Source organism: Chelon labrosus (assembly GCF_963514085.1).
Source record: "Chelon labrosus genome assembly, chromosome: 20".
Classification (NCBI taxonomy): domain Eukaryota; kingdom Metazoa; phylum Chordata; class Actinopteri; order Mugiliformes; family Mugilidae; genus Chelon; species Chelon labrosus.
The window spans coordinates 16,375,700-16,517,400 of NC_140353.1; the positions used below are offsets into that span (position 1 = coordinate 16,375,700).

Sequence of the window (141,701 nt, forward strand, 5' to 3'; positions counted from 1 at the left end):
CTAGAGTACGAAAGACAACGTGACGCCGGAGTCCGAGCGATCGGCGCCGTACATGAGGTTTGGCTCGTCCAAAGAGATTTTCCGTTCTTCTGGACGGGGAAGGTCCAGCTGCTCTTCTGCACGCTTTGTATATGCACCACCTAGCCACATAAAAGCCCAGCTCATTTTCATGAAATCGTGCTTTCCCTGGAGTTTAACAGTCACAATCAAACGTTTTATTTGGGGTCATTTTATAATGCCAAGGCAAGCCTCAAGGTCTAAATTTAGCTCCTCACAGTATTTAAAGATAATTGGGTGTTTAATGGAACAATAGACGCTGAGTGCATTTATCTCATCACCTATTGTTGTCTGTGGTTTAGTCACTTAGTGAGGCTTTTACATAATTACTACCAAAGTGATTCAAGATCTATTTTCGGAACTGAGATTTGAATTGCTGAATCAATTATAACTATAATCCATAATCTTGTATTTATTCACTGTATCTCATGACTACATGTAATGTCAAACTCAAATATATTTATCTTCACAGTTGTGTCACAGTTATTTGGACTTTTTTGGAGAACGAAGAGAAGTTATGCTTGAGTTATGGATGACATGCAGGAAATGGCACAGGCTGCCAGGTCTAATATTTTGAGTCTGGATGTTTTCTCATAGAACTAGTTTTGGCTGCAACTGTTTGTTTTTTTTGTTTTTTTTATAAGCTTAAAAAAATCCTTGAAAACCCTTCTATACACAAGCTGCCCAGCACCAAATGGCAAACAGACAAAGCTGGCGATTAGCTAGTGAACACAGTGAAGACTTCAGAGCCAGCTTTTTCCCTCAAGAGTTGGCGGAGACTCAATTAAACCCAAACCTCAATTAATGCAGGTTTTGGTCTGCTCTTAAAATACTGAACCTAGTATTTAGCATAAACTACATTCTTGGAGAAAGCACTTCCCTGCAGGCTGTGGTACAGTATTCATGGGAACATAGACTGGTCTTACATCAACAGATGCCCTTTTGATGTCAGGAAGCTTTATGCCGCTAATGATCCCTTTTACATACAATCGAGCAGCCCCATCAGATCTTTAGGAGGGATTAATCAGGCGGCCATCATCCAAAGTACTCTCCATGTTCGTTTAATCGCAGTTATTCAACGGTTTGGATCGAAATGTTTAAGATTTACGATTTGCAGGCTTTCAGCTTTCCATTCCCTTGCCTTCTTTAAAGCCTTGTTCCTGTATATGTGAGCACAATGGAGCTAATGTAGTGACTGTAGGGCTGGCTACCCACAGACAAGTGTTTCTCAAGGTCTCCAGAAATGTTTGCGCATGCCAAAGACATGATTTATAACTTGCTATAGAAAATAAGCTATGTTGTGGTGGTGGCTCTTTGTGTAAATACTGTGTGACTCCAAGTTCTTGTGCTATTCAATTACAATCAGTTACAGTTTCACAATGGTGAGATATATAGCTGTCCCTGCAGCTAGCAGGCCTTTAAATAAATACATTGTTGTTGCTCATAGTGTTGTGGTTTTAATGGATATTATAACAGTAAATCCAGGCGATGGTTTTTACTCGTAGATGAGGACAGTGAAATGAGTGGACCTTGTTGCAAATAAAACATTATGAAAGCTGATTTGCTATAGGGACAAACAAATGTGACTGCTCAGTCTAACGAATGATAAACAGAATTTACCGTAATTGGACGCATATGGGTAAAAGATGGCTGTGGGAATAAAATACAAACAAGTGGATTAAATGCAATCACTCAGCAGATAATACAACTGTCGAGTTGTAATCTGAGTTATTGTGAGGTTTGATTCCTAAGCTCCAAAGTTGAAGTGCACCAAAAGTTTGGAGCTGTTATAGCCAAACCTGCCACTCAAAGGCATTCGTTCACAGTGGGAGTAGCTCTCCATCCTCCTTCCACTGAGACGTGTCAACACGCAAGCGGAACAGGAGAGGTTCTGACAGCGTACCAAATACATCTGATGAGCATTTGTAGGCATGCCACGCGATCCTTAAAATGTCATCAAGCGAAATCTGGATTTTTAAAGCTCAAGGTGTTTGAGTTTAATTTCAAGTTCAGCCTTTAACTTCAAGTAAGCAATGCATGACTCTCATTTCCTCAAAAATGAGAGTCACAAGAGCACAAATGGATTTCCCGTTCATACTTTGCAGACACACAGCAGAACTCCCAGTGGTATGAGACCCCTTTTGCAGACCAGATGTGAAGCACTTGCAAAGCTTTTATTGTGTGACAAGACCATTTGGGCTGCATTGAAAAGAGTCACCTGAGGGGACGATGGGAAGATGATACAATAATAGTCAGCTCGAATGTCTCTGCAGCTTTATCCCCTTACTTTACCTTCAGAAATTCTTAGCTGTTGACAGGAAAGCAGAGAGCTTAGTTTACGAAACAAGCTGGTTTCTTGTTTTAAAACTCAGAACCTGAAGAAACCTTTATTTGAAAATGCTTACACAAAAATCAGGAGACAGAGTAGGTATATAATGCATTTAATCCAGTGTGTCAAAACACTTCATTCTCTTCTGGAGTGGCTTTAAATACTTTGGCCAATGTCTGTCTCCCTCTGTTTGACATGTAGAGTAAATAAGCCGACCTAACACATTTCACTGTTATAGGAGTAGCAGAGTAGCCAATTTCATGTTCTTTTTGATCATTTAAAAAGAGGCATGTCAAATTGGTTATAGCAGAAAAGAAAAATATTTCTTCAATCATTTCCTGGTTTTAACAAGAACATAAAATAGTTGTGAGAAAATGAGCACAGCTAAACCATATATTGAAGCCATTTGGATCTCTTGTGTTATTCATTGTTCATTAGTTACACTAAAGAGCCATTTTAAATTGTCCAAACAATGTCAGTATACATTTCTTCCTGTGTACCAAGCATAGGATTGCCTCAGACTGGTATATAGGCTCAAACTTTATTCCTTCAGTATTTTACCTTTCCCTCTTTCTATCCCTTCTTTTCATTGACCCCAAATGCACCAGTCAGATGTTACAATGTCCTCTGGACAGTGCTCTTTCTTCCTCTCATTGATAGATTGAATTTAGGCTCGAAGCTACTATCACTGCCTTCAAACAGGACTGTGTTGACTATGTGTATGAGAAAAATCCATGTGAACCACCACTTCTTGTGGTTTTCGAGTCCTTGGTACTGGAACATTATCATAATGTCAAAGTTCACGAGTTGCGTCCGCAGACGTTTTCGGAAATGGTGGAGGTGGATGGTAAGTTAGTAAATTGTAATTTAGATATATAGGTTTCTCCATTATTGTATATATTTGAGGAAAGTATTGATATTCCCAATTTCCTCATCCTTTCAATATGCTTTTGATGTTCCGTCATTAAGTTACAGGATCGTTAGCTTGTTAAATTGTTAGCCTTGGCTTCTTCTAGATGCTTACAGGTGCCAGCAGTGGCGGCCTGCTTGGTTTACATGCTAACTTCAATAACTATCACCTCAATCAATACGCAAGCATCTCCGACATAGAATCACACTTTGCAGATAATTTTACTTAATTTTTGAATGTTAAGCTCAGTATTACATGCTGGAATCAACAACACTCGCTTATAGCATCACAAACTGTAGCATATCTCACAAGAGATTACAGTTTTAGGGAGAAAACAATGTATTTAACATCTGCTAAGAGACCGTTTTATGGCAGACATTTTGGCTTGAAGCTCAAGTGTATAAAATATGGCTGCATTCCATGGAGGGGACGTCCAGCTTTTGTAGATGCTGCTTCACGGTCAATGCTTACTGGCTCACTTAATGGAACTGAGCCATCATTAATGCACCTGTGCATTCCCTATGGTGACAGGTCAAAATGTCTGCACTCAAAAAGGTTCTTGTAAATGCTTTGTTTTGTTTATAACCATTTCCTGGAAAAATATTTTTGAGAGTTTGTAAAATCCACATCTATTTAGTACGCAAATGATGCTAACCTAGCTAACGTTAATGGGTAATTCCGTCGTTTTGAGGTTTTTATCATGTCGCCAAATGTCTTTAACTCCATCATAAACAGAGGTTTAATTTTAAGTACTTAGTCAGATATGTTGACTGTACTATGTAATTTTCTTCTCTGCTGAAACAGGTTCGACATTAGCATGCTAACGGTAGCTTTGTAATATTGTTAGAGTGCCTACGCAACAGTTATGCCCAGCAGTCAATGACTTTGAATGTTTTATGGCCAAACCTCTACTTAATAGTTAGATTTGTGTTTGTTTTCAATTTGTCTTTTATCATAAAATGTATATTTTAATGATAGCGTTACAGTTTCTTACACTACATCCCCCATAGGAACAATGAGCAGGCACCAGGTCATGGGAAAGCAAACGAGGAGTACAACTATGAGCACCATCTCCACAAACATTTCCTCTCCTTTGTGATGAGAATTTATAAGTGCTTTAGTAGTTGATGGTCAAGCTACAACAGCATACAGTCAGCAGATGCTGGGTTATGCGAGAGTGTAATAAAGACAACCTGGTTCCACTTCAGCCCCAGTGGGTTCAAAGATCTCCCAATCTGTTTTGATCATGACTACTCATCTACATGAAGCATATGGTGGAGATGTCAACAAAATGACTTGACTGCACATTCAGTAATACTGCTTGCTCGGCCTTGTTGTCACAGCTGCTTGTTTCTCCTGATGTTCTGGCTGTTTTGGTTGTGTTCTGATGTGATGCATTGCTATTTGAATGTTTGCCAGAGAGACACAAAGGGCATCTTGCATTAATGCACGACATGTTTATCATAACTCAACAACTTTCAGGCGTTGGATGCAAAATTTGAAATGGCAATATGGACTCAGCTTTTCCACGCTACACCTTTTACATTTGTCTGACCTCTGCTTTTGAGACAGTTAAAACTTTGCTGTCCTTTAGTGTTTTACATCAACAAGGCGAGATTGTAACCATTAACTGTCCTTATAGACCAAGAATCACAAATCACTCAAGCTAAAAAATGTTGAAATATTTTCATCTGCACCAAATTACATCGATGAGAGATGTTTGTTTCAAAAATTCAAAACAGCTTCATGCAGAAAATGGTGAGCAGATTTAACCGAAGTGATGTTTTGATATTTGCCAGAGCTGACCAACAGTGAAGATTTCAGACAAAATCTATTCAGACACAAAAACAAAACAAGTATCACTCTATTATCCACCAATGTTCACAACGCTCTCTCATTTCATAACTGGCACTGCAGTGCTGTATCTATACGTGTGTAATTAGTTCCATTCATCTACCGTACAAACGCTCCAGTAATTGATGTTGCATGTCTCCCTTCTTCTGTTTGCTACAGCTGTAAGGATGTAGTGTGGTGTATTTTAAACCGTCCAGATGTGACTGTTTAAAAACCATCTGGAAAGTGGTCCACATCAGCCTGTCCATTCAATAAATACCACTCAGGAAGTGCAGGTACGTGGCATTTCACATCATTCTCTCCATCGTTGCGCTAAAATAATACCCATGGAGGTCTGTGCAGCACAGGAACAGACACAAAACAACTCATTTAGATCAACATGCCATGAAGCATTTCATTAAATATTTAACTTATGAAGTATACATTTTGTTGGGAAACATAACCAGAGATGTTTAGCAAGTACATCATTTGGAGTGTTGGCTACATGGCCACATTTTTCGAGTGAACTTAAACAATAGTTTATTATATGAAAATCCCTCAAAAACTCCAGATGCTCTCCATATGGAAATCTTGCAGTTATTTAAAAATACTGAAACTGTGAAACCAAGAATAAGTTATTTTTTTCTACAAATGGGCTTAAGACACAGACCATATATAGTATATATCAGTATCCAAGCCCAGAGTTGAGGATTGTAGTCTGCAAATGGGCAAAATTTTGCTGCATTGTACTATATAGACAGATATACTATACTCATTAAACATTGCATGACATCCCAATAGGATCCTAATAGTGTAAAGGTTGGTTTATACTCCTACAATGGGCCTTCTGAGGGTGTCCTGTGGTGTCTGGCAACAGAATGTTGTTAGTGGGGGCCTTTGGGTCCTATGGGTTGAAGGGAGGGGCCTCTGTGGATCAGGCTTGTTCCATTGCATCCCACAGATACTTGATCAGTTTGGGATCTAGTGAATTTGGAGGTCAGGTCAACACCTTGTGCTGTTTTTCATGTTTTCTTAGTTGTTCCTAAACTGTTTTTGTGTGTGTGCCTGTGTCTGGCTGCATCCTGCTGGTGCTGGCTGCTGCCATCAAGGAGTGTCATTGCTATGTGGGGGTGTCTGGTCTGGTCTAGGTGGGTGGTACATGTCTAAGTAACATCCACATGAATGCCAGATCTAAAAGTTTCCCAGCACAACATTGTATTGTCGCAAGATGGTCAGTGTTATTTACTTCTCCTGTCAGTGGTTTTGACGTTGTGGCTGATTGGTGTACACTTGTGTGCAGTGCTAGTCAGTTGTGTTAAGTTTACCACTGAGCAGCTCATGTTGTAGATTGTAGTTTACTGCCGCACAAAGGATAATTTTTTTCTGCTTGTCTGGCCTCCGAGATTAAGATACTTGAACAAGGAGATGCATTCCAGACCAATCCCAGCTGTTGCCATCTGCGTCTCTGCCACCTGTAGTCACATTCCTTGGGAAATTCACGTTGGGCTACAACGCAGGATACGCAGCTACGGCATACTTACCTACAGCACAGATCTGACGCAGAACCATAAATCTGGCTTAACTCCTTTACCACAAACACAGAAAAAGTGTGCATCTGAGCCAGCTGCAAATCAAAGTTGTCAATCCACAGCCAATCAGCAGACACTGAAACTTTCAATGTCTTGTCAACAGAGTAATAATATCTTGGAATGAACACCAGCAAACTTGTTAGATGGCTTGAATTTAGGGATTGAGACCCCTGTGACTCATTGGAAAAACACTGAGAGAAGGTGATGCTATTTGAATGGTGAGTAGAGGTGTGCGATACCGCTAGATTTGGTATCGATCCGATACCAAGTAAATACTGGGCCAGTATCGCCAATACCGATACCGATATCGATACTTTTTAAAAATTAAGGTGGATGCATCATCAATCTAAATCTGAATTAATTCTCATGACATTTTAAGTGTTTTCGTGATTTGCCTTTTGGATTATTAATCAATTAAAGTTCAGTACAGAATTTGGTTTATAAGTAAATAGAAAATACTTTATCACAATAAAAGTTTTTGTTCAGAAACAACACAAAATGATCACTTGAGGACAAATAAAAACAAAGTATTTTTCAGGCATGTTCAGAAACTACAATAAAAACTTAATCTCTCCCTTCATTGAACTTCTTTCTGGATTTTCTTTTCTTAAATAAACAAAGTGTAGAAAATTATCACTCCACAACAAATATTATAAATAATGTAAGGACGTGTTTAGGAAGTACAATACAATACAAAAATAAGACAACATTTCTCCCCTTTAGTGCACTTTTTTTCGTCGTATCAGCATCCGTAGGGGCCAAGTGGGCGGGGATTTTAAAAATTTCTATATGCTTTTACAAGTTTGTTGTGTTACCACTGTATCTTACCACCTTTTTACAAATAGCACAACTTGCTATCGTTTCATTTTCGGCCCGAAAATATAACCAAACAGCCCTATTCTTTCTCTCGTTGTGTGTAATGCGTTGCTGCTGGCCGAGCCTGGCTTGTAGCGGTGGGCGGTGTTCGGTCACCTGGTGCTGCGGAGTCACATGACGGTACAACAAACACACGCGATGGGGAGGAGGAGCAAAACGAGCCTGATCTGCTCTGTGACAGCAGCGGCATCCAGACAAACAGAGTCAGGTCGCTTCTTTAATGAAACGAGAGAAACTGAAACTTAAGTATCGATCTCATTACATTGGTATCGATCAATCTCGATACCAACGTTGGTATCGATATTATCGATATTTGGATCGATCCGCCCACCTCTAATGGTGAGATAGAGAGGGGGATTTGTTAGAGCCAGCATTGCAGCCGCCACTCTCTCTCCATGGATTAGCTTCCCTGCAGCAAACTTCTAGTGCTTTTGCCACTGTTGCCATTCCCTCCATCTCTGGTTTTAGATGGATTAACACTTGACGAGAAGCTTATAACATAACCATCTGTGAACTCCTAAACACAATCCGACTCAACCTCAATCACAACCACTGTCTGAGTTTTATCTGTTCCAATACAGTCTTTGTACCGTGTCCTAAAACAAAAGGTGGAGCTCTTCTGTCCTGCTATACTTCCTGTTAAAATCTATCAGGCTGAGATTAAGTGGCCCTTCCCACTGAGCCTGTGGGTTTGACATTAATCAATCTATAACTAAGCCAAAGAAAAAGAAACCCTAAGTCGAGCAATGAATCTTCATTGCAGGGTAGCCACATTGCATCCAGATTGCAATGAAGATTTATGGAGTAATTAGACCAGGAGGCTTCCTCTAAATTGACTTGCACCAACTGAGCTGTTGTACTCTTTAGTAGTTTTTTTTTTTTTATCACTTTTAATATTTCGCTTCTTATTGTGAAGACCAAAATCAACAGTGTAAAAGACTTGGAAGCAATATATGGTTTTATTTGCAATACATATTCATAGTTCTGTGTTGTTTCGAATGTTCGTGTATGTTGTCATGGCTACGGAGGTGACGGAGAAAGGTGAACGGATAAGAGTACACAAAAAGGGAAGAAAGGAGTGTACTCTGTAAATTGATGTAAATATTTTTGAGCGCCCTGTCAAAATGGCAACAAGGTATCTTTTATTTTATCTTCTGATGTTGTAGTGATTGTGATTGTGTCTGTGATTTATGTAGTTATATTGATTTGTATATATTTTTTGTTCAATGAACAGCTCTTACGGTGTTGGTGGATGTTGAATGGAACGGTATTAAATAAGCGAAAATCTACCGACGTCTCATCAATATCTGTAAAGTAAAACCATTGATTGACCGGGGACCGCTACAGTAAGAGCTTGATGAGCAAGAGTTTGACTCTGCTGCTTGCCACCGCTGAGGAAGGAAATCGCCGCTGCCGGCCGCTGTTACGGGAGGGTATCACCGCCGCTCGCCGCTGAGGATATCAACGCTTGGCCCCGTTGCCATGCTGCACAGCGTCTTAGCAACGGCTCAACGGATAACGGACACAGCAAGTAGCAAAAGTTGATCTCACAAACATTAAAGAAGTATGGAAGACACTCAAGCTTCATCCGAGAGCCTTATGGACATTAATGGACAGATTGTTACTCTTCAAAAGGAAATTCAGGACTATAAAGGACTGCTTCAAAATGCGAGTGAAATTACGAGGCAGGATATCCGGCAAACGATACAGTGTAAAGAGAAGACGTTGGCTGCGCTACAGTGTAACGTCCAGAACGCCACAGAGGATCCTCGCCGCTCTGTGCGTCCCAAAGTCCCAACAGAAAAAATGCTTGCTTATCAAAAAGAAGAACTAAGTAAAAAGGAAAAGAAACTCATAAGCTTATATGAACAGTGGAAAATGCAAGCACGTGAAGCAAGAGAGAAACTTAAATCAGATATAAGTGATGCACTCATGTCATCACTTGTGGACATTTTAGAAAAGGAAAGAGATGACATTTTGAGACTTTACACTGAAATAAGAACTCACATCGCACCATCAGCTGATTTGAGGAGGAAAATTGATGCATGTGAAGCAGTGACTCATGACATTACCAAAGTCATATATGAAAGACTAACAGGCGTTAATGGAGATTTTAATGCTGAAGTTGAAAGAAATCGTCTGCGTGAGCTGCTAGATCGTGATTATGCAATCTCCATCTATGGTTCCACTGCTGCACCATCAGGAATCACTCATCATTCCTCATCTTCATGCATCGCTTTGAGACGAGCTGAGGCAGCAGCAGACCTTGCAGCAAAGGAGGCTGAGTATAGGATCGTACAAGAGGAAGGCAAACAAAAGGAAAGGATCAAGGCTTTGGAAGAACAACACCAGAAAGAACTTGAAATTCAAAGGTCTGAGCTGGAACGTCTAAAAGCTGAAAGAGATGTGGAGGCAGCACGGGCCAGACTAGAATCCTACAACAGAGAAATGGTACAGTTAAGTGATGCACAATCATTTAGAGTGGAGCAGATGAGCCCACTTTCAGCCCCCCAGCCCCCTGCGCCATACTCACCTACAGTGCTGTCGGCGCCCCCTGATGTTGCTCAACTAGCACAAGCTGTTCAGGACAGTATCACACTTAACAGACTTCCAATACCTGAGCCTACAGTGTTTCATGGTGAACCAATACATTTTATTGAGTGGAAAGCCTCTTTCATATCACTAATAGACCAAAGGGGCATTTCTGCCTGTGATAAACTGTATTATTTAAAAAGGTATGTCAGTGGTCCAGCTCGTAAATGCTTAGAAGGAACCTTTTTTAGAAATGATGAGCAAGCTTATCAAGATGCGTGGAAAAAACTAAATCAGAGATACGGCCAGGCTTTTGTTGTCCAAAGAGCATTTAGAGAGAAATTATCAAATTGGCCAAAGATACAGACTAAGGATGCTGAAGGACTAAGGAGTTTTGCAGACTTCATTAATGCATGTCAGCTAGCCATTCCCCATGTAAAGGGCCTGGAAATATTAAATGACTGTGAGCAAAACCAAAAACTGACCCAAAAATTGCCTGACTGGGCAGCTTCTAGATGGAACCGTCAAGTTACAAAGGCCCAGTTAGATGGCAAAGACTTTCCAAGTTTCAAGGATTTTGCTGATTTTCTGTTGCTAGAAGCAGAAATTGCCTGCAACCCAGTCACCTCCATCCATGCTCTTCGCTCTTCAGAGTTATCCAGTAACAAAGATAACCTGAAAGATACTAGGAGAAATAAAGCAAGTGTATTCAGTACTGAAACAGCTGTGCACAGTGACAGAACATCATTGAGAGAAAACATGGGGCCTCAATGCATATTATGTAAAGGCACACATCAGCTCCATAAATGCCCTGTCCTCATGGAAAAGTCACTGGAAGAAAAAAGAGAATATGTCAAGGAGAACAGACTTTGTTATGGCTGTTTAAAACAAGGCCACAGTGCAAAAGAGTGTCGTCGTCGCCTAAAATGTGACACTTGCTCGAAAAAACACCCAACCTGCCTTCATGATGACAATTTCTTAAAAAATATAACAAGAGAAAGCCAAGTGAATACATCAGACAACACGCAAAATAGCACATCAGAGACAACAACTGCTGTATCACTCAATGTCGCCAGAGAGGGACAATCAGCTAGTACCTCAATGATTGTTCCAGTATGGGTGTCAACTACTGTTAACCCATACAGAGAAAAGCTTGTCTATGCCTTGTTGGACACTCAAAGTGACACTGCATTCATTGATCAGGAAGTGAGTTGTGAATTACAAGTAAATGGATGTCCAGTAAAACTAAAACTCACCACCATGATGGGAGAAAATGCAGTTACAAACAGTGAGAGAATATCTGGTCTCCGTGTTAGAGGTTACAATTCTGAAAAACACATTCTCCTCCCTCCTGCATACACAAAGGACCATATTCCTGTGAACCGAGAACACATACCAACCTGTGAAACTGCCAAACGCTGGAGTCACCTATCACCAATCATCGATGAAATTCCACCACTCCTCAGTTGTGAAATTGGACTCTTGATAGGTTATAACTGTCCAAAGGCACTAGCACCTATACAAGTAATACTAGGCAAAGATGATGAGCCTTATGCAGTGCAAACAGAGTTAGGGTGGAGCATAGTTGGCAGTGAAACACCTCACCATGAAACAGACATGATGAACGGTCTCTGTCACCGCGTGGCTGTAAAAGAGATCCCCCCAGTAACTCCTATGGATGCAATTCGAGCATTAGAGAGAGACTTCAGAGAAAGCAAGGAAAATGAGAAAACAGTGTCTCAAGAGGATCTCATCTTCTTGGACAAACTTAAGGAAGGCATAAGAAAGGATGAACAAGGACATTATGAAATGCCATTGCCTTTTAAGGAAAGACCATACATGCCCAACAACAGACAGCTTGCAGAGATTCGTCTTAACCACCTCAAGAGGCGATTGTCTAAGGATGAGAGATACAAGGAAGATTATGTTAAGTACATGGGTGACATAATCAAAAGAGGTGATGCTGAGGAAGCTAAAGATGATGGATTTAGTGGCAACAAATGGTATATACCACACCATGGTATTTATCACCCAAAGAAACCAGTAAAGCTGCGAGTTGTATTTGACTGCTCAGCCAAACACAAGGGAACCAGTCTGAATGAGCACCTACTTTCCGGTCCAGACATGATAAACAATCTAACGGGCATCCTCATACGCTTTCGACAGCATCAGATAGCTTTAATGTGTAACATAGAAAAAATGTTCCATCAGTTCAAAGTTCAAGAGACTGATCGCAACTACTTCCGCTTCCTATGGTGGAAAAATGGAGACTTAAGCACACAACCACAAGAGTATAGAATGAATGTACATCTCTTTGGTGCAGTGTCTTCACCAGGATGTGCAAACTATGGATTAAAACATCTGGCCAAAGAGCACAACCTTGCATTTCCTCTAGCTTCACAGTTCATTGCCAGAGACTTTTATGTGGATGATGGAGTTACAAGTGTAGAGACAGTGAAAGAAGGAATTCAGCTGGCACAAGAGGCACGAGAAATATGCGCAAATGGTGGGCTCCGGCTACACAAGTTTGTATCAAACAGTGACTCTGTTCTAAACAGTATACCAACATCAGAGCATGCAACTGACATTAAAACAAAGGACCTTGCTTTCAGTGAGATGCAAATAGAGAGAGCACTAGGCATTCACTGGAATGTAGAAAGAGACTGCTTCACTTTCAACATCACACTGAAAGACCAACCACCTACACGCCGTGGAATATTATCCACCATCGCATCTGTATATGATCCTCTGGGATTCGTTGCTCCCTATCTCCTCAGTGGCAAAAAGATCCTGCAAGAAATGTGCCGTCAGGGTACCAGCTGGGACGATCCACTGCCTGAAGGTCTGAAACCACGGTGGGAGCGCTGGAAAAGGGATCTCATCAATCTGGAGAAAGTAAAGATAGCCAGATGTTATGTGCCTACTGACTTTGGAAAGGTGGAGAAAAGAAAACTGCATCATTTCTCAGATGCAAGCACCACTGGGTATGGACAATGTTCTTATCTGAGACTTGTAAATGGGGATGGAGATGTTCACTGTGCCTTCATCATGGGAAAAGCCCGCGTCTCCCCCACAAAAGTCTCCACTATTCCAAGGTTAGAGCTCACAGCAGCAACGGTCTCAGTCACAGTGAGTAACATGCTTAAAGAAGAGCTAACTCACGACACTATAGACGAATTCTTTTGGACAGACTCAAAGGTTACTCTTGGGTACATACATAATGAAGCAAGACGGTTCCACACCTTTGTCGCAAATAGGGTGCAAAAGATACGCCACAGTACAGCACCCCAGCAGTGGTTGTACATTTCCACCAAAGAAAATCCTGCAGACCATGCGTCCAGAGGGACAACAGTGGAGGAACTACTGTCATCTGAGTGGCTCACAGGTCCCAAGTTCCTGTGGGAAAAGGAAATATATCCTCCAGCCAAGGTGATTCTGGATCTTCCAATAGGAGACCCAGAAGTAAAAAGGGTTCAAACATTCTTAACAAAGACTACTGCAAAAGTGAGTCTGTCTGACCGCCTCGTGAAATTCTCATCCTGGTCTAAGGCTGTCAGTGCTGTGGCTCGTCTCAAACGCCGACTCCTGAAAGACAAATCAAACACTCACTCTACAGTCAGTGAACGACAGAACGCAGAACTTGTGATCATCAAAGACATACAAAAACAAGCATACACGGAAGAAATAAAGACATTAAAAAATGGAAATCTATTACCAAGGAATAACAAGTTGCATCCCCTTGATCTCTTCCTGGACAGGGATGCTGTGCTCAAGGTGGGAGGAAGACTGCGCTGCTCATCCCTTCCTAGCTCAGTAAAGCACCCAACAGTCATCCCCAGGCAGCATCATGCCACAAAACTTATAATTGCACACTGCCATGAAAAGGTTAAACACCAGGGCAAAGGCTTTACCATCAATGAAATCCGGGCCAGTGGCTATTGGATCCCGGGTTTAAGTCAAGCAGTTGCATCCTACATTCGTCAGTGTGTAACATGTCGGAGACTAAGAGGACATGCAGTAGGGCAAAAAATGAGTGATCTCCCAACAGAACGGATGGAATCTTCTCCCCCATTCACATACTGCGGGATGGACTGTTTTGGCCCTCTCCTGAGTAAACAAGGTCGAAAAGAGCAAAAAAGATATGGCTTACTCTTTACATGTTTCAGCTCTCGTGCTATCCATGTCGAAATGATAGATGATTTGTCAACTGATGCTTTCATCAACGGTCTACGTTGCTTTGTGGCACTGCGAGGCTCAGTGAGGCAAATTAAATGTGATCAAGGCACTAATTTTGTAGGAGCCAAAAATGAACTGAGAGCAGCTCTACAAGAACTGGACGTTGAAAGACTGGCAACCTTCCTTGCAGAACAGCAGTGTGATTTTGTGTTCAATACACCTCATGCAAGTCACGCAGGTGGAGTGTGGGAACGACAGATCAGAACTGTAAAAAATGTGCTCAACTCCACACTCTCTCTCTCACCTGGAAGACTCAATGATGCCTCCTTAAGAACTCTATTATATGAGGCTTCTGCTATTGTAAACAGCCGTCCTCTTACAACGGATAACCTGAATGATCCGAACAGTTTAGAACCACTCACTCCAAACCATCTAATTAACATGAAAGCTGTCACTACACCTCCTCCCCCAGGCAAGTTCATCAGAGAAGACTTATATGGCCGAAAAAGATGGAGACAAGTACAATATTTAGCAGAACAGTTTTGGAGCCGGTGGAAAAAGGAATATCTACACAACATCATGCTCAGACAAAGATGGCATGCGACCAGGAGGAATCTTCAAGTGGGTGACATTGTAATGGATACAGAGGAACAGCTTCCAAGATCAGACTGGAGACTCGGACGAGTCTCAGAGACAGTGAGAGATGATGATGGTCTTGTAAGAAAGGTCAAGATATGTTTAGGAGATAGACAACTGAACAGAAGAGGCGAATGCTTGAACAAAGTATCCTTGGTAGAACGTCCAGTTCATAAATTAGTTCTACTAGTAGAGGCCTCTTAAGTGAGCAAAAAACAAAACAAAACAAATCTGTTGTATTAATGTATTTACTATTTATTTTATATGAAGTAATTGCACGTAAAAATTAATAGTGTTTTATGTTTTGCATATTATATAAAACACTTATAATTTGGTGGGAGTGTAAAAGACTTGGAAGCAATATATGGTTTTATTTGCAATACATATTCATAGTTCTGTGTTGTTTCGAATGTTCGTGTATGTTGTCATGGCTACGGAGGTGACGGAGAAAGGTGAACGGATAAGAGTACACAAAAAGGGAAGAAAGGAGTGTACTCTGTAAATTGATGTAAATATTTTTGAGCGCCCTGTCAAAATGGCAACAAGGTATCTTTTATTTTATCTTCTGATGTTGTAGTGATTGTGATTGTGTCTGTGATTTACGTAGTTATATTGATTTGTATATATTTTTTGTTCAATGAACAGCTCTTACGGTGTTGGTGGATGTTGAATGGAACGGTATTAAATAAGCGAAAATCTACCGACGTCTCATCAATATCTGTAAAGTAAAACCATTGATTGACCGGGGACCGCTACAAACAGTACATGGATGCTTAGTAGTAGCACGCAATGTTGCGCAAAATGTTGCATGTTCTGAATGCACATACTCATGTAATGTATATTAATCCACAGCTGAAATTAGTCCCTTCCAAATACTCCAGTTTCTTCCAATTGGAAATATGATTGCTAAGAGCTACAGATCTTTTATTTTAGGAAATAACATTGTTGTTTTTGGTATTTTTGTGCGAATTGAATTCAGAAGGACAGATACATGATACAATTTATCCTTTGAAAAATAAAATGTAATATCCTTTTAGTGTCACTTTGCTAATTTAGCATTTCAACAGTTCAAGTAACTGTTGTTTTTCTAAAACAGCTAGGAAAACAGTTTGAGGGAAGTGTTTCTATTTCTCAGATCTGTTGTTGCTCTATGTGTGATGTTAATCAAATCAGGAAAAGTGTTGCCTGAAGAACTCACATTATCTTTAACAGAGATCAGTGTGGCTGGGAAAGAAGAACCAGTACCAAGTGTTCTGTTGCTGAAACCTTTATATAGCCAGAAATTTGGAGCCTATCTCAATGCTATTGCATAACACACTGAGTTATTCCAGACCAGGCTGAGAAGGAGGGAGTTTATGATGATATAACAGTGCCATCTAAAGTTATTTATGGCAGTTTGTGTTGGACAAATATGATGTGAAAGTCGTTTTGGATCGTAATGAAACTGTCACAGACGGGAAAATTAATTTCTTTCAAAGAATGCGGGCCCAAGTGACTATTTAAAATAAGACTTTTCACCTCGGATGAGTCTGTGGGACAGATCACAGCTCCGACACTAGTATAGTTAGCAGCTTTTCACAGATGAAGGAACAGTTAATCTCATTAACAGCTGGTATCATACCCGTGTCTCAATACATCTCTGACAAAATTTCCACTTGACAACATCTAAAAAAATCCATTCAACAGACCAAGCTGTGGCCATTTCCAATTTTCCCTTTGGAGGAATATATTGAAGTTGACTTGCAGTGGATAGGTGGCCTTGATGAAAAATGTATTATCCAGGAATGTCTGCAGTATCCAGTAAAGTTTCTTATTTTGTAAAACTGCTTTCACTTTCATATACCATGAAACAATACACAGCAGATTCAGACAATCCATTCCCTGACACACATTTTGATTCATTTTCCCAAATTCATATGGTTTCATTTAGGATCCTATTGTGACTTCTCATTAAGGTCAAAGCATGTGGGTTTGATTAATATATTTTTATATTTCCTTCGTGGTAAAGGTCTGTTTCCTTAACGCTTCAGTGCGGCATTCTGCAGCAGACAGCGTGAGGACTTGATGCCAAAGAGTATAACGGTCACATCCAAGACCTGTCAAGATAGGAATCCAAGGATTTTTTCTCCTAAAGGAGTAAAGTCATTCATTGTAAATGATGTGAATGTGTTAGTAATCGTGTGCTTTCTTTACCTATGTGCCGCGTGGGACGTATAGGTCTGTTAAATTAACTCGTTAACACTTTTTGACATTTGAGTGATTAGATCAAATTGACTCAAAGTGTTGTTAATGTTTGAAAAGAAGTGCTGCTAGCAGAATCTGTAACTTGTCTTAAAGAAATGATGATGATTTGTTTCCAGTCTTATTTCTCTTTTTCTAAAAGTTCCCGCCAGGAGTTGTTCAGCTCATGCCGCCTTCAAATGGAACTCAAATGAGCTTAAGGTTACAGCATGGGAAGTCCTTTCATTTATTCATTTATTCATTCATTCACTCATCTGTAACCGCTTAACCTCTAGAGGAGGTGTTTCATATGGCCCCACCAGAGGGTCCAATCTGGCCTGTGCGATGAAATTGCAAAGTACTAAAAATTACATAGGATACAGTAACTGCCTTAAATTATCAATAAAAGTAACTCATTAATTTATTCATTTTCCTTTACATGCTTTTCCTTGAGAGGGTCGTCAGGGGGCTGGAACCTATTCCAGCTGTGATTGGATGAGAGGCAGATTACATCTTGAACAGGTCACCAGTCCATCACAGGACAGCTTTAGCTATAATGGTAACAGCTAAAATTGCAAAAATTGTACTTTTTTAAAGGCATTTCAGGTTCTTCATTAAATGTCTTGTAAAAGGAAACATTTTCATCACGTACTTCCATGCAGTAAAACAAACGGAAAAGCCGTAGTTATTTATAGATTATTATGCTGTTATGTTACTGGTCTGGCCCCCTTGAGATCAAATTGTGCTATATGTGGCCCCTGAACTGAAATGACTTTGACACCCAGGCTGTAGAGGGTCGTGGGGGTCTGGAGCTTATCCCAGGTGTCATCGGGCAAGAGGCATGGTTTACCCTTGACGGGTCGACAGTCTATTGCAGGACTAACACAGAGAGACAGACAACGATTCACACTCACATGCACACCTATGGCCAATTTAGAGTCACCAGTCACCTAATGAGTATGTCTCTGGACAGTGGGGGGAAGCTGGAGTACCCAGAGAGAACCCATGGAAACACAGAGAGAACACGCATACACTCCACACAGAAAAGCCGCAGATCCTTCTTGCTGTGAGGCATCAGTGCTAACCACCACACCACTGTGTCAGGAAGTCACAAACACATAATGCTTCTTGTTTAAGTGGTAACATCAGTTTTGAGTATGACGGTTAACAATTTAGCCTCTGTTAGGCCTTAATGTGTTGTTAGCATCTCTATAACTAAATTACCATATAGCTGCTTCTATGGTCTTCATTTTCGAGAGCATCGCAAAAAATGACTCCAGACCTGGCCAAAACGTTCCACTACGAGGTTGTGAATACAACAAGAGGGGTCCTTTCAAATGGATCTTTTTCATGAATATGCTAAACAAAACCACATTTGAATGCAGCGATAGCTTAGAATACAGAATATCCATGGAGTAAACAGCAAACATGGCTCAGGCCAAAGGTAACAAAGCTAATTACTATGTTAAAAAGAAAAAAAGACATAATAGACCTCTAATAGAACCTCTGTAAACAAACTTTGTTTCCAGTTGCTAAGCTAAGCTATCCATCTACTATTCGTAGCTTCAGGCTGTTTACCTCACAAGGAAGATAGCCAGCAAGTGTATCCAAAGTTGTACCAAGTTGTAAAAATGTTACCTTCATTTCATTATAAAAGATGTGGGTTATTGTGTGAATGTTGCCTTCACTTTATAAGTTTCTGCCAAAAGTGCATAGATTTGAGAGAAATTCAGTGCTTGTGAAAGGAAAAGATGAATCCTAATGACATAGAAACATGGGGGCCAGTCTGTTGAACATGAGCTATGTACGCTGTAATCAGCAAACATCACAGGACTCATTTCTCAGGCTCACTCCCAGCTCGTTTACTCATGCATCTCAGCTGCAGAGGCAGGGCAGCCTTTGCTGTGGGGGGGGGGGGGTTCCGCATCCTCATGGGGACAAGCTGCTAAACTTGTCAGATGATTGACAGCCAGCAATCAGAGAAAGCCAAGGGGCCCGTTCGTGTAACTGACGCCAAAAATAAATGCGTCGAGCACAGCTGGAGGAAAAACAAATGGGAACATTTTGCAGGAAAGCTCACCGCACGATAAGCATGGGAAAATTAAAAGCGAGGAAACCAACAATTACATCTAGGCTTTAATTTGAAGCTCTGTTCAGTTTCACGACCATCCGCAGAGCGCACCTGGCACAGAGTGGGCGTGTTACACCGGCGGAGTCCACTTCAAACGTGACGTCACCGCACATGTCCTGGTCCGCACTTTGAACCACTGACCTGCTTCCTCAGCGCCAAGTGTCACATCTTACGGTACACTGTGCCAGCACACTGTTTTTTTTTCAACTTCAAACAAATCTAAGACATGCGCACCATCCACATCCAAAGAAATGAATAATAAAAGCAGCTGCCATCACATTCCTCCAGCTTGGATCTGACTCTGCGTGACCTTTCTGTGGTATCTGTGTGGCAGGACTCCCAGAGGCTGTGAAACAGTAACACATGTCAGGGTTAAGATGGAGGGAATCCCCTCTGTGGAAACACCTTTGCTGCACTATTCTACCCATCTCTCCCATTCAGTGTGGACATACTACTTTTAATTTCCTGTGGAGACTATAAATGAACCCAACCTCTCATAGGGGCCGTGTCTAAACTTGAAAATGATCCCACTTTTCCATTTGACTGTGTTATTACAGGTATATTTACAAGTGTCAGACTTATTGGCAAAGATACCACCATGGTTTGAATTACAGAGTGTCTCTGTGTGGCAGCTGTTACACTTTGTCAGGACAAGCTTGCTGCGAATGAAAAATGTATTTTAATGGCTTTTCATGAGCCAAGTAAAGATTAAATAAATTCAAAAAGTCGTAAGTAATCCTTGAGTTTGAAATCTCAGACAATTTAAGCAAGACAGAATTATAAAACCAACCAGCCTTAAAATCAAACCTGTGAGCTTGTGGTTACAATACATGAAGTTATGTACACAAGGTGCTTTGTGTTTAAGTGGTAGCATCAGCTGTAAGTCGTGAGAACAACTCTTGGCATACAACAGTTTATCAATCAAACAACAGAGTAACAGTATAGTAAATGCAAAGGCATAATAGGAAGATGAGGCCTTCAGGAAATTCATCATGACATGATAAGAAAAAAAATTACAGTAAATTGACTTAAACATACACTTCAGCTACTTCACGTCAGAGCTTTATGAAAATACCCGCTTCATATGGAGTTTGAACACAGTAAACACAACCCCATTTGGAGACACGCTCACAGTGACATGTTACCATTAGCAGTTTAGCAAATTTTTACCATCTCATCTTAGCTTTTTAGCTTTTTCTAATGATTTATCTATAGGGGAACAGGAAGTTTGGCATTAAATCTCCTGGCAATCCATCCAGCAGTTACTGTTTTAACATACGTATGTTTTAAACCCCGCCGCCAGACATTAGGGTCAGCAAGAAATACACTGCAAACAGCATTTAAATCCTGTATGAAGAAAGAAAAAAGATCAAATTTTTAAAAAAGTACATTCATCCATCTACATATAGATGTAGCCTGTCATAAATGCAATACAGTCAAAACCATTACTAAATCAACTGCTCACGTCTGTGAGCTAGTCCGGTGGTAGGGCGGACAGAGAACTTCTCTACCCTTTTGAAAGTGGCACAAGCAGTGCAGAGTCAGTACGTGCATGCACACACTCAAATCAGCATTAAACTGCATTTAGGGAAAAAAAAATGATTTCATACTTTTTTTCACACGCCCAGCTCTATTTTTACCTGCACATCTAGCAACACTAGGTCTGGAGATATGATCACATAGCTTCTGGCCAGTCAGGGACATCAAATCATATAAATCCACACATACATTACATACCAGCCAAGAGGCACCTCATATTTCTTTTTCTCCTACATGCGGTAAGTCAAGTTGCGCCAGAAGTACAATTCCACAACCCCAATGTCAAAATCCGTTTCAACACCTTTAAGGTTTTTGATGAAATTTTGCAGACTGAAGAACCATCACTGGCCTCCAGCTAAGCTGTGGGAGTACGATCTTCTTCTGGTTGGTATCTGGGACCTTGAGGTAATGTGATGGAGTTCCTGTAGGGGCCTTTTCTGGATCACAGTACCCCAAGTGATCCAGAAATCCTGAAAACATTTCCTTACAACAACAACAACAACTACGGATGAGCATACAAAGCACATTGTTGCTTTGTATGCTCATCATTAGTGACATGCTCTGCTCAAATGTGTGTTTCATTTATTCGCATTCCAAAGAAAAAAGTTGATGAGACACTTCAAAAGAAATGCGAGCCTAGATTTTATGAATTCTGAAAACATTTCAAGCTGTCTCCGGTATGAAATAGAAATGTCTTCCATACCTGCAGAGCGTTGACTCACAACATACAGACGCACTGAGCACCAGATAGCAGGCACTGCGGCGGCCTCCCTGGTAATGAGCAACAGCCGTCCAGCTCTCTGTTGGTCGCTGGTGGTTAGATCTCTGACAGAAGCTGGGAGCTGGACAACACGACATCTCACCATCTGAATCGACAGGATGGGTGTTCAACAAATTGAAGTAGCTCTGTCAGGCATCACCTGTTAAGACCGTGAATCAGGACCGACAGGAAAGCTGACAGATCGTCGTTTCATTTCCCATCAGGCCACATGCACACGTTTCATAGAGACACAAAATAGGAACAGACAGCCAAACAAAGAAAAAAAGAGAGAAGACTGAGAACATCTGCAGCTCTTAACTCTCCATATCCAAAATCTGTTCAAATCATTATTCTTTTTTTATTTGTTCCTGCAACCAATGTCTCTTCTTTGAAACATGGAACATTTAGTGACAGTGTTGAGCTGTTGACAAAGATTTTGTTTATACCAAGTGCATCTGCATGCACTTCAATCGCCTGCTGGATAGTACAAGTCGACAGATATTACTTTCAGCTGACACATCATTTCAGAGTCTGAGAACGGCGAGACAAAAATCATCAGGGAGTCGTTTTTTTTTTTTACCCACGGCCTCTCAACGTCTGCATCAAGCTGATCTTAGCCCGGATGAAAATGTGTGAAAACGGTCAAGGGAGTGTGGCGTGTTCTGTTCTGGTCAGGATCAGGTTCAGCTGCTGGCTGAGTGGTGTCGAGGTGCGCTGGGTTGTTTTGATAGGAGGTAAGTGGCATAATGCCAGAAGCCAGCAACGGATTATATGTCTCACACATGTGTAGAAGCATTTAAAGCGACTCACGCATCAAGCACTTTGGAAATCCCAAGAGCCCCCCCAGGCACCGAGGCCGAGCTAAGCCATCTAATTGTGTTACGCTTCCCTCACCGTGAATATCCAAGATGATCACCTGAGCTGGAATTTTGAGCGCATGCCACAGGAGGATAACTTTTAAATCGCGATATAAAAATGTTGCTAGACCAAAAGATGCTCTTGGAAAGTTTAGAGCTCTAAAAAACTATTTTCCTTAACACGGTGTCAAAAAGGAAGATGCAGACATTATTATTTAGTTCCTGTGTTGGAGAAAGCAACTGGAAAAAATGGAGAAAGCCAAACCAAAAGCCAGGTGCCAAATGCACAAACTAAACAGAAAGTGCAGATATTACATGTTATAATAGTCAGATGTAGATAAGGGATTTCCAGTTAAGGTGTTTTGAGCACAAGAAAGGATTTCTTTTATTGAACACATGGCAAACACTGCTGTTATTATTTTTAGTATTTATGACTGGCTCAAACTGGAAAAATACACAACTAGATACAGGAGTCCAAATGCACATATACAAGTAAGACCATTCAAATGATGAGGCTTCACGCCAGAGAAGCATTGATATTTCCTTGCCTTTAAGCCAGGCTGCTTTTACAATACCCACAAAAATTACCTGGGAAGATCATTAAATATCATTTTGTTTACCTTGGAAGACTCAGAGGAACTCGTTCCTACCACTCTGGCAGGATACACAAACGGGGACTACCATAGCAGCAAATCCTTTAAATATTATCGTACTTCATTCAATTTGTTGACAGTGGCATCAGGGTTGAAATTAAGCTGGTCAATAAATTTAGGAGGAATATAAACAACCAAAAGCACCAGAGGCAGTTAAAACCCAGGAAACCTTCTGTTGGTGCCATCAGACTGATAGTAGAAGCCTTGAACTGTGCAGCAACTTGGATTAAATCTAGTTTGTCGTTACTGCTCCAGTGATTACTGGCTTTGTGTGATGGTTTAAGAACAAAACACGTTGATAGGGCCAAGAGTTTGTGATCTTTCCCTTTTATTAGTGCGGATAAAATCCACAAACCAAAAATGTTAATGCATCAGGTCTTTAAAATTGTGATAGTATCTGGCATTCTTCGTGGCGCCTTAACATCTTTGCCTCTGGTTGGTGGGACGTTTCTGCTGATCGAGTGCATTCGCCCACCGGCCTCTGATTAGGCTCCAGCTTAATTTCAAATCCAGTTGAGGTGTTTCCAGTGTTCGTTCAAAGCCTCAAACAAATCTCCTGGAAATACAAGCTTTCCCATAAACCGCAGGACAGAAAGACGGAGGAAAATGTTTGAGCACATGGCTGGCTTGGGATGGGGAGAGGCTCAGACGGTAATATATACTCTGCTCGGGTGACACTGCCAGAAACCACTGAACAACAAATATATATATATATATATTTATATTATATAAGACTGCTGACTGACTGGACTTAATGCAGCTCATGTAATGACTCTGCTGTTGTGATATAACAGCACAACAGCTGTAGTTAATGTGGCTGGAGCTGTAGACAGTATAATTTACTGGGCCTGATTTATTACAGTGTTTTTTCATGCATTTGTTTTAACAATTTAAGTTTTAATAAGCTGAATTTTAGTCAGACACTGAGCACTCAGTCACAATGTAAGTGTCCATGTAAGACAATTAAAGATTACTAGTTACACTGTAAAAATAGTAAATAGCGCAGTTAGGCTGAAAATTTGTTAAACTTGAACACTCAAATGCTCAGAAGTACTGAACACTGATCAATCACTGTCAGTTGTTTTGATAACTTGAATTAAAAACGGGATGGAGATATAAATATACACTGATCAGGCATAACATTATAACCACCAGAGAATGAACATGGGTCTTCTGAGGGTGTCCTGTGGTGTCTGGCAACAGGATGTTGTTAGTGGGGGCCTTCGGGTCCTATGGGTTGAGGGGAGGGGCCTCTGTGGATCATTCCACAGATACTTGATCAGTTTGGAATCCAGTGAATTTGGAAGCCAGGTCAACACCTTGTGCTGGTCTTCATTTTTTTTTGTTGTTGTTCCTAAACTGTGATTAAATTGTGTGTGTGCCTGTGTCAGGCTGCATCCTGCTGCCATCAAGGAGTGTCATTGCTATGGGGTGGGGGTGCCTGGTCTGGTTCTAGGTGGGTGGTACATGTCTAAATGAATTTGATGACATGTTCACCTGCCTTGGTGGGGTCAGCTGGAAGCTAGTGACACCTCCTTGATTATGTCGCACTTAAATATATCTCAACAGCTTTGATGACCTTTACTCCGTCCAGGAATATGCCAAAAGAAGGCACTGCTGCTTGGCTAAAATACGCAAAGTGAACAAATGAGTGTAAGAGAATGTAAGAATGTACCGTCAAGATCGTACAATATTTGGGGTAAACACTGTTGAAGACTCTAGGAACATAATTTGCCAACATTGGGGACTTGTACGTCCTACACACACATATTACACATACATACACGTATTAGAGGTTCTTTAAGGTTGTGTTGTTGTTCTAGTTGCGTTGTTAGTCACTCATTTGCGGGTCAGAGGGGATTAAACAACACTTGTGTGGACAATGGGACAAATTGTTCTCCTCCTCTTTCGTTCCCTTTCTACAGACCAACATTTTGATTTGTTACTGCAAATTAATAACACATAATTTTCTTATTAAGTGTAATATATTATAATCAACGCAACCATAATTTAATTATGGAACACCATTCCATGGAACTAGATAGTCCCTAACGTTAGCCTGCTGTACAAATGATCAGCACGACAAAACTGAAACTCAGTTGCATGTGGATGAAAATGCTAACATTAGCTACTCACAGACAGAAATAATTTGTAATTTTATCCTTGTATTTGTGTTATATAGCTCCCTAGTAACTGCTAGCTTGTGCAGTTATTTATTTTACGGTAGGTAACAATGTTAGCTTGCTAACAGTGTTAGCCAGTGCCCGCTAACTTGCTGAAAAGAGCTACATAATGCAAGCAAAACAGGCAAGTGCCAGTGGTGCACCAATAAAATGTTAAAAAAGAAAGAAAATAATCAAATAAACAGACATCTGCTTAGAGCAAATCATAAAACCTCCCAGATGTGGAAATTATTTCAGTTGGATCATATGGAACAAATAAATTTTTCATCTGATCTAGTCTCTTAAATCTAAATTGAGTGTGTAATCTCTGTGAGGTAAGGTAATTGTTTGCCTGTATTATCATCATTAATATCCATTTAGTGCGTGGAGTGTAATGATATGGCCAGATGTTCAAGCTGAGTGGGAGCACATACTTGAGCAGGGATTCACACCGACACGGAGATCACACAGCCTGGCCACATTCAGAGTGTTTGTGTGTGTGACTGGACATGCATTTGAGCTCTGGTATATCCGACGGACTAATCATATTTCTGCTTTTGCTTAGGAAGCAAAGTTGATATGGGAGTTTCTCAGACCTCCCCTCAGCTGGCGTCGCACATTTGACCACATCCAGGCCTCAAACGCTCCTCTGCTACAGCTGATGTCAGTTCATGATGAACAGCTCTGGTCAAAGAGGCGGTTGGGAGATGAGCGCAGTATCCTCGCCATGCCACAGAGGGAAATACTGTCTATTTGATTTGACTGATTTCCATTTGAGCAGAGCTGTTAGATTATCACTGTCACATAGATGTGAATTTGATACGAAACACAGTGTCTACAAACATCAGACACGTCAGCTTATGATCTAGGTACAAAAAGCTACAAAAAAAAGTAAAATGTAATATCTGAGGGAATTCACACTTCATCAATAATAAACCAGATGAGTGTGAGTGACTGCTCAGGAAACTGCCCTCCGAAACAACCGCAAATTAATATTAAATATTAAAAATTACTCAACAATAAGCAGGAATGACAGGAAGTCCTAGCTGAAGTAAATCAAGAAAACATTATTAGACTATAAGGTTTTGGACTTGCTGACCTCTAAGGAATTAAAAAGTAAGGTCTTCATCTTGTGTGTTCAAAGTTAAAGGCCTTTTCCAGATACGCAAGGTGATTTTAAAACAACATTCCTGTGGATCTGGACTGTCATCTCCTCGCAAATGCAATTTTAGGTCATGGAGAAATTGATTTTTTTGGAAAACTCCTTCCAGTGTGAAGATATTCAGAAACTATGTGCACTGACGTGTTGACAGGGGCGTCAGGACAGGACGTCTCCTTTGTTTACCAGAAGCGTTTTTGTGTCGTGGCTCCTGCAAAACCTTGCTGACAGGCAAGTTTACACATGTGTATCTGTGGACCAGGCATAAATAAACCCACACCAATCTGGTCGACTGTGACAAACAAATTCATGCCGTTAAGTGATGCAAAGTGGTTTTGATGTGTTTGGTATGTAGTTCGGAGCTCATTGGCTGTGTTAATTCCAACACAGACAATAATAACAACTGGGTGTGGTCCATTGTTGTTGCTATGATCTAGTATATCACAAAACTGTGTAGTCCTGCTCAGCCCATGAAAACATTACTTCTAATTTGAATGCTTTTCCATCCACAAGCTTTCATATGCACCATCAAGATCAATATCCTGGGCGTGATTACTCTTTAGTGTAAATGTCTGACTGCAGCTATAATGTGAGGCAACCAAGTGTACCTACTTCAGCTGATCCAAAACAACCCTGTGATTACTTGAACGTTCGCCATGGCTTCCCTCTACTTCACTGAACATATTCTTCCATCCCCTTTACACAACATTTACAACCTTCACACACACACATTTTCCATTCCCACGCGTTCAACATCTTTGTAGTCAAAGGGCCGACCGGTCTTATCAAATACCTGCGCTTACTCCAGAAATCTGCTGTTCATTTGCAGCTACAGTGGTTCCTCTGGAAAAAGAAGACGCGTACGGAACAAGTCAACAGTCTGTTTATCATCTGCATTATTCATTGCACATGAGCTCATAACTGGCACACAACAACCAGAGCCAAGCGGCTAATAAACTCTGACTTTAGCGTATACGCTCCATTAACCGACACCTTTCAAACAGTATAACCTCAGAGTGTTACACACAAATGTCACTCTATGAGCATTCTCAAAAGTGATTAAAGGTTAGGGAAATATTTTGTAAAGGAGTTTAATGGTTACCACTGTATATCACAGAGTTACACTCTGTGTACAAGTCAGGGCCAACATAAAAGATTAGTTTACGTCTCTTGTTTTTGTCTATGGCAAAGTGCCCATATACTGTATATAAAAATGGACGTGGTCATTGGTGGAGGGTGCTTAAAGTGAAATACCGCTGATAGGTCCAAAGTCTCTGGCTCCAGTACACTCCATTCAAATATACACACATACATACAAATCATTTAAAAATCATTAACTTCTCTCATGAAATGCGTAACATTTTGGGTTTCTTTGGTTCAGCTTTGGTAGTAGAAAGTCAAGCTAGCCAAACTACTGCCACACTAGTAGAGGGGATCCACAAGTATCAAAAGTCCTCAACCTTAAGCTTAGTTTAAACCTCTGCCGGACATAGATGCCGTAACCTACACACTGTCCTACACCGGTGCGAGCCATTTATACTTCAGTGTGCTTGTCAGTCTGGCTTGCTCTGTAAAAACACCACCCAAACACTAGTTGGCGCTGTGTATTTTTTGCCAGTTGGGTTAATTTCTGTTTCTACTTACTGCTTCACTTTCAACAATGGCAATGGGGTCCTGCTTGTACCCAAGTAATATAGCGTGTTTTTAAAAGTACATGTCACAATTTAGATGACTAATTGTCTTTTCTTTACACAAGTGCCAAGCTAAATTCACTTCTTATTCACTAGATATTAGGGTTTAAAGAGAGATGTCTGGGGCCGTGGTTGTTTGACTGGCATGTCTGATCCAGAGACACTGACAAGCTGTCTGCAGGTTCTCAGTCAGAATCACCCTTAGCTAGCCCAGTCAGCGCCTCCATCTCACACAACATGGTCACTTTTGCTTCTCTTTTATATACAGTCTACAAATGGGTCAGGGAAAGACAGGCAAGGGAATAAATAGTTAGATATAGATAGCTAGATAGTCTTTGTATTTAAAGCCACAATCAAAACCCTAGAAATATCAGAAACTTCACAGTGATTTCACTTTGTGTGACTGAGTTTTAATGTGCAGTAGTTGCTGCTCTATATTATATGCAGTTTTAAGCATTGCCCAACAATAAAATAGCAGATATGATGAATTGCAATGGTTAGGGCAACACCTCAACATTATTAACCTTTGCAAGGTTATTTGTGTAACCCTTTTTTTTTTTTTTTTTTGTCTACCCTGTGTTCACCTAGCTAAAGAAAAGCAAAACGACTCTGTTGTAACGTAAACAGTGTGTATGCCTTGTCTCATTCACTGCATCTTGGGCTGGCTTTTAATCTGTGTGCAGCCCAGCGTCGCGACCACCCCCGTCGGACAGATTAGCATGCTCATAACCAGGCGATTGCAGGCTGTAATTCAGACTGTCAGTTGCGGCCAGGGCACATCTCTCTGCTAAAGCTGGGGGATTATCACAGACTTACTGTATGGACAAACAGAGGAAAAAAAAAAAAAAAAAATCACATTTGCCTCTGCAGCCCCATAATTCATCTGTAATTGTTACGGCCGTGATGACTGCTGCACATTGCTACAGCTGTTGTTAACATGGTGTGTGGAGTCTGCCGGATGATGTCATTATTGAAATGAAGCTTACTTCATTTGTCTGCCACAGACGAGAAGATGATTTTAATAACGTGGAGAGTTGCACGTTGAAGGTTTAAGGATTACTTTTGCCTGATATTATAAGTAATGAAGACAAGATGAAGGATGGGTGTATGGTGTTGGTCGCCAGCTTCATATGAACACGCGCCGCTCCACCAGGACTTCTCATTGTGGTAACATTTAACATTTAATCTTGACTTAATGAAGCAGGATTAAATGCAGTAGCTCCATTTAGTCTCCATTTCTCCAACTCGCAGGCTTCTTCCCCTCAGCTCTCAAGCACATGTGTTGTGAATTAGTCTGCTGGCAGCGGCCGTAATCTGGAGTTTTCCTGCAATGGATGTGGCCCAGGCAGACTTTTACTCATCCCCCACTGACAGATCTTAGTGGAAAGTCTGTGTCCAGTTATGCTGTAAAAACACTCAAAGGCCAAACCTGACCACAGGTGATCGGAGAGAGAAACAGGTCAGTGGCAATGGTGATACCACCAAGACATGATTGTTAACATTGTTACTTCAGCCTACATCAGTGCCTGAAGGAAACAGAGCTCTCAGCGACTGTCACCCCCTGACTTCATCTTAATTTGAGACGGGCTACTCTCGCACAGTCTGATCTGCTGCCCTTTATCAACACCAATAACAACAATGTCATGCACGTGCTTTGGCTTGATCGTTATGTCAGAAGCGCCTCATTTTTAAGAGCTCCTTGTAGCATGTGTTTCCAGTTATTCCAATAATCTGCTAGCCACCGAGGTGCAGGATGGGGTGTCTTTGAAAATCCACTGATAGTTTTATGACCATGGTGTGAGATGCACAAATGAGTAGTGGTGTTCAAGTACACCCGGGTCCAAGATTACAGTCCCTCCTGACACAGGCTCCTGCTGATTTAGAATTTTTACAGTGCAGCTTGCCAAACTCCATTTCATTCTCACATTTACGATAAATTAAAAAGTTTTTTAATGTAATTTGTTTATAATGTGATGTATGTCGTAAGATATACTATATTTACAAATTGGACTGTATATAATGAATCCTGACAAGAAATAAGCGTTCATTAATTAAATACACTCTTCTTGGGCCAGTCTGAGATGTTTATGCCGCCTTATTTGAAACTATACAAGCTGCCTTTCATCTGTGCAGGACTGAGAAGATGGAAAGAGTGGTTGCTAATAATTTTCCCACTTGGAATGATGCAACATGGAAAGAAAGAAGATTCATAGCATGAAATTATCCATATCAGGGCCAGGACACACTGACCGGCATGAAAGAACCACCGGCAACAAACAACCGACTGTGGTGTCTGGGCCTGTGCGTTGCACTTGAAGAACACACCGCAGCGGCTGGAGCCAAAATCGAACTAGCATGTGCAGCCTGTGCCTGAGCGAGAGGAAATAACTCTTCGTACCAGCAGGTGGCAGGTTGAAAGAGTTTGTCATTCAAAGGGGCAAACTGGAAAATTTAGGACTAGCTAGAAAACTAGGGAGAGCTAAAAACCATTGGTCTTCAAATGATTAATGGTGTTCTGTTGGTCGCCATTTTTTTTTAATTCCAGATGACATATGGTTGTGAAAACCATTGGAAAATCAAGAAGAACCTCCTGTGTGCGCCCTTGTGACTTTAGCTTTTGCTTACTATCATCACTTAAGTTTCTCTTCTTGTGCACTGGTTCGCTTTGCTGAACAGCCAATCACTGTGATCCGTCATCAAAGGATTTCACTACAGATTTCACGTGCTCAGTCAGCTGAAAAGTTGCCAACAAGGGTCAGACTAGCGGCAACAAGAAAAATCTACTGTCACAGACACTCTCTGACAGCCCAACGATGGCCCCTAACCTCTATAGTTCTCACAGAGCTACTCAGTGGGCTCAGTGGTCAGACTGTTGCTGCACTGATGGACTTAAAGAAATGAAGTATGTGTAAACTTATGAGTGTTGAGAAAAGAGAACCTGGTCTCACTAAAACTAACCCAATATCCTGTCTCTTCATGGATATCATGGACTTTATGGACTGTATTATAGTCACATTTCATTTTATTCATGCACAACTGGTCCACATTTAAGAGAGAGGACTAAACATTACATGAAATAGGTCGCATATCAAGACAACTCCATCACACAGTGTATACAGTCGTGTCAGAATGTTAACTCTGACTTTCCTGACCATCCCACACGTCCCCTTAACCGCTCCCCTTGATGGCTATAACACGGAATATCCATCCTGGCAATCACTGGGAGCCGTATGGTAAATTCATTCTTACGGCAAACCACAAAGCAGAAACTATCTGTGTTTGTCTGCCTTTCTCCTGTTACATGATGGTTGCTTGATGTCGGCTTGGACATGTGGGAGCACTTAGAGATCTTTTTTCCACTGGTGTGAGAATCTGTCATGCGTTTTTTTCTTTCCACTTCACAGAGTTCAAGGCCGCAGGCTTCGCTAAACATTATGGAAATGTAAACCTGTGTAGGTTGTTTACAGAGATACAGTAAGTGTGGCATAGCTTTACAGTCAAGCAGACTTTAGTGTCCCGGTGGGATCCCCACACAGTTCAATGATGGATAAAAGATTTAACACAACCTTATTTGAATAATAATACATCTGGACACTTCAGAGTCCATTATTGTGCAAATATCATGTTTGTAGTCAGGTTAACAATGTGTTGCATTCACACGACTGGTAAAAAATCAAAAGGCTACAAGTAATTCTCAATGGGAGGTGGAGATATGACACATTTAAGTGTTTTATGCACTACAAAATCAGCCTGCTTCGATTTTTTTCTGCAGGACAATGACATAGTGATGAGTCAACCAACAATGTCAACAAACCGCAACACCTCCATACAAAATGCAACTGCAAACCAGCTGCTAGCATATATACAACAAGTTAAGTAATGCTCATAATGTTGTCCATCATGATTTAGGGAAGGACGTGGAGTGAAAATGAGATCAGTTTTTCAAAAATCTCAGTTTCTTTGGAGTTTTCAGTCCCAAATGGGGTCAGCAATATTTCCTGAAGACTGGATTACAAAGGTTTTAAAACGCATGAGATATGTGGACTAAACGCAGCAAAAATTCTGCATTTTAAAACTTATTGGGATTGTTGCTCTGGTGAACATGTGGGCTTTTTTCTTACACCAGGGGTCCACAGTCATCATTAAAATGTTGTAACCTGACCCTTCATTGAACCAGTTCAACCCAGTTAAAATGTTTCACATTTATTTGAAAACGTTTTAAAGCAATAAATAGGTAAAACTATCCAGTAGTAATTAGTAATACAAATACTATGTAAGTGTAGTATAATTTGCTCAGCAGAATGGTTCTTTGTGTCCTTGCCGTTAGTAAACCCTCTGCTTAATGACTCTGTGCCAGGGTAAAAAGAAAAAGTTATAAACAACTGTAAGGAAACTAATTATCATCAGCAAAATGTCAAACTTAGCGACAAGGCTCGACACAAACACATAAACTGTCCACTTCCTTCCCCACTACCAACAAAGAAGACAAAATACTAATGACTGGACTAAAATCCTTTGCTCTTAACAGTAATGTCCAGTTTGATCACACAATGAAGCCTGACATTATAAAGCAAAAGATGCATTTTAGGTTTGGAAGCAGTCGTAGCAAGTTCATTGAAAAGAACTATTAAAAAACTAATTTAAGAGTTCCTTCATTAATTCATTGTGTAGCAGGTTTTAAATGCCACAAGTATGGTAGCGTCCCTTAATACACCAGTAAATTCCCCAGCCATCATAATGTGCATATTTAGGCAAGTCCTGATTAAACAATACCTCTGCTTGTATCAAGGTAAAGAAGCACTTTAAAGTATACAGTTGTTCAACTAATACCATAAATTGAAATGGGTAGTAGTCAACACACTGTATAAGAAACAATAATCTATTTGACCTGCACCATCTGCAAAGGCTGATGTTTGGTTCCTTTAAAAACACAACACTGCAAACATTGTATAACTTCAAATTACAACCATACTGTTGATGTGTTGCTATCCGTGTGTTAGCAGTAGCACTACTGTAAAGCATGAGCTTAATGATTTACAGCTTCAGCTATGAATGTGTGTGGAAGGCATCTCAGCTGTGGACTTTATGAGTCACAAAGCTCCTTCCTCTTCAGGTAGAGGGCCTCAGCGGTGGCAGAGCTGGCTGTGTGAGAGATCGGCACCATGGAAAGTGTGGTTTCGTGGTTCATTTAAAAGGACAACAGTCCAAGGCCAACAAAGGCACCTTTAGTTTTACTGCAGCCTTGGTCACAGAAAGGCTCCTTTGTTGTATTATTTTATATCTATAGGCTGTTATGAATATTTGAATATTGTGTCTGTCCCTGCTTAATAACAAACACATTACTATTCTGCTCTTTAACTCAAGCCACTGTGGTGTTTTCATATAAATACACCAAGGAAAAAGTTTATATAATCGTTCTCTGGATGAGGAAATGAAAAGCGGTTAAATTAACACCAGACAACACAGCAATAAGTAATTGCACACATGCTCCCATTTCTTTTTCATGAAGCAATTTCCATCTATAAAATCACATTGCAGGAAACAAAAGAATTGTTTGGAGTCAATGAATCAGTGGAATATGAGACTTTACAAGAGTGGCCATAGTGGAGCTAAATGTCAAAGCACAATGATGGCCAATGAAATTTATTTCTATGTAATATACATGTCTTATATTATATAGAGAGAGACTTATGTTTACTCAGGAATTTTCATTAAGATTAGTTGCATTGAGGAGAATATTAATGACTCATATTAATCATCTTCCAGTATTAGTTGGATTAATTTTCTTTCCAATGAAAGACACTGCTGTGTGTTATGAAACATTATATTCCCATGGGTCCCTAATGCCCAGTATTAGGTCACCAGAGGAAAACTGCCTCCTACACTAAATGAAATACTTCTTCAGCAGTAACACCAGCCATGTCAGCTCTCATTAATCATCGACTTTTTGTTACTACTAAATTTATTTGTCTTTTCATTTTAAAAGTACAGTTTAGAAGCTATATCCTGTTCTTTTTCTACTACTCCATCGACGTTCTGTATGCTACTTTTGTATTTCCAGAGGGTATCTCTAACTGTTGTTAGTTTACTGCTGCATATTAAGTGATCATTTACAATCTGTTTTCCATTTAACCTCAATAATATTCACTTAACACCATTACTGTAGCGGAAACCCAAGTGTTTCATTATATGTCTACTTAGCGGTCTTCAGCACTTTATAAAATCAACATCATGAATGAATGATTCTATTGCTAGACTGACAACATGCACCGATCAGTCATCACATTATGGCCTAATATTGTGCCTCCAAAACAGTTGTGACTCATCAGAGAATGGACATGGGCCTTTTAAGGGTGTCCTGTGGTGTCTGGCAACACAATGTTGTTAGTGGGGGCCTTTGGGTCCTATGGATTGAGGGGAGGGGCCTCTGTGGTTCAGACTTATCCCATTGCATCCCACAGATACTTGAACAGTTTGGGATCTAGGGAATTTGGAGGCCAGGTCAACACCTTGTGCTGTTTTTCATGTTTTTTGACTGGCTGCTGCCATCAAAGGAGTGTCATTGCTATGGGGCGGGGGGGTATCTGCTCTGGTCTAGGTGGGTGGTACATGTCTAAGAAACATCCACATGAATGCCAGGTCCAAAAGTTTCCCAGCAGAACATTGTATTCTCACATGGTGGTCAATGTTATTTACTTCTCCTGTCAGTGGTTTTAATGTTATGCCTGATCGGTGTATATAGAATTAACATATATAGCAGTTATTTAATTTGTGGTGTTGTGTTTATCCGGGACAGCTGCACTTGATTTACAAAATGTTTAATTCATAAGGAATTAAAATGCAAGCTTGCTCATTTTGCTCAGAGGTTTTGCTGCCACAGCCTTCCTTGGTAGGGTATGACTAGTAACTTGTGGGCAGTAGTTAGTGGTTACTCAGCAACTCGGTAATGTCTAAATACCAAAACAGCAAATACCGCCCACAGCCTAGTGTGTGCTTGTGGGCGGTATTTGCTTTTTTGGTATTTAGACATTACGAAGTCGCTCACTGACCACTAAATATTTGACTTATATTGATGTGAACAAAGTGTCAATCTGACTTTTATAATGAAGTAGCCACAGCAAATGTGATGTGTATTGTACACTCTGTGCACTTTCAACGTCTCAGTAAGGTAACCAACTCGCCATGATGATGACACTTTAATATAATGCCATGATCACCTGTGTTTAGCAGACGTGACACAAGGTAGACTGTTTTTGAAGCAGTGATTTTTCACCGTTTCAGTGTCTACCTATCTCACCAGACATCCTCTCAAATGTTTCTATCCAGGACTTGTAACACATGTTGGGATGTAAGTTCTGGGAAATGAAGGGAAATCCGAAGTTTAAGTAGCATTAAAGTAGAGGGAAAGAAGAAACCCATAAAAACAATTACAGCATCACATCACCAAGCCATATCCTCTGATCAAACAACTGCTATCAGTAAAGTCTGAGAGCTCCTTCTGACTGCGCAACAACACATTTAACTCTGACTGCAGCTCAACAGATGCTTTGATAACCTTCAAAACCAGGCCGCATAAATCTCAATGAAGAAATCAAGACTAGACATTATTCAGACTCATGCAAAGGAAGCCGACTGCGTTTGTCCTTGATTTAAGCATAGCGAGACCAATCGGTGCTATTTTCAGCATTACAAGCTCATTCCTAATGTTAAATTAAAGGGTGAGTCAGGATGTGCTATTTACACAGGGGATAATGAGAAGCATTCCCCGACACTGTAGCTGACTGAAAGCCAGCAGACCGAATGTGCAAATGATGTCATGTGTGGACGGATGCGATAATCAGCATCCGATGCTCGAACATGGCTTCTGCAGTCTCCGAGTAGATAAAACATTTGGTCATTTGGACTATTCAAGCCTGTACACCACAAGTACGGTTCACATTAATCCTCACAGTAGTGATAACAGGACAAGGTATTGACATTTAGGCCATGAGGAGATTTCTCAGAGAGCGGAAAGTGCAAACCCCTTATCCTTGTCGCAGACTGCAAGTGAAATGAGGTGCTGACATTTTTGCAAAACCTATAATTGCATGGTTGTCTTCACTTAAACAGAAAGATCAGATGTCAACGATCCAGTGAATATAAGTCTGTTGAGTTTCATCCAAGTTTCCTCTTATTACAGAATCTCTCCTTTGGAGGAGACAGGCTCTTTTAGTAGCCGCGACCTAATGGTGATGACCTCAAACTATGCAACAAGGGAAGAGAGTCAAAGGGTCGAAGGAGCATTGGGCTCGGACCACCAGCACAGCCAGCGGCGCTCTTTGTTCAGTTGAGTATAACCTCTGTGGCCACTGTAACCATTAAACCCTGAGCAGGAGTTACAGCTGCCCTGAGGTTCACATGTTGCTGAGTGGCACTTTTGTGGTTGTGGTTAATGGGCAGACGGTGCTCAGTGAGAGAAAATTGGTCATGCTTCTCATTCTGTGTCGGAGCCAAAACGACATGGATTCCTCTGTCCTGAGTGTAAATTCTCTCATTGTTAACTTCTTCTGTAATGGCCTGTAATTGCTTTCGTGACATTTGTTCCCTCTCTTTAAATGTTCAAGCTAATAAAAATTGTTGTGTGGAAAGACTCTGGGCCGAATCATCTAAGTAACCTCAGGCAAATGGACCAATTCTTCTGAAACGATGAAGAAGGTGTATTGATCTTGCACACACACACTGTCACTGCTCTTTTCAATATCATCTAGGTGTGTTGTGTTACTTGAGTGTGAACATCATGAAGTAATTTTAAGTGAATGGGACATTGGGCCATTGAAACAATCTGAAAACAAAACTCTCTTACTAATTAACCTTAAACTTGATCTAGACATAAGAATATTTGGCCACATACATCCAGCAGACACAGATCTACACTAAAATGTGTTTGCAATTAAGTTGGACATATAACATCTGAAAATAATTCCATAAACCTTGTTGGCTAGTCAAGACCAAAATGGAGCTAAAACACTTATGGATATCTTTACTTTTAGCTCCATTTTCATCTAAGTGTCCTCTTATTACAGAATCTCTTCGGAGGAGGAGACAGGCCTCTGTAGTAGCCATGACCCAATGGTGATGACGTCAAACTACGCAACAAGGGAAGGGAGTCAAAGGGTCAAAGAAGAACTGGGCTCAGACCACCAGCACAGCACAAGCAGTGGCGCTCTTTGTTTACAGCTAAAAACAGATGGATGTCTGTATTTTTAGCTCCATTTTTGGTCTCCACCAGCAAACATTGTTAATAATTTGACTGCTTTGCTGCTAAATCTTTGACCATGCTCAGCGGATAGGCACATCTCTACTCTTTGGTGCCTAGCATGTAGTGTACGGCCCTTGAAATGAAAATATCTGCTGGAAAGACTTTATAAAAGTCATGAGAGTAAAGAAGAAATGAGCTGAAAGAAGCAAAAGTGGAAATGAGGGGGGAACTGCAGGGTTTATCATTACAAGTGTAGTTATAATAGTAATGTGATTCATTAGTACTATTAGAGATTGATCATAGCAGCTTAAAAGATATTTAGAATTGCATAATATAGCCACAATATCCATCACAAACTCCCACAGCTTTATACTGAGTGAATAATGGTTTTTCAATCTTGGAATCTCACAGTCAGAACAATGATTGCCATCTTCCTTCCTCCTCTCCTAAAAGCATATTAATCTCCAACCTCAATCCCCCGTCTGCATCATCCCCCAAAAAGAGGTTTAAGGTAATTAGGAAAATATTCTCTGGTAGTTTCTCGCTTCCATGTGCAGCTGTTGAATGGCGCTGGCTCAGAGGAATGTCATCTTACACCCTCTGTTCAATGTTACTCCGTCTCATTAGGGAAGGAGAACTGCAAAAGCATTACGTTTGAGACCAAAAGAGCATAATGGTGGCTCCTGGCTCTGTCTCTTGTAGTGTGGCTATCGTACCTCCATAGTTTATGGTATAATGCCGGGGTGAGCTTTTTCATTTTCTAGCAAATGAAAACCTCAAACGTTCAGAGCTATTGCAGGAAACACAAGTTGGTTTGCATGTAATAGCCCACAAGAGAGTGCACAGTTGTTCTTCTTTTGCATCATTGCCATGTTCCCAGACATTTAAGTTGAGCATTAATCATCTGCTGTACATGTCAGACAGAACAGTACATGGAAGCATTTTACAATAAATGGAAGCTAGACAAACCTTTCTGGTCAATCTTGCATAACATCATTTGGATTCTCCTTTTCTGTTGCATCTAAATGCTGCATATTTATTTAACGAGCAGTCTCGTCTCCTTCAGTTGCCTTTACTTGGCCATTTATGCACCAAAGAATCCTTATCCTTTGGTTTAAATTACATGATATTTATCTGAGTCAAAATGTCAAACCACAATTTGCCTGTAGCACCACCAAACCAAGCTTGGAACCACTAAAAGCACTCTGCTCCGTGTGTGTGTTTTACATACGATAGTAATGAAAGACACCAAAGGCAGTGAAATCAATGAAGATCAATCTCCCCACAGTTAATGGTACCATATTTTACCAAAACCCGAATGATACAACCATCCCAGACCAGCTTGACATCATGTTGTGAGATCGGTGCCAAAGAAACTTTCACCCCTCTGCTATTTCTGGTTTCCCGGAAAAAGCTGTTTGACTGGAATGATTGTGGAAAATGACACAAGGGCACCTCTTAACGGTTTCCAGTGATTCATGATTTTTTTCTGATGCGTAATATGATAGGCGGCAATTACAAAGTATCTATAAACAGCCAGTTTGGAGATGTTTTAAGAGGGTGGAAAGAGTGGATGGATGCTATAAAAATGTGAGATACACAGCTGTGCTTTATTGAGATCCATGCAAATGTGGGCAAAGAAAAAAAATCAGAATTTTATTTAAGCAAAAAAACATGGTGCCTTTGTAATAAAAGCCAAAAACACCTAATCTGGGGCAATCAAGCTCAAGGCCAGCTCAACATTTTATGTTTTAGAACAACACGGGCCAATATGTGAGATGCTCAAGTGAATACAGCACCATTTTATCAACTGGACGGATCATCTGGGCCATTTTTGCCTCTCTGCTCCCAAAACGTTGGAACCTAAACTTTCATAGCAGATGGAAAAAGTGAGCAGATGAAGAGCAAACAGTGGAAAAAAGTTCCGGCTATGGTTTGAACATTTCTAATTGAAGCAGACAGTGCCTGACTGCAGAGACAAGGATCCCATTTTCTGTGCATAATTCACGGCAGGCATGGCCCGCTTTCAGGGCACGAATGAATAAATCAACAGTGGGTTAAAGGTGTGAAACATCTGCGAAGCGCCAAGGTAGACTTTTCACGGTCACCTCGTCTAACAGAAAGCAGACATTACATTTGACGTAGGCTCCCATTAAATGAAGTCCTAAAGAAAATGGTCACCGTGAGAGCATCTCGCAGGCCTGATGGGCCGTCATTTGGCAAAATAGATTTGTGGTATTGAGACTACGTTCAAATTGTTGTGTCTCGTCAAGTCTTTCCTAAATCACAAACCATATTTGTGTTTCCTAGCTTGTGCTCTCCTTACTCACATAAACAGTTTGTATCATCGTCATCTTTCCATCATTCATAACTGAGAGTAAACTTTGTACTCCATTCTCTAGTGTTCCAGGCTAAAACTATTTATGAACTACGTTTGGTGCTTTATTGTAACTATAAATCATAATCAATTTCATTTTCAGATGGGGGTAACATTATGAAATGATCAACTTAACAGTTCAGTCCTCCTGACATTATTATTGAAGCGCTGGAGTTGCCTAATGTTAAAACCTGCAGCGACGTTCGCACTGGGGAGATTTCGGTTTTACTTTCCAAAAACACTAGGCTTTTCCAACAAAAACTGCCGATCAGCAAGGCATTTGTCACACACTCGTAAACCATTCATTTTTGGTGATCAATAATAATAGATGTTGGCACATTTACACCCCTACAACCACTGGCATGGATCCTTTTGTCAGGTTTCTGGATGAGTAGGACCCCAAATGCAAGACTCTGTAGGGGGAGGCAGGAGCAGGCAACAAAATGACTTTAATAAAAACTCAGGCGGGGTAATCCAAACACACAAATGCAAAAGAAACTGGTGAAGGCCAAAAACCGGGGCCGAGAACTCAAGGAACTCAATTGAACACAAGGAAGCACGAGAAAATGAACAGCAAGGGCAACATCACAGACGACTTGACGGAAATCGAAGGGAAAGGGCTGATGGAATGAGAAGAGACAGGTGAGACCAATGAGGGGAAGAGCACAAGGACATAAGACACAAGGCAAGACAGGTGAGTGCAATAGACAGGAAGTAAAACTTAAATCCAACAAGAAAACCGATTACAAAATAAAACAGGAAACACCGGAAAAAACACGTTGCACAAAACATTCAAGACTCAAAACCATGACACCTTGGTCAAACTCAACACCAGAAGTCTTAACTTGTCATAGTAGGATAGTCACTGATATCATTAACTGTTCTGTTCAGATGTGCATCACGTTACTGAAGCAGCTAAATGCAATTCAGCCAAAGAAATGTTCTAATTTACACCTTTGCTGCTTAAAACGTTTTCTAAGGAGAGCAGCATCATTGCACTGCTGTCACAGGCCCAATGAAGATCCACATCTAAATTTTGTAAGGGTGATGGATAAAACCTAGCTGATGACAGAGGTAATTGCTGACATAAATGACAGTAATGAAAGTCTCCCACTCCACGCCTTAGAGGTTTTCGGGAAGAGCTTGCACAGTGAGAGACTCATCCCTCCAATGTGCAAGACATAGAGGTACAGGAGGACTTTTCTGCCTGCAGCCATAAGGCTTTTTAATTATTTTTCAATTATTTTTATCCCTAATGTTGTAGTTATATGTTAATTTATTTCTACTTATTTATTCTTATTGTTACGACTCCTTAGATGTTTTAAGGGCAAGGACACATAAACATGACAATCAAAATAAATGAAGCCAGAGTTCGTGTGGGGAAGAAAAGAAAAATGCTTTATTAACTAGGCAAAATTACTAATACAAATATACAATTGTGGAGGAGTGTGGGACAATGTGGTTGTACCAAATAATCAAAAAAAAACATACAACAAAACTAGGCCTATACTGAGGCTACAATGACATGCTTTAGAACTATGTGGAAATGAACATTGATTTGTATGGTTTTTGGTCGTGATTTAATAAAATAGAAAACAGATTACAAAATGCAAACAAAAACCTGACTCTCTTATCTACAAATGGAGCTTATATACAAGGAAGAGCTACGTGATTGAAAAAAAAATGTATAGAGTATAGAGTATAGAGTAGTTTTAAACTACGAAGTTTACTAAACGAAGTATAGCACATAACACAAAACCAACAGTGCAGGCAGGCGGAGAATAGAGAATGATCACTGCAGCCAGCCACAGGCCTTTTATACTGGAACCTGTGATGACTGGGCAGCTGCGATCCACAGGTGTAGGCTAATTGGGTTGAGTTTACCTGAGAGCAGTGAGAAGGAGGAGGGGAAGAGGAGAACAGGAGGGGAAAACACACATACACAAACAATTCTGGCCCCTGACCCTGCCTGTCACGTAACATTATGTATGACATGTTGTATGGACTGCTTGTTGTTTTTACTGTGATGATGATGTGAAGTACTGCTGCTGTAACACTAACAATTTCCTTTTAACGATTAATAAAGTATCTTGAATTGAACTGAACTGAATTAAGTCAATGATAGATTAGTTTCTCATGACATTTTGAATACATTTTGTATACATGTCATTACTTGTTTCAAGTCACGGCTGAGGCTTTCAGGGTCCTGCGAGGTTTTTAGGGCAGCAGGGACGGTCAACAGAGCTGGAGGTTTTGACAAGAGAGCGACTACTCTTTCCCTCTGCCTCTCTCACACTCCCTGGCTGACTGGACTTTCCCAGCCACTAGTCGCTTGGAGGCAGCACCGTTCCTCCGACAAGGGCAGGCTCTGTGACCGTCATCTTAAACTTGGCCTTTGTGGCCCAAACAGCGTGGCTCGCAGCCAGAGGATCTCGCGCTCCGGTGGAAGTCCGCCTGATGACTCACTGGCAGAAGGACACGGCGGTGAACTCTCCGCCGTGACTCGCAGACAAACCAACCACCCTGACATACAGTACTTGATAGAATCCAAAGAAAGCAGCTGCACAAATTAGTAATAATAAACTTTTTCTATTAGAGGTTAAGGATCTCAGTATGGTGTAGTGAAACTAAGGGCGTGATATTTTGGTCGTCTCCAGCATACAGTACATATTGCGTAAATGCTTCCACTCCTGAGAATCAGTGGGAAGTCCATACTCAATGGATTTATTGTTTTGGAGACTTTGTTATTATATTTTTTCACATTTTTTTTTTTTGCTGTTTTACATCAGTCTGCGCTACTGATATAATTTCTAGGAAAATTGCCTGTAATGTGCTCTCCGCCATGTTACTGCCATAAATCTTGTGATTACAGTACAAATCCAAACATTTGTTATCAATTACCTTTTAATCAAAGATTATTTTTATCCTTCACGTCTGTATCGTGCTCATGTGGTTTTAGGAGGTTGGATTCATGTAGCCCAGGCCGATTGTCATCTTTTATGGACGACAGAATCTCTTTATAAAACCTGGAAAACTTTCTGGTTAATAGTCCTGCTGAGACAGAGAAGACCTTTACATCAGACTGGAGGAAGACAAATCGCTGTTCGTCTGCAGTTATGAAATGTCTTTCACATCATTCTACATCCCATCGTTGTTAAAAATAGACTGTTAGCAGGCCCTGCAGATGGTCGGCTGAAATAAGACTGCAGCATTTCAAATAGGAAAACTGTTCTAACAGCAGGTGATCACTTTATTTACGAGGTTATCGTGTATTTTAAGGAAGAAGAATAAACTACTATGGGAAAGTAAAAAAGTTTTATCATGATATGTTTCTAATCTGTACAGGAAAATGAAATCATCTGCCCCCGGGTGCTTTGTGCAGGTGTTTATTTTGTAATTGTGGGAGGTGGTTCACCTTAGAGGCATCCCTTGGATAGGCCTGGAACTACCTCAGTGTCGTGCAAGAGCTTATTCTCAACTTCCTTCATCAGTCTAGGAGTGATTATTATCTGACTGCACAGAGACCTAAGTAAAGCCGGAGGGAGATGGAAAAGTTGTACACTTCCACTGCACTCAAATCCAAGCTGTTGTATAGAGTAAACCCTTGCGGGGTGGAGAGAGCGAAGAAGTAAAACCAAAGACATCTGCTGAAGCCTGGCTGGAACCTTCAGTCACATCGGTGAAATACTACAAAAAGTGCTGCGTAATGGAGAACACATGGGGAGCGGCGCGTTTTCATATATAGGTGCAGTAAATATGACATTCATCTAGAACATGAATGATAACCAGGAGGGACTGCTGCATATTTTAGCTGCCTCTCTACGATGTGACCAGGCTCAGAGCTCCAGCTCAAGGCCCGGTCTGTAATGTTCTGGCAGTCACTGCAAAAAAACCAAAGCCTAAATCCGAGTCATGTTCGCCAAGGCGGAAAAAAATCCCAACACACGCCCTTGTGCAAAGCAAATGCTGTTTTGACACGGACAGCATCAAAGCCAACAGAGTAGAAGTGTGGACTTGAACTAGTTTGGCACCACTGCATTCATAAGCAGGAACCGTTTGATGTGTTGGGTAAAACATTTTATTTACTTACATTAGATGATTAGATTGACGCTGCAGCCATGTCTGTGCACCAAATATAAAACTGGGTCCAAGAGGCGGTTAGCTTAGCTTACCTCAAACACTGAAAACAATGGGTAGCAGCTAGCCTGGCTCTGTACAAGGCCTTCCAGCACCTCTGAAAGTGAAACAATTCAATGTGTCTGGTTAATTTAACAAAATGTGAAAATATGAAGTAGTTGAACTCGATATGGCATGAGTTTAGATGTATTCTTTTTTCTTTTTCTTTTTTTTTGGAGCAACCCAGACTTTTCTACTGCCTCCGGTCTTTATGCTAAGGTATCTGTCTCTTCTCATCTGAGACTTAGGGAGAATGCAAATAATCCCACAAAGCAATGTTGGTGGAACAATGTAAATTTGGATAAAGCCGGGGAATAGAGAAATTGGACTTGACATCAATGTAAGCATGTGGCTTCAAGCTTCCTGATTACTTTTTCATGTCTTTGATTCTTCTGGCTCTGGAGAACAATACAGGAGAAAGTTCTAAGTGCAGATTATATTATACTGCCTGCAAGTAGCAGCTAAACAGCCCTACAATACCACAAAGTAAACTTAGTGGAGGAAGAAGGCCAAACCAGTCCGGCTCACCTAACCACAGCGAATAGCCTAACGCTGTTACACGAACATGAGGGAATCTGCAGAAAGACAATCAGTGGTTAAATTTTTTCATGACTTATCAGATAGAGGACATATAATCTACTCTGAAAGCTCAGAACCAGACTTTACGTGGTGCACACCTTAGACCGCAAAGCCATCAGGGTAAGTTAAAGAAGTCTGGATCGGTTTCAGCTGGCATGTTGTGTAAGAAGTATCTGGGATGGAACGACAATAAAGGCAGCCCAGGAGAGAGCATTAAACCCATAATCTAAACACAAAAAAAGGCTTGAAGACTAGAAAATTGCCTCCTCTGTTAGCAGTCTCTGGTGTCCCCTGCCTGTAACTAAATTCTGCCTGAGTGTAGGAAAGTTTGGACTACGGTTCCAAAATATGAAGTCAAAATCTATACGGAGAGAAGAATAAGCCCTGTGAACCGAGGCAAACCCCCAACTACAGTATTTTTTGGCCCAAAGCTACGCTATACGAAGATACACAGAGTGGAAATAGAGATTGATTTTGACAGAACAATGGAAGGGTTTAGAAATGGAAGGACATCTCATCGGTTATCATCTTACAGTAAAGTTCGTTAGACCATACCATAGCCAAATACACACTGAGAGTATGCAGTGAATGTGGGACTGTCCTGTGAAAAGTCAGTTAAAATAAAATGACAGCTCAGCCATAAGAGTACACTGAAGGTGTTGAGGCAGGCAAACACCACGAATGCAAACAGGAACCAGAAGGGCAATGGCAGAAGGGTTGTTTGGGAACCGAAGGCTGAGATGATTTACCGAGAGTCATACGGAGCAGGTGAGTCGGAGACAGACAAGGTCGGTGCCGGCAAGTCAAGCAAAAGAGTGCTGGAAAGTCTCACATGGCAAAAAACAATCTGGCAAAAGGAATAACTGTGGCCTTTAAAGATTTTACCAAACACTTTTTTCTGCAGCAGGACGGCGTATGAGGGAATGACGGAAATGGCTCGTATCTGCCGAACATCATTTCTTTTCTGCTTTCTCTCACATTTTTACCTAATCTTCTGGCATCTTCCTTATTATTATAAGTTGCCAGATTGTCTGACTAGCCAACTTAGTTGTCAAAATAGATGTCAAAATATCAGAGCAGGAATACACCTGAATATTTAAGCAAAGTTGGACTAAACTATTTTCTTCCATCTCTGCTTGTAGCCAAAATAGTAGTCAAACCTTTCACATTGAAAAAATAAATAAATGAATAAAGTAAGCCAACCATTGACTGAACAGTATTTCTTGACTACGCCTAAAGTGTGGTTTATACTTCTGCAGGAGGGAGACGGCGTAACCTACGCACGTAGCCTATGACTGTGCTAGCCATTTATCCACCCAGTCCGGCTCGCTCTGTAAAAATATCACCCAAACACTGGTCAGTGCTGTGTCGGGTTCATTTCCCGTCGGGTTTCTACTTCCTGCTTCAGTGGCGACTGAAACTTTCGCAGAAGACGATTCCTACAAAGGTTTGTGTCTCCGAACCTCCTCAGTTAACCTTGCCTCGATGTGTTCCATCGTTATTTATCCAAAACAATCAATTCAAAAACTGCGGAGATGGAGTAGAAGCCAGAAATACAGAAGTGGAAACACACTACAACCAAAGTCTCACAGCTTTTGCGGTCTGTGGTGCCGTGACCCATAGTTACAATTCTGGATACGTCAGGCTATGGCGATCTGCGTAGGGTCTGGGCTGACGTAGGTATAAACCGTGTGTTACTCCCAGCTACTTCAAAACTGGGCAAAGAGGTAGAAGCTGAGTGAAGCTGAGGCATCCAGGTCACATTTAGACACACTGATGGCAACCTGTGACGGCACTCACATTTCACTGAACACACTTAATTATGCACTACGTGTTTATTTCTGTTGTGAAACTGGGCATTTTAACATGGGAATCCGCGAAGATTGACTTAAATGGTCGTGGCGCTTCCACACTGACTTCATTCTTTAACCCCAGAGGTTGCTGCTTGGAGCCAGCATATCAACTTTTATAACCGACAGACAGAAAGGGACAGAAAATGTCTTAAAAGCAGAACTCCAGATGCCGCCACCCACCCTGCTGAATAAAAACAGCGATTTTGTTTTGGTTACACTGGTTCAGGTTATTTAACATATTTTCAACAAAGAAAAAAGAGTCAGTCCTTAAGCCTCAGGTCAGAAATTAAGTCAAATGAAAACAAATGAGCTCTAAAGTTTTAGTTCATCTGACCAGCTGTAAGCTTGTTACAACAAACTCGACTAAATACTGCTTCTGGTAATCTTTACCCTCAGTGGAGTTTTCCAGTGTGGTAGAAACTCTGAGTCAAACTTTTTGCATTATAACATTTTGTTGAGCGGTGTTATTGAACACATTTGAGGTTAAAACCATAACTGCCTAAACAGCCTCTTAATCACCAGTCAGCTGACATGTAGGCCTGAGGATGAGGCCCAAATTACAAACTTCATCAGACATCAAAGACCTTCCATCCACAATTCATTTTTAAAATCTGCATGAACTGAAACAATGACTTGACTATTTTATTCACCAGTGGAGCAAAAATATCACAGAAAATGTAATTAACACTGGTTAAAATAAAAGTCCATTAAAAAAGACGGAGCTCTGAGCTTTCAGTTTAAACCAGTGACTGAGTTTCCATTAGATTAGCTTAATTTCCAAGATTCATGTGATTTAAATTCAAATGAAGGATCATGCTTGATGTTGCTAAGACAACGTGAACAGAAACAGGAAGCGTTGTTCTCCTCAGTTGTAACAAGAGTTTGTCAGTTTCCTATTAAAACCACAGCAGGACCTTATTTATCGGACTGGATCTGATTAATCTTTGAAAGCTTGGCATTCCAGTAACTGCAGATAATTTTTAAAGACTCGCGGTCCAGCATCTGCATCTGGGCTTCTCCAAAAATGGGCCGTCTTTCCAGACTGTACGAGCATGAGAAGAAAAGACCCTTTTTGTTCAAATGAAGATTTATTACGCCGCTGAAGATTAATGGTTAATCTTGTTTCAGAAAGACCTGGCCCTAATTGCAGCACTTAGTGGAAATTACAAGGATATTATGCTGTGTTTTGGTATTGCTGTTCACCTCATAGCCAAACAAGACGAGCGCAGAGCATCATGAATCACGCTTGTTTTGACTAGGGCCAGACATAATATCGGATGAACTAATGAATATTTTCAATCGTAACTAGGCATGGGCGTTAGAGGCGGGCTAGTTACTGATATGTCAAGTAAGCCTTTTCCACAAACATTTTCCAATTTGATGTTGAACACATGCAACAAATTTCAGTGTGAACCTCAAAACATATACAGCATGTCTGGTTTACATTCAGCCTAAAATAAAACTGACTCTGGAAGAGGGTTTCTCGGGGGGGAAAACGAGTGGGTGGAAGAGGGAAGTCTCCTCCAGTTGTCATCCGGCTTCTCTGTAACAGCAGTGAACAGCAGACAGTGATCGTCTGTAAAATCCATCACTGATAGGAACGGGATTATAAAACCTCCGCTATCATCCGCTTGGAATGTCCCTCCCACACGGATGAAGAACCTCCGGACCTCGCAGCACCTCCAGCATGTTGCTCTCATTTAAAGTGGAAGGAATTACTCACGCCGTCCTGCGGGAGAGTTCAAACACACGAGAAACGTAATGACTCACGTCGTAATTTGAGGTGCTTTATCTGTAAATCAGATAAGCTCCATCCTGGGACATTTTTATGTTTTAAAAACAAGCTGGCCTCGCCGTAGCTCAGCGCGGTGACATACTTGGAGGTCGTCATGGAAGTCGTGATGCGCTGTATGTTCTGTAACTAACATGTTCCACAGAACAGCTCGACAGTGGCTTCAGTGTGAAGCTGGAAAGTGGCTCCAAATGACCAGTGAGGGACACGTGGAGCTGTTGCTGTGTTTCTGGCTGCTCACTACTTGTTAACTGCAGTAGCATGGATGGAATTACCACTGTTTTCGCAGCCTTATAGAAACAACATGAAGATTTAATTTGAAAGCGCGGATGGGAACCGCTGCTTTCTTGGCCAGACTCAATATGAACCACTTGTCCAACGTGTCGTAATGTCAAGACTGGCCTTCCTGATCCAGTTTAAGCGACACAAAATTTGCACCAGCTACTGTTTGACAAAGAATTGGTGGAACCAAACTTAACGGTATAATTACCACTTCCTTTCCCTCTAACGCTTGGATTGGGCCAAAATAACTGGCTTAAACAAATAAATGCCATGAAATTGGTTCCTCCAAAAATATATTCTCACAATATATAGACTCTCTAATATTTCTTCAAGCACCACAGTTCTCCTTCAGATTCCCCTTAACCGATTAGGCTTGTGACACCAATGAATGGCCTTAAATATGTGATCCCCAAAGGAGAAACCCTTGTTTTAGTGACTTCCTGACCTTTAGCTTTGCAGCAACCTTCCATCCATCTTTTTTATGGTGCTTATTCAAAGTCTGGTTGACGGTGGCTGCCGTCTTAGAGGCCTTTACATCCTTCTCCCTAGCAGTGTCCGCAGCTCTTTCCGAGCAATATCAATGCTTTCTCAGGTGAAATGTAATCCCTGTGGGGTGTTTTGAGTAAACCCGCCACCACTGCTCCCTTAACCTACAGTTTGGCTTTGGGTAAACACTGGTGCCCTGAAAAGGAAACTGGTTCCAGTTGGTATTTATGGTTCTTGAGAAATTACCCTTTTCCATTTTGGACACTCCTTAAAAGGCAAATTCACAACTTTGTCCACAAGAGTTGGCTTTGGATGTTCATGGTCCACAGAGGATCAATCGTTAAGGTTTTAATGACTCTATGACTTTTCCCAAGGCCCTCCTTGAATAGAAAATCTCACTTATAGATATATTCAAAAAGTTTCTCATCTACTGTGGCATTCTCATTGGCATACTACCATAACATTTAATGACCATATTGTAACCCACCCCTTCCATTCTCTTACTTTAAAAGGAGGTAGATAATCTGCCAAAAGCTCCCAACAAACTGAAATCCTACGTTCTCTACTACAGAAATGGGCTGGTCATCCAAAGCCATAAACCTTGTAACTCTTTGTGGAATATTTTCCATCTTTGAGGCCGTCTTGAGGAAACCTCTCTTTTAAACACAGCGTTCAGTGTTTGTTGTTTCAGCACAGCCTTTGCCTGAGTGTACTCAGTGTATTCCGTTTGGTGATTTTTTTTCGAAGGTGGCAAATTAAGTTGTCATCTTCAAGGACGGACACTCATCATATACTGTATACTTAAAGTATACCATACAGTACCTCAGTAATGAAATCTTCGGTCTTTAACCAAAGTAGAGCGAAGAAAATGGTGAACAGTCCTTAATTCAAGTTCATCATGTGCTGATGAATACTGATGATAAGCAATTGAAATCTCCTTAGAAACTAAAAGGACGTTGAGTTCACAATTTTGGGGGGAAAAAACAAATATATTATTAAATATGACATAGGGTGAAAATACTGCATGGTCATGATTCACAAAATATTTCTTTCCATCCCCTATGAGTAAATGAGTTCACAGTGGTAGCCCTAGGTATTTGAATCCTGGATTTACTGCTGTCTTTGTACCTCTACAACACTATTATTAACATTTAAAGAGCTCTCCTCTTTCACAACTTTCCACAGTTATCTCTAAGAATAATATATTCTTTGCATGTTCATTTCCTCTAAAAAAAACAAAAGAAAGAAAATGACAACACAACTTATGCTCATATTTTCTCCCTCTCTTTCCTCCCCCCCAGTCTTTCCCAGAACATTGGGCCCTTTTCCTCCTCTCACTCACATTCACAGACGCCTCTGGGAGCTGAGTCATGGAGACTCTCTCTCCGTTGGGGGTTCCCGGCTCCGACAGCTGCTGTGGCCTGGAGGAGAGAAACCGGAGAGGATTTTTTCAATGTTTCTCCTCAAGGAAATAGTGACACAGCAGTATGCCGACCCCAGTAAGCGTTTCTCCTCACTCCCCTCTGGGAACCGAGGCACTGACTGCCCCCACACGGCCTGCGCCCACCACGCCATCACCCACGCAAATGTTTCAATTAAGTCATTGTGGAATGTTAGACACTATTCCAGCTACTCTGAAACTTAACTTTTATTTGTCTTTAGCTCTTTTAAAATCAATTGTTGGGGTATACATTTATTGGTAATGTTCCGAGACTGATTTTGATAAGTGGTTTCCAAACTCTTGGTCTGAACCTCACAAGCAGCTCACGATAAATCTGAGGGGCCACCACATCATGAAGGGGATAAGGCAGAAAAGTGTTTATTTTGTCCTATTTTTTTCTTTATTTTATCCTGCAGGGCCCTAAAAATTCTAAAAATAAAGATGGGTGAACTGCTGGATGCTTTGTCGCTTCTAAATGTTTAAAGTAAAAATTCCCCATTTGGGGTAATGGACTTCACTTTGCTTTCTTGCCAAGAGTTAACTGGGAAGGCTGACACTATTAAATATGAAGTTACAGCCAGAAGATAGTTAGCTTAGCATCTCACAAAAACTGGAAAACAAGGGGAAACAACTAAGAAGTTCAAAGGTCAGTGCTTGTTTCTCATGAGAAAACCTCAGAGAAGACTGGACTCCAGCCAAATAATAAACCCACAATCTTATGAGACAAGTAGGTCAATCTGTAGGTCAATCCACAGACCCCGGATGATGATAACATGTAACTCCGGGCTCAACGGGGAATAGCACTGGCGTATCATAACAAAATATTGGCGAAATGAATGAGTTTCGCGGCAGATAATGCGTTATTTACAGGCTGCATCTCGGTGCCCTGTCACTCCCGCTATATGGATATACGTTGATTTAATTATTTCCTAAATGAGTGCAAATGACACAAAAGTTATTTGGGTGAGTAAACGACTGTATTTTATGCTAGAAATAAGGTCCAGGTTGTAAAAAACAACCCCTTTAAGTTCTCTAGTTCCTGAACTTAAGTTACAATATCTTCATTTATTGTCCCATTAGCAATGGAGTTTATCAGGTGACCATGAGCAAACTTGTTGTCTGTGACAGCTCAGTTGTCCCTCTTCAATTACTTTTTATTGAAGTGTAGAACGCACACCTGCAGGGAAAAGAGCGAAAACCCAGACCAGCTACTGAGTTAATAGCCAGCTTCGGCAGTTCTCCGACTAGTCTTATGCGTAGTCATCTATTCCATGTGGACATGCATATGTTCCTGGGTGGTGTGACTGAACACTAAAGAGGTGCTGATTGAAAGATTTACATACTTTTGGAAAGATACAGAGAATGCATTTCCTCCTGTTTCCAGTCCAGGGGTCTGGCCACAGCTTCACATTCATCATACATTAAATGAATATTGATCTCTCTGAGCTCTTTCTACAGACCACACTCTGGTTCATTCCCCAAAATGACAAATCACAAGTACATACAGAATATAGCGTTACAAACTAAAAGGGGCTGGGAAGCACTACGGGTAATGACTCTGTGCTGAATCACTTTGTTAGTGTAAATCTGTCACAGTGTTTTCATTCCACAGCACTTGTCTCTGTTTAGAGATGAGGAATACTTTCTGAAAAATAAATTCATCATCAAGTGTTTGTTCACTGGAGCATCCCATATTAAGTCATGCATCCTGTCATTTCAGAGGAAAGACCAACTGTCTAGCGGTTGCACCAACTTTAGACTATAAACCTTTCCCAGCATGAAAGCCTTTTTTGTATTTACAAGCAGCTAACTTAATCGCTGCAATATGATGCAGATGACATCTTCCGAGTGTGTCACATTGTCTTTAAGTCATGCTGGATGACTCTGACATGCAGCTGTGTTGACATGTCTGATGTGTTCAGTGAGAAATGCTAACTGGAGTAGGTGTGCGCTGCCGTGCTTTCCGCATCATTTGGCTTTGCCAGTTCTGTAAGACCTCGCCGGGCTGAAGGCGGTGGAAAATATGGATGTATAAGTTGCTCTAATGGAAGCAGATGGATCATGTCAAATGCAGGGATGACTTATTCCAATAAAATATTTCACAGCTGCTTGGGAGCATTTACACAGCTCCCAAAAGGAAGGAGCAAACATGCTAACTGTTCGGGCAGTTAATCCGGTTATATATGGGTTCATACACACCTATGCTCTTGGATGAACTTGAAGGATGTTGATTTTCACCGTACGCCATCTGCCTACGACGCCCAACAACTCTTTACAGTTCACACATATCCCCTAGATGAGCTTCACCTCATTAGCCCTGCAGTCACAACAGCAAAACATCTGAGACCACCCTCATCTCTCAATAAATACACCATCAGTGCTCACTCTGCAACAAAGGTCAGACATTTTGCAAACATCGGAGCAGCCCTTTGTGGGATAGGCAGAGGAATCAAAACACTTGCTGGCCTTCAACCAGTGATCTCCACAGCTGTGCTCTCCATGTGCTGCTTCCTGCAACAGAGGGTAGAGCTGTGAACCGGGTGTACGGTTTTCACAGGCTCGCCTTCGTTGCGAAATAGATAACTTGAACGGCATGGGGAATCATGCGCTAACAACAGTCTCCTGCAGTGCTGTATATCAGCTCTGAGGCTTGAATGCACAGTTGTACTTTGAGCGACAGGGGCGCAAGAAGTTTTTACATCTGTTATTTCTAGAAGAAAATACACGTCAACGAGAAGCACTAGCAACAAAATATATAAATGTTTAAGCAACAGTATGGCCCTTGTCTTTGTAGTTTTACTCCTGATTGACTAATACGTACTTTAAAATGGGATTTTATGGTTCTTTGAACCAGTTGGTAGTTATTGTTATTAACGGATCAATGCTTAATGCTGTCAGATAAATGTAATGGAGAAAAAATATCATAAAGAGGGAATACAAGTAGCTAGAAGATGTACTGTGGTTAAACCATAATCCTAAGTAGAGTTACTTCCCACCACTGGCTTCAAGCTAAAGTCAGCATGCAGAGAAGCTTATGGTGGAGCAAGAGGGAAATTCAGGGAATAAACTCAGTAGGATCCATTGGGATTCATCTTCTGGGCACTATAAATATCAGGAGAAGATCTCATGCCAGTGGATCCTTTAGTTGTTGAGATATTTCTGTTGGGCCAGTCCCCATTGCAGGGATTAGCAACAATACTATAAGAAGCAGAGCAATCCTTGACCTCATATGTTGCCGATAGTTTCTAGTGAGAGAGACATTTTGGTGACAGCAGGTACCAGGGCAAACAAGGACGTGAGTTTGTTTAAGGAAAAAAAGAGGAATTATTTACAACCAAAGCACTTTTTTTGCTTTTTAACAAGGTCAGCCGGAAAAGTGTTGGCTCTCCTCTTCCCAAATTCAAAGGGGAGTACTGCTCTGTTGTTGCTTTTGGCATCTCAGTCAGTGGAAACCTACTGTCTGTGCACTGACTGAATACTTGCCCTTTGAGGAGTCTTCCCCCCCTTCAAGTTCAAAAGGACTCCTTCATTCCTTCCCCTGGTTTTAGTTGGCACGCCAAGAATCGAAAGCACTCTATTCTAATGGATGGGTGATTAAAGATGAATCTGTTCACATACATTTGCGTGATTCCCTTCATGAAAAACAACAAAGCCAAGCTGAGATCCTGAGCTTAGATGCACGAGGTGATGGTACCGCTTTCAGCAAGGCCATAACTTACTGTAAATAGATTCCACTGAGTGTTGGTGGGATTCCATAAAAGTATGCATAATAATAAATTATTCTGCCGGAAAGTTGGCTGACAGAATTCAGAGGGGAAATTTTAGGAATAAAAAAAAAAAACATAAAATCAGAACAGAATATTGGCAGCGAAGGACATCCATTGAAAAAAAAAAAAAATGTATCATTGGACCTCAAAAGCCCACATATTGATGAGTCTCTCCCATTATTCCATCATATGGTTGGACACACACAGACACAAACATACGCTCTGTTTCATAAGGGACAAAACAGCACCTGTTGTTACAGTGTGCCTTATTGTTGTTCCCAAAGATTAAGAGATGAATGGGTTAAACAGAAATGTTTTTAATGATCTTTTATTAGTCACTAACTCAGATGACTCTGCTGTTCTCATGCTTTCAGACTTCACAGCTGCCTTTGATACCGTGGAGCACAGGATCCACATCTCTTGCTTGGAGCACTGCTCTGGAGTGGTTTAAGTCCTACCTGTCTGACAGGAGTTTCTCTGTCAGCCTCGTAACTCTATATCCTCCTCACCACCTTTCTGTGGTGGAAGCCCCCAAGGCTCTATTCTTGGGCCTATAATATTCTCCCTATACGTCCTCCCTTTTAGGCACGTTGTTATAAAGTTTTGGCATCTAGTGCCATTGTTGTTCTGATGACATGCAACTCTACCTGCCACAGCTAATGAAAATAAATGAAATGGAAAGATGCCAATTCATTAAAAAACACTTTGGACTCACAACTGGAGTCCTACACCACGATGACAGTAACACTGAAGTCACTGTTAAAAATCTGGGTGTGATAATGGACAGTGATTTTAAAATTGGACAACAATTCAGTGGTCAAGTCCAATTTCTTCTAGTTGACGCTCTAAAGCTGAGTCTTTTTAAAGAGTTATACATGTTTTCATCTCATGTACTCTTCTCTCTCTCAAGCAAGAACACATTAACCTCTTACCAGCCTCCCTTCACTGGCTTCCAGTACATTTTAGGACTGATTTTAAGACTTTAGAGTTTGAGTACAAATCACTGAATGGACTGGCTCCAAGAAATCTCTCTGATCTCCTACAGCCACACATCCCACTAGGGTCACTCAGGTGGCAAGCGCTGACCACTTGCTTCTGGTTGTCCCCAGAACAAGTTTAAAGCACAGCGGAGATCGTGCTTTTTCAGCTGCAGCCCCCGCAGTCTGGAACAGTTTCACGCTGCAGGTTTTGCTGGTGCAGACACTGCCTGCCTCAGTTTGAGAGCAGCTTTTTGTGCATTTTAGTTTGGCTTTTTTATTTTTTTCTTCCTCCTTCACTTTGTGTTGACCTCTGTAACGACTTTTTCTGAAAGTTGCCAGAACGAAAAAGCAAGAAAAACCAAACAGGAGAACCACTGAAGAAAACAATTAAACATCACCTATCCTATAACCAAACACAACTATCAAACCTCCCACTGTGGGAACGAGCCAGTTCTTTTCTCCTTCTATATGTCCTCTCTTTCCCTGATGAGCAAGTGGCATCAGGTGAACTCAATCACCAACTGCAGCACCTGGAAGAACACGGGATAGAAAAAACAGTGGTTCAATCAATTATCTTCTAATATAAAGATTATTAAATTGTATATTTATCTTTAACATAGAGGAATGTAAAATAGTAAAGTACCTTATAATGGCATTGTTCATGAGTAAATGTATTCAGTGACGCTTTACCACATTTACCATTCCTACCACTTTTTTACCTGCTGCTGTAGTTTTACTATTTATATATATATATATATATATAAAGAAATGATTTGCATAAATGTGGAACAGTTCCTTTAACAAGGTACTTGGTCCTGACTGTCCACACTTTCAATGATGCATAGCTTGATGTTGGCACATTGTACCGCCTGTAATAATATTTGTCTTCTCTCTCCAGAAGGATGTTTCATGATGTGCTCTCTATCTTTATGTAAGGCCTGCATCGTAATGATTAACGAGCCATACAGTGCGTTACATTATGAGACTATCTATGACATGTTTTCATTAAAAAATGAAAACTTTCCATGTGTCTATCTTCCACTGCATGTGATCTCCATTATTTAGCTGTCATCCCACGTTTTCCCATGCCAGTGCTTTAATGCTGCTCCTAAAAGTCCACATAAAATTCCGCTTTTCTATCACTTATGATTACTTTTCAGTGCCGGAATACTCGGTCGTCTCATTTGCTGCCCAGTGCCCACGCTTGGCTTCACTCGGTGACGGTGTTAAACGCTCATAAAACGTTGTGATTAATGGTATGAAGTGGATTTTAAGTTGTTTAACAAAGATGCGAGAAAAAGGTTTCTCTGTGTTCTCCGAAGTTTTACTCAGTTGCGCGGCTCCGCAGTAAATCAGGAACTGGCTGATTTGCCGCAATTTGTACTGCCTTTGAACCTTAGGTTTGGGCTTTCGCTTGCCAACACAGATATCACACGGCTGATAAGAATTTGCCGCCACGACACGGAAACAGTCTGAAAAGACTTAGCTCTCAGTTTGAGGCCCAAACATCAAAGCATGTTTAAAAATTAAGCAAAATATTACCTTATGTAATAATGTCTCCTCATGCGCGACCTTTGTTACATTTGTTGACCAGATGTTAAGAGTTTGTCATTGTTTTCTTCTTGCTGAGAGTAAGATGAGAAGATTGATACCGCTCTCATATTTATTTAATGTGAGTCTGCAGCTGGTTAGCTTAGCTTATCGCTAAAAACTGACAACAAGGGGAAATGGCTGGCTCGTTGTTGTCTGAAGGTTAGAAGACTTGCCTCTAAAAATTGTCTCACAACACCCCTATAAAACTCATCGATTCTATATAAAGATATAAAGTGGACCCCTCTGGAACGTCACCCATCCTTTTCTTCAAATTGAAGCTCAGTGTGTGTGGCACTGGTGGCGGCCATCTTGGCAGCACCTGTCTGTGCCTAACTCCCGACTAATAAAAGAAAGGGGGAAAGAGGTGGAGTGTGACTGGTGCTGAGGCAGACAGCTAGCGACCTGTGATAGCGCCCACCGGTCGCTATCAAGGTGGCCACACCCTAAATTATGCATAACTTGTTGTTATTATTTAAACATGTAACCCTAAACAGAGGAATTAGCTATAAAGACCAAAACCTTTTTTTGTACCACACTACAAGCATAACTATTACTGTTGTAAACACTGAGGTCCATGGTGATTGACTAGCTTTTGGAGCCAGCCTCAAGTTTCAATCAGGAAGTGCAATTTTGAGCCCTGATGCTTGATAAAACAACTAATTTTTATTTTTACACTTGAGCTATTTACATTTGGCCTTAAAATATATTTTTTTTGGGTGACTACATTTGAATCACATTGTGCTCGACCACATGACGGTAGATGTAAATGTGAAAGGACATGTTGAAGGCAGGCTGACTGAGATCCAGTCAGCCAAACCTCTTCCAAAGGTGGTCAGGGACCGATTGTGACCACATTAAACAAAAATGTAAGTTCTCGACTATGGAGGTTACTGAAGGCGCTCGTGTTTTCTTGTGCAAACGAGAGGAGGATATGACAGGAGTTGGACACAGCAATGACTGCACTGTTAACAAGCTGGATCTCAAGAGTGAACACTTGATATTAATATCTGGTGTGGATGTAATTAGGTTAAAACGATACCACCTGGATACAAGACACATTTTAATTCCATGTGTAATTTGGATTTTTGCATGGATTGCAAATTTGCAAACTTAGCCACTGAGCTTTGCTTTCTATGGCAATGTCAAACTGCAGACAAAACCATTTGCATTGTTTATGCTAAGCTAAGATAACCAGCTCTGACTCTAGGCAGAACAGACATGTAGTATCATGATGGTGCTTTCCATTTTCTCTTCTATCTCTTGGCAAGAAAGTGAATAAATGTATATTCTAAAATGACAAACTTATCCTTAATTTGCAAAGTAAATGCCAAGTAAGATCACACATCCGCCCTCCCTGCTGCTGAGGAGACACTTTGTGTTGTGTTTGCAAGTGGAGATAAAACAGGAGTTTGTTCAAATCTGTAAACAACCGCAGACTCTGGAACAGCCAACTTGAAACTCTTGCCACAAAGTGAACACAGATGCACACTCAGTTGTCAACAAGCTCCAAGAAATTAGGGGACAGAAACCAGACAGGGTTACAGTGAGGATGGTATCGAGCATCGCTGAGGCCAGTCTCTCTGTGTGTTATGAGGGAAACACGCTATGATTTGATTGTGGTGGAGAAAAAGTGGGTAGGTTGAGTCTTTAGGTGGTTTAGTGTTGCCTTGGACAGTGTCATGGTATGACATCAAAAGAAAAATCAAAGCCTGATGTTGTGATATATTATGAACAGCATATCACTTACAACAGGCGTGAATGTATATCACCAAGGTCGGTATTTCACAGTGTCTTATGTACTCCCACGTATCGCAATATACTGCTAAAGGGAGATTTACATGGCAGACAGGTTTTTGTTTAACACACAAGTCACCGCCTCCTTTATGGCTAACACTCAGCAGCTGTTCACACACTCATACTGCACCTTTAAGAATTCCCTACTCGCATGAAATTAAGGTATTTTCCAGAACTTCCCGGTGCACCTCAGGAATCAAGGGGAGGAAATTAAAAGGTTTCCAGAGAGGAGTGTTCCCATGTTTTCCCATGGTGATCCTGACCTTGATACCTCACCCCCCTCAGTCTTTATCTTGGGCATTTACTCAGAACTCCTCCTCAGACATTTCATCACAACAAACAGAAATGGCGTCAGTCGTTCCTTACCTCATGCATCTCCTATTTCACCATTAGACACGATCAGTGGGTGAAAATCATAGACTTTTTCCGGTGCCGGTATCGCATGCATCGCATTTGCATTGTTTTGTTCTGGAAATCTGCACATAATTGTTTCAACCTGACAGAATAGGGCCAAGCGGTTGCATATAAAAGTCGCTGAGGCAACCAGCACGTTGGAATAGTTGTTTTCACACTCCCTTCTTTGCCCTGAACTGGCTGACTTTCTGTACAGCTCAAAATAATCTTTAGCTCTCAAAATAAATAGAGGTTTAAACTTCAAAGCCTATTTCTCATAGCCTAATGTTGAGAAGAGCGGGGCTTGTCACTCAAGATCAAACAAACTGTGTGTTGTATTGGGGAATTTAGAAGAGACAGCCATTACGGGTCTGACGTTTGACATTTTTGCCACCAGAGCTTTGGCTTCATACACAGTGTAATGTATGGATAACAGCTCAATTCATCAGTCACGGACATACACACACAAAATAAATAAATGATTGCCAAAACAAATGCTACATTTTCAGTAGTTTTATTGAAAAATGCCTCTTCTGTTTCAGAAATAAATAAGAAAATAAGGCTGTGTGGAATTCACAAAATGTGCAGTTAAAACATGAGAAAAGCAATCCTATGTCCATAGTCTTGCAACCTAATCCAAACTGCATTGATAGAAAACAACTATATTCTGACTTAGAAATCCTCAGTAAATATACAACACAATCATGCAATTCCACCTTTGGTAACAACAAAATAAAAAGAAATTTGGTTTGTTACAATAAGTCAGATTACCGTTGGGTTTACAGGCCGTACAAAGCACAAATCACAAAAAAAAAACAAAAAAAAAACAAAAAAACATTTTTCGAGGGATAAAATGAAATGTCCACTTTTTTTGTTTGTTTTTTTAAACCAATTTTCCTATCTGAAACAGCTTTACACAAATTTGACAAAAGTGTTCAAAACATTTCTTTGGAACATATTTCCGGGAGGTTTTCACATGATTAGTGCATTACACATTGGAGTCTGATAAACACTTGCAGTTATATTACAAGCAGACACTTAAAGGAAACACTTAGCAAGCACACAGGTTTGTAACATGTAGCTTTTTGTATTCATCTTGCTAAACTTTCTCATGTCAAAAAAAAAAAAAATATATGTTCAATATAGCCAGGGGTATCAAACCCATATAAGTACTACTTTTTGATCTGAATATCACTTGTGGTCACCGAAGTACTCTTTCTGAGAGCTCCTCACTGCAGCTATGATCTTTCTGTATTGTCCTGTGGTAGTGATCTCTTTCCTCGTTGGTTTCGCGTGTAACCGGGTGACTGTATTGCCTCAAACTCTTCAGATGGCTCCACAGGCACTACCTCAGGTTCAGGCGGGTATTGGCTGGCTAGAAAAATATTGGGGACGGCCAATCAAGAAAAAAAGAAAAAAAAAAAAAAACGGGCTTTCACATGCACAATTTAAATTATATTGCACTTATGGACTTTCAAAAACAAACCAACGCCCTGTGTCAAGTTACTACTTCTTAAAATACCAAAACAAAGTCTACATAAAAAGCATTTTCAAATGCTGCAACGACATTTACAATAAAGCCCATCAAGTTATAAGATAATAAGATGTAGTAAAATAACCAGCTGATACTACAAAAGACACATGGGAATAGCAAGAGAGCAATGTTTAGGACTGATTTGACCAATGTACATAAATATGATGATTAAAAGTACAAATGAAACATGCTTCAGTCTGGACCAGCGCTTTTTAGGTCACTTAGGCGTCGTAAACAGAGGTTATGCTGGTGGTAAGTAAGCAGAGGGTTATGAGGCACAAGCTCAATACAGATGTTAACATGATTTTTAGTGAAATGTCCCGGTTCATACAATCATTTACACGGCAAAACAATTAGTTTTATTTACACACGTCACCTCGACATTATCGTTGTTTTCAGTTATGAAATCCTCTTTGTTAGTAGTTGTTTTTGGGTGGTATTTGTACATGCTCCTTCCTTCGTAGAAATGCTCAGTCTCTGCTTTCTATTTCCCAACGGTTTGTGGTTCAAGATGCAAACAGGCCAGCAGGTTGCCATCACTGTAGCTTGTAGCTGTGAGATGATGTTAGTGCCAGTCCGCTCCGTTCTGATTTTCTTTTTTCTTTTTTTTTTTCTTTTGTAATGTTTGTTTTAATGTTCAATAATTATGTCCATGGTGATTATCCTTACATGCCCCATAGCAAACGGGCAAACATCTCAGAAACAGGACTTCAAAGTGTAAGCGGCACAGATGACTTAGAGCGTTTACTATGCCAAACCTGAAAATAGTTAAAGAGTGTGTGAGTTTTTTGCTGTGGAACAAAGTGATTAGCATCTTATTTGATGTAATGTAAGTCAGCATACACTGCTAGCTAGAATGCTTTACATGCCAGTTTCAAAATTGGATGTCAAATGTATGGAGGTACGGAAATATAGTTTTTCCCAATGGCTGAACCTCTCCCATCCAATCTTAGCTTAGCAATGCTAAAACAGGCCTGTCAAGGTTTGGCTCTATCCACATGTTAAAGTGGTGCACATGGGACTGTAATAGTAAGTTTGAATTAGCGTGTCATAAATGCATGAGCATCAAATGTAAGAAATATGGATAATGGATTGTTCAGGATGAAACCTAAGCGATGATTAGCATGCCCAGCTAACTAGCATACTAGTGCACCTACAGAGGAAGTACAAGCCTTACTTCCAATGCAAAGTAGCATTTCATACTAGCTTCAGACTTCAGACTATTTTGAAAACAATGAAATATGAGAAGGTCAACCACAGGCGGTGATTTAAACCAACCATGGTGCTAACGTTAGCTTAATATAATTTGTTGCTACAACAGATAAAATCTGATAGGGCCTAACAATTTTCCGCCAAAAAAAGAAGTATGCTGTTACTTATCAGTGCATCGTAAATCTCCCTTTTTTACATTGTTGAACTGTATTATGTTTGCGCAAGAACAAAAAACTTGACAGGAGAAGCACCACCAACTTAGGGGAGCAGGTCTCAGCAAATAAACATCTTACAGGAATAATTCCTCACAGCTTTCTGTTCAACAATCTGAACTCTGAAGCAGCTATATTCATACCTCCATACATTATCAAAGTAGTACAATGAGTTGTAAATGTAATTAGTGTGCATACACTTAGTCTTTTGTCTACTGTAGTACCATGCAGGAACTAGACAGTGCTGAGGGTACCTGTGTATCCTTGTCCATTGTAAGGAATGCCGACACACTGAGAGGAGTCGCAGTATCCAGGGGGTCCTGGTGGTCCTCTCACCCCTGGTGTACCCTGACGGCCTGGAGGGCCACGAGGCCCAGCGGAGCCAGAAGGACCTGGGGGTCCCGTTCTTGACTCTCCTGGTGGCCCTGCAAATAGAAGAAAGAAAGTGAATGAGGCCAGTTTGAAACAGGAGTCTCTGAAGCTAGGCACAAAAACCCACTGACATCACACATAAACCCTCTGTGGAAATGGCGGAGGAACACAGGCCTGCAGCACTGTAATTTCAATTTTTCAATGGCTCAATTAAAAAGCTTGACCAAAAAAAAAAAAAAAAGAGATGCAGTCTGGGGCTGTGTGGAGTTACCCCCGGCCCCGTCTGTCTAGACGGCAAAAACTCAGGATGGAATTTTTCCCCTCTCTTTTTTTTCTCCGTTAAGTGAGCCCATGTGTTGTCAATGAAGCCACCAAAGAAAGTTCATTGTACAACAATCCAATTCTCCCACACACACATGCACGCAAATATACACACACATACACACAAACAGTAAAGTGAGTCATCATTGTGGACTTCCTCCCACTGGTCCTCAGTTGTGTCTCACTTCATTCACAGAAACAGACATATCAGTGTTTGGTGTTGCGTGATAGTCATCAAAGATTCCTGATGTTTTGCGTCCCGCCTTCCCACGGGAAAAAATCTTCAGAAATGCTTTTTAGAGAAAACATATTAAATGTCCTTCACAACAGTAGAAAGGCTATTAACTTCACAAATTGACAAATTAGCCTAACAACATTTTTAGCAGCAGAAATGTATCATGGCCTTGATTAAAGGCGGACTGAATGCTGTCTGAACTCCAGACACAGAAATCTCCTTCTTAACATTGCACATAAATACCTTCCATTAACCGTATAATATTTCAAATGTGTTTGGAGGAGCTTAATATACACATGACATAAATCACTGAGAAAGGAAAGAATTGGGAATATGTTTGGGCTCTGTCCAAAAAACTTATGCAGTGCAGCTGCCTAAACGAAGACTGAGACACATATACCGTAGGTAAATTTAAACCTCTGGCTGGAATGTGTCATTTTAATCGGACCAATGGGAGTCCTCTGTGTCCCAGAAAGGTTCACTGAAACGAGGAAAAAGCTGTGACACTTAAATCATACTCTAGTATAAGGACAAAGTTTTAAAATCAAAGAGTGGGAGACCACAAGGCTGACTGCAGCTGCTTGAGAACAATGTTCAGCAGGTTGTTTTGTTCTTGCCTTAGTGTGAAGGTTCATCCAGCCAAAATGGGCTATTTCACCTAAGAAAGGGGAGGAAAACCTGAACTGTGTTACCTGGTGGCCCACTTGTGCCTCTTTGTCCTCTGATACCAGTTCCCGGAGATCCTCTCTCTCCCTTCTCTCCTGGCAAACCTACATAGACCAGAGAAAAGTGGAGAAATCAATTCCACTCCAAGAAAGTGGGAACATTGTTGGACAAATGCCCAATATCTGGATGAAAATCTAAAGAGCATGTATGAAACACAATAGAAGCCATTCTTGATGGAATTATATTTTGCTATGCTAACTTGGACTCATGAGTAGACTGCAGAAGGTAATGCATTTATGTTGTTATTCCTCTCATGACTTCAGTTACTTCATTGCCCACCATTCGCTGCTTATTTCCCTGCGTTGCCGCACTGCAACACTACTAAACATTCAAAAGATGAAGAGAAATATAAAGCACCTCTCTCTCCTTGATTTCCAGGTAAACCTGGGTTTCCAGGGAAGCCAGTTCGACCAGATTGTCCAGGCTCTCCACGGGATCCCGGGGGGCCAGGAGGACCAGAAGGACCGGCTGGCCCTGGAGTGTTGCTACGATATCCGGAAGGAATCTGGTTGAGCATCATGTCAATTCTGCTCATCTGGCCTGAGAACAAAAAGTGAAATCAGATGGATTTGGATCAGATGTATATTTTTGAGGATAAGTAAAGTCCCTGATAGTTAAGAAATGTTTTGCTCACTGTTCACAAGCTGTTCACAAACTTGTCTGGCAATGGAGCGCATCATGTTCTGGGATGCAAAGTCTCCCTGGAAAACAAAGACATTTTCATGAGGGGATGATTTCTTTTCTCATAGATGATATATGATAACTGGTGTCTGAGATATTTATACAAAAACAACACACACCCTCTCTCCTTTCTCTCCTTTGAGGCCAAGAGGTCCCTGGTAGTGAGAAGAACAGTGTTAGAACAAGCAACAACCATGTCCTTGGTCCGTGTCACTGGACCATATATTTGTGTCTCATTGTTCAGTACATACTGGGTTTCCTGTATCTCCTGGTTTTCCTGGTTTTCCAGTAATTCCGGGTACACCTGGATTTCCAGGGCTTCCCTGAAAAAAACAAAAGTAACATAAAAAGTGGTGTTTATTTAAAATGACTGCACAGTAGAGGTAATTGCAACGTTTAACTCCTGCTCCCCGTTAATTGTTGCATAACCAGCTTTAAGTTGGGATCTACAGTTTGACATCTGCACTGGGGGAGGGGGCATCTGGCACAAGCTGCCAAGACCACTGAAGAGGAGATGGAAACAACACACGCATGCACAACAGCAGCACTGACAGGATACCCATACACAAAACAGCCACAAGGCACTGCTAATGGCTCTTGGAGCACTCAGGATGGTATAGGATGTGAATTCTATGCTGGCACGTTGCCTGTTGGCACGATGGCAGGATTAAGTAGATTCAGACCTCCACAAACCACAGAAAGAGAAAATGAAACGCAAGCCCCATCCTCATAACCGTTTCTGGGGACTACAGTTGGCTTTTAATGTGCTGTTCCAGCAGAGTGAAAATGTGGAGCCAGAGGAGTAATGGTTGCAGATATATCAGGAAATGAAGCACACTCCAGGGAATATTTATTTGGCTCTTTTCGAAACAACACAATGCATACACACTCACCATGGGTCCTGGGGGGCCTCTGGGTCCAGATTGTCCCTCCTTTCCTGGTGGCCCCTGAGTAGAAACAACATACAATCACACATGGGTTACAACACACTGGGGACCCTGCCTGTGCAATACATCAGTGTCACAACGTTACATTGGTTTCAGCCTTGAGTGTGTCTTTTTAAATTGTGTGACACATGTGAGAACATGCATTACAACAGCAGTGACACCATAATGCTTATAGTGAGGAGGGAGATCACATATGTCTAACTAAGTGTTGGATCCATTTGTAGGCTTTGAGGAAAAGTGTATGTGTGTGTGTATGCAGGCCTGGAGGCAGATCTTACCCGAGCACCGCTAGGTCCAACGGGACCCAGAGGACCGCGTGGCCCAGGAGGACCCTGGGAAAAAAGCAGTCACACTTAATCAAATGCTAATGATCAAGAACAGGACATCGTGGATCTCCCCAATGTCTCTGACCAAGAATGCACAGACAAAACCCTGCAGTTTTCCAGTTGTTCAGCCAAAGATAATATGTCATCTAAAGTAAAAAGTGTAAAAAAAATAAATAAATAAAAAATCTCTTGTCACTTGTCTTCTAGAAACGGGCATAGACAGTGTTAAGCTGTATTGGGTAAAGTAACTGACAAATTGCTGCCAGTAATGTGTGAATATCACAGAGTGGGACTTTTCTCATGACTGAATTTGCTTATTCAGAAGCCAGAAGAACCAGTGGTGATGTTCCCTCCAGTTGAACAGTGGGAGTTGGCTGAATGAGCTCAGCTGGATGAATGAGCAGCTGCTCGGCCAAGGGATGGCTATGTAATACCATCCCACTCAAACACCACCAAAAGAATTCCCACATAATGTAAAATGGGCTTAGCTTAACTTTAGATCTGCTGAAGAAATCTGGAGGTTATTGTAACTAAATGTGCCCCCAGGATGACTTCTACTGTAAGTCAAAGATCCTCAGACTTCACCTAGTCAAACTCATCTTCAATTACAAGGCTGGAGAAGAACATATTCCATTCCCTGTTTCCCCTTCAGTAACATGAGTCTACACTTCAGAATAATTTAACTGCATCACTGGCCTTCTACCGTTTGTCAATCATCAGGCTTATTTCAGAGTGTGGGTCTCCCATAGGATGGCATGGTAAACCTCCCACTCTGAGTGTGGTTTCAATCTGGCTGTGTAGACTAAATCCAGGCTCCAGTAGCAACGCTGCTCTCTATGGATAGTCTCCTGTATCCTGCTCATAAACCACAAAAGAAGGGGGAGTGCTTACTTGCAAGCCAGCCAAGCCTGAGTCTCCACGATCTCCCTTTGGTCCTGGGCGACCCTGAAGGTGGAGGAGGAGGGGAGAAAAAGAGGTTTGCAGTCAGTTATGGTCTCGTGTTTTATCCCTTTTCTTTTTAACTCTGTGATTGTGATTGATTGCATGTTTTGACAAGGACATCTGTAGGTAAGAAAATAATAAAGCATTCCGGTTGGCCGGCTGAAAGTACTGTGGAGGGGAGTGTAATGTGTTTTGACGTTAGATATAAATCCCACTCACTGGTGGATCTGCAGCAGAGATTATCTCATTTGTTCTGCAACTTTCACACAAACCTCACTTTCATGTCGGCACATGTGTGAACACTAATCCCAGCACAACATAGCGGTAGAGTCCGTCATATACATTAAATTTTATTCACTTTTAGCAGTATATCTCTGTAGGGTAGGTAGACTTACTGGTTCTCCAGGAATAGAAAGTCCGTTAGGGCCTTGTGGACCTGGCAGTCCCATCGGACCTGTGAGTCCTGGCTCACCACGTGGACCCATTGGACCCTACATACAAGAATATGTTACATAGCCACAGTTTTTACAAAGATTGCCACAGACACCTCTAATCAGACGTTTAACTGCACAGAAACAATGAATGTTAACAGTTTTGGGAAAAGGGCCTTTAAGATACTTGACATAGGCCCCCTTTAAATCTGGCTGTGGAATAATATACACCCGATAACTGAATTCAGATGTGTGCAATTTGCTTGCAGAGCGGAGGCAGACCTTCTATGTCTGACAGATTAGCATTGTTAATTATGTAAACAGGCTTTATTGTTATGAACTCAGAAATTGTCTATTGACATATTGTAAAAATAGTTATGAAATCAAAGCCTGTAAAAACACAATTCATAGCTTAAAGTTGAACTCACAGCATTGCCGGTTTCTCCTCTATCTCCTCGAGGTCCTTTAGTACCTGGGCTGCCCTGGAAAAGTGGGGAGCCAGAAACAGATTGAGTGTAACAACAGGAGCAGATTCCAAAAGCCCTAAAACCCCAAAGCCATACGAAATCCTCACTGGGACTTAGTGAGGTTACTAAGCACACATATTCCAGACTTCTCCTTGATTTTTATTTTTTTTTTTACTGTTTTTTTTCCTACAGACATTTATCTTTTGACACTTCTCTCTAAGCCCACGTTTTTTTGCGTGCCACTTGTCTCATCCTTAACTGCTCTTTCCACTGAGTAAAAAAAAAAAAACACTGCTTATGCAAGGGACATCAAACTATAGCAGGCAAATGAGGAGCTGTGCAGTCACTGTAACCCTAGACCAGAACAGTATGGCTTTATCATCTTCAAAACACGCATTACTTCTGAGAAAACGAAGTGAACTGAAGACAGACATGAAGGGATGAGCGCAAGAGTGTCTTTACCGAAGGTCCGGGAGGACCCTGAGGGCCGATGCTGTCCTGTGTGCATGTGCAAGAATGGGGAAGCGATGGACACTTGGCCTCATCTCTCTGAAAAAGGAGAAAAGAAGACAGCGAGAAATAAATGTACAAAGGCACCTCAGAGTAGCAATATCATAGTCCTCTTCACAGCCTGTGATTAATGAGAACATGTCTGGCAATGTATGGTGTACACGGAGTAAAAATTAAACTCCTTGATGTCATTTTGGAAGTTGGAAAAGAAGAGACAGAGCAATGGATGTGATGAGAGAGAGCGTTGGCTAAGACATGACTGGGAGTCAGAGTGGCCCTCTGAGACAGCTACAAGCCTTGTCCAACGTTTTTGGAAATGAGAATTGTAATGAGTCACATAACACTGCCAGCATTGACATGATGTATTAATATCTGATGCAAATTGATGATGAATTACTTGTAATTGGCTAAATGTGCATGCATCCGGTATTTACCATGTTGCATCAAAACACAGTAAATGTGATTTACCGTGGGCTCTGTGATCTGAGGGAGCGCTTGTTTTCATGTAATTGGGAGGTCATGTTGGCTATAGTCCGATCAGCACAATTACACAGGATACAGGGTTCTATTCAGTCCAGCTGAGGCACTTCTTTTTCAAACAGCAGTCTGGTTATCAGCCCCACATCTTGCTTAATGATTCTATACATCCCAGCATGCATACATACACTGTAGGCTGTCAGTCCAGTATATACTGTACAAACAAAGTGGGCCTCCTACTATTTATTCTAAACTGTTCAATTTAACAGCTATGAACAAGACTAATTGTCCAGTTTCACTATGAACAGGGGGAAGTAATGAGGCAGAATGTCCCAGTTATGCATCAACATTTGTTTATGATGTGTTTATGAAATGATTCTGTGCTCTTACTGTGGCGGGCAGGTCACAGCATCTGTCTCGGCTGATCCAGCTCAAGCTGCAGATAATATCGAACATCTGGAGCTGGAACTGCACAATAGAAGAACAGGAAAACATTGAAGGGTGTTACAAATAGAAAATGCACATTGTTGAGAACAGACTACGACTGGACCCTCTGAGAAATAGAAGGTTGCAGGGTTTAATCCTTCCAGCAGTCGCTGGGAGCATTTAAAAGTTAATTGTGCATCTACGCAGAAGAGGTTTTGGATATTAATCCTTTGGAAAGTTGTGAGATGCTCTCCCAAATGTGTTTTTCCAAGCCTTTTTTTTTTAACAAGTTTGAGCTCTTACTGTTGCAGACTGCCTCTTCCCGCCTCCAGACTTGACCATCTTGCCAAGCACTTCGTAGCCTTCCAGTGTGATGTTGTTGGCCTCCTTGATGGGCTTCTCTGCCACCTCTTGGCAGTCCACGTTGAGCTTGACTTTCTCTGGTGAGATGCTGATGTGAAGCTGCAGGAGGGAGAGGATGGAGAGAGAGGGCACTATTAGTAAGACTCATCACAAAGCACCACAGCTGCCAGTTTTGTTACCAAGAGCTTTGGAGATTTTGAAAGCTAGGTTTGGTGGTCATTAGTATTTGGAAGGGACACGTTGCGCTTTAAAAAGAAAATTCTTCAAGACAGTGACACCATAAGGCTACGTCACGCAACCATTTTCAACCCTTTTGTCTTATTGTTAATAAAGTTTAGAATTCTTTGGTCTTTTCAGAACCACGTTAATTATAGACTGTGATAGTACCCCAGAGTAGTTACTGATTCGGAAAGAGACTGCTGCTTGATGGCTCTGGAGATGAAAGGACCATAAATAAAGGAAATATGGAACAGTTGGCATTTCGATGCAGCATTAAAGCGGTAGTTAGTGATTGCATAACAACACAGAATGACAAACTGCCAGATTCTCAAGTTTCCTGTCCAGAGAACCCAGCTCCACATCTTGAAACAATATTGCGGTGTGCCATCAAAAGTCCTACACTTTCCATACTTCTTTGCCCTCACAGTTGCAATTTTTCCTCTACTCAACAGTCAGACAAGCGTTCTTTATGTCAGGAAAAGCGAGCTACCACTTCTATCTACAAAGCTACACCAACCACAGACCAGGCCATGGTTCTTGGCAACCAATCACAAAATTACAGTTGACTTCCTTGGCAACAGAACAAACTATCTGGTGGACCGCAAAGAGAGAAGTGTCGTCTATCCCAGTGTCCTGGCAAGGATAAAATATACCATGAGGGCTTACCAAAGCAACTAATGGTATACTGGGATGGCAAATAATGAGCATGTACATCTTCCTCACTGACCAATAAGTAAACACCATAAAATATACGTTTTCACTGGAAAGTGAGGCTTTGGGAAAGCTAGCTTTCCAATGGCCACTGCTAAGTGACTTGCTGGAGCAAAATGCTGACAGATGAAGAACTTCCATTCATCAGTCGTTAAAACACCATTGTCCTTCGATGTGTCAACACTAAAATCAAAATATACAGGGTAAGATTTCAGGCTCACTCCAATATACTTGACATGTTTCCATGATCTTTATCTCATCAGAATGTATTGTTCTTGGCTCTGTCCAGACTGTTCCTTCTTTAGTTACAATCATGAATCCCCCAAAAAGGTCATAGCTCTAATTTTATGAATGCACTAACAAACAGGCATGATTCTTCTCTAGAGTTGTGGATAAAAGAAAATAAACACTCAGAATAAGTTCTTCATTAATTTGGGGAAATAAATGGAAACAGATATGTGTCTTATCCTGAAATTCCTGGGCTGATCATTTTCATTTCTTCTTTCAAGACAGGAAGGTCACATGTCTGATCTGGCAAGCAACGCACCAAGGATTTCTTTGGTCAGAGAAGTCAGTGTATTATTTTCTGTATTTGTAGTCCCAATTTTAGATTGTGTAAGCGAACTTTGCCAGGCAAGCCAAGGAAGATGTATTCATGTTTAAAAGAGATTTGCCATAAATAGAGAGCACAAAGAGTGCAGCCAGTGGACCATTAGGCAAAGTGTCCATTAGGTCAACAAATAATTAAGAGCTCTGCATCACGGAGTGGTTTGGCTCTGTGCAGATCTCAATTTCTCCATTCACCTCCCCCTCTGTTTTAATTAGTGTGCGCATATATTGGCACAAACCTCCCAGCCAAGTCCCTGAAAGGAAAGTTTGAAAGGTTGAGTTCAAGACTTCTTGAACAATGCATTTGCGCATTTTTTCGCATTGAACAGGGGATTTTTTTAGTGGCTTCAACTTACAAACATATAACTCTGAACACAAGCTCAAAATTATTCACTTTGGTGTGGAAAATGCCTTCTTCACTTTGGTAAACAGGAAGGTTCCCTCTATGGACTCCCCATTCAAATGTGGGAGGGGATTCCCCAGTGGGCGAGTGAGTAGCTAGCATCTGCTGTAGTCATCTGTGAGAGCTTTCCCACATGCCCTAACCAGCAGTGGATTATGGCCTCTCCAACTTGGGTTACTCTTTCTCAACTAGCCTCAAGAAAAAAATAATGATCTAGAAGCACTCCTTGACCCGACACTGCGGTACCAGCGCACAAAGGGAAATTGACGTCTGTGTAAACAGCTCTAAGCCATAACTGAAGGCATGAAATGAGAACAAATTCACTGGTTCAATCTTCTCAAATGCCACTAGTCTCTGGTTTTCTTTATCCGCTTTGATAACATATTGAATATCTTCAGGTTGTGGACTGTTGGTTGATCAAAACAAGCCTGTGAAGACATCATCATGGTCTTTGGGGATATGAAATGTTTTTTTGCTATTGGCTGGCACTTTATAGTAGTCTACTTACTTGTTTGCTTTTCTTCACACGTGAATCCCTCAGCAAAAAGCCCAAACGCAATTGTCACTGGTCACTCTGGTCTCAGCTCACACACACAAACACACACTCACTGAGGTCAGTCTTTAATAGCCACAGACAAAGTGTTGGAAAACCACCGATGCCATGTAAACACACACCAGCGCAGCAATCAGCGGTGGCACTTACTCAGCAGACCAGTAAATAAGCAGCTAGGTAAACCACGGCAGACTTGCCAGCTCATGGAACAGCAACGGCTGCACCACAAACTAGCCACCCAGTGCACACTCAGACTGCAGTCTCCACAATGGCCACAGACTGAGAGGTTGCATGTGTACACAAACCCGGGCACACACGCGCAAAGACAAGCTGCTGTCAAACTAGTCCAGCAGTTCTGACCTAACATTTTCCAGTTTATTCATTCACAGAGTTACCCCGCAATTTGGTGTATACATGCTAAATGGAGATGCTGCAAAGCCGGAGACTTTGAACTCAGCCAGGAAGTGGGTGAACTTTGATGTCGGATAAGGTCCTCAAATGTTGAAAAGGATCATTAATTTTTACTACCTTAGAAGTAAGGGGAAAAGGGAACATGTGTACTGAGTATGGGGCACGCTGTCCTTGGGCCCAAACTTAAATGCAATTGGACACGACCTGGATAACACTATTATCTGTTTTTCCTCAAATGACTGATTATCTTAAGTCATTCCAGGTCGGTATGAAAATAAACTGTCCTTCATTGTTCCACTCTCTGCACCCTGCTGTGCTAAAACATAACAGGGCATGTTTTATGTCCGCTGTTGCTTTGCGTTGGACGTGGAGACAATTGATGTCTCGTTTTTCCTCTTGCTGTGGCCCCAAGACGGACTATACCATACGACTTCTGTTTATCACAGTTGTGGCATCTGGGCCCAATATACAGTAGTGGTTAAACCAGTAAAGGGGAAACAAAGCAAAAGAATGCTACGCTGTAGGCGGGTATTTGACATCTTATTTGAATAATAGCTGATGTTCATGAAACTTTCAATGTGCACCATTTAACGTATTCCAACTCGGTTACTTCCATGAAAAGACAAAGGAGATGATGGCACGGATCAGTTTCAGAATCTAAAAAAAAAACGTTTCATCAAGGCAATTGCATCTGCATTCAACCCTTTAAGCTTTTGCCTACAATGCTTGCATTGTTCAGATAATAACGTGCATTATTGCTTCCATGATTACAGATACCCCACCAAAGTTCTATGGTCCACCAGCATTACAAAGAAAGTTCAGTCTACTCATTATCGGGAATTCTACTCATGATATATTTTGATAAAGTACTAAAGACATAGGACATTTATCAGACATGGACGTCTAATATAAAATGATTGTGAGTGATTTTAGTGGAAAAATCTATGGTCTAGAAAAAAGGGATATCTTGGTTGGACCTGCATGAATTTTAATATGTCTCCCAACTTTGTGCAACAGCAGCACAGAATAACTTGAGGACCTCTTTTTACTTGTTTAACAAAAACTCTTGGATCGACTCTTGATATGCATGACAGCCTGTTAAGAACCAGCTAATGCTAAACCCAAATGATAATTGATACAGTTAAAAGCAGACTGTCTTGGAATTCACTTAACAACTACCAGGACAGTCTCCAGTCTTGATGTGGTCAGACCTCCGTGATTTACCATAAGAGTTTGCACATTATGCCGGGTCACTGAGGCATCACAATTTCCTTCGAACCTCCGTTGAAAATTATTTATAGCCTGTGCAACCCATTTATCAAATTAACTGCAACGGTCTAGATAAAACAAAACTTAATGTCTAATCGTAAAAAATGGGGCCAAAGACAACTCTGACAGCAGACTGACACCCTGAGATTGATAGCAGAGACCTTTTGACGGGTAACATAATCCAGCTACCCGGCTGGTTGTCAGGTCCTCCCATTAAAAGGTAATTTAGCCAAATCAAATGGCGCGTAAAAGTCACGCAGAGACTTATGAAAAGATGTAAAAAACAATACACGGAATGGGAAAGGATATAAAAATCTAAAAAAGATAGTCCAGGAACAAAAGATTCTGTTTTTCACATTAAAGCTAAACTTTACTACAACTATGGAGTTTAAACAGTGCTCCTTTCATGCATTTACCTTGTGGAAGCTTCCGTGGAAAATCCGCTTCACTTGCTCCTCGTTGAACGTGGCTCTCTGGATCTCTCCTCGGGTGTCCTTGTTGTAGAACGTGATCGTTTTGCTGGAAGCTGAAAAGAGGAGAGCCTCAGATGAATCCTGGACAGTGAGTTACGATGCAGTGGCACGCAAAGCACAGAAAGGATTACTGACTACAAGCGTGATGAAGGGAAGCCTAGGAAGGATTAGGCTCATTTCTTCATCATGTAATTATTTGCTTACATTTAACACATGCGGAAATGCACACTTGTAAACAATGCTTATTTCACAATTAGGGCTTTCTATGAAAGAATAAAAAATAATAAGGTTAATTAGATTTATAGAAGTTGATTGAGGTCTTAGTTAGATGGCAGTAAGTAAATAAAGAGACTACAGCTGTGTACATGTTGAGTCAGTTACAGCAGCCTTCCTCTCCAGCTGAGGGCAAAACACACAATGAGAGACTTACGGTTGACAGTGACTCCGACCTCTGGGTTGTTGTTTTTGTCTGAAATCTGCCAGATGTCAAAAGGTTCGGAAGGTGTGTCGGGCAGGAGGCGGAAGAGCAGGATGATGGTGTAAGATGGGGGAAGACCCTCTGGATGGATCTCCCTGTCAGCGTTAAAAACATACATGTGTTACATCATGAGTCAGAACTGAGCCCTTATTGCGCTAGCAGACAGTATATTGCACGTTACATATTAATACCAAGAGCATTAAACAGTTCCTCTATGGTAAAGAATTTAGTGAGTCACACAGGCTGCACAGCCTGTAAATGATTGCCAGTCTGCCTCCCCAAGGGCTAACCTAAATTGCCTACATATTGAAAGTATTTTCCGTCTTCTCTCCTTTGCTGGAAGTGTTTCCATTTGTGTGCATTAAGTCAGTGGCTGCGCCCACAGATTCACAACATTATAAACATATTAACAAAATATCCTGAAGAGGTTTGGATACAGCAGCAAGTTGTGCAAGTTCCTAACACCACTTAAATGGGGTCCAATAAGAAGACAAAGCTCTTGACCCAGGGGTGATTTGTTCACTGCCAGTAGGAAATAGTTGGGAGGAGAGCCTGGTCCTGGGACTTTTTAATTCTTCAACCACTTTTATATTGTTCCTTCTCACACCTCATATCCAACAAACTTCAACAATACATAGGGCTGTGGGCTTAGTACCAAAGGTCACTGGTCACACTGAACATAATTATGAATAATGACTCTGGGATGGGCAGTATGAAGCCAATAGCCTGGGAATCTGCACAAAATGCGACTCACACTCCCTCTGATTTCACACAGATACAGTTTAACCTCAGCTCTTACTTGGTGGGCTGGTTCAGGAAGGAATCCTTGTGCAGCCTGTAGGCGATGTAGCTGTTGAAGGAGCCCGGCTCCATGGAGACGCCATTCATGCCAGCGAATGTCCGGTCTGTGATGTTGAAAGCCTCCAGCATCCTGAAGCCTGGAAGGAATGAACAGCAGGAGTCGTGTTGATAGAAAACAAACCAGCGGAAACTTCTATAGTTTAGGAGAACAGCTTTTTGGTAAAGTCAACAAGCTCTCCAGTGTGTATAGTGATGTTGCATGCTTACCAGGTGTTGTGAATCCATTGATGTAGATCAGAGGGCAAGCTGGAAGATGAGAAGTTAGAATGAGATTTGGGTTTAAGAATATGATTCATGTCTTGTTGTTTAGAAGGAATTACTCATTGGCTTACAGATTTACTAATTAACTGCTATTGGCATTACAAAATGGTTAAACAGTATATTGTTCTCTGACTCACTGGATGTGGCCGTCTCGCAGATGAAGGTGATCAGGTTATCTTGGATTTTGGCAAAAGCGTCATAGTCGTCCACCACAAATATGTGCCTCTCGCTGGGCTTGCTGCCGATAATTCTCAGCTCTTTCATGTCCACGTCAGCCACTCCAACCACAAACACACTGTAGCCTGCAGGAGCCAAATACACAAACAAAAAAAATAAAATAAACAAAGACTATTGTTGAGCGTTCAAACACCACCAGACAGTTCCATCACTGTGAGGACTATGTGAGGACAGCGGTTTATGAAATCGGCCAAAAATGTCAGCTCTGGTGAGGAAAATCTAACTGGAAAAGACTAATGTACCATGCAACCCCCAAACACATGACAGTGTTAACGAGCGTGCACGTACCAGAGTGCTGCAGTTTTTCTGCACTCTTCTTGACATCATCCTGGGCGCGTCCGTCTGTGACAACCACCAGCACCTTCGGGACGTTCCTCCTCATGCCGCTGTCCGAGGTGAACACCTTCTCGTAGACGTACTTCAGAGCAACGCCTGGATGAAGAAGAAGAGACAGCATCAATGAAGGAGAGTCCATCTCCTTAGAACAATCAGTTTGCTACGTTGATTTTTTTTTTTTTCAGAAGTCTACCTGTCTTGGTGTTGCCTCCTCTGTAGCGGACATTCTGCAAAGCTGATATCACTATGCCTTTGTTGTGGTAGGTGTTCAGTTTGAACTCAGTCTTGGCATCATCGCTGTACTGCACAAATGAAACCTGTTGGAAGAGAACAGCCATGATAAGAACGTTACAAGACTGTATGGAGAACTACTAAATATTTAAGCAGTACTGGGGCATATGCTGACCTGCATGCCCTTAGGGCTGATGACATCAAAGGCTGCAGTCATGCTTGTAGCAAACTGGAGGACTTTGTGGAAGCTCTCATCTCCAATACTCCAGGAACCATCAATGAGGAAGACAAGGTCTGCTTTGGCACCTTTGCACACTGTGGTGCAGGTAAAACTGTGTTAATGGCTAATCACACGTGGACTTTGAAAATTCTCGCAATAGAATTACAAGTTCTCCTCACCATCCAGTGCAGGGGGCACAGTTGCTGGAGCAGGAGGGGTGGGAGGCTCGGTTGGCTCCTCAGTGGGCTTAACCACTACATTATAAAACATGAAACACATGCAGAAAATTGAAAAAGACATGCTATAGTTTTCATCGAATGACGCTGAACTGGCACAGAGGACATTTCCTTACATGTCCTCTCCTTGACGCTGACTCCGGGTCCCTCCAGGTTGGGGGTTTGGGTGTACACGGTGGCGTTGTAAAGCGTGTCCGGGGTCAAGCCATCAAAACAGTAATTGTTCTCTGAGCCTCTGACAGTGATCTCCTGAGCGCCACTCATGGAGGCTATAGATGTATAAAGAAATTCAGCTTAAACAGACCATGGTGAAGTAGCTTGGCAAATTAAAAGTTCAACACTCAATTCAGCCTCTATAAAGACTAACTGAGTAAAGCACTCACTGTCGAAAGGATTGAGTTTGAGTCTGTAGGAGGTGGCAGCTCTGTGAGGGGCCCAACGGATGCAGAAAGAGTCATAGCCAACGTTGTAGGTGTTCAAGTCTGTCACATTCAGGTACACTAAAGGGAAGCAAACAGGAGAACCTGAGTCACATTACTCTCCATTTAAAAACATGTGCGCACAATGGATTGTAGCTAAATCAGGTGCATGTCAACAAACAGGCAATAGCATGTTGAACTTACACGTGGTGCCCTGACCAATCAGAGGTGCACTGATGCCTGTACTGTACTGTGCCAGCACCTTTAGGTCATAGGTGGTTCCAGGTTTCAGGTTATGCAGCTGGTGAGAGGTAACATCTCCAACAAACACCTCCATGGATTCATCAGAGCCTGAAAAGGGGCATCAATATGAGCAGTGCAGTGTTCTGTGTAGTGACAACTCAAAATAAATTAAATAGAAACTATTACATAGAACTAATATTTTCTCCTCAAAGCAACTTTACTGTATCCTTGTAAAAGTACGGTCATACCCTCGGGCTGGTAGATAAGCTTGTATCCGGTAACCCTGGAGGGGGCGGGGTCCCAGGACACCCTGAAGCGGGTGTACCACTCATCTGAAACACGGAGGTTCCTGGGGCCGAGCATACCCACTGCAGGAAACAAGACAAGGTAGCACAGTCAACACAGGCGAACATTCGGTGCAGTCGTAGCCAGAAGCTTTGAATTCCAGCGTATTCAGTGTTGTGATCCATTATTGTAGGGTAAGTGCAGTTTTTTTTACTTAATTTCTCATTATGGCTTTTGAATCATGACTGAAAAATATCTTGCGATTAATGACAAATTACACCGCATCAGAGAAACTACCAGATAAATAATAAGCCGCCTGAAGGAGCAGAATGGCAAATACAATAATGTTTCTTTTGTTCCAGAGGCAAAAGGAGGCAAAACATTGGCAAGCATTGCAAGCCTGAGGTCTCCCTCCCTGGAGTAAAGGCAGTAGATAATTCTCTGGCAAAGGATCGTGGTGCTTTTGGCCTCCTCTGAAAAGAATTTCACTTATTCCACTTTTACTACGATAATTCAGGAACCTAATCAATGGTCCAGTCTGTTCAGATTTTCTGCTCCCTGCTGATTGCATGTGTGTGTACAACAGTCACTAGTGTTTTTCTCAATACATGTGTGTGCCACACACTTATGTGGCTGCATGGATAGAACAGTTTGTACCTGTGCGTCCATCTCCCTCCAGCTCTCCTCCTGCCCCATCGGCGTAGATTGCTGTCACTTTGATATTATAAGGTGTGTCTGGATCCAGGTTCTGCAGGATCAAGTTGTTTCTGTTTCCTGGTACTGTCGTCTACAAGATGGAAGACATTACATGAAAAAATGTATTTAAAAAGATGCAAATCAAGACCATACTTTAGTGAATGAGTATATATTCAAGCAAGTTCAGCATCATAAATCATAAACATGCTTACATATTCCTCAATGGGGTCTCCTACGGTTGGGGCATAGGTGATACGGTATTGCACTACAGGACCTTCAGCATGTTCCCAGCTAACAGAGAGAGTGCTGGTGGTGGGGTCATATACACGCATGTTCCTCGGGCCACTGCGAGGCACTGAGCAGAGAAACATGAAGAAAAAGGTTATGGGGCTAAACATGACAAACATCTCTATGTCCCACAGATGTTGTCTTCGCGTGACATACCCACAGGGACAGAATCCAGATGTAAAGGGTCCTCATATGGCCCGGGTACTTACATGTCTTTCCGGCATCACTGATAGAGGGTCCTTCACCGTCACTGTACAGGGCAACAACTCCAACATTGTAATCAGTGTTCGGGAGCAGCTGCTCAAGCAGGGCCGTGGTGGTGGTCCCTGGAACCACAACCTGTGCAGAGTCACCAAACAATTTAGGATTTTTCCCCTTTGGATGGTTATCATTATTATTATTTTTTATTTCCTAAAAACCAAAAGCAGTTACATGCACAGACCTGACACAGAGGCCACACCCAAAACAAAGAAAGACCTTTCCCTTTTCTCCAGACAGCTGTTTGTATTGTACACTGCATCTAACACTTCCCTTTTACTCAATAGCCCCTCTGTGTCAGTGCTGACTAAAAGGAAGAGCAAAATATTCCTTTGATGTTCAGGGGTGTGGTGCCGGCGCCGGTGTTTAACCTGGTCTGCTAGTGCCAACAAATTACATAGGGGCTACCTCCTAATCACTCTTTCTGTCTTTGGGCCACTTAGCTGGACAGAGGAAGGTCAGAGCTCCTCAAGGGCTCTGACCTGGTGATAACCTCTACATTTGTTGAAGAGCTTTTGAGCAGGTAAGCGATACATTTTAAAAGGGGTTGAGTGCGTGAGAGTGAGAGAGGAACATATGTGAGTGTTGAACCCTCAGAAGGGCGTTTTAATCTCTTTGTCATGTTTTAGCGTTACCTCTAAATGCAACAACAATGTTGTTTTGTTTAATACGCCAATCAGGCATAACATTATCACCACCTGCCTAATATTGTGTAGGTCTCGCCTGTGCCTCCAAAACAGTTGGGACTCATCAGAGAATGGACATGGGCCTTCTGAGGGTGTCCTGTGGTGTCTGGCAACACTGCTGGGGATGCCATCAAGGAGTGTCATTGCTATGGGGTGGGGGTGCCTGGTCTGGTCTAGGTGGGCGGTACATGTCTAAGTAACATCCACACGAATGCCAGGTCCAGCAGTTTCCCAGCAGAACTTTGTATTGTCACAAGATGGTCAATATTATTTACTTCTCCTGTCAGTGGTTTCAATGTTGTGGCTGACCGGTGTATATTTCTGTTTTAATTGCACCACTTGCAGTCCGTGAACATCTGTCCAGGTCAAAAAATGTGCAGAGGTGCTTGGGAGTCTAAGTTTAAAAATAATATCACGGCCGACACCAGTAAAGCTAATAATTCAAGCTACAAATCTCCAGCTGGTTTTAAATGTGATGGTGTTGGCTGAAAAAGGCCTCATTGCCACTGACGCTCATCGTTGGCTCTGGCCATGGAAAAGACCTGAACCTGCCATAAATGTGTGAACAAATGAGGAAAGGGGCAGAGTGCGTCTATCAATACACTTCAATATGGTTCACTTTCAAAAGGCCATGTTATTTTTTTCAAAGATGGGCGAAGGAACTGAGACGCTGAATTAAGCTGATTTTGTGATGTAACAGTTTAAAGTTTTTTAATGGATTCTTTAGGCGACTCAAAAACCTTTGCACGTGAACATGTGGGACTCTGATGCCAGATGGCGCGTAGCATGTAGAGACGCAATTAAAGAATGTCTGCTTTAATTAACATGTCTTGGTTTTAAACTTCAGGAGTTGCTAACAAAAAAGAATCCAATTGGCAGTAACTGCACCCACGCACGCATGCAGACACACTGCGCCATTTGGTGACCAGACCAAATGCATTTAACCGTTAACAGTAATCAGTGACACATGGCACGGAGCAGATGTTGATCAAAAATGGATTGTTGCTTGACCTACGTGTGTTCATCCTCTCTCATGATAAATTCATAATAGTTTGTGTGGGTTTAGCATCCGTATGTGCTATACTGAACTTCCACACATGACATGGAAACTCACCGACTCCGAAGGCCTGGTGCCAGTCAGAGGAGAGTAGACCACCCGGTACTGCTCGACTGGGCCTGTGGCAGCCTCCCAGCGAACGTTCAGGGTGTTGGTGGTGGGGTTGAATACCTGGATGTTCCTGACGGGGCTGCGCTCCACTGCAAGAGTCGGGATGGTTGGGTTGTAAGAAGGCGGTTTGAGGTAGAGATAAGGAAGTTAAAGGTCAGGGTAAGTGAGGCGAAAAGAGAGAGCAAAGTGGTAAGAAGAGCGATGGGACCATGGTTGGACAGAGTTATGACGGTGATGTTAAAGGCCAGAAGCGTAAGTGGTTTGTAGATTGGAGGTCATATCGAGAGAAAGGATGAGATCAGGCCAAGAAAAGAGAGAGAGAGAGGGGTTGTTTAGGTCAGGTACTCATGACTGAAACTGAAAAGAAGTCAGTGAATTATATGCTTAAACCAACAATTACACAAGAATTACATTCTCTAATTATGCCTCAGTATTGTTGGACTTCACCAGGTTATTTACTAGTGCGTAATGACACTCTCCTGTCTTTCTCCTTTTGTCAAACACGGTCTAGACTAGTTTCGTGAATAGGCAGAACAGGACTACATGAGAACGTTTCCATAAAACGGGAACAGTTCAACAGCGACGAGTTTAAGACATCATTTAACAATAGTGCTATCAACAGGACATCCTGTCGATGCCCCGAAGGTTAATGAAAAGGATATACGAGGCGTATGCGCAGCCCTGTGTGGGGCTCGGCTTCTAAAAAAACCAAAGCAGATGTTTAGAGGCTTTGTGTCGCTCCCTATTATAACCCCATAAATGCAGGGGAAAGAACACAGTGGGCAAAACACAGTGAGCGAGCTTCCGTACTTTAAAAGTGCCACAGAACAAAGCTGCTTTGAGTTTTAGGCCACAATCAACATTCACTGAATACCCATGGTTTCCCGAAAAGTGTGAGCGGATCATTCCTCAAATAAGAATAACTCAAAGTGCTGCTTTTTGAAAGGACATGCAACCTGAAAAGTTCCGAGGCTATTAGTGAAATGCTTTTGTGTACAAGGTGATATGCTACACATGCCGTCAAAGAGTTTGGTGTCTAGGAAAAAAGCCACTAAACATGAAGGACCATGAGTACAGAAGGGAAAATGGGGGTAACAGTAGTAGGCATGGAGCATGACCCTAGCCAAGCGAGTTGAGGGCCATAAAACATATAATGGCCTCCATTCATTTGTAACCCCCTGTTTCTTTTTCCCAAAGGAGAGCCAAATACTCAATACATCCCTACCCCCGTTCCCCAGCCCCACCATTATCCTGACCGCCACCCTTCATTCCAACCTATAAATGGACAATATTACGGTAAAGAAAGAGGAGACACCATTATGATGCTGCCAACCCGGAGGAATTCCTTCCTACGCAATCACGCCCGCAAAAACGCTGACTCATTCCCAGCAGAGCTTCGGTGGTTTTAACTGTGGGAGAAACTGGAAAATCCGTGTTCTCCATTGATGTTCAAACTAAGCTGACTGGGCTTAATATTGTCATTCTAGGTTATGTTTTATGTTACATTTTACATGTGAGCTGTGAATTCAAAGAGCATTGATTCACTTTTTGAGGGAAAAAAAAGGCGGCGTTTGGTCAGGCTGGCTTGGCTGTCAGGGTTTGAAAGGATTTGGACGACATTATGAAACAATGCAGTTCTAACTGGCTGCCTTATTGAGGGCTCCTGAGACACAGTGACGGATAGCCAGAAACTAAGGCCAGTAAGTTCATTCTGGACAGACATGAATTGATTCCTAGCTTAGGAAAAAAATCCCGCTGCCGTTATGCAGTATGTCATTCAGAGAAGCTCTATTCTTAGTCTGCAACAGTACTATATATTTTTAAAGTATACAATCCAAGCAGTTTAAAAACTCAGACTGGCAACATCACTCATTGCCTTGTGGGCACCTAACTCCCGACTAACTGGGCAAAATGGAGCGTGAGTGGAGCTATGGTAGGCAGGTCACACCTAGTCAGAAGTATGGCAACCTATACACCCACCTGTCAATCAAAGCGACCACACCATTACTTGAAGCCTAAATGCTATTTAAAAATTTACCACTGTGCAGTTGTGGTTAGTGTGGAAAACGGTTCGTTAGATCAGGTTGTTAACATGAAGCCTAAAATTACGCATTTTCAACATGGAGGTCTACAGGTACAGCCTGCTTTGGACATTACAACTTGGTCTGCGCGGGTTTTTCTAAACTCTCTGAAAAGCTATTTTTCAAAGGATGTCACAATTAGTTTTCACCTCCTCACATGAATCATCATTTCGGCTTGTTGCCAGTGAGTGCATGCAACTCTTACGTGTTTTGCCGTTCTCAGACATGCGCCGTCCCTCTCCGGTGGAATAAATAGGAACAACGGTTACGGTGTAGACGGTGTCCGACTGCAGGTTCTTCAGCACGGTGTTGTAGGTGCTGCCTGACACCTGAACCTACGCAAGAGCACAACATGACACACATCAGGTTGAGCTCAGGCCAGGAGGGGTGAAGGTTTCCCTCAAAGATTCAGTTTCCCTGCTTACCGTCTCTTCTTCTCCTCCGGCTGCAGGGACGTAGATGATCCTGTACTGACGCACGTTACCCTCAGCAGCTTCCCACAGGACATTAAGGGTGCTGGTAGTGGGGTCGGTTACACGCAGATTCCTAACACCGCCCAAAGGCTCTGTGGTAACATAAAGGTATGATAGAGTTAATACTGCTCATATGACACGTATTCACATTTTTATTAGAAAGCTCCAAATCAAACAGCATCTATTTGGTTTATTGAACTGTGAGACAGCTGCATACATTTATCATAGATTTTGCAGTTATTTTTGAGAGGCCATAAAATGATGGATGACTTACTGGTCTTTCCGAGGCCATTCAGGTCCTTGCTGACTCCTCTGGCGTAGACTGCCACCACGCTGATGGAATACTCAGTGTCTGGAGTCAACTTGGGCAGCAGGACAGTAGTTTTCTTTCCTCCAACCTGGGTCTAAACAGGATAGAAAACATGTTATCCTAATCAGCTCTGATGCAGTCAACCCTTATTGTATGAAGACAATAGATTCAGCATCTCAAATGACATATTTTGTTTTTTTCGTTTAGTTGGTTAGAAGTTAACTGACTTATAACCTTCCTGTTACATCTTTAAAATCAACGCTCTGCAACTCTGTTGAGACTTAAGGCAAAAGATATTTCATCTGCATTTGATGGGATTAAAATTTCTCCATGGGTTCCTGAAATTAATAACCTGATGGAAAGAATTCTACCTGAGAACTATTAGTCATCAACATTTGAAAGGAGGAATGTTTTTAGTGTTTTTGGACATGGTTAGTACATAGTGGCCCGGCCAAGGTAAATCTGTTTGCTGATGGCCGAAACAGTCGGATGTCTTGTCATAACTGATGGATTTACAACGCTACTTCTGGTTGGAGCTATGAGACGTTAATTCTAAAAAAGCGTGCAAGCATTTGTGTGTGATAATGTTTGTATGTGGATTAGTTTTACGACTAGACGGATTTCTCAACCAAATGGCTGAACCTTTCTTCGGGAAAGAAAAGAGGGGGGGGAGACAGACGTTTTATTACTTGGCACCGCACTTGTGTTCTTGAACTCGAGAGTAAAATGTGTGTCAGGCATTTCTGAAAAACGCACTTGTAGTCCCAGACAAAATAATGCAAAACTCTCTGGCCCAGCCACACTTGTCAAATCCCTGACAGTGAACCAAGACGAGCTGGCTGACGCAAGAGTCTTAGCTTCCAATTTTCCTCCAGTCTTTCAGTGTGATATCAACCAGACAATCTGCGCAGCTAAACTTCACCAAGTGTTAAAGTGGAAAACATTCCATCTTGTGTTAAAAGGGAAACTAATAACCAAAGTAACGCCAGCAAAATTACAAGGAAAGAAAATTAACTACGCTGCCTTCTCCAGGTTGACAAATGTAGGTTGCCATCTGGTCCTTATTAAAATAAGTGGAAAATAAGTGAACTAATAGCCAGTTCTGTGGGTACAGCATCTTTGTGCAGCACTTAAAACATGACCTGCTGTAATATAAATATGACATCTGCTGCACAGTGCTCTCTCATTACACTGACCTGACGGGGCTAGTGCATGCTATTTTCCATGCGCACGCACACCTAAACTCCCCTTATCAGCCCTTAAACATGTTAGATAAACATTTAAAAACATTAAAACTCATTATTTCTCTTGAGAAACTTCTCACATCCGACAACTGCCAAACAGTGAGGATGAAATATTTTCACCAAACTTGGTCGGAACATTTAACTTTGGCTCCAGGGGTAGTTTTGCGTCTTATCAATGTGGCTATCTCTCTGTAATCTTGTACATAAGCACCATTTAGCACTGGTTTATCTTGTACTTAAATTTCGTTTGTGGAAGCAATGACAAATATCTGACAGCAAATTGAAACCAAAAGAAATCAGCTGTCATCCAAAAGGATTTTAGTGCAGCTAAAGGCAGCCAAAATTGCCTGTGACCTGAGGGAGATGGTCTGCAGTCAGGAAATACAGAGAAAAAAATAGGAAGGCTTTTGTCCAGATTATTGCTCCCATAACCAAACAACATATTACAGGATCTGATTAAGGATAAACAAAATAATGCAATGCCAGAGGGCTGAGTTGTAGCCATGTACATATATTCTTGGAGGCAAAGCTGCTCGCAGAGTTTGGTGAGTTAATGAAAGACTGAAGTGCAGTGAAGAAGAAGAAGAAAAGTAAGGATTGATTGTGCTGCTTATAAACCAATGGGTGCGTAATATAACTATTAAATGGAATTCAATTTGAAAACACTGGCCTTTTGTAGACAATACACTCTAACTTTCGAGGTCACTTGCTAACTAATTTGCGTTCTAGGAATTCTTCAACACAAGCAACCACTGTCCTTTTCAGAAATTCAGTCTGATTTTGCGGCTGATAGACCTTCGACAAAGCAATAAGAACACGTTAAATACAAGTGTCTGTCTGTTACTGTTGTTGTGTGACGCACCGTCTGACTCCTGCCTCCAGAGGTGGGGACGTAAGTGATCTTGTAGTTCTGGACACGGCCTGGAGGTGGAGTCCACCTGGCGTTCAGAGTGGTCGTGGTTTCATTGAACACAACTAAGTTGGTGGGAGGTCCGTTAGGTGCTGTAAAGGGTACGTGCACACACACATATCACAATTACAACTAAGTCTGTATATTATATGTAAAGAGCATTTTTCCATTGGATGTCTTTAAAATACATTTTAAAGACACAGTCCTTGATATTTTCGTTATGTTAGAAAATTTTTCTTTGTCTTGAATGATACATCTGACTTAAAAATATTAGTTAATTAGCTCTAAAGATATATATCTTTGTATATTTATATTACGGTGAAATAAAGAATCTCATTCATAACAAGGACTGCAGCTTTAAAGAAGAAAAGACAACCCTTCTCAGGGATTTTGTCTTTTCTGAAGCAGGGATGGATTCTCATAAACGGCAATGGATTGATGATGATGGACAGGCTGATAAATGCATGGATGAATGGAATGAATAGATGGATGGATGGATGAATGGATGATGGTTGATGGTTGATGGAATGGGCTTCAAAAACAGGGATTCAAATCCTTGTTTTGCCAGGCATGCATGGATGGTGGAAATCCATCTTCAGCCATGTAATCTGACTGAGAGGGAACATGAAGAAGCTTTGGGATGGATGGCATGGACAACGGCCCAAACACAGACGAGGACAGGCAACAAAACACAAAAATACAACCGGGCTCAGTCAGCTGCAGCATCATTGGAGCGGTGGATGGGTTAAGCGCTTTACTTGGTGATGAAATCCAATGAATACCAGTGCTGATGACTGGCTTAAATAATAAAACATGCTTTTTTTTTTTACTTGAGAGAAAGATCCTTTCGCTTTACCACACATATACTTACATGGTCTACTAGAACCACCCCTGGCCACTATAGAGGCAGAAATAAAAAGATAAACCTTTGACTGAACATGTCAATCTGCACATTTCCAGAAGGTCAAGTCAGAGGGTCAATCATAGGTCTAGCCTTTAGACAAGATCTGACAAAGAAATTCTGTAATATGAGCCAAATTGTGTTAACAGAAGATATTGTGGTTGGAGGCTGAGGGGTGTTCGTCTTACATGTCCTCTCAGTGCCCAGCAGATCCTCGCTCTCTGATTCATCCGGGTAGATTGCAGTGACAGACACATCATAAGGCGTGTCTGGCTCCAGGTTCTCCAGGACGTGAGATGTGTCATCATTGTTTAAGATGGCCTGAAGAGGAAAGCACAACATGTGGGATAGTGCTTGACTACACCTTTAGCCAATATAAACCAAAGGCAAGCAACTCAAGATCAACATCTCCATATTCAGGGAGAGATTAGAAAAGGAAGTCTTCAAAAGTCCGTCTTATAGATGTTCTTACTGCTTCTACCAGAGATCTCTCACTAAAGAGCTTATTGTAGGACTTCCGCTTTTAGTCAAGAAATACCAGCGTGATTTTTTAAAAGTGTAAACATTGTGGACAGGTGCTTTTCTCTTACATATTGGAAGTTGGTGTCTCCCTTCTTAGTCCAGCCAATGCGGTACAGAGCTACATCAGGAGCTCCGTGCTCCCAGGTAGCTCTGAAGCTGGTCTGGGTCACTTCTGAGAACTGCAGGTTCTTCGGGGCTGGAACCACATCTGTAGAGCAGAGAGGAGAGAGTTAAGTGTGAACAAGACACAGGGGACCGTTATGCATACAATATTTTTCATTCTGACCCGTGATTGCTTCTCCCAACATTGGCTGTCCAGGTCCCTCATCGTAGATTGGAGTAACAGCTAAAGCGTACTCAGTCTGGGAGACCAGGTTGTCCAGTTGTCTGGTGATGACAGTTCCACCCACTTCCAGCTGCAGAACAATTACACACACTTGTTAAATATTATTACACAAAATCAATAGAGCTTTGGGAGGGAATTTTTTGGGGGGGAAAATAAAATAAGAGATCTTCAGGTGTTTTTCTCTTCAGTCACATTTTGCAGTGTTGCAAAACTTTAATTCCGTTCTCAGCACATGTTTCCAGGAACACTGGCCACGGCGGTAATGTGCACCTAATAAAACTGGTAGGAAACTTGACCAGAAGGTATTAAACTAAGGGAAATGGGAACAAACAAGACACAACAAACAACAAAACACAATTAAATCTGACTAAACACCTGCAAAAAATAAAACACAGGGTTTACTGTAAGTTTCTCTGGTCACTGAGGTTGTCTCTCAGGATCATAAAACAATGCTAAAGGCTTCATCTTAAGGTAATTAGTCCTGCAATCTGGGTTGTGAATGACACTGTTACTGGGTTCTATCACATACAGTGTGTCCTCAGCCGGTGACTCACTTAACCATGTGTTTCCACCCTAGAAGCTTCGTGGATCACCTGCACCTGATTTACAGCTAGGGAAGTAGCAAAACCCAGACCGCAAAGTTTGCTGCTGTATCCCGAGAACTCCCAAATGGGGTCACACAACCATAAATTATTCCCTACAATCCAAACCCCCGTTTAAGCCCAGCGAAGTCATGTTCTGATAGTTTCATAATCTTTTCACTGGACTCCAGAACATTCCCTGATGTCCACCCAACCAGCTGCAGCCTCCATTATGTAGTCCAAGCCAATACAATAAAAGATCAGTCAAAAAATATCTATATAATTTCATCACCATCAAACCTAATGACTCAAGCAGACAATAGGCAATAAAATAGAAGTATAAGTTTGGTCAAAACATGGGCTGCTAACAACTTGCTGTGTATCTTGAATGTTGTGGAGAAAGAGAGCGGGGAAACTGGCTGCAGAGAGCATTCTCCCTCCACGTGATGAGTCCTAACCTCTCAGCCACCGATTCGGCACGTGCATTTCATTTAAGAAATGCCAGAGAAGGAACGTTAACTCACTTCTTTCGCCTCTCCATCCTCAGGCTTGTAGGTGATGAGGTACTTGCGAACAGCACCAGGAGCAGCGTCCCAGTTGAGCCACATGGTGCTGTGGGTAACATCGCGAACCCTCAGTTCACCCGCAGGTGGCATGGGCACTGAACAAGGGACAAAATGTTTGTTTTCGGAATGAAGAGTGCACAGTGGCGACAGGAGAATGATGAAGCATCACTAGTCAGGTATATCAGCATCTTTAAATGTTCTCTAAGCAACAAGATCCGAAAAGAAAACAAGCTGAACCAGAATGGTTGACAAAGAAACTTTAAGAGCTTCTCAGAGGACTGGTGGCGCGTGACTAGGGTCTGTTAACAACAAATACTTACCTACAGATGTGGGAAACCGTTTTGATCCTTTTTTCTTTCCTCATTGAATGGTACTCTAACAACCCATTATTGGCCCATAGAGTCCAATCTCAAGGTTTGCAGACCCTAGTTATGCAAGTTTTTGATGAACAATACCCACAGATGTTCCTATTTAAACCCCAACTTCCCACCAGTTTTTCAAGACTTCTTCTCTACAAGTCCCTGCCCTGGTTTCAGCTTGTTTTTTTTTTTGGATATACTATGACATGGACGACTGAGAACCTTCACAGACATTAAGCAGCAACGTACATGTGACTCCCTGCTTGGTCAGTGGTTCACTGGCTGATTCTCCATAGAGGGCGAAGAGGGACAGCATGTAGGCCGTGTTGGGGATTAACTTCACCAGCTGGACGTCAGTTGTATCTCCTCCTACTCTGATCTGCAAGAAGACCAAACCAAACACACAGCATAAGGTCAGAGGGGAAGGGGATGACAGGGGCTACTCAGTGAAACAGATTGAGACATGTTCATGAGAACATGCACAGCTGCTCAATCTGGTAAAACCCCACTGGGTTTGACACCTCATGAACAAATGATGATCTTCCCATGGCAAACTGATCTCATAGTTCATCCACCCCTCTGTAACCAACAACGTTCCTTTGTGTTTTCCCTTTTGCCTCGTCTGCCGAGTTATGAGGCAAACACTGGTGGCTTTGTAAAATGTAAAATGCTATTTCAGTGAGTGACATCTGGTCAAAAGCCAGCAGGGTGACTTGTATGGTCACCTCTAGGGTTTAGTGTTTGGTTGTGATTAAGCACATGAAGGCCTGCAAGCAAGTGCATTTTTGTCCACCCATAAACACGTGCGCATGTGGTAATTTTTTTCCTGTCGTATCCACAGCTGATTGGCTGTGTGCCCTTTTGCTCACACACTGTGCTCTCAGAGTTTCCACCATGTATCTTACCTCCTGTTCAACACTTGGCTGGGTGGCATTGAGGGCGCTGTAGAGCAGCATGTAGCCAGTAGCTCCCCCCGCCGCCTCCCACCTCACTCGCATGGTGGTGACCTGCTGTTCATAAATGTCCATCCTCCTCACGGCGCTCATGGGCACTGGAAGACCAAGAGTGATGTTAGAGGTTTGAATTATTGCATTTGTGAAAGCATTTATGAGTATATATGGACGCGGACAATAACTGCCTAAATATCCAATTTATACATATGTGCATACAGGAATACATACTGTATGCTCCTTTGATTGCCATTCACTCTGCACCAACTCAAACATCAGCCTTGTTTTATATGGGCTTTTATAGATTCTCTACTATTCTAAAGTGCACCAGTAAAAAGCCCAGAAGAAACAAAAGAAAAAAGTCAAAGTTGCTCTTAATTGCCCGTGAATTTGCATCTAATTAAGATTTACTACTGCTATCTTTGTGCGGCCACATACGGTTTTACAAACCGAGATAAATATGTTACTTTTGAACATTTTGTTTATGGGGACCACACAGGAATCCCTGTCAGTGACTGAGTGCGTTAAATCTTTGTTATGCAACGAAGTGGAAGAGATTCAGTGACGGTGGCTGACTAGAAGGGAAAAGGTTCATGAGTGCAAAGGAATCTGCTGAAGTTTAAACAGTTCCTCTTTGACAACCCCATTCATCTGGGTTTCCTAAAAGCGGAAGAGTTTCTTTGTGTTAGACGCTACATTGCAGAGTGTATGCTTTTTTAAGTAAATGTATCGTAATCTGGTCACATCTACAACCTCTGATCAAAGAGTTCTTAGCGTGTATTTAGTAGAGTCATCTGTTTTGCTAGTAATTTATTTGCCACATGCGGATGTTTACACATGACTCTCTTTAATGACAGGAGGCTAGAAGTATGCCGAAGAGCCAGTGAAAGAAGACATACGTGTAGTCTCTGTTCCTTTCAGGGGCTCGCTGCTGTCCTCTCCCACCACGGAGTAGACGTTGACCAGGTATTTGGTCAGAGGGCTGAGGCCCTTGAGGACCACTGTGACCTCAGTGCCATCCACGAACACCTAATAACAGAGAGGACAGTCAGAAGATCATGATTAGCAACAATTAGAGTCTTGGTTGAGAATGATCAGTGGCCAATGGTCAGTTTAGCAGCAGCGCTTTCTCTTTACTGGAATGACTCAAACATTTTATAAAGCCTTCCAAATAAAACCAGAAAGCCATCGGATACTTTTTTTTACTGGACTTAAACTCAGCATGGGCTTCAGTTCAAAATACATAAACAAAAATAAAACCCCATCCATTATGTTCACTATAAAACAAAACCCTGGGAGCTGGACAAAAACAAACATCCCCTAGATGTAATTAGATTCAGAAACCAAAAATGCATCTTCTCCACACAGCGTGGAGCCAAGACCCCGCTGGCCAATGCGGCGATCGCTCATGAAGTCATTATTTGCTTTCTAATCCTCAAACCAAGAGCTGTGTGTTGTTTTCTCTTTGGCCTGTTTCAGTTTGTAATGTAATTAGACACCAAAACAGCAAGAATCCCAAACAAACAGGAGGCTTGAAATAGAAGTTTGAGCGGAGATTCCCATTAGTTTCAGAAACGGTGGAAAAGGACAGACCACAAAGGGACATGTGCTAAAGTTACTGCAGCTATCTGTGGGACTGAATTAATGGAGTTTGGATCAGCATTGAGTGTTGTAGCCCTTTACGGCTGATATACCTGTTGGGGACGTCCTGACTCTGTCATGTACTCCACACGGTACTTCTCCACCGGGCCATCGGGACCTTTCCAGGTGGCTCTGAAGGAGCTGTGAGTCACCTCAGATGTCACCAGATCAGTTGGTGCCTCAGCAGCACCTCCTGTTTAAATACAAGCATAGAAATATATTAACTGTGGTATACACTGTCATCCAAATGCACGCTTTCTGCTTTTAATGCACAAGCTGGTTTAAAGTTAATTATACGTCGTAACAAAGGTCGACAAAACTGATCAACTTTGCATTCTTATTAGCTACTTTCACAGTTACATATGAAAGGACAAAAGACAGACTTGGCAGTGGATTAAAAACACAGCATGCCTCTGTAGTAACAAGTCCAAACAGAACCTGGGACAGAGCAGGGTACTTATTGAGACTGTAAAGAAACACCCTCCCTAGGAAGTCCCCCTCCAATAGCTGCTCTCTAATTTGATTAAGCAGCAGACGATTTCCTTCAAATAATAGTTTTGCAATAGTTTCCAGAGGCTTGGCTGGTAGTCCTCATCTAGTGTTGCTTTCCATGGTGGGCCAGACATATCTGACTGTGTGCGATGCTGTACACTATGTTTAAACTGCAAAACATATCAAATGTCTGGGAGTGGAGGCTTAGACTCTGTAGTATAGTTTGTAAAGTAGAGGACTTCTGTCATGGTAGTCCAGTGTGCTTGCTTCCTTTAAATGTTTATGGAATTTGGGGTTGAAAGTTACTGATTCAAACCCCCTCTATATCTGTCGATGAGGTCCTTTAAGCAAGCATCCACACATACCTGGCCCCTTGACACTGTTACAGAGGTTGTCAGTGAGACTGTCCACGATGTCCAGCAGGAAGGAAAAATCAGCCACGTTGTACATGTGAATACTGTCCGGATCAGAGGCAATGGACCTCAACTCATTCTCATCTGCATTCTTCACACCTACAGTGATGAAATCAATGGTCAGTGAAATTCAGATACATTTACATGTTGTTTATGTGAAAACTGACATCTGCCTACCGATGGCATAGAGCTCAATGCCCTGATCGCGCAGGTTCTGAGAGTTGGCAATGACGTCGTCCTGGGATTTGCCATCAGTGATCAGCACACCGATCTTTCGAGCGCTGGGTCGCATCCCGACGTTCTCTTTGAAATTGTTCTGGAGGATGTAGTTCAAAGCCAGACCTGCAATGAAGACAGCATTATGCATTTATCATCCTGACTGAAACATGTTGAACACTGTGACTATAGAAATGAAAGGTGTCAGCGCTCTGCTGATTGACGTACCTGTCAAGGTGTTTCCTCCTTTGTAGGGCAGGTTAGCCACAGCTTCCAGGAGTTTGTCCCGGGTTTTATGAGCATCCAAATGCCACTCAGTCTTTGGGTCTCCACTGTACTGAGCAAGCCCTGAAGGCATCATAAAACACTTGTTAGGCCAACATAAATAACTTTTTATTTGTCTTATCGATAATGAAATGTCGACTTTAATTGTTATTGCTTATTCAGGGTTTACCCACCAACTTGAACTCTGTCAGGGCCAATGTCAAAGACTCCCACCATGCGAGCAATGAAGGCACGAATAGTTTTGAAGTTAAGACGTCCAATACTCCAGGAGCCATCCACCAGCAGCACAATGTCAGCCTGTGCAGTGGTCTTACACATCACATCTAACGGGGCAGAAGTTTACGTGTCATAATGGAACGAAGGTGAAGGTTACAGATGTGATTCAACGATCAAGCACACAAAATGTTGCATGTAGTGAAATACAATGATGTGTTCAGGAAATGTGAGATGAAGAAAGAAGGAAAGTTCATGGGAATGTCACATTAAGCAAAAATATATCAAGACATTTTCAAGGTTGCTTCACAAACATCTCTACAACCAAGCAGTAAAAACATTCCGTCTTTACTTTTCATCTTTTTCCGATGATAACTTTTATTTTCCAGGTGTCATAATTATTATCTTCTTGTCTTTGCCGCATGTCAAGGCAGTAATTCTTTCAGTTGTATTTTTGGAGCCACAAGTTATTTCCAGGGGCAGATCAGGAGAGTGTGCCACTTAATGGACCGTGACATATCAAAGACCTCCACTGGAGAGATGACTGTGCTCTCCGGAGCACAAAGGTAATATTCACATCCTGTTTTCCAAACACCTGTGTGATGACAAGGAAGGCATCCGATCCTTGGCACCTAAAAAGAGGGCTGCAGATGTGCAGAGTCTGCAACTGAAAACAAGTTACATGATACAGATGACGTAATTTTAAGTAGTTCTTAGTAAATTCGTTCTAGGGGTAAGGAAAAAGGAATGTAGATGGGAAAAGTGGGATTTCCACACCTCTTCTGTTTTAATAAGTGGAGCTTAAAGCCGTCAGTGATTCTCTATCTGCCTCCTTATTAGGACTGAGCTTGCAGCCGAGCGGTCAAGCTGACCTTTCCACTTCATTCCAGCAAACACAACATTTTTCCTCTTCTCACACTTAGTGCCTGCCACGCCGTGACTCACTAAGTAGTAAAACGTTTTATAACTGCAAACAGATCGCCATCGTATCCGTGCCGGCTGCGCTTGGACTGGAAATAAAAAGCGGAAGCCCAAAGCGACACAAAAAAAAGGGCAGGCACATGGAACTGCCATTACATCTGTTATTTCGTGAGACAATTAGCTTTAAGGGAAGGGAAGACGTTTAGCTTGAGCTTTTATGGGGCATGGGTTTAGAGGGTAGTTTTTAAAGCAAGAATTTACAATGTGATGGCCTCCAATGTTTGACTGTCGCTGCAGAGAGACATAACATACTGGAGACATTGCATGAAAGGTGATGACAGATATAGTAATGGAATGACTAAAACTATTTCAGTTTGTGTTCTATTTAGCTCCAGTATCCATCATGCTCTCATCTATGCCTGTGGCCTCTACGTGCAGACACAGTTTCAGCTCTTTGAGTGATTATGCATTTGGTTTGGAGGTAAATGAATATAACTTTTGTGGTATTTCAGTTTAGGAATTCATATTACTCAAAGCGGTCCACGAGGACACAGGGAGGGTGCCGGTGAAGAAGTGTGCTGCTGAATTTAAGAAGAAGAAGAAGCTCAATGGTTGACAGAGAAATGACGTCATGTCTACTGTGGGCTACTTTCTGGAGGTTCAAGATGCCAACTGCTACAAAGAGGCGATTCACAACCACTGGACTAGATGTCTAAACATTGGATGGGACCATCTTGAGTTAAATGTGTTTGGTTTTTCTTCTACCATAGGCCACAATGTCATCAGTCACCCCTTGTATTTTTATGAAACAGTACAATTTAAACCATACATGTGAGTGTTTTATGGTAGAATATAAGGTGATTTTACTTGGTAGCTCAAAGGGTGGAGGATCCGGTGCATCGGAGTAAGTGGTGTTCTCCTCTCCAGCCAATGGCACACTCTCTCCACCTTCGAACATACCGAACACATTCACTGTGTATTTGGTTCCGGCTCTGCAGAAGAAAAAGCAATGATTAAAAAAAAAATATATATATATTTAAGTATTTTTGCATGACTGATTGCTCATATGGCAACGAGAATGAAAACTCAGCTCAGAGACACACCTGAGCTCCTCCAGCACCACAGTGTTGTCATAGGGACCAACCAGAAGTTCTCCCAGGTCAATGTCATCCCCAACAGGGTGGAAAAGTACTTTGTAGCCCTTAACGTCACCGGGAGCAGGGTCCCAGGTGACACGGAAACTGGTCTTGGTAGGCTCTGAAGTCTGGAGGTTCCTAGGACCTTTGTAAGGTGACACTAGAAGGAAGAGACTTGATTAGACTGACAAAAAGGAACATTAACGATGGTTCTAATTTTAAATGTTTAAGAGTATAGAGACGTTGAAGAGCATCAACATTTCTGAAGTAGTTAATGATCAGCCAACGTACGTGTTGTTCCTTCTCCTTGTCTTGCTTTGCCTTCTCCGGAACGGTAGACTGGCACAACGGTTATGTCGTAGGTGGTGAGGTGGGTAAGGCGTCTCAGCACAGTGGAGGTAGTGCCACCGGGGGCTTTGGCTGCTAGCTGGCGGCCTCCTGACTTTGGTTTGTACGTAACACGGTAGTTGACTACATTTCCAGGTGCCGGTTGCCATGTCACCTTCATGCTCTTCTCCGTCTCCTCTGAGACAACAATCACTCTGCCAGCGGCCGAGACTGCAAGGGAGGGGGAAAACAAAAAAAACAAAGGTTAAAAGAGGAAAAATGATGAATGAACGATCTGAGGGTAAATGTAGACTTTGGGCCTCGTTCAGATGGGAGTCTCCGCTAAATGTGCACTTAACCACTCGTGTTTCCAATATACATTTGGAAACATATGCACCATAGCTTTCGTGCTGGTAGGTAAACTAAACATTAACACGCTTGGCTACCACGGAGCCTTTCATCTGGATATCTGCTTAGTTTCCACATGCGTGTGAATACCAAGCTACCCAAATAATTCAGATTTCCAGGGGTATACATTAAACAGGCACAAACTTGCATGATTGATCGTGTTTAGTTGGTGGGTTTGTGAGAAAGGCTCAGATGTCTTTGAGCAGAACCATGGTTCTCATTTTTCCATCGTATGTCCATAGAGGGTGTTTTTCTTTTTTTTTTCTTTTTTTTCAGAGCAGGAAGGGCAAGTGTGAATTGTCAAAGGCCTCGAAATGAGCTGAGGAAAATATTCAGAATGCTCTACTTCAGAGGGAGGACTTTTATTAAGGGAAAAAGCCAATGCATCCAAGTTTGCCGTGTGTGGCTCGGCCCGAGGAGACCTGTGATTTGTATGAAGCACAAGAAAAGGGAGCAACAGATAGATAGTGGGATTGAAGCGAAGGGAAGGAATGAGCAAAGGGGACATTTAAGAAGCTGCTCCGTGGTCGTGTTTGGTGAGCATTGCCACCTTTCTCACTTGCCAGAATCAATAAACACTAATGATGGCTGGAAAAATTTTGCCTTGGGCACATTCCATTTAAGCTAACTGGCGGACAAAATCCCTCCCAACTGGAGCAAGTTTCCGCTCAATGTGCTTTTCTCATTCAAGCATGAATGTAGTCTAACAAGGGAGAGGCCGCTGTCTATCTGTCCTGCATCTCCCATGAAAAGCGGTGTGCAGGTGTGTCGGACATTACATCACCTCTGTACATTTGTGGGACATGCATGCACAGTCTTTAGGATGTGAAGTCTCTGTGTGTTTAACGGCTCAGCCGGATACCAGCAGCTGTGACGGTATCTCGGAGCTCAACAGAACGAACTGAACAGTACGTGTTGCTGACGGATTCCCAATCTCTTCATAAAACTTGAAAAATGGCACTTTCGGCAGTGTTTCCTGGAAAAATTGTTCAATCTGCGTCACTAAACTGCTTTTGTAGCTTAACAGACACATGAAACTTCAGGACTTAAATGTGTTTATGAGAAGAGCGTCTATACGTACATTCTTGGGTTTTACAATTTTTTTTTTTTTAACTGTTCTAACATAGAGCTTTTATAGTCATAAAGTTAGATCATGGGTACTTAGCTTTGAACTTTCTCTCTATAGCCAAGACGAGACATTCAAAACAAGAACTAAAGAAAATAAAAAAGAAGGAATAAAGCATAGAGAAAGCGAGAGACATGCAAAGGGAAAGGGGAGAGTTATAGCAGTCCAAGTAACTTACTGTCTGTGGTTTCCTCTCCACGCAACGGCTGGCCCTCTCCATGGCCATAGGCAGCAAACACTGACACCTGATAACGTGTCTCTGGGGTGAGACCCTCCAGAACTGTGGCAGTGGTGTCTCCTGGTATCGTCTTCTCTCCAGTCTCCTCTGTGAACAGAGACTTCCACGTGATCCGGTACTGACGAACGTTACCGGGGGCCGCAGTCCAAGACACAGCGAAACTGGTGTCTGTCACGTCTCTGGTCACCAAGTCTCTGGGTGAGCCAAGCTCTGCGGATATATTAAAAGGAACAGCGTTACACACAGCTTAATAGACGTGGAGAAGGAAAAGTAAGTAGTACTGGAATTATTGGATGTGACAGTTATTACTAAGGTATAAAAACGCTTTCAATTTCTCTAACCCTGGTATGGCTTCGCACAGATGGTGTTGATTTTTAATACAAATATAAGGAGATTTGAGGAATCGAGCCGCAAAATGGACAAAAAAGAACAACCCCATTGATAAATATGCATCTGTCTCCGCTTTAACCCCTCAGGATCTGTTTCGCCAACCCGATTTTCTGCCTTCATAATGCCAGACCAGTGGAAAATTTCCTGCAAAACTAATCACAAATCACATATCCTCAGCACCTCTCCCAGCAGTGCTTTAATTTTCCATTAAAACAGAAGAAACCCGATCCACCAAAGCGTGTTTGCTACAATTGCAGATGTTGCGCTCTCCCTTTCTCTCCTTCACTCACTTTTCCTGGGAGACCATCATGAAAAGGGGAATAGAGTGGAGGGAATTTTTTGTGGAGGTGTTTCGTGATGAGCAGCAAGCACATGTTTGGCTAACACTGATGTCCATGTTGAGACATCTCGGGGTCTGGCCGACATATAGAGGAGCTGGATCTGCCACAGAAAGATGGGCTGCCCCACAACCTCCAGGATCCTGAACCGCATTCAAGCCCCTAAGCCCATGCATGCCAGCAGCTAATGGCAACGTAATCACAGACTGGGTGGTCTCCCTCAAGACCTCATTTGTCAAACCTCACCAAATGAAGTTTAATAAAAAAGGAAATGCAAAGAATGAAACTCTACCTCACATAAAATGCAAGATAATTTGTTAATGTTAATCAACAAGACAGCCACTTGGCTATCTGTCATCCTATGAGTCCTTCTCAGCATCCATCCATCCCAGATGATTGGATTGGGAAACTGATTTGAGCAGGAATACCAGCAGCAGCTGCACACCTTGAGAGCCGAGGCCACTTCTCAAGAATAATGGCCACGACCACAAACTAATGAAGAGTTCCAGACTTTGGAGGAGCATGAAAACAGTATGGGCCACTTATAAATACCCGGATCATTCCATCAAACGAATTACCCTTGCCAAGCAACAAGGCAGCGGATGAACCTGACTGCCTTTTCCGGCTGTGCGTGAACCAAGGGGATCACGAGATAATGACTTCTGCAGGCAGTGGCTCACTTTTCATCAGTGCTTGCAGACAAGCTATAGAGAGGGGGGCCACTCCAAGAAGCCAAGCACACATACATGAAACACATGGCCCACAGACCCGGCAAGAGCTTCATAGCAGTGCAGTAAATACTCATTATTTGCAAGGTTTTCGAGTTTAAGTTTGATTGCAAAAATATGTTTACATCTTGCTACATTGTTTACAGCTATGAAAATAGAAGAGTTACAGCAGCTTAGATATGACACGCATCGGCCCCCCATATTGCACCCATCAAGCCGAGGGACTCTCAAATTAGGATCTGTGATGAGGGCAGCTCACTAATTCACATTAAGGCCTCGCCCATGTCTCTAGAAAACCACATATGACACAACTGAAGATCATCTAAGAGGTTTTCTGCCGGGCATGTGCTGACATTGCCTTTACATCTGCGGCCAAACAAGTCTAAAGCTTAGAAGTATAAAAGAGAGCACTTTAGAGGAAACATCCATGCCAGTAGGCAGGGAAAATGCATATGAAACACTAATAGTTTTTCATGGCTTGATAGACTACATTAGGCCACCGTATATATTTAGGCCTATATTGTACCTATTTGGATGTTAGTATAAAAGATAAATGTTTGTTTTTTTTAAAAGCTCTGACTTACTCACTCCTGCTTTCTCAAGTAAACCCATCCAAAATCACTCCATCTGAATTTATCGCTCCTTCAAAAGTGCCATCTCAGCACTGGCACCCGAGTTCAAACTTCCCTTGCTTTATTGCTCTTGGTTCACTAAGACATACACAGGAGCCACAAAGATGAAGTCTTCAGTGTTTGTCAGCCAAGGCTGTCTGTCCCCTGCCTTTTACCTCAAAGGACCTTTAGAGCGGTGGAGAAAAACAGTCAGGCGGATCCAGTGAAAGAGCCTGGCACAGCCTAAAAGACATCTGTGGGGACAGTTTCACCTGGAATTGTGCTGTTTTGCAAGTTAAAGATATTAAACTTATGCCCCGAGGCATGATGGAAGTTGTTAAGTATTTGCAAAGTATGTGTAATTGCTGCTTGGGGGCTCGGACAAATAACCTGTTAGTTATGGGATGCACTTTTACTTGTTCAGCCCACCCTGAGGCATTGTGGCTCACATAACCTTTCTTCTTCTCTCCCTCTCCCTCTCCCTCTCCCTCTGCCTCTGCCTCTGCCTGTCCTTTGCCACACCCTGAAGGAAGATGAATGCACAGTCCTACTCGAGACCAGACAGACAGCTCATCCAACTGTCAAGGTAATCTTAGGTAAAATCTTCCACATACTGAATAGGACTCCTTCTTCTTAAGTAAATATTTTAGCCATGTTTGTGTATAACACCCACATGTGGGACGTTCACCTAGCACTCCCTTTGACATCTTCTCTGTGCACCAATTCATTCAGGATGTTCTAAGTCTGTCCTACTCAGGGCTTCTGTATTGGCCACCAACCCCTGTTAGCCACAAGGGAGGCCTTTGTGCGAGCCACTCTCTTCCAGTTCTCGCCTACATGGACTTCACAGAGCTGGTCACTCATAAAGAGTGGCACTCAAAACAATGAGATCAGTGTGGAGGCATGCTGACGTCATGACAGCTTAACAGAGATGGCTAAACAAAGCGATTTGTCATGGATTCTTTTTTTCCTGAGGGGGTGCGTGCCCGATGACAGCACAGATTTGACCTGAGGAAACTAACTCTGTAATCAGAGCCAAGCCCTTTGGTCGATGTGGAAACAGCGTGGAGAAAAAAAAAAAGAGGAAAGCCTGCATTATTTCAGTTGTGAATGGAAAATTTGTTAATTTCTACATTTCTACATTAACTTCAGAAATGCCCAGCACTGAGGGCTTCACTACTGCCAGGAATATAAAAAGGGCCAAGAATTCCACTCTCTATATTATAAACAGATATATCTGTGGGCTCAAATAGCTTTTCAGAGAAGAGTTCAGATCAGGTCGAGGAAAGCTTGAACATGATTAAAGACAGCCACCATGCTGTTTTTATCTTGGCACTAAAGAAAAGGAATAAAGCACAGTCATACTTCATTTAATTAATGTAAATGCTACTCTCTGATCTCTGAGTGCACAAAAGAGCTCATAACCAAAACCAGCCAAGTCTAATTTCTTCTCTGTCTCTTCATTGGCAGTTTGGGCCAAACAATGTACTGTATCTTATTTCAAAATACAAGTTAAACAAAAATATTTACATACAACTTCAGAGGCAAATGAAAAAAGGCCATGTGGTAACTGTATTTTCATTCTTCACATTTTATGCACACTTTACTTGTTCTTTAGTTTAACTGACACAGTACATACCTTGGCTGTTCAGTCCCATGACTAACAGATCTATTTGACAATCTCCCATCTCTGTCACAAAGCATAGAAAACCTGCAATACTGCCTAAAGCGGCTGATTGCCGATCAGCAGTTATTTACAGATAGTGCCTGAAATTCATTACAAAGTATTCCCCATGCGTCCTATAAAAAGCAAACCCATCAATCACATGTTCCAGACAGGCGAAGATGTAAAGGTGCTACCAGGCAGGCATATGGCCGCCCTCAAAGTCTGTTCCAATCCATTTCATACGTCTTTCTGGGTTTACAAGCATTCCACGCCCATTCCCATCTCATGGCTTCATGGGCGGCAAAGCCTATCCTTCAGTCTGTGCCAAAAGAATTACATCAAGAGCCACATTCCATCTTTTCCTCAACAACCGCAACCCTTAGACTCAACCGGCCTTGCAAAGTAAAAGCACAACTTCCTCAGCTCTGATGCATTTGCCTGTGAGAGATGCCAGATGTGACGTTCTTCAAGTGCCACACCATGTGGGATCTTCAGAGCCCGGCCACACCAAATAAATAAATAAATAAATACATTTCATTAAATGTGCATGTCTATCTATGAGGTTTCTTGAAAGAAAGCAGAACACAATGAGGCATTTGTCTACTTAGCAGTTCCATCTCGCTGAGCCCACAGCCACAAAGCATGCTACACAATTCTGTCACACATTGGCTATAGAAATAATCCTACCATGCTTCAAATTAGACATTGAGGTAACATTCTCCCTTACCTTCTAAGGTTGTTCCTGTGCCCAGAAGAGGATCCCCCAAACCAGATGTGTAGCGTGCACTAACAAACAGCTCATATTCGGTGGCTGGTTGGAGGTTCTTCAGCACAGCCTGGGTGGTATCTCCTTTGACAGATATCTCCTTCCTCTCACCTCCCTCCGCAGGTTTGAAGGCAATGCGGTACTGAAGGACGTTTCCTGGAGCAGCCCTCCATGCCAGTTTCATTGTAGATATGGTCTCATCAGAGACGCGGAGGTCGCGAGGAGAGCCTCGGACTGAAAGCAAACAAAAAGGTATGAGAAACACCAATCCACAGTCAGCACAGAAACCACTTCTTAAAACCAGATGTTTTCTTGACTTACCTTCCTTGGTAGTACCCTCCACCTGCATCCGATCTCCAACACCAGTTGCATACTCAGCAGACACAGACACACGATAGGTGGTGATGGGGAAAAGCTCCTCGAGGACAATGGTAGTCTCTGTCCCAATGGTCTGAGCCTCCAGTATCTCTCCAGTGCCACTTGTTGGGACGTAGGACAGGCGGTACCTGATCACCGGACCTGGAGCAGCTTGCCATGAAACCCTAAAACTGTTTGTTGTCTCCTCGCTGACTCGTAGGTTTTGTACAGTCCCTTGTTCTGAAAAGGAAAGAATGATATAGATGCTAAATATTCTCATTTTTAAAATTTAAGCTGTACTATGTCACATCTAAGCAAACCTCTTACCTTCAAGCGTGGTCTCTTCTCCACTCAAAGGGAAACTGTCTCCTTTATCATACTGAGCAAAGACATTAACTTCGTAGGGGGTGAGGGGATAAAGGTGGGGAAGGATGGCTGTGGTGGTATCACCAGGCACGGCAAGGGAAATGTAGTCTCCGGTGATGTCTTCGGCCTTGCGGAAACGCACCAGGTAAGACAGGACATTGGTAGCAGGGGCTATCCAGCTAGTACGGAAGCTTCGGGATGTAATCTCGGAGAATGTCAAGTCAGTGGGTGGTAGCAGGCCTGGAAATCAAAGGTTACATATTTTACTGTAAAGTTTTGGAATTGATGGGGTTACTGCAATTATTTCTCTGAATTCCAATGCATGGGATGCTACACTCGCAAATTTGACTGTGTTTTGGGGCTCAGGATCTATAAGCATAGCGTGAGGTGCTAAGGAATTTCACCACTGTGAGAAACAGCCACAGCTCTTTAGAGTGGCCAAGTTGAAATATCTGTTTTTTTCCAGTAGCTGTAGAGTATGTGGAAACAAATAGTGTGATGGAGCTCATTCAAGAAGCATGTATGCGGTTTTCTGGTGTGTTTATTGGCAGTCTATGGTCAAGTGAGTTGATCAAATTTTGCCTGACAGCAATTTACAAAGAATTACACTGCTGTGTTTAGCTTTTTCTTGACTGCATTGGCTCTTTGGCCTCACACTTACTCTTGACAGCCTGGCTTGGACTAGTCAGATGGCACAGTGTCTTATAAAATATAGTCTGGGTCAAAATGAAGGTGCTAACACACAAAAGAAAAAGTAAATCAAAACTGCCAAGATGTAAGTAATATTACATAGTTTTGCTCCAGGTCAGATTTAACCAATTCAGTTTTCCTACTATACCCTTCTCCTACTTACTTTTCTTTATGATGTTGAGCAGCTCCTGTTCAATCCTCAGACAGATGGACTGAGTCAGCTCTTTGGAGATCCTCTGGAAGGCATCGAAATCCTCCACTTCGTAGACATGAGTGTCTGCTGGTGGATTAGCAATGGCTTCCAGCTCTGACCGCACCGCATCCTTCACACCAACGGCAAAGATCTCCACGTCAATATTCCTCAGTTTGGTGGCTGCATCCTTAAATGAGTCTGAAGACTTTCCATCTGTGATCAGGACCATGACGCGGGGGACATTCGCTCGTGCTCCACGAGCTTGGATAAAGATCTTCTCCCTGACATAGGTCATAGCCTTGCCGGTATTAGTGGAACCGCCACGGTAGGGAAAGGTGCGCACGGCTTTGACAACAGTGTTAATGTCGTGGTGAGTGTTGAGGGCAAACTCGGTGTATGGATCACGACTGTACTGGACCAAGCTAATCTGGACCTTGTTGGCTCCAACTTCAAAGGAGTTGACCAGAACCTCCAAGAAGGCACGGACTTTGGCAAAGTTTTGTAATCCAATGCTGTAGGAGCCGTCAACCAGAAGGACCACGTCAGCCTGCACATCCACTCCCAGAGAGCACACTGTAGAAAGATGAGATGTCATGGGTTAATCTGTCAGTGAGCGCTTGTAGACTACACACGAACAACAACAACAAAAAAAAAGCATTACCTGTTGACACCTTGACAGGCTGGGTCTTCTCCATTGCCATGACGGGTTCACTGGGAGTCAGACCTTTGAGAGCGTACAAGGTGATCTCATACTCTGTCTCTGGGGAAAGGTCACGGACGTTGATAGATGTCTGTGTGGCTCCCATGTAGAGCTCTTGCCGCTTCATTCCAGGCAACATGGGAACAAGGGTGAGCTTGTAGCCTGTGATCTCGCCCAGAGATGCGTCCCACGTTACCCTCATCGATTTAGATGCAATTTCTGTGACCTGCAGGTTAGAAGCTGGCTCCACCACTGAGGAAAAACAAAATCATAGCAATCAAGAAACTATTTAGTTGTGGGTTTAAACTTTTTTTTTCAGGCCAAAATGCTAAGCTGTGGGTTCACAATATCAGCATCAGTTCTTCATATGAAAACTGCTGAACCCCCTTGTGTGCATTTAATGAATACAATCTGACTCACTTTCTTCTCCGCTGACCAGAGAGCTCAGCTGATCATCGACGCCCGTGCACACCTCTGTGATGATCTTTTTCTGCACTTCTTGGATCAGGTCAAAGTTGGGAACGTTGTACACATGTTTGCTGTGAGGTGTGGAGGCTATTTCCCTGAGCTCATCCTCATCTGCTCCTTTGATACCTGAGAAGGAGAAATGTTCAAGCAACACCAATAACTCATGTGTTATGTCTGCTTTACAGATGTGATAGCCTGCTGAAGATGTTAAGAGTATTGCTTATGGTGGAAAAAACAACAATATTTGGCTATTTATGAGTCAAATATGGATGAAAAACAACTGGAAAATGAAATAGTTTCCGAGAACAGGCAGGCTTTCACATGGGAGAGCACAACTTAACAAAACACTGAATAATAAAACATACCGAGGACAAATATTTCCACTCCAATGTTCCTAAGTCTTTTAGCATACTCCTCCACCGGGTCCTGGGATTTTCCATCAGTGATGATCATGGCTACCTTTGGAAAAGCTTTCCTGGATCCAGCTGCCTCGGTGAAGATGTTTTTAAGCAGGTAATCAATGGCATCACCTGAAAAAAAAAAAAAAAAGAATGTGCTTATAAACATTTGGCATTCTTGCATCCATTTTCTTACACATAAAAAAAAGACATTGACATCCTTCCATTTCTGATGGACGCCTTACCAGTCATGGTATTCCCTCCCTTGTATGGCAATGAGTTGATGGCTTGGAGCAGGTCTCCTCTTCTGGTGTAACGGGTGAGGGGGAACTCTGTGCGGGTGTCTGTGCTGTACTGAACCACAGCCACCCGGGTCTTGTCCTCGCCAATGTCAAAGGCGCCTGCCAGAGCGGCAATGAAGCTTCGGATGTGTTTAAAGTTTTCTCTGCCCACACTCCATGAGCCGTCCACCAGAAAAACCAAATCGGCGATCGCGCTGACCGAACACTCTGGGGAAAGACGAGGGAAATAAGACAGTCAGACAAGAGAATTCAATTAGAAATCCTACCTAGATTGATGCAGTTTAGCGACATTTGGGATTTTATTGTTGGTTGAATTCTCAGTATGCAGAAAACCATAACCTTTAAGTCTCAAATCAAGTTCCAATCCAGAAAAGTGCCAGTAAAGGTATGGCAGCAACATCTTGGTCTTGGAACAATATTTTGCATTTGGCCCATTTTTTCTTTCTGTCTGTCTGTCGGAATAAAATAAAATTCTTGACAGCTAGTTGGATGGCTGAGAGATTCTGCACTCTGACATCAAAGGAAATATCCGCCAAAACCAAACAGTGGGCTGGTGTGGTCATTCCAGCAGACGGAGGCAAAAATGTGGCTTTGCAGACTAAACATTCAGAGGAGATTCCATCAGCTATGTTTTATTCTTTCAAATCGGCGGGGCTTTAAATCATAAATGAATATATCTGGAACATCTGAAATGACTCTATTGGAATAATTGGCTGGGCTTATGTGGTTGGACTTTAATCCTCATTCCCCCTGGTCTCACTGACTCAAAATTGCACTCCTCAAATCTCTCACGCCACATTCTCAGGAGAACCAATCTCAATTCCCTGACCTAATGGTGAAAAATGATGGCTTCAGAGCGGGGGTTTAGTTGAACAAATTGTCTGGTTGGTTTCTAAACGCTTAACTGTTATTTAATTGCGTTTCAGGGAATCTGGAAGTGTGGCTCCAGTTTCCAATCATCAGGTGGGGAAACTGAGAAGGATGAAGGACAGTTTGAAACAATGATGCCTGATTAACAGCTATCCCACAGCTTTCTTTTTAAAGGGAAGGTATTTGCTTCTTGGTGGCACGGTGTATACATCATTGGTTGACAACCCCCTGCTGCTCCGCTATGTGACACATAAGAGAAGCTTTGTCTTCTAGTCTCAAGCCTTCTTTGATTTATTTTTTTCTTGATGTGCCCACAGGTTTCAATTAAAGGAACCAATATGTCTCCCTCCCAGTCACTGTCAAAACCGTGCCTGCTTACCCAGCTTCAATCTCAACAGCAGGTAAAAGCTACACCTCACCAAATGATTCCATGGTAAAACTATATATATATATATGATGACAGTCACGAATGGAAAAAATATATTTAAAAAAGTTGGAAAGCTGTGCCATGGCGCTGTTCGTGTTATGGCTGACACCACGGTAAACATACTCACTGATTGCATCTGACTGCGGCCTCCTGACTGGTCCAGTGGTGTTACTGGACTGGACTGAAACACAGGAAACACTTGGTGAGTTAGCGCTCCACGTTTCCACCCACGATTCACTGTGCACTTTTTTTTTTCACAGCGGAAAAAGACACGAAAATCAACACGTCGTAAAAGCTGTGGTCCGCAGGCTCAGAACCACATGCGCACAAACACATATCTTTGTGCTGCATTAGCCGTAAACTGTGAGCAATTCAAGAAACAGTCAACAGATGTGATTCTTCCCGACTTTCCAATGTGTTCTGGGGATAGATGGGATCATGCAGGGTATTGTATGTTTTTGATGTGTATAGCTGCATTGCATGTACTTACTGGTCAACTGTCCAAAGATAGGGATGCTCTCGTCAACTCCTAAATAGGAGTTTATTGACACCGAGTAGTCCAAGTCAGGGGTCAGATTAGTGATTGAGGTCGTAGTGGCATATGGGTCAAGGGTGAAGTCTCTGGACGGTTCATCTAGGGAGAGGACATGTAACAGTTAAAAGGCTGCTGGGGTTCAGAGTATGTATGAACTGTTTGCTTAATGTTCTGGTGGTTTAAGTGCACCGACACAAGCACTGACCTGCATCAGATACAACTTGTATTCTGAAGCCCTCTATCGTTGACGAGGGTCTCGACCATGACATTTCAACTGTGTTCTCATTTAGAATTTTAAATTTCAAGTTTGAGGGTGGTTCCACTGCAAACAAGACACGAAACACTGTTAAATCACAGTACGCACCAAGCCGTGTATGGCTATGGTTGTATTTCTGATCAAATCACAGTGAGACATTTTAAATGAAGCATTCACATTAACCCCAACGACAAACACTTCATCGCTGAAGTGGACTTCGTTCGTTGTTGGGGGCAGACACATAGCAATGACAATTTCATTTGTGAAGGGTGACGGTTAAGGAACACGTGACAACACTGAAAAATAAAGAATGAGAGGCCATTTTGGATCAAAATGGCGCTTGTTTGAGTTGCCCAACCAGGATGGGCAGCAACTCAAGCACTGGCATACACGTCATGTGCATGACTCCACACAAACTCTACCAAAGTGCAAACACACTGAGTGAACCATCCAACACATGCTAAGTGCAGTCATTACAATGCATGCCTCAACCACATACTGCTTTTATGATGGAGCTGAGTTACAAAAACACAACAGTGACGTCCTTCTAGAGTTACCGATTATACAATGGAATCAAGGTTGCCATGTTGCCATACAGATGTTGAAGTGACTCTTGACAAAACTGGACACCATATGTTATATATACGTTGTATATAAACATATTTCAGAGACAAAAAGTGCTTTGTTGTTTATTTGGTTAAGACTCTTTGCACAAGTGAGTTGGCACACATCCATTGCAAACCTTTTAAAAAGAATACACAATTCGTCGGCGGAGACTCTTGTGTACTTTTTCGCTGGCAGCATAATGCATGAGAAGGCACGAGAGACCTTTTTTTTTTTTTGAAACAATCAAAGGTGCTCTGACAAGGAAAGTGTGTACACTGAGATAAATACAGGAAAACATACACAGTGTGACAAGGCCACGCGCCTTTACATCGAGCTGACTTGATCACAGCATCATGCATGGTGTACATGAGAAAGTTGTTAGACTCAACAACTTTGATTGACTGGACAGTAGTTTTCCATGTACAGTTGGGACCACACAGAGAGAAATGACAAACATATTTTAGAATGATATTCTTTCTGACATCTTTGAGGGTTAAAGTGAAGGAAACGCTAAAGTTACGTAGAGTGTTAACATTTGATCTGAGGGTTTACATGCATAAATGACACATCTAAATATTAGAGCTGTTAATTACTTTTAAGAGAATAGTTAATATTAGTTTACACTGTGTGATTTAATCTCTCCGATTATGAACTAATAATTAATATAATACGTTTTTAATTTTAAAGTCTTCAGAGATTACATGCAGTTGAATAAAACATAAAAAAATATATATGTTTTATGGCAAAAATAGATTGAAAATACTTCACAATTAAAGAGAGAATTTAAGATGTTAATGAGGTTAGCGCAACATGTTCTCCGTGGGCTCGTAGTGTTTGCCCAAGTCATAATTTGTCCACAGTTGTAGTGTACCATGATGGAGATGATGGCAGGTGAGTGAGCATGCATTAGATGGCAAGGCACTAGAAATATGTGCCTTATGGGTGCATGCTAAACGTTAATGAGAGCGCCGTGGGAGGCGAGAATATCATTGTAAAATACACTATGAGGAGGAAGCCATAGCTTGGGACACACTGAGTGCGCAGGCAGATGACAAACAGGAGCCCACCAAGTGCTTAAAAACTGGGATTGGAGGATCACCAACCTGGCATATCAACTCAAGGAGCCCCGATGGACCGTGTTCGCCCTCCACGAGGACTCATCTCCAACACCAAATGGTAAGGGGGTAAGGACGTGTTTGTCGGTGTGTGCGGATGAGTGTGGGGATGTGAAGCGAGTTGAAAAGTGATTGATGATGGGTCGCACTTTTTTTTTGGGGGGGGGGGGGTTGTTTTTTTAGGTGGGTCTTCAGCTGCATGAAGTGTCGGCTGCTTCAATGTTTGTACACGGCGAGGTGGTTCTGGGCATTTCCATTAGTTACAGTTTCTCTCGCCATATGTCCCTCTGGTTTTAAAATATACTTTTGTAACAAAGGTGGGTTTTTCATAATAACAATGTCTGGTGTGTTATTTGGACCCTGTGGTTGACCTTGTTTTAAAGATGTCTGCCCCATCAGCCCCAAATAAAGGACACCTCTGGCTCTCAGGCGGTGGGATGGTGGGATGGAGGGGGGCAGAGTCTGGCTACTGCTGTGTTACCTCAGTCTCCAGCCAGCCAGCCAGTCAGCTATCCTGACCTGAGCTGCTGCCAGGAGGAGAGACCAAGAGGAGGAGGAAAGAACACCGACTCTCCCAAAGAGGCAGGACAGATGCCAAAGTAATTCCGCAACATGTGCTGACATTAAACATTACTGCATATTAACTTTCCATATGTCTTGCAACTCAGCATTTTCGCGAATGCCCGCAAAGAAGCCGAGAAAGGCTCTTTGTCTTTGAGCTGTCTGAGGATTAATTTGCTCTTCTCGTATTTCATCTTTCCATCCCGTTAGCGGAGATATGCGAGAGTAGACTGCTCTAGACCACGCAAGAATGCTTTCAAAGGGGGGAAAAAGGGGTTTCCTTACCATAGTTCCATATTCACCCACTGTTTGCATATGAAATTAAAATTAGTCATTTTCTGTCAGATCTACTGCTTCTACTCTTAGAATCTTTAGATTCCTAACTGTCTATGACATTTAAGTGACATGTACAGCAATAGAATTACTTCCACTAAAACAATAATGTAAGAAAATCAGAAATAAGTTAATAGGAAAAATCTTCTGGATGGGTGCTTTGACTTTAAACATTTGCAGTAAATCAAATCAAACACTTTATTTAGATGTTTTAATGTTGAGTTTAAGCTGTTTGATGTATTTTGAATGACCTTATTCTACTTCCAAATTTTTACTATCGTTTCAACTTTAATTTAATCACATAAAATACAGTTTTATTTACAGCTGCAACCATTAAATAAAACATTGCAGAGGAAGGTACATAGGTTTACGAGCTCCTACTACATCCTCAACATAATTATAATAAGGTAGAAATGTGTGATCTAGCATTTCTGTGCTTAATTACAGAGGATTTGGCTGTCTTCCCGTTTTAGCTTTAGGAAAAAATGCAAAGACTTGCCATCATAAAACTGAAACAGCAACAGCCCTGCTGAAACATTTATGGGGAAACATTAGCCATGAAGTGACTTTTGTTCTGCTCTACTGTTGCGATGCATTTAATTGGAATTTGGAAACAAAATAAGCCTTAGCACGCTTGATTTCTCACATTTTGCCAAATCTGAATAAGAAAATTGCTCCTGAAGCATTGCTTTAAACAGCTGAAATTACAGCTTCAGCACAAGTAAATGGGATCTGGAATCGAGCTTGCAACAAAGCCTGTGACGACGCCTGATCAATAAATCTGACAAAATCCGCTACAAATGAGGGATGAAGGCAAGAAAATGAATCAGTTGCACAGTCAAGTAGCATACACATCAAATGAGAACAACTTTATTCAGGGTAACAGCACAAACAGTTGAGCTTTTCAAAGTGATGACTCCTGTAATATAAATAACCAGTGGAGACAGAAGGTGAAAGTAGAGAAGGAGGAGATCAAGAGACAGGGCTGGATAGTGTATGTAAGTGTGGTGAGGCCGGGGGGCTTTCATTTACCTTGTGCATCTATGGAGGACAGCAGGGCTGCAAGGAAGGCAGCCGTGGCCAGAGACAGCCCTAGCTTCATGTTTAGCCTTAAAGGGTCAGCAGTGCATCAATCAGTCTGAGGACAGAGGGATAATGAGTTTAAGCTGCGACTCTGGCTCAGTTTGTCAAACTTTTTGCCGAGTCTGCATGAAGAGGGTCTATTAACTATAATTACATAATGTATAACACATACTAAAAATAAATCATTATATAATTACTGAATCATAACTTTCCTGACAAGATCCATCTACACCCCTACACAATGAGTGCCACACCTTGCTGCCTACAGCTGACGCCCTGCCCTGAAGTAGAGACTTTCTGCACTGTTGGTATTTAGTGCCGGGGGTGCTGAGTTTTAAAGCATGCTAATCTGGTTTGATTTTCATGCACATACACTGGAAATTGATCAGTACATGCCTTACGGTTCTGATTCACTTTACCTTAAAAGGTCACCAAAAAGTTTGATTACAGGTACTGTTGATGTATTTTGATGCATTTGAGGAATTTTGATAGCAGCTCTTTTTGTTCAGTTGCACAATTTGGTAAACTTAAATTTGCTTTCTTAATTTTGTACACCTTCTCTTTGACTAGATTTAATTTCCTAATACTGCATTAGCGAATTAATAAAGGTTAGGAGAGGTTAGGTTTTAGGTGGACTTGTCTGTTGTAGGTTTTCTTAGTTAATCATTATCTCCGCTCAAAGGCGATAATATATAGTGCCTTTTTAATAAAAGGACAAGTAAATCACATCCACACTCTATACCGCTGTCAGAACTCAGCCTTTCCAATCTTAAGCACGGGCTTTGCGCCCCGCCTGGTGCGCACAAAGGAACATTACAGCCACAGGGGTCGAAATGAATCTCCTGCCCCCTCGGACACAAGGGTACCATCTAAGCAAAACTACGATATTAAACACAAATCATCGACCTGTGTTTCTCCTGCTGCTGTTCAGGCCACAATTTATAATTACTTTTTTTTTTTTTTTTTTTTTTAAATCTTTTTCATTCAGTTCAGTAAAGTTTAACAAAGTGATCGAGAGTCTAATCTTGATATATGACTTTGCTCAAAAAGTTCTTTAAAGCTCCCAAGGTTGTTGTAACAGCTTTTAACTTAGATGCGCAATCTAAAATAACCTGATGGTCAAAACGCACCAGCATATAAAACTGCGAAAGAAAATTTTGTGAGGGGAGAAAAAAATAATTAAAAGTTTCTTCTAAATGTCAAAATAAGTCATTTATGAATAAAACGCCTACTCACCAATTCGAGTCCCCCAAAAAAACCGAACGGACCAAATGTGAGAGCAGCCTACTTGAAGCCTCCCCCTCTCTGGAAAGTAAATTTCAGGAGCTGCGGCTGGACCCCTCTCTCTCTCCTCTCTCTCTGGCTACTGGAAGCTCCGGCAGCAGCTGTCCAAGAAGGAAAAGCCTCTCTCCAAGTGGGAAGAATCTTTCCACCATCGGCTACTTAATAGGGGGGCAGTTCCCAACTCTCAATTTACCATCATATGGGCTTCTTACGAAAGCTCTGACTTTCACTTGATATACTATGTCCCCCCGCTAAGACCGATTGGAAATTACATTTTTTTCCTCTTGCAATCCTTTGGTCTGGCGATTTAATGAGTTTCCAGAGTCAATGTGACTTCACAGCAGGGCCACAGTTGGCCAGGCAACACTGCACGGGGCGGGGAAGTGTTTTGTTTGCGCAACAGGGAACCTTATCCAGGTTATTTATTCAGATGGCCACTGGAATAAAAGTTAATCTTTTTTTTCCGCTTTGTAAAAAAAAAAAAAAAAAAAAAAAAACTTATTTTTTAATAACATGATTATGTTTAATAATACATTCAAGGTGCTATAAGACATAGAAGCACATCATAAAGTTTCATTTCCAGGTTTACTTATAAAGTGAAGCATCAATGGAAAACTAACTTTTGTTGGGATGACAAACTATTTCAGCAGCTTCTATTCCACACGGAGAGTTCCTGACTCGTAGGTTTGTGGCTCCCTCTAGTGGCCAACATACAAACCTACACCAGGTAATAACGACGAGTTAAGAGTAAATATTTTTAGGTCATATAAAAGGATATAATTAAATCGATATTTTAAATATAACTTTCCATATATCAACTATAATTTGGCTAATTTCTGTATTTTTACATTTATTTATCGTATAGTTCCACAACTATTTGTTCATTTGTTTATTTGTAGATGTATATGACCGTTTTTTTATTTCAACAACTGTTTATTCATTTACAGGTTTCTGCAAGAATTTATTAATGTATGTCTGTATTTCATCTTTTGTGTTTCTACATCCATTTATGAATACACCGATCAGCCACAACATTAAAACCACTGACAGATGAACTAAATAACATCGACCATCTCGTGACAGTTCAAGTTCTGCTGGGAAACTTTTGGACCTGGCATTCATGTGGATGTTACTTAGACATGTACCACCCACCTAGACCAGACCAGGCACCTCAGATTCACTAGATCCTAAACTGATCAAGTATCTGCGGGATGCACCGGAACAAGCCTCATCTGCCACTGGTCTGCAGACCACGTTTGGATCGATGAGAGAAACGTGATTGTAGACAACAATTCTGGTTAAAGAACATTGAAGTTTCAGATCTGTTTACTAACTTATGATAATCATCATGACACCTGTAACAAAAAATGAAGCAAGAATCTGTAATAAAAATCAAGTTTTTTTTTTGTTTTTAAAAAAAGGGGGGCACCATTTAATAATATATGTCTTTATTATTATTTGCCGTTCATGATTTGTACAATCAGTAAATACTGACCTCAAACATGAGACATACTGTTATCATTGGTATTCAAATCTGCACAACAGAGAGTTGATGAAACGCACACAGCATCTGCATAGTTGGCGATAACATCCAGCACGACAAACCAGTATCACTGTGACTTCTTGGGCATTGCAGCGGTCAACAGCTCATACACAACAAATCCACTCCCTGTGAAGAAATCGAACAAGTAATACACATGTGACTGGGATACAATATACGCACATCATCAGAAATTCAAACCACCCTTGGTGATGCATGATAAAATGACACTAATTTTACTTTCAAGGATGGTTTCAGTATAACACTGGGGTCAAGTCACGGGTATGAAGTGCGTTTTATCCTGAAAGCAGACTGAAATGAGCCTGACTCATCAAATCTCAGGCAAATGCTGGCATACCAAACACAGTGAGGCTCATTGTGGCTCTGTAGAGCAGAGCGTCCGATGTACCGCCCTTCAGATGGATGGGTGTACCGTTATCCGCCTGTTCAAAGGGAGAAGAATGAAGGGAGGTTATTGTTTGGAAAAGATGACCAAGCTTCAAAGGTTTTGTGAAGAAAGTTCAGCTTCACGTGTTTGAAGTATTTTCAGGTTTGTAGTGATTTTTGAAGATTATCAAATTAATGTGAGCAAATGTTTCATACAACCTCCTTTTTCAGCTTACTGGCAAAGGGCTCATCTCTGGTTAACCACAGCAATTAAATTATGGCATACAGCACAGTATGCAATGAAGCAGTGCTTGTGCTGGGATTTAGCAGCGAGGGTAGGTCATTTGTCAACTATAGCTACAGTAATATCTACCACTATGCAAGCTCTGCAAAGCTTACCACACTGGAATGTTGATTTAGCAATGGCTATTTAATTAGTAGCTTGAAAGCATAATTAGTATAACGCCAGCCCCGGCTACAGGAAAGGTCATTTGCAGTACAGAGGGAAACTCACTGATACTTATCTGTCAGGCTACAAAGAGGATAAAATTAGATTCTGTCTCCAGAGCCTGTAAATAAAATAGAAGCTTCAACATTATCATTATCAATAGCCTTTATCAGGTGTGGTTCTTTACTTCATTTTAAATCCTCATGACCTAAAGTTAAGACTGCGATTTCACCGCTGAAAACTATATGGCAAAAACTATAGCTGCTTTTAGACCACAGGAACCTTTTCATAGTTCCTATTATGCTTGAAAAACCCTTATTTATGTGTCCGCACTGCAGGAAGGGAGAATGTTTGTCTGTCTCTCTGTGTTAGCCCTGCGATAGACTGGCGACTTGTCCATGGGAACCCTGCCTCTCGTCCGATGAGATCTATAATTGTATTGCTATATGTCGAACAAAACTAAATGAAGCTGGCTATTACATCACTTTATGGTTCCTATGGAAATTTTTAAAAAAAAGCTCTTGAAGGCATCTAGATGTGAAGTGAACACGTATCAAAAAAGTTTCACTTCAAAACTATTATAAAGCCTGTATTTAGATAAGAAGACAAATCAGTCTAAGGATACTTCTAGAGTTTACATTGATACATAGTCATGGACAATTAACCTTACCTGAAACAGTTTTTGCTTTTCCTTCACAGTGTTATTAATCGGTCTGCGGGCGCTGCTGGTGATGGTGCGCCTGGAAAGCTGCCGAAGGCCCTGATTGTACAAGCACTTAAGTGAGGATTTAACATGTTAAAACAGTTATGATCTAGGCATGACATACAGTGGATAACAATCGAGAGTAATTCTGAAATAGTGAGACATAAAATAATGCATGAGTCAGTGATTAACACAAAAATTAGTAGGAACTGGAGGAAAATGGTGACATCTGCTGGTCAACCCTCGACATTGCACAGAGACGTTGAGTAAGTCTACTCAGTGCTGTCATCAGGTGACATTTGGTTCTACAAAAAAATATTAAAAAGCTGTGTGCGCTCATTCCTGGCCTGGTAAACGGTTTTCATTTACTTGTTATGCATCCATGCATTTAGACAGGTGGATAAATAGCAAGATGAATATAATTTTTGTCCTCTTCTATGCAGCATAACACAATCTTATTTAGCACTGACCTTACCTGACCTTTTCACTGGCTCTTCCACAAACATGTATAAAGTTAAGTAATCGAGAGTATAAATATCTGACTTTTAAGTGAGTGTGTGTTTGGGTCGTAATGTCAACTAAAGTCACCACTTGTTTAAAATTTAAAAACTTGTTGCGTTAGCCAGCAGGTGGCTAGTTAGCTCTGTGCTTTCGCTGTAAGTTAATTATATGCAGGCAAGAGTAATATCATATAACAAGCGTAACGCACGCATTTCCTACACTGATAAACTTTATTTAAATGTTTTTTTCGCTTCCCAAAGCTAGGAATAATTTTAAAAGTGCCTAGAAACCGCTATTGCTACGACCAGGAAACAACTACACACTTAAGACTTTTATGATAAGGAACCCCAAAAAAACATTTAAACATCCAAATTGGATTATTTTTAGTAAATGTAATAAATTAAACTCCCCTCTTACCATAAGTTGCCTGTACATTTTGGATAACTTTGTTGTGCAAAGCCGACAGCTAAAGTAACAGCACAAGGACGGACACTGACAGTTTAACTACCCACAATCCTTTGCGGGCTCTGTCACATCCGGTCACGTAAGCCCTGAGCTATTTTCAGTGTGTAGTTAAAATAAAATTAAAAAATAAATAAATACAATAAAAATACAGATGTGGAAGCTGTTATACTAAAAACATAAAACACGCCGATACATTGACCAGGTTCTTTAATTGGACCCTAAAAACCTTATAAAAAAAAATTTCAATTTCAATAGTTTTCTCATTAACAATAGATCAGGATTATAACAGATGATGAAGTGAAACATGGGAGAAATCTAACAGATGTAACACTTTTAAAGTGCATATCATTGATTCAACACTGAAGCTGAAAGATAATTTAACACACAGGCCACCAATTTAAATTAAAGTATTATTGTGCTCTATTCATCCAGAGACACTGCCCAGAATCTTAAAACTGAGAGTACCGGATATAGCTGCATTGTATAATGTTCCAACCTTCATTCATATTGTAATTAAAGAAGACAACCTCAAGGTCAAGTATGACAAAAAAAACTATGGATAACCATGCTTTTGGTGCTACTTCTCATAAATATTCTATAATTCTCCAAGGATTAAATACTTCTTGCTAAACAACAGTGCTTACCATAATTAACAGCAAACAAGCAATGCTTATACAATTCTATATTCAAGGTAAAACACAGAGGTATGTCAATGAAATAGTATGGTACATTCGTCAGCAGGACAGTTTACATAATATAGGGAAAAAATAAACTTGCATTAAAAATTGCATACATCCTTCAATAATTAAGCCATTCGCAAAGCACTGCTAAAACAAAACAGAGGTACTTTGATAATGTATAGATAAATAGAAGATAAAAAAATCTAAAGACAGGAAAGGACATTCTCAGTTAACAGCTTGAAGCCAAATGCAAAGAGACACACAGATGCCTTAGACGCCCTACACACAGACATAGTTTTGATGAGACACTTCAGACACTACTGCCCTCACACAGCAGACATTTACAGTGTTTTCAAGCTAAAATCAGCAAGCAGTCCAGACAAGACCCTTACAGGGTCGCCCATGCATGCAGAAAGTGAGAGCTCCTGACACAAGAAACACTTAATTTGGAATATCAGCACTGTTGTTGCGGGTGTCATATTTATGGTGGATGATGAGAAGGACCACACCCAGGAAGAAGCAGATGGAGCCCACGGTGATATAGGCGATGCCCAAGAAGGGGTTCTTTCCTCCCATCCAGGAAATAGTGCTCAGGATCATTCGCTTGCGACCATCAAAGCTGAGCACGGGGTAATCTGATCACATGGCGTTAAAGAAAATTCAAGTTTTTGGACACTCAATCTACACATCAACAATTAATATATCATGAGTACATTAAGTATAAGCAGTATGTTCTTTATTGTTCTAGCACTGTATTGCTATACTTCTTTTAGTATTCCTGCATATATTTGTGTATCACAAAGCCACTGAAACTTAAGTCGGACTCCCGACCCAAACGGACATCCATTAACCAAACCGTCTGACACATGAGGTTAGATCGCACTCAGTTCAAGAAATTGTGCTCACAAGAACTAACCAGCCCTGCTTTAACCCAGCATATTTATCTATATGAATAACTACACTGGTTTCTCCAAAACAGGCCCAGGTATCAACGCAGTTAAAAATAAATGGAATTACAGCAGAATACTGGTGTTGGCTCATAGAACAGCGTACAGAAGTACACACGAGTAGGCGGCTGGCTTTACCTGTTGCAAATGTATACAAGTACATACAATTCACAATAGCCTACTCCACTTGATTTCATGGCTGACGTAAAAAAGGATACTGTAAGTGATGTCCAAGATGTATTTTCCACTGGGTAAAGTTGGGATGGTGCCGGACTTCTTCTGGATGATGCGATAGAGCTTCCGAAAGGTGGGCAATGCAGCAGTGCGCATCCACACAATGAAGTCCTCATTGATGAAGCCGTTGTTCTCAGGATCTGATGGGTCCAACTCGTACACTGGATTCCTCCAGTTCACCGGCTTAGACGTGCCTACAGGTCAACACAAGATTAAGCTAGCCACAGAAACTTAAGCGCTGACCAGTCTAAAAGGTTCTATACACAAAAATCACCTTGAAAAGCCACAGTAAGGTTGGCATTTCCACCAGGATTCCTGAACTTCACATGCTTGTCCGTCCACCACGCAATGCCCTTCCTTACCAGTGGAATTGGAGTTCGGGTGCCATTGGAATCAATATGATAGAGCTGCAGAGTGTCTGAAACGTAAAAACATTACATTCAACATTTCTGCTTTTAGTACAGCAACTGAGCTAAACTTCTGCAAATTGATGTCAATGCAAAGAGTTTGCTCTTTCAGTGGACTTCAGTTGAGAACATAAACGGCACCCAAAAAAAAGTAAAGTTGTTCACTGCGCCTCACCATTGAAAAGGCTGTTTGCTATGGCCCCACATGGAGCAATGGGCAGTCCTTCACTTGTCCGGTATGGCTCACACTCCTTGCTGGGGTTCTGTTAAAAGCAAACATGTTCAACGGATGGTGGAGACATTTTACTGAATTCTCTGCATGATGCAGAGGCAAAACAATTCAACTATTTTACCCGCAAAGCAGACTGGTCACCGTTCAACTGGCTGTCATCTCTGGACTTCACATAGCGTCTGTGGTTCTGATAGAAGTTGGATAAGCCATAGTACATAAAGACGTTGCTCTGAAGGAGAGGAGAGATGGCATTAGATGCAAAATCATGTAAAAGACATTAAGTAGTTCAGTAAGATAAAACAGAAAGGGAAGTTTTGAGGTTTAACACACAAACAGTTCCATTCAAACTGTAACTTAGTCTGCTGGAAAGGCAAGTTACTAATTATATTATTGTGAGAGTCATTTCCTGTCACAACACAAACGTTATATTGTTTCTCAAATGCTGGCTGGGTCTATGAGCTTTTTAACTACCGCAAAGTACAGCAGCTAGTTACAGATGAGGTGTAGTATCAGTGATTGTTCCCAAGGTGTGCTTACAGAATATCCTGCAGCCAAAGTCTGTTGCCTTTCTTTCCCAGACACAGTGAGCGAACACAAAACAGGATTTCTAGGTATATTTCATGCCCGTTTAATATGTTTATAATACAACTCCACAGGGCACCTTTAAGTGATTCCTTTGGATCATTACCTCTGCAGTTCAGTTCACTAGAGAACTGAATTGATTCAGCCTAATAAGTTTAATGAAAGTTCATGCTTACTAAATAAGAATGTAAGCAAAGGAGGGGTCATTTTAACCATTTGATTTTAGTAGTCCCAATACATATTATAATAATATATAATATATATAATAATTGTTCAGATAAAAATGCAAGCGGTTTTGTGTTTTTTATTTATTTATAAAGGATTAATAAAGACCCTCTAAAAGTTGTAAGACTGCATTCTTCAAAACTACAATAATCAATGGTCATAGGCTTCTAGACAAACCTTGAGTGTTCTTTCTTTGGACTCAAAATAGCTTTTAATGGTCAATCAATGTCAGGGCCACAGATTTGTTCCCCTTTCATTGCCCAAGCAGCACTCTCACTCTTGAAACTGAGAGCATATATTATTCATTAGGTCCACGTTACTGGAAGTCGGCGCAGAACCTGAGCTCACCTCAAATGGCTGCTCTAATGTGAAGTCCACAGAGCAGAGGCACGGCGTTGTACTGTTCCAGGTGACGTTCCTGGCGCAGCTGTAGCATGGACTGTTACTGTCCACACCAGTGTAATCAATCTGAAAATGAAGAGCAAATAAACCTAAACAGAACCGAATTTACTGAAAGTGAACATAGCGCATGGCTGAAATCAACGCATTCTGCCGGAGACTGTTCCCTCCATTCCAGCCGTAGCATTGTTACAACTTCCCTGCTGATACTTCCTATTTTTATTGCACTATGCTAACATATGACAGGAAGTTTTTCTAATACTTTATCAAGGCTATTGCTACAAGTGGGTTGTTACACTAAATGGGCTTTTTAGTCTAGTGTTGAAAACATTAAAGTAAATGCTATGTTGTGTATGTTTCCAACATTTGATACGTTTGTGACATATTATATCTACCCTTAATTAAGATGGGCAACAAAATGTAGTATTTAATGTAGTATTCATGGGAGTACTGCTATAGCAGAATGCATTGGGTTTAGCAAGCTAACACTCAACTTGATAGCTTTCAATTGAATTACTTGAGAAACAATAGTAAAACAGTGGAAATGGAATATGGCAATTTAAAATAAAATATCAAACAGCTTAAACAATGCATTAAAATAATTACATTGAGTGTTTTATTCAATTTACTGCAGATATTTAAATTCAACGTATCAATTTATAACATTGTTCTTATTAATGTAGTACTTATTGGGATACTGCTATAGTAGAGTGCACTGGATTTTGCTATGCTAACGCTAAACTTGTTAATTTACACACATAGCTATTAGTAACAGCTACTATAAAGCTGTTAAGTTTAACTCAATACTGGAGGGCGTATTAGTTGTAAATGTGACACTTGAGGTTTCAACCACGGTTGAAATGTACAGAGCAGAAAAGCCGAGACGAACCAGGCCAGCAGCAGGTTTAAACTTAGCTCAGGTTAGTTTGACAGGTAGACATTACTATCACTGTACCTCGAACTCTTTGATGTTGTTTGATGTCACATACAGGCCGATGCCAATGGGGATGAAAATGAGCCCGATGACGAAGAAAGCGGGCAGCACGGTGCCTGCCGTCAGGATGGGCTGCCAGGCGGGCAGTCTCTGCTGTTTGAACGCCGTGTTGTCCGGCTTTTTACTTTTCACAGCCGCGGGGCCGCCGTGACTCGAAGCACCAGAGGGGTGTCCGTCCTCTTCCTTAGCGTTGTAGCTTGACGCCATCATGGCAGCAATCCGCTTCGAGCAAAATAATCCACTTTAGTTGACAGCCGGACAGTTCCCCGTCAATCCCACACGGCGAGTGAGGGACAAAACGCTAAGGCAAAGAGGTCAAACTGTATGCGGAGAGAAAATGTCCCTCTATCTTGTTCTAATATCTACTCATCGTAGTATTGATTTCGTCTTGTTAATCTCACCCAAGAAGAAGCCGGAAGCTTCTGAGCCAATAGGATGATGAAACGTAGAGTTTACGTCATCGCAGCCAATGAAGAGGCCCCTTCCACACAGTGTTGTTGACAAACCATAGACTGTGTACAGTCTATGGTTTGTCAAAGGATACTACAACTGACTGTTTAGCTGCCACCTGTCACTCAAAGGGAACCACGCCTCTAATTAAGGTAACTTTAAGACTTCCCATAAATTTAAAGTAATAAAAAAGGTTGGATATTTTAACATGGAGGTCTGAGGGAACTGACTGCCTTTTGATACCAGCCTAAAGTGGCCCGTCTGACAAAAAGAAAGCAGAAAGAGTTGCTGCTGTTTGCAGAAAAAAATGTGTGTAATAAATTAAAGAAGTTTGCATGATCATTAATACATACTATTTATACATTCTGTTTATCAGTACGTGTCATCTTTTTACAGTGGCTAGGCATTTTAACACCTGCCTCTATCAACCAACCTGAATTACAGAGTAATAACAAATATTGTTTTTGTAATGTGGACTTAGCTGGCTCACAGTCTGCTGACCAAAAACCGATTAGTCACGCCATCCAGCTCAACGGCTGATTTTGTGGGATCACTCTTCAGGTTCGTCTGTATGTATTGTTCTCTATCTTGCCTATAATTGCACTCCTTGAGTACTGTTTTTTGCACTCAAGGAGTCTGAAGACTACAAGGCTGGTGGGAGGTCCACAGGCGACCCTGAGCCCACCAGGCACGCACTATACAGACGAAGGAAAGCAAAGACAGACGGTCCTTCTAGAACGGGCTAAAACTGCAAGCAAAGGTCTTGACATTTCAAGACCGTTGCTTCAGGCCACACATAATTTAAAGACATCTCTTAGAGTAAGAATAACTGCAAGCCCTGGAGCGCAGTTGGCACAGGGGTAGCAAGAGATACTGTGCAAAAAAAATAAATTCAGTACTTTGGCATTTTGCTACATTTGAGGTGATGTAGTGTATACAGTGCATATAAAATGTATTCACCCCTTTGGATGTTTTTCCTTTAATTGCTGCTCTTATTAATGCAGTCATTTACTTTCAAAGTGAAAACCAATTTCTACAAAGTAATGTCAGTCAGTTAAAAACACATAATGTAAATTAAGTGACTGCGTAAGCATTCACACTCTTTAAAGCATTGTAAGTGCAGCATCGCATTATGGGGTTACTTCTTGGCAGCAGGCCCTGGACTGCTTATAAAGGTAGAGGGTAAAATTAATGCGGCAAATGATAGGGAATTCATTGAGAATGATCTGATTTCATTTACAAGAGAACTATGACTATGGGATGTTCTGGAGAGGCCAAGTTTGCAGAAATCGGTTTTCGCATTGATTCCATTTATAAAATCATCCAAGGGGGTGAATACCTTTATAGGCACGAAACAGTATGTGTGCGTCATTTACATGTGAATATTCCCCAAAATGCGGCCCAGTGGCTTTAGACATTGCAACAGATGTCTTTATCCCAACCTCCTCACTTGTCTCTGCCCTTTTCCCAAATAGCTGTCCACCCACAATGTAGGATGGAAGAGAAGCCAAAGTTTATAATGTAAAAACTTATTTTAAAGTCTTTAACAAGATTATTACTGATCCATTTCTGTCCACACGGGTCCATCTAAGAAAGAACGATACAATCAACTGATTCCAGTGTTTATTGCAGAAAAATATGGCAGTGTATTCACCATTCATAAATTTGAAGGTGCTTGCGTCATTGCTCAATCCTGGTTATTTTAATTAAACTGTTCACAAGTGTTCAGCTTTACGTACAGGTGTAAACACACACAGAATGCACTGAGGAAAGGGCCCATTGCACTATGCCAAGTTTTTAAAATTTTGACCTCAGTGGAAAAGTGTATTGCCTATAGATTATATCTAAATTCTTCTTGAGACAATGTCCTGTTGCAAACCTGTTGCATTTTCTCCCGATGTAGCCATTAAACCAAAGCACAGCACGTTCACAGCTTCATCAGGAGAACATATGAAATGTGAGCCAACAACATCAGCACAACCTAGTGAAGAGGATGAATCTTACATCATGTTACCAAGTTAAATTTGCATTTGTAATCTGACAACAAACACAATCTTGCCGGTACTTGCACCTGGAATCTTCCACCTAATGCGTGGATGTGTTGCTATTACATCACATTTGCATTTTATTGTAGTGACACCAATATGCTTCAGAACCTCTGTGATATAATCAAAGAAAGAGTTCAAATGAGATTGGAAACTGAAAATGTTGCAATTTAATTTTCCACAATCACAAAAATTAAAGAGCCAAAATATTTCAAAGCTATCAGTTTGGTGGTATGTAAGTACACTTGACTTGTTTCCTTGTACTGATACAATCAGTTACTGTGATATAGTTAATCCTGTTTCAGTTATTTAATTGTACTGTATTTAAATTTTTCTGCAAAGCACTTTGGTCAACAAATGCTGTGTTTTATGTGCTTAACAAATTTATCTTACTAGGCTTAAATTTAAAATCATTTTGGTTTACCTTTGCTGCTCTCTATGAGCATTGTAGTTTTTCTGTATCACAAAATATATGTACATTTAACAAAGTTAAAAAATTAGGCTTACATTTAACCCTTTTGACCCACTGCTACAAGTGAAGAAAATTCAAAGAGGGCTGAATATGAAATAAGGGCAAAAACAGTACAAAGATTAACACAACTGTCCTTCTCTGCTATTGCTGCTTTATATTATTTCTTAATTTTCTACACAAACAAGCTTGTCACACTGCTCTCTGATCATCACATTTATTTAGAATGCGTTTCAGTACAAATCCTGTACAGAGAAAATAAACATATTTTACACAGAAGCTAGTATTTTTTACCTATAATGTGTCTTTAAAAAACATATCAACAAACTCCTTATACGTGACACAATCACTCAAAGCAAGAAGTCGTTAGTAGCAGCAGTCTGATATAATGTTTAACCCAAATGCCCATCACAATAAAAATACGCACTGTGTATCAAATGGCAGAAACGTATGTGACACAAACAAATAGAAAAGACTTAATGGCTTATTTTATTTTTTTTAAAAAAGAAATGCCTTGTAATGTGTAGCTGAGTTGAACTGGGAGTATTACGTCAGTCAGGCTTTGCTTCCAGTTTGTACAGTATTACTATTCACAGTGGATTTCTTAACCTCTATTCTCATGGACTGACTCTCAGCCCGTGTCTCCAGTTTCAGTCCACTTGAGATCCCCAGGGATCCCAGCACAGCCTTCCCTGTCTTCAGACTCTTGGACATCGGGATGCGGGTTAGCCCAGTACGAGGTGGATGGGCGTCATGTCCAGTCTGTTTGACAATAAGGAGAGAGAGAGAGCACAGTTTCTCAGGAAGTGTATGATGGAAGGAAGACAAAAAATAAAGGAAAAGGGCAAAACCCCTCACAGGAAAAAACAAATAACAATTCTGAATTTGTTGATAATATGTACTATATGAACTGTGTGAATGAAAAAATGTAAATATATTTTCATTCTTTTAGTTCAGCCGCAGTGGGTGAGCTCGTGTGCAGGCCAGCTTTCAGTGAGCTCTTACTGCTGCAGGGCTGTTTAGTGTCAGCCAGAGGGCACTGAGCCTGCATGGCTGTTTGTGAATGTAAACACTGTGTAACAACTATAAATTACAGCATGGCACTAGCAGGGTGGCAAAATGCCACATCATTAGCTCTGCTGTTCTGAGGCCTGCCAATTTCTGACCCACTATTCACCCAATCCACAAGGAACATTTTAGAAGGGCCACCGAAATGCTGACATGATGTTGCTTCATCTCCCATTTCTAGCAGTGTGTGATGAAGTTGTGCGCTTATTTTACCCTATGAAACATTAGATATGTAGCATTAATGTGGAACCACAGTCACCTTTAAACTCAATGAAAATAGGATGGAAAATACTCAGTGCAACTTAAAGAAATAGTTGGACGCAAAGAAAGAAAGAATCATAAATTAAATTCCACTGGGGTTTCAATAGGAGAGATCTAAAATAATTGATGAAATACGCAGAAAGTAAATGAATCAGACCATCAAGTAAAACTTACCATGCTTTGTGTGGGCCTGGAAGAGGTGGATGTGCCGGGGGAAATCGTAATACTGCTCGTCACTTTACTCTGTGTGCTCCTTGTAGCAGTAGTGGTGATTTGGCGAGGCGAGCGCAAAACTGTCCCAGTTGATAAGGTCATTTCTTTGCTCTCTGTTATAGAAGCCGCTGGCCTGACAACCATCTTTGGTGTGATGCTGTTACCCAGATGAATGTGAATCTTGTTATCCTCAGTGGTGGTTATGATGCTCGCGTTGTTGTGGCCCTTCCTCACGGGCATTGGGACCATCTGCTTCTCAGGGGTAACCTTGAACACAGCTCGACCCATGGTCATCTCCTGGGGCTCTGGGGAGGCAGATGCTTCAGGCACTACAGCAGTGCTCACTGTCATAATAGAGACAGGTGACAAGGGTCTTCCCGAGGGAGTGGAGGTGGCTCGGCTGCTTTCTGGAGACTTGGCTCTAGATATAGTTGTGATGGTGACTGGAGACTTGGCCCTTTCAGGGCACTGAGGTCCTGCAGGTGCCTTTCTCCTGTGGTTCGGTGCAGAGTAGGTGGGAATGATTGTGATTCTGGATTTTGGTTGCGAGGGGTTGGGGCTAAGGGGGGCTGAGCTAGAGAAAACATCCTCAGTAGTTGGGCTGCTGATTTCAAAAGTGGCCATGTTGTTTTGGTGATCTGGTGTTACTCTGATGTGTAGAGGCTGCCCTTGCTTCTGGGACACTGCCAGTTCAGAGGGTAAATTATCTCCATTAACGTGCACAGGCTTTTCTAGGTTGGTCTCTTGAGGGGTGTTGTCCCTTTTCCTCATCCAGGGAATCCAGGACTTCTTGATATCACTGCCAGATGAAGGACAACGCTCAACAGGGCTGCTTTTGTCACTGGGCTTCCTCATGCACTTCTGTCTGATATTGTTCATAATGTGATTCTCTTCTTGAACAGACTTCCTGATAAACACCGCTGGAGTATCCTCCTCTGCTGTTCCAGTGGATGATGCCTCTGTCTGTACTCCAGTGGATGTCACAGCTACATCCACTATTCTCCTCCCGTTTAAGCTGGGCCGTAGCGATCGACTGTGGCGCTTTGCTATCTCCAGTTCTTTGGTGAGGTGGAAAACTTCTGTGCCCATGTTCTTGGCTTTCTCCTCCTCTTCCAAGAACCTCTGCTGTAGGACAGAGTAGTCCACTTGGAGCTGAGAAAGCTGGTCTTCTTTGTGCATCAGCTCGTGGATCTTCTCTTTGAGGGCTACCACGTCAGCCTGTAGTTCCCTGGTTTTGGCCTCCTCTCTCATGCATCGTTGTCGGAGATCTTGTTCCTGACTTTCTTCTTCTCCTTTCTCAATTGCTTTGTTACGTGCTATCTGATTCCTCATTTCCTCCACCTGCTGGGAGAGAATGTTGGCTTTGTCCTGTTCAGTCAAGAACTTTTTCTCTAACATGTCATACTGATCCTCCGTCTTGATTAAATCTCCCTCTACCACTTCAAGTTGCTTGAGACGGTTTTTCAGGCGCTCAATTTCAAATGTCAGCTCCTTAATTTTGTTGTCGTCTCTTCTAATGGGGTCAGACATTCTGACTGAATTCTTCACAGACAGCTTTTCTGCTTGCTCAAATGCATCCAACCTCTTTTTCATTTGGCTGACCTTAGAATTAAGATCTTTTGTTTTGTCAATTTCATAAGCTAGCTTGGTGCTAAGCTCCCCCTTTTCAACGGTTAAAGTCTCTACTTTGGTTTCCATCTCTGATTTCAATTTAAGGAGCTTTTTGCTTTCCTCTATCAGTTTCTCTGTCACCTCCATAACCTTACCCTGCTCAGTTTTGACCATCTTGCTCAAATCATCCTTTTTCTTCTCATCTGACTTCATTGTTTCCATCAGGCTCTTTCGTTCATCCATTAACGCAACTGTCAATGACTTAAGCTTACTAAGGTCATCCTTAAGGCTCAGCTCAGACTTTTCCAGCTTGAGCTCAGAAGACTCAAGCTCTTTCATACGGATCTTGAGAGCTACCACTTCATCTGAAAGCTCTTTGGTCAGGCCTTTCTCCTGTTCCAGAGCTGTGTGTAACTGTGCGCATTCAGCTTTGCTACTGTTGAATGCACACTCAAGTTTTTCTAACTCCACCATTCTTTTTTGGAGCTTCTCCACTTCGAGCCTGAGATCTTTACTCTTTCCATCCTCCTCTTGTAACCTCTTCCTTAGCTCTTTACACTGATTTTCTGTTTTTGTAATCTCTTCATCCTTTCCTTCCATCTCCAGCACTCGCTTCCGCAAGTTCTCCAATTCCGCAATCAAATTGGAGTTGCCGCACTCCCCTGTGCTGATCTTCTCTCTCAGCTCCTGGAGTTCCTCCTCAGATTTTCTCAAGGTTCTGTTGCTTTCTTCTAGCTCCTCCACTTTATGTGTAAGCCCCAAAAGTTTGGCATTGAGTTGGCGGTTGTGGACCTCCTGACTGGCCAGTTTGGCACTCATCTCTTCGTGTTGTTGGGTGAGCTTGCCGGATTTCTCTTTAAGCTCAGCCTCCAGGCTCAGCACCCTGTTGCCATCCTCCTGGGCGCGCTCCCTGGCTTCGCTGAGAGCTTGGTCCTGCTGCTGTAGCTGCTGGCTGAGCTCCTGGACCCGCTGGGTCTGTTGATCTAATTGCTCTAGGTGCTGCTGCCGCTCATTGACCAACATCAAGGCAAAAGACTTCAGTTTGACCAGCTCCTCTCGCACCTTGGCCAGACGTTTGGAGTGCTCGTTCTCCTTTCGTACCTGGTAGGCTTTCTCGTTCTCAAGCAGCCTCTTCAATCTAAAAGCATGGGGGAAAGAAACAAAGGCAGGAGATTACTGTGGTGTTTCTCTAACTTAAAGCCTTTTGTCACAGAAAGTGCTATTCTGTTCAGACATTTTTATAAATTAAAAGTATATTTGCATGCCAAAGTTGTTGTTATGAACAAAATACATTCCAAGTACATTTTTCATTCAATTCAGAGATGTCTAACATTGAAAAAACATGTCTAAGCATCTATGAAAAACAGAGCAACAACTTCCCATACATGCCACACCACAGTGAACAATCAATACAATTAAGAGTGGAAACTGGCAAAGATCTCTGCTACAGCTTCCAAACATTCTATGCTGCTATTTTCATCCCTGCTGATGGGATAGAGTATAAGAACAAAAACCGAAAGTTTTACTAACACCCCCTCACCAAGCGGTCGTCTTTTCTCTCTGCTTCTTTCTATGCTGCTCATGCCCATTCTCATAGCCGGCTCCAACTAAATGCTTGCAAAGCAGATTGAAGGCAGTTGCATGGACTCCCTGTACACTCCCAGGAAGATTCTAACACAATATTCAACCTGAACATTTTTGCATTGCAAAATGAACCAAATTAGAATCGGCAACAAGGAAGTTTGCACATCTTATGCAACCTCTACAGGTTTAAAATGAGCTTCATTCAAATATTTCTAGTCAAACCACCTCAGAAACAAACCCAATTCAAAACTTACCCACTGCAGATGCTCTAGAAGCAGCATGCAAAACCCTGCTTGCCATTATACAAAATCCACTGAGAATACATAAGAAGAAGCAGGGGCCTCCTTTCTCACAAATCTTCTACCGTCACATTCCAAGCATGTTATCAGGACAGTGAAAGGTGAATAAATACAGTGGAGCACTACCGGAGTGATGTCACCTCGTCCATATAAGGCTGTAATGTGTAAGAGAGTGTGTGTGCTGCTCTGTTTTGGACACTGTGAAGGGGGTGGGACCCTTGCCACAGAAGGAGTGTTTTGCAAAACTCCCTCCATTTTAATGTTTTCATAAAACTTTAGATAGGCTTGATTTAGGGTTTGTTTTTTATCAGAGAGTTTACCGTGGTCTTTCAGAGAATGAATAAATATTAACATTTGACAGACAAAGTCAGGTTCAGTGCAACTTTGGAGCAAAATTGGTGCGGGAGAGAAAATGTGCGCTGTAGTTCCACTTTAGGGGAAACTGGACTTGAAGGGGGTTCCTAGCAAAGGCTGCATATGATGAGGAAACCAGAAATGAATGAGCTGGATGTCTCCCTCAAGGTAAAAAAAAAAAAAAAAAAAGATCAGGGGAGGACAGTAAGTGATAATAAGTTTATAAAGCAGATACAATTAATAATTCAAGAGACCGCAGTTTGACAACACCACAAGAAATTGAGGCTGAAATGTTAAATGTTGATCTTGAGTCTGTAGATTGACACTGATTCGTATTACGAGCGCATGTAGTGCCAAGTGGGGGTTCGTATGTCTGACTACTGTACAAGGGAGCCATCCAGATCTCAGAGTGCAGCTCATAAAATCCATACATGCACAGCCAGATGTCGTTGACACCCTAGAAATTGGCGCTCTAAAATTACTTTCATGCAAAGGTCAAAGTCATGATGTCAGTGGCATTTGGCAATGATGGTCAAGTCATGTTTACTGTTACTGAGGAAGAAAGTCCTAAGCAGGCAAATACAAATGTTTGTCTGTCCCAAAGAATAATGGCTGAGTAATGGTTTCAGCTTCTACACTGAAATTTCTAACTATGCACAGTATGAAACATTTCCTAAGCAGATATACAGGTGCGGTGCATTAGCCAACATCCATGAACCTTTTCTTTTATGATGGAACAACATTTCAGCCCATGTTTCCTGGGGAATTTGCTCAGAGGCACAGCAGCTGCACCTATGTGTCAGGAGCCTCAGAAATGAAGCAGACAAAGCCTGCCAAAAGGCTGTTAAAACATTGCGTCGTACAGTAATGGCCACTCTTGACAGAGAAAAACCATTTCGTACAAAGCCAGAGAGTCACAATGATAACTTACACCACTGTAAATAAGGCCGACGTGGTGTTAAAAGAGATAGAGCAGAAGCAACATCTGTCTATTTGAAGGCCACAGCAGGTTCACGCATTACTGTTTGGACTTGATATTGAAAGACGGCTGAATAATTAGAAGTTTGGAGGTCTGCCGCAGGTCAGGAATTTCATTTTATGTGCGTGACTTTAAGCTCTTTGGAACTCCCTTCAGGAGCAGGAGCTGTTTCTTCCGTCAGTCTGTACACATTCCATCGTGCCACTTAGAAAAAGTTAACTTCTTGACATATAAATTGCTCTGTTGTCTCAAAGGGTGTTAATAGCTGATGGTTACCAGTCAGAAACTGCCCATCCTCTGCATTCCTCCAGGTGTTTGGCACAAGACTTTTGGCTTTTCTCTCTTCACTCTCACCCAGATGGCTGGAGGACATCACGTCGATAAGGATGAGATGATGACATGCTTGTATGTCTTCTAAGAGAGTGAATGTCAAAGCAAAGAGCTACCAGACACGGAAGATACATCGATCAGCCACAACTTTATGACCACTGAAACAAGGAGTAGATAACATTGACCATCTTGTGACAATTCAATGCTCTGCTGGAAAACATTTGGACCTGGCAATCATTTGGATGTTACTTAGACATGTACCACCCACTTAGACCAGACCAGGCACCCCCACCCCATAGCAATGACTTGATGGCAGCAGCCATCCCCAGCAGGATGCAGCCTGACACAGACACACACACAAAAGCGGTTTAGGTACAACTAAAAAAACATGAAAAACAGCACAAGATGTTGACCTGGCCTCCAAATTCACTAGATCCCAAACTGATCAAGTATCTGTAGGATGATCCACAGAGGCCCCTCCCCTCAACCCACAGGACCCAAAGGCCCTCACTAATAACATTCTGTAGCCAGACACTACAGGACACCCTCAGAAGGCCCATGTCCATTCTATGATGAGTCACAACTGTTTTGGAGGCACAAGGGAGACCTACGCAATACTGGAAATAATGTTATGCCTGATCAATGTAGATTCTATTTGTGCTTGGAATTGTGTGCGTGTTAACACCACTCTTGTCATGGTTCTTTTTAAGCTGTTTTTCCACAGTAAGTTCTTAGGCTCAAGGCTATTTTTTAAGATTTCCACCTGAAAAAACATCCCAAAATTCATCCAGCAACAGCTCCCTAACAGTTAAGCCAAAGTGAACAAACATTGGCTCTGTTCATAGGAAACTATGTCTCATTCTGTAGGTTGTGAGTGAGAACAGAAAATAAAAAATCCAACATTTTTCTTCTTAATCAAAACGGCTCAACTGAGAGTGAATAACATGCTGGGCAACATTCTAAAAAGTGCATTCTGGTAACAGATACAGCCTGGTCCCAGGACAAGGAGCTCCATCAGGGAAAAGGATAATATATTTATGTCAGCATTTGATGTCTTAGTGTCAAGTCATACATGGTTTAGATATACTGTTCATTCTGTTATCCGTTTCTGTGTCCCTGCATGTTGTGTCCTTCTATGGCACTGATAGATGAATCTGGGTTCCGCAGGTGCTGACAGGTGTAAGACGTATCAGAGCTCATGTCCGCCTCCATCTTTTTGAGGTGACAGAGGCCGACCTGTGCATGAGCCAAAGAACATGCTGGAAACTTGCTGGCATAAGAAGGAGGTCAGCTCCAAAGCAAACCAAGGATCAAGTGGATGTAAACTAGTCATTTCAGTCACGATTTGTGTCATACGCTTCAAAACTGAAGCCTGGGCTTGGTGTGTTCAAAGCTTTTGATCACAGTACATTACATATTTAGCCTTGGCAGCTACAGGGAAGGAAATGGCAGCAAGTCCACTACTTTGGTCCAGAGGGAAATATATGATATTGATTGTCATAATATTTTTGTGGAGACATTCATGGTGTTCACAGGATGAATCATCTTGAATTTTGACATTTCCTCTGGTGCCGCCATGTTATGGACATTTTGAATGCTATGAAATCAAGTCCAAAACCTTTATTTATACAATACTTTGGCTTTTAATGACATTCCCATAATCTTCAGAGCAAATGTGAGCAAGCATGCACAGCTCTTGTTTCCATCCCCAGCTTCCTAAAGTCACATCCAGATTGTCACAACTCATTTTCTTAACATGGTAGAATGAACAAATTTGCCTCCACGTCCAAGGTAAGTCCTAAACTTAGACCTTCATCCAGTGATTTTTATCTCTGTTCTATGTCTGCAGTCATTCATGCACACATTTAGCTTCAGGTTAGATGTGTTTTGAAGGGGAGTCAGTTGCATGTCACTCACTAAAGTCTTGGCAGAACGTGAACTCAACCCCATGAATTTCAAAAAAGTGTATTTACAATAATTTCAAAATAGCAATCCAATACAATGCCCCCAGAGCAAGCACTGAGGTGACAGTGGCAAGGAAAAACTTGATTCATCTGCTTAACATCTGCCAGGTAGAGAGACTGAAACAAAAGAGGGAGACTGGACAGAGGAGAAAGGGAGACATGCCCCTTCCCCATGAAACCAGCCTGAGGAGCGGCGATAACACTACGCTAAAGCCATTTTCTGTCCGATGGCAGCTCAACCAACATGATTTAGCTCGTGATTTAGCTTGCACGCTCCGTCTCCTGCATCCTGCATCCTGCATCCTGCAGTAAAACCTTAAGGAAGAGAGACAGTTCATAGCACGTGGTATATACTGTACACGGTCACCAGTCCGTTCTTCAGCGACTGGCTCTGCACTTCAACAACAACATCTTCTGTGGAGTGCTAAAACAAAAAAATACAGAGTGGTAGCACATCTACCAAAGGACAAATCTAATCACAAAACGCTCTCAGTGCTGGATTGTATATGTACCTACAATTGTATATGTTCTGGTCTGCAGTTCCTGTCTGTATGTAGTTATACATATAATTTAGTATTACAAGTGCTATTTTGTCAAACTCTAATTGACTTACATTTGTACAATTATTGCACGCGATATCTCCACCTCACAGTGTTATTGTGTGGACAGTGTTATGGGAATTGCAACTAAATGCATTCCCCAACAACCAATTAAACTCTTTCATCTGGTCTAACTAGTAGGGCCTCCTTTCTCATACACATTCAGTGCACATCTACACTCCCACAAGCAGGCTTGATTGATCTCAGTGAGGCCCTGTACATGCACACACAATGTAACCATCCTCCCCCTCACCCATTGTCTCCCGCTGACCAAGAAGCCCGGTCGCAACCACGACGATGACTTCATTTCACAGATGATGTCATGGGAGATTTGCTCCTCTGACATGCCCTTTAGTCCTCCACTCGCGTGTCCTCCTCTTCCTCCACCCAGTCTCCTCCCCTCTCCGCACCTGACCTCCCCCTTTCCCACAAAGAGCCTGACCGCTTCCTCACCCGCGATTTCCACTCTGCCTCGCTCTCCTCCTCCCCAAGCCCAGCGCCTCTCGCTGTCAAACAAAGCTATGCAAGGTTATCACTTCGCTACTAAGCAGCGCCTCCCCTCGCTTCTCTCCTCTCTCATTCCCGATGAGGCCATCTTTCAAGCGTACTCAGATGTCGATATGCTCCTTCACTGCACTCTCTCTCACCTCTGACACTTTCAACACAGGTTTTTAGAAACCACATTGGTTTTGTAATACGTGTTTTGACTTTGTCCTTCCTTCTGTCCCTCGCCACCCTGCTCCTCCCCTGCTGCTTTCACCTGATTCCCCTTCACAGGTTCCTCCTTCCACTGCTTTTACCAGCATGTCTGGACAGCTGATTTTACACGTGCAAAACACACTAGGTTTACCTCAGGTACTCCATGCAAGTACAAATGAATGCAAAGTTTTACACATAATTGCATGGCCCTTAAACTATTGCTTGGGCAGCTGTCTGTCATTTACAATGTTAGTTCAGGTACAAAAGCCCACATGTGGCAGGTGATTGACAGTTTGGATGAAGAGGAAAATCTTCTCTGTTATGACGGCACGGCACAAGTCAAGAATGCTCCACGGAAAGTACATGTTTCCCTGTCAGCGATCTGAGGAAGATTGCAGAACCCCAGAGGATTCATGCCAAGGTACAAATCCCCAGGTAAGCCTCAGAAAGGGAAATTGAGTGAAACACATAAAAGAAACCAGTAAAGCGGTGTAAAGTTCAGTGAATTGGACACGAAAGTCAGCTTCTATCAGAGGGGAAATTGTGAAGACAAAAGGAAACAGCTCATGACTTGAAGCGCGCCGCCTCATCTGTCAAACAGTGTTTATGGGATGGCTTGAGCATGTGTGGCTGACACCTGAACTGGCAAACTGGCATTTAGTGACGACCTTTACGGAAAACAAATACATTCTAATACAACAGTCCAGTGATAATTTAATTGCATGATCATGAAAGTGTTTCTGTTATTAGTTTTTGAGTGTCACATACATAACACCCAGTGCTCTTGATGCTGATTCGAACCTACTCAAATTAAAGCTAGAGACACTTTAGTGTAGTATCTTATTTCAAAATGAACATGCAGAAGCACAGAGCCTGAGGAAAATGTGTAAATGTCCACATAATTTGGCCTGAAAGCGCCTAAACGCCCTCCAAACAGCTGCTCCAGTCGTGCTCAATTGGATGGCCTAAATGCACAGACCAGATTCCTTGTATGTGTTTACATATATACATGGCAAATAAAGCTGATTTGAATAATTAAAGCTGAATCTTTTTTTCTTGCTTCAGTTTTCCATCTCTCCAACACATTTTGAAAGCCATAATTGTACTCACGTCATGTTTTATTGATGCTAAAGGGATGGTTTTGGTCACCTTCATACCCAGCAGCTGAATAAGTCAGAAGTTTTAAAAAGGCTTGGATGTCCTAACTCCCACATCTCCCCTCTTCCCCGTCTCACCTTTCTCTCTCCTGCTCCAGGAGGTTGGTGAAGTCGTCACTCTTGTTCATGTAGTCGGCGTGTTTGCGCTTCTCCGTGTCCAGCTCGTGAACAGTGCGGCGGTGGCACTTTTCGGCGAGCAGCAACTGGCCCAGCATCCGCCGGTACGTCTCCTTGTGCTTCTCCTGCAGGCGTTCCAGCTGACAGAGGGCAAAGACGCACAGGGACAGAAAACATGTGAGGGCCCAGGACAAATAGCAAAAAAATTAATTTCATCTACTGTGGTATAAGATGCAAAACACTTTTGTAGCAATAACCCCCTGCAAGGTATGGCCATTTTTCTTGGCTCTAAGGCTTAGGGATTAGAAGGTATTGAGCCTCATAAACCTGCTAATAAAATCTCAACATTCTCAGGGCTTTTTTTTTCAACAACACAAACATTATCTACTGACCTCAACCATAGGCTTTTGGTAGACACTGTGGTTGTGAGGCTTGGTTCCAGTGATGAAGCCGTCCCTCTGTAGGGCCTGGAGAGCCGAGCCAGGGACCGCGGAGCCGTACTGTGATTCAAGGGCCTCTGGGGGAGTCTGTTTGGACTTCAGCATGCATATCACATCTTCTCTGGCCTGAGGAAACATACAAAAATAATAAAGCATGCTGCGACTTGAGGAAGAGGAGGAAGAGTGAGAAATGATGCGTTTGAAAGCATTTTTCTCACATGTGTCTGGATACAATGCATCTCACTTCAGGGTGTTTAAATCCTTCAAGCATTTGTTTCATGGCTCATCATTCTACATTCCACATATCTCAAACGTTGTCACTTGGTAAACACGAGGCATACTCGCTTGTTTTTTCTGGCATGTGAAACTGCCATTTTCAACCACAAGATAGAGCTATTGTGCAGAAATTGTAGTCTAACACAATCCAAAGCAAGAATGGGCACCTTCTATTCAGTGTTTACCCTACAATGCCTCTCACAGGTACTGTATGTTTTCTTCCCTTTGTCATTCCACTCACCCTGCTTATTACAGCAGGTCAAAGGTTAGATGCAACATGCAGAACAAACAACACCCACCTGAACCTCTCCTTCCATGATCCCCAGCAGTTTCAGAAGTTCCTCCTTGGACATATCCATGATGTCCCCTCTTTTTTCTCCAGCCTCGGTGGAATCCAGCAGTAGCTTCTCTTTGTCAGAGATGACCTCCACTTCCACGTCCACCTCATCCTCACCTTCCTCCTGTTGAACTTTGGCCTTCAGGCTCTTCACAGGCAGACCCACTTCCTGTTCTTGGCTGATGCCGTGATCGGCCTGTGGGACCCTGAGCACCCCATTGGCCGGGCTCTCCACCCCGCTGCTTTTGGACCTCATCTTACCTGGACCGAGGACAAAAGAAACAGGACTGAATACGTCTAGTTTAATGGTCCACTTTGTATTATTGCATGGTCACAATTTACAGTGAGTTTTATGGCTTTGGCCTTGACTGACCTTCCTATCATAACTCCCCCCTTCACAGCCTTACAGACCCACTGGCATTTTCCTGTGTTAACATTCCTAACCTGGAATAAATATCCACAATTACCCAGCACTGTGTGTGTTCGTGCATTGTGTGCGATATCTCCATGCGCTAAAAAAGTTTGTGTACCTAGTGCTGAGTGTTGACGGTCTGGAAGCACATTTGTGGCACTCTTGGGTGCTCAAGTGTCCTCTGGTGACACGGGGAAAGTCTGAGACAAACTTTTTATCCAGATATTGAAAATAAATCCTTTGACGACAGGCTCCAAAATGAATTTTGCCTCATTCATCTTTTAAAACAACACACATCCTGTTGAGGTGTTCATGGATGTTTTGACCCTAATTATTTAAACACATTGAGGAGTAGCCTGTGCCTACTGTTCACTATGCTGTACAGTGCAGTATAAGACTTCCTTCGCCTGTCTGTCATGGTCCAAATGTGTTTATTTACTAAATTACTATAAAGTGAAATTTATTTAACACAATATTCTTTTAACATTTTGTTACAACAAGTCAAATTGTTACGTGTATAATTATCCTGCTTTCATTTGAATTGTTTTCATTTGAATTGTTGAATTGTTGTTTTAAGATTTTTTGTTTGAGGTATCTCAGACATTTCCTTATTACTTTAAGAAAAAAATGTAATTATAATTTTGCAACCAACCAACTGCTTACCCATTACATTTAGCTAGCTAAAACTAGCTAGCTAGTTAACTATTCGAATATTTTGTTCATTTATTCATTTAACAATTCATTCATTCATTATTAATTGTTTAGCTGAATACTTATAACATCTAGCCAACAAAATCACTTTTAGCAACCAACTTCAAATGTTTAACACTTTTTTTTACACTAGCTATAGCTCTTAGTGGATAGCTAATAGTAATAATTCTTTATACACTTGTGTAGTTAAATATTTAGTGAGCTAAATGTAGTTAACCACTGAACTGATTCCGTTTAGCTAACAATTTCAATATGACATTCAACAGTGTATTTGATCATTTTAATCTGGCTAGCTGGAAGTACTGGATGAAGTCTTGTTCAACTATTTATCCACAACGTTTACCAACCTTGCTAGCTAGTGGCTAACACTTGCTAGCTAGTGTTCATGCTTGTATATTAGGGGTTAATATGAGAATAAGTGTCACACCAGTCTTAGTGTCCCCAAACACAAAAATGTGTGGATACATTTGATGATGAATCACTGCAATAAATGGGTTGCACTGTAGGTCTTCTGGATAAAGATGTATTATGAAGTCTACTGTATGTTTGTGTGCATATCGCGTCTGTTCAATTCCAAGTGTGCTCTTTGTGATTGATTTCAGATATGACATCAACAGATCCTTTTAATTGCAAACAGAAAAACGCCCCCGGCCCCCAAAATCCCCTCCGTAGGACCCTGATGATGTCATAGCACCCTGACCTCTGAATAATGTGTTGAGACATCCAAAGTAAGGTCTGCCAAGCTGTCGTGAATTCTCTGAAGCACATGCTTGGATGCGTGCGCAGCAGTCAACTGTGAGTCTATATCAATAATCATTTCATTCAGTCTAACTAGATTAAGATAAAACAAAGTGAAGAGGAATTAGACATGCACTTCTGAGAGGTCTGAAAGTGAGTCTGTCAGAGCTTTTGGTTCACATCAAGAAAAATGTTTCCCTATCTCCGTAATCGTGGTCAAGACTGCAGAGAATTCAAATGATGCTTGAAACCAATCTCTTTGAATCCCACCTGTTTCCAGGAAAAAGGCCTCAGACACAGGACTGGGAAGGGTGCAAGATAACAGTGACTGTAGTTCAAACGGAAGAGAAAAAATCTGACAAACCAACACATTAAGTACATTCTTTATCTTAGTTCTGGGAGTTCAGAGAGTGCACGCAGGCTCCACGGAGATTTGGTGCTTGACTGGAGATTAATTACAGTGCCTTCTTTCCTATCCATAGCTATTAGTTTCAGCTGTGGTCCCACTATCGTTGAGACCAGTGTTGCAGTGCAGCAGCGTGCAGGAGTGCTTGGAGCGTTCATGCCACCGTTTAAGCGTGCCAGCAAGTTTGAATGATGCCCAGAGTTAGAGGGCATTCAAACGGCGACTGTTGGGGCTTGAGAGTGATGAAACACAGAAACGCGTGCACTACTGTAAATTGCTCAGGCAGAGTTCCTAAGTACCAGCGACAAAATGGTTGACCCTAAGTTGGGAACCTGGCGGTTTATTTTTAAATTCTGGGCTGGTGCCATGAAAAGCCAGAGAAGCTACTGTAACAGCTTGTCTCATTTTGCAGTGTCACTCGAGTTCAACGGAGCAAGCGGGAGAGCGTATTTGTAGCTATACAGTAGCTGAGAGCTAAATTACTATTAAAAGTTGCCGCTCGCTGTACAGTCCTTGAATATTGTACAATGACAGAAAATGGTCTGGATCTAAAATACATCGTCTCCCTTAGATAAATGGAAAACGGTCTTATTTATTTATATCATACTTTTCTACCAATGGGTACTCGAGGTGTTTTACAGTCACAATGACAAATCTACCCATTAATTCACGCAAGTGGGCAGACATTTATTTCATTTCTGTAACCGCTTGTCCTCTGGAGGGTCGCGGGGGGGCTGGAGCCTATCCCAGCTGTCATCAGGCGAGAGGCGGGGTACACCCTGGACAGGTCGCCAGTCTATCGCAGGGCTAACACAGAGAGACAGACAACCATTCACACTCACATGCACACCTACGGCCAATTTCGAATCACGAATATACCTAACCAGCATGTCTTTGGACAGTGGGAGGAAGCAGAGCACCCGGAAAGGCCCCAGATGGAATCGAACCCAGAACCTTCTTGCTGGCACACATTCATACACAAAATTAGAGTTCAGTGTCTTGCTCAAGTACGACCTAAATGGCCCTAAATGGGATCAGCGCACCGATATTGATTGACTGACTGATTTCACAGGGACTGAACTTCAATGAAAAACAATTTCACTGCTGGTGGGCATATTCCCCCCAAAATGTGAACACTCCAGCCTTCACCTGACTGTGAATAAATGTATTTTTCTTAATGTGAAGCTTTCTGTGGTGATGAGGCCGCTGAAAATGAGACTGTACTGATCTAGAAGTCCAAAATATATAATAGTGTTCTTAAACCCTCATTACCTTTTGTGACCACAATGCATTTTGTTGTTATTTTTTACACTGAACTGATAAAGTCCAGTTTTTGGTCTCCACCACTGCCTGTTTAGCTGCTAAATCCTTGAATATGTTCACTAGCCAGTCCCTAATTTTGTCTGTCCCCCTGTTCTGGGCAAGTACCATACAGAGTTTTGGGGAGTTTTTTTTTTACATCTGAAGACAGCAATCTGCATTAAAGGTGACTTATGTAAAACAAAAACAACAAGCTGGGAGACGGTGAATTCTCTGCGGATCTGTGACAATAAACAACGTCTCTAATTGTAGACAGATATTAAGAGCCATTATTCCTAGATAGTTTTAATTGTAGCAGCTTTAAGTTTCATTCAAAACATTTCCTTGAAAGCTTAGGCAGAGAGGAATTAGGGGCTTAGGGATCTGTTTCACAGCTCACACTCCTAATGACAAAATGTCTGTTGTAAGGCTTAGTTATCAATGTCTGTTTGCCAGCTAAGCCTATTGCTGACAAGTCTTTGTCATCAACATATTGTCTTTGCTCTTTGATCCACCTTGACTGGTCGGTGCAGTCCAGATGATAGTGAATACTTCAGAGAAACAAATGGGGATTCCTGAGTCACGTGGCTCGCATTCAAGTCTGGCACGCAACATTCCCAGTTGTCTTTATGGAAAATAAAGTAGAGCCGGCAGACCATCAGCATTTACTCTGCGGTCTAGGTCAACCCACCACAATGCCCACACGCATTCGTGGCATCTAAACCATCGGCCCCTCTGATTGCCCGGCATCCGATACCTCATTGTGGTATGAAAGAAGGTCCTTAAACCCGGCAAGGCCCCTGTCGAGGGCCTGAGACTAAATTTAAAATGGGACCCCAAATCTAGCTCAAGGTTTGGGCAAGTCCAGCTGTCGCATATATGAGTATTTATAGGCCCAACTGAAGCATGTGCCTCCATTCCAAAGAGAAAAATGGGGCTGTAACATTTTTTCAGCATTCAGCAATTCTTTTATCTTTGGTCTGAAATATTCCAAGCATGCTGAAGTAAAACTGTAACCCTGGCCTGATACGCTTATGCACAAGATAATAGAATAACCATCAGTAATAATCTGACAGTTTATTAAAGATTTGTGGAAATGCAGTGTTTTAAACATTTGGACTGTTGGTAAATTTTAAAGCATTTAATTGTTGTTTTATTGAAGACTTTTGTGACTTCTGTACAGATTTTCATGGCAGACATTTTGACTTGTCCCTGTAGAATAGTACAGGTGTTGCTCAGTGGCTCAATTCCATGTCCATTGTCCCAGAAAGCCATTACAGTGAATGGACAGCCGAAATACTAAGACCTCTAAATGGAATGTGGCCATCAGTTAAAGGACTGTGCTTTTCCTACTGTGTAAGTCAAGATGTCTGCTGTAAAAAGAATTAGTGAAGCGTGCACATAGCATAATTTAAACCCTGTGCAAAGCGCAGATATCCATTTTACAGACAGCAACACGAGTGTTATATTAGGCTATAACACTGGTGAACAATGTGCTTGTCTGTGATGCTCGTGTAGGGAAAACATGAGGAAGGTAGGAGGTCTGGAGGCAAAAGTCTGGCGTGCAGCCAAATTCATTTGCCAGAGATTAGGGATGAGAACAACAGCTGCAAATAATGTAACAACATGCTGGAGGAAAAAATGATTAGTTTGATTCAGCGAGTTTTGATATGTTCACACCACAACCCCAGTGCGTCCAAACATGGAGAGGTTCTTTGCACGTGATGTATTGTCAGCGCGTTCTGCCCGAGGACGCTGATAAAATGTGGTACGCTCGAGGAGCTGTTCTGTCCTGACAGCAAAAACATACTGTGCCGCCAAGATATGGGAATTCCAATCAAAA

The 141,701-nt window shown here is 41.8% G+C and overlaps 4 protein-coding genes across 8 annotated transcripts; all 4 read right to left on the bottom strand.

Annotated features, from left to right (window-relative positions):
- Positions 1 to 59,359: 59,359 nt before the first annotated feature.
- Positions 59,360 to 112,433, bottom strand: col12a1a (collagen, type XII, alpha 1a). Of its 4 annotated transcripts, none has more exons than XM_084569146.1 (66): positions 112,249 to 112,433; positions 110,962 to 111,067; positions 107,264 to 107,380; positions 107,014 to 107,157; positions 106,651 to 106,704; positions 105,170 to 105,433; positions 104,892 to 105,056; positions 104,479 to 104,652; positions 104,020 to 104,310; positions 103,329 to 103,931; positions 102,437 to 102,715; positions 102,074 to 102,349; positions 101,714 to 101,986; positions 97,194 to 97,463; positions 95,446 to 95,712; positions 95,122 to 95,314; positions 94,886 to 95,010; positions 93,058 to 93,207; positions 92,828 to 92,947; positions 92,561 to 92,725; positions 92,336 to 92,482; positions 91,532 to 91,671; positions 90,737 to 90,866; positions 89,793 to 89,938; positions 89,137 to 89,266; positions 88,487 to 88,623; positions 87,322 to 87,451; positions 87,104 to 87,243; positions 86,702 to 86,834; positions 86,484 to 86,510; positions 85,565 to 85,704; positions 83,423 to 83,552; positions 83,101 to 83,240; positions 82,881 to 83,010; positions 80,541 to 80,683; positions 78,692 to 78,821; positions 78,407 to 78,549; positions 78,156 to 78,285; positions 77,462 to 77,581; positions 77,175 to 77,321; positions 76,935 to 77,051; positions 76,668 to 76,820; positions 76,495 to 76,569; positions 76,271 to 76,410; positions 76,058 to 76,181; positions 75,817 to 75,960; positions 75,429 to 75,593; positions 75,238 to 75,276; positions 74,969 to 75,107; positions 74,122 to 74,264; positions 73,635 to 73,744; positions 68,984 to 69,142; positions 68,645 to 68,722; positions 67,730 to 67,816; positions 67,229 to 67,282; positions 66,765 to 66,860; positions 66,319 to 66,372; positions 65,380 to 65,433; positions 65,048 to 65,101; positions 64,406 to 64,477; positions 64,274 to 64,309; positions 64,108 to 64,174; positions 63,831 to 64,013; positions 63,440 to 63,517; positions 62,074 to 62,244; positions 59,360 to 60,236 (listed from the first exon to the last, which is right to left on the bottom strand). In XM_084569146.1, the coding sequence occupies exons 2-66, from the start codon at positions 111,029 to 111,031 to the stop codon at positions 60,100 to 60,102; spliced, it is 9,342 nt and encodes a 3,113-aa protein (XP_084425272.1). In that variant the 5' UTR covers positions 111,032 to 111,067; positions 112,249 to 112,433; the 3' UTR covers positions 59,360 to 60,099. The 4 variants fall into 4 exon arrangements, with proteins under 4 accessions (XP_084425272.1, XP_084425274.1, XP_084425273.1 ...); XM_084569149.1 differs by lacking the exon at positions 59,360 to 60,236 and adding an exon at positions 60,808 to 61,153; XM_084569148.1 differs by lacking the exon at positions 86,484 to 86,510.
- A 1,275-nt stretch (positions 112,434 to 113,708) lies between these two features.
- LOC311505204 (cytochrome c oxidase subunit 7A2, mitochondrial-like) lies at positions 113,709 to 116,412 on the bottom strand. 2 transcript variants are annotated; one of them, XM_084568643.1, is made up of 4 exons: positions 116,293 to 116,392; positions 115,342 to 115,446; positions 114,195 to 114,279; positions 113,709 to 113,965 (listed from the first exon to the last, which is right to left on the bottom strand). In XM_084568643.1, exons 1-4 carry the CDS (start codon positions 116,308 to 116,310, stop codon positions 113,907 to 113,909), a joined length of 267 nt encoding a protein of 88 aa, XP_084424769.1. In that variant the 5' UTR covers positions 116,311 to 116,392; the 3' UTR covers positions 113,709 to 113,906. The 2 variants fall into 2 exon arrangements, with proteins under 2 accessions (XP_084424769.1, XP_084424770.1); XM_084568644.1 differs by having other exon boundaries at positions 113,710 to 113,965; positions 115,342 to 115,431; positions 116,293 to 116,412.
- A 118-nt stretch (positions 116,413 to 116,530) lies between these two features.
- On the bottom strand, positions 116,531 to 121,440 carry LOC311505201 (cell cycle control protein 50A-like). The gene is made up of 7 exons (XM_084568640.1): positions 121,002 to 121,440; positions 119,996 to 120,115; positions 118,962 to 119,069; positions 118,784 to 118,871; positions 118,476 to 118,619; positions 118,186 to 118,395; positions 116,531 to 117,655 (listed from the first exon to the last, which is right to left on the bottom strand). Exons 1-7 carry the CDS (start codon positions 121,248 to 121,250, stop codon positions 117,462 to 117,464), a joined length of 1,113 nt encoding a protein of 370 aa, XP_084424766.1. The 5' UTR covers positions 121,251 to 121,440; the 3' UTR covers positions 116,531 to 117,461.
- Positions 121,441 to 122,884: 1,444 nt separating this feature from the next.
- LOC311505200 (filamin-A-interacting protein 1-like) lies at positions 122,885 to 137,756 on the bottom strand. The gene is made up of 5 exons (XM_084568639.1): positions 136,255 to 137,756; positions 135,632 to 135,805; positions 135,201 to 135,379; positions 125,508 to 128,295; positions 122,885 to 124,766 (listed from the first exon to the last, which is right to left on the bottom strand). Exons 1-5 carry the CDS (start codon positions 136,546 to 136,548, stop codon positions 124,560 to 124,562), a joined length of 3,642 nt encoding a protein of 1,213 aa, XP_084424765.1. The 5' UTR covers positions 136,549 to 137,756; the 3' UTR covers positions 122,885 to 124,559.
- Between the last annotated feature and the right edge of the window lie 3,945 nt (positions 137,757 to 141,701).

What these genes read in the sequence shown, in the direction of transcription:
- col12a1a (XM_084569146.1), bottom strand. Translation starts at nt 111,031, where the DNA reads ATGAAGCTAGGGCTGTCTCTGGCCACGGCTGCCTTCCTTGCAGCCCTG. An exon ending in GTCTGAGAACGGCAAAACAC is followed by an intron (nt 80,684 to 82,880) that starts GTAAGAGTTGCA and finishes CGACTCTTGCAG; the next exon opens with TGGAGCGCAGCCCCGTCAGG. An exon ending in GATTGGTCAGGGCACCACGT is followed by an intron (nt 77,052 to 77,174) that starts GTAAGTTCAACA and finishes GCTTCCCTTTAG; the next exon opens with TGTACCTGAATGTGACAGAC.
- LOC311505204 (XM_084568643.1), bottom strand. An exon ending in AAAAGCAAAAACTGTTTCAG is followed by an intron (nt 114,280 to 115,341) that starts GTAAGGTTAATT and finishes CCCTTTGAACAG; the next exon opens with GCGGATAACGGTACACCCAT. An exon ending in AATGAGCCTCACTGTGTTTG is followed by an intron (nt 113,966 to 114,194) that starts GTATGCCAGCAT and finishes ATTTCTTCACAG; the next exon opens with GGAGTGGATTTGTTGTGTAT.
- LOC311505201 (XM_084568640.1), bottom strand. Translation starts at nt 121,250, where the DNA reads ATGATGGCGTCAAGCTACAACGCTAAGGAAGAGGACGGACACCCCTCT. An exon ending in CATTAGAGCAGCCATTTGAG is followed by an intron (nt 119,070 to 119,995) that starts GTGAGCTCAGGT and finishes CCTCTCCTTCAG; the next exon opens with AGCAACGTCTTTATGTACTA. An exon ending in CATCTTGGACATCACTTACA is followed by an intron (nt 117,656 to 118,185) that starts GTATCCTTTTTT and finishes CCATGTGATCAG; the next exon opens with ATTACCCCGTGCTCAGCTTT.
- LOC311505200 (XM_084568639.1), bottom strand. Translation starts at nt 136,548, where the DNA reads ATGAGGTCCAAAAGCAGCGGGGTGGAGAGCCCGGCCAATGGGGTGCTC. An exon ending in TCATGGAAGGAGAGGTTCAG is followed by an intron (nt 135,806 to 136,254) that starts GTGGGTGTTGTT and finishes ATGTTTCCTCAG; the next exon opens with GCCAGAGAAGATGTGATATG. An exon ending in CCAGGCCCACACAAAGCATG is followed by an intron (nt 124,767 to 125,507) that starts GTAAGTTTTACT and finishes ATTGTCAAACAG; the next exon opens with ACTGGACATGACGCCCATCC.